At 44.2% G+C, this 107,841-nt stretch overlaps 4 protein-coding genes across 9 annotated transcripts; 2 read left to right on the top strand and 2 right to left on the bottom strand.

Annotated features, from left to right (window-relative positions):
• The first annotated feature begins 878 nt into the window (after positions 1 to 878).
• On the top strand, positions 879 to 10,532 carry cfap36 (cilia and flagella associated protein 36). The gene is made up of 13 exons (XM_056435214.1): positions 879 to 1,002; positions 1,101 to 1,217; positions 1,658 to 1,722; positions 1,839 to 1,940; positions 3,813 to 3,927; positions 4,036 to 4,123; positions 5,842 to 5,991; positions 6,877 to 6,958; positions 7,624 to 7,726; positions 7,990 to 8,138; positions 8,697 to 8,855; positions 9,193 to 9,297; positions 9,483 to 10,532. The coding sequence occupies exons 1-13, from the start codon at positions 978 to 980 to the stop codon at positions 9,564 to 9,566; spliced, it is 1,344 nt and encodes a 447-aa protein (XP_056291189.1). The 5' UTR covers positions 879 to 977; the 3' UTR covers positions 9,567 to 10,532.
• Positions 9,782 to 25,320, bottom strand: LOC130206928 (serine/threonine-protein phosphatase 4 regulatory subunit 3-like). The gene is made up of 16 exons (XM_056435213.1): positions 24,763 to 25,320; positions 24,123 to 24,178; positions 23,591 to 23,689; positions 22,807 to 23,430; positions 22,070 to 22,147; positions 21,446 to 21,562; positions 21,165 to 21,281; positions 20,486 to 20,617; positions 16,296 to 16,398; positions 16,160 to 16,201; positions 15,648 to 15,806; positions 15,221 to 15,451; positions 14,182 to 14,254; positions 13,920 to 14,068; positions 13,690 to 13,829; positions 9,782 to 13,594 (listed from the first exon to the last, which is right to left on the bottom strand). Exons 1-16 carry the CDS (start codon positions 24,902 to 24,904, stop codon positions 13,478 to 13,480), a joined length of 2,379 nt encoding a protein of 792 aa, XP_056291188.1. The 5' UTR covers positions 24,905 to 25,320; the 3' UTR covers positions 9,782 to 13,477.
• A 205-nt stretch (positions 25,321 to 25,525) lies between these two features.
• LOC130206986 (polyribonucleotide nucleotidyltransferase 1, mitochondrial) lies at positions 25,526 to 35,667 on the bottom strand. The gene is made up of 28 exons (XM_056435321.1): positions 35,480 to 35,667; positions 35,145 to 35,205; positions 33,567 to 33,641; positions 33,190 to 33,295; positions 33,033 to 33,082; positions 32,852 to 32,915; positions 32,718 to 32,765; positions 32,459 to 32,572; positions 31,572 to 31,758; positions 31,262 to 31,313; positions 31,059 to 31,116; positions 30,851 to 30,947; positions 30,652 to 30,754; positions 30,438 to 30,508; positions 30,171 to 30,207; positions 29,650 to 29,716; positions 29,465 to 29,554; positions 29,260 to 29,313; positions 28,934 to 29,043; positions 28,729 to 28,800; positions 28,270 to 28,333; positions 28,084 to 28,167; positions 27,752 to 27,835; positions 27,521 to 27,627; positions 27,323 to 27,378; positions 27,093 to 27,171; positions 26,950 to 26,997; positions 25,526 to 26,860 (listed from the first exon to the last, which is right to left on the bottom strand). Exons 1-28 carry the CDS (start codon positions 35,596 to 35,598, stop codon positions 26,705 to 26,707), a joined length of 2,313 nt encoding a protein of 770 aa, XP_056291296.1. The 5' UTR covers positions 35,599 to 35,667; the 3' UTR covers positions 25,526 to 26,704.
• A 7,652-nt stretch (positions 35,668 to 43,319) lies between these two features.
• Positions 43,320 to 106,930, top strand: ccdc88ab (coiled-coil domain containing 88Ab). Of its 6 annotated transcripts, XM_056435344.1 has the most exons (37): positions 43,320 to 43,948; positions 44,055 to 44,155; positions 55,210 to 55,318; positions 69,663 to 69,732; positions 75,734 to 75,792; positions 77,147 to 77,230; positions 77,345 to 77,485; positions 78,186 to 78,358; positions 82,669 to 82,750; positions 83,263 to 83,421; positions 84,500 to 84,646; positions 84,794 to 84,938; positions 85,530 to 85,708; positions 86,522 to 86,659; positions 88,080 to 88,263; positions 88,374 to 88,504; positions 89,064 to 89,357; positions 89,705 to 89,887; positions 90,454 to 90,732; positions 91,002 to 91,126; positions 91,391 to 91,529; positions 92,161 to 92,337; positions 92,454 to 92,615; positions 94,017 to 94,294; positions 94,569 to 94,712; positions 94,902 to 95,088; positions 95,346 to 95,491; positions 95,632 to 95,724; positions 96,178 to 96,380; positions 96,660 to 96,707; positions 98,516 to 98,593; positions 100,065 to 100,301; positions 100,393 to 100,446; positions 101,766 to 101,855; positions 102,331 to 102,605; positions 103,231 to 103,678; positions 105,208 to 106,930. In XM_056435344.1, exons 1-37 carry the CDS (start codon positions 43,886 to 43,888, stop codon positions 105,261 to 105,263), a joined length of 5,661 nt encoding a protein of 1,886 aa, XP_056291319.1. In that variant the 5' UTR covers positions 43,320 to 43,885; the 3' UTR covers positions 105,264 to 106,930. The 6 variants fall into 6 exon arrangements, with proteins under 6 accessions (XP_056291319.1, XP_056291320.1, XP_056291314.1 ...); XM_056435345.1 differs by lacking the exon at positions 96,660 to 96,707 and adding an exon at positions 101,087 to 101,167 and having other exon boundaries at positions 103,231 to 106,930; XM_056435339.1 differs by having other exon boundaries at positions 103,231 to 106,930.
• Positions 106,931 to 107,841: the final 911 nt, after the last annotated feature.

Below are 107,841 nucleotides of genomic sequence, written 5' to 3'. Positions count from 1 at the left end.
CTGTTTGTCAGGCCCGACAGAGCCTCCATGGAGCTTGGTTAAAGTTCATACAGAAACATAATGACCACTAATATTCACAGAGAGCACCACATCGCTGTACGGTTGAAGTAGCACAGCCCTTTTAAATACTTTATTAGGATCAATAATACATGATTCAAACATACAGAGAGGCAACCTTTTACAGCTGAGATGTATTGAACTGTTTGTGTTTTATTCATTTTAGAATAATCTGCATTAATTGGTTAATTGATATGATTATAATTATGATATTATCAGATAAAGAAAACGTAATCCATGAAAAGGTCAAAAACACACCCACAAACAGACACACACTTTTTTGTTTGTGTTTGCTCTATGGATGAGTGGTGGAATGTAAGTATATTTACTTAAGTAATGTACTACATATAGGTTTGAGGTAATGTGGCTACTTAACTTGAGTGTTTTGTTTTAATGTAACTTTATATCTCTACTCCAATACGGTTTAGAGGTAAATATTGTATTTTTTACTCCATTGCAATTATTTAAAAGCTTTAGTTATGTTACAAATGTCATAATTTCATTACACATATGGAGAGTTTATAAAATATGATGCAAAAATGCAACTCTTTTTCATTTGATCTTTTAACAATTGTTGTTGTTTTTTGTGTGTAATTTTGAGGTTTTTAACTATGACAAAAAAGCATTTTTACCATTTTGGCTTCTGACTTAATTTATTTTTACTTTTACAAAACCAATAAATCTGTAATAATCAATAATTGCAGTGCTTAATAATGTGTGCGTAATAAAAACAATGGTCTCGAGCTAGCGCGCGGCATGGGATTGACATAAACGGTTACCTTGACAACCGATTAGGCGTCACCAACCACGGGCTGCAAATTCATGAGTGCGCTCTTTTCTCTCCTCCCGGAGACCGTCCCGTCCCGGTTAGAGAGGAAGTTATCCCACGGGGGACTCGCTCAGAGCGGACAATAAACTAGATGTCTTTGTCCATCAGCTCGGGGGGTAAATATTATTGTCGGTGGTGTCGCCGACCTGACGAACATCGCGGTGCTGCTGCTACTGGAGGTGTCGTTGTTGTTGTTGTTGTTGTTGTGACATAGCAGCAGCCACCATGTCTGAGGACGACAGCGAGTGGGTCGTCGAGAGCATCGTCGGCTACCTGGGGAGCCCCGAGTGGGTCATTCCCGTCACGGACTTCATGGAAAACAAATGCACAGGTAAATAAAATAAAAAAATAGGTTACGTGACGTCACACAGAAGCCGTGTGCAGCCGTCAGCTCCGAGGCTAAGCTAACGCTAACTTGTGACTTGTTTGTAGGCTATGAGGGATATACATATATCGATATATCTACATGTATTTACCGTTTAATAACTGCACTTTAATAAGAGCAGTGTCCCCCACGTGAGACCACAAAGGACGCAGGTAACGCCAGCAAGTCGACAAAGGTAGCGAGGAGGCATAACCCGAGGTAGCTAGCAGCAGGTACTAACCTAAACTACCAACAAGGGTCGTGAGTTTTAACTCATTGTGTGTCATTTAAGCCCCAACAACACACACGGCTAAGTACATAAAGATAGTTTGGAATGCTTCCTATGGGGCACAGTATACATGTTGAATTACTAACACGTATACATGTTATGTTGCTCCTTTTCTTAGTTTTTGATGACGAAGATGAGAACAAGCTGTCCTACACAGAGATCCACCAGCAGTATAAGAAACTGGTGAGGACAGTATTTGGTGCAGATGTGCCAAACTGCCCGATACACGTCGCCTGTCAGTGGTTATATGTCAGTGACTCATCAGGCTGGACTGATGTAAGCTGCTTTGTCTTGTGTAGGCGGAGAACCTGCTGGGGAATTACATGCAGGAGGTAGGCATCGACGAGCAGCAGTTTCTGGAAGCGTGTACCTCTCCGTTTGCCAAGTCCAAAACACTGCAGGTACCTTAAGCTCCCGGCTCACACACCACCGCCAGGTAACCAGGACGCGGGATGGGATTTGCTTACATCACCCCCAGTTATGCTGCTTTGTAGATGGTGCCAAACAGGGCTGGTCTCCTCCTTCAAGGCAGATGTGCAGTTTTCCTGATGACTCAGCAAAATGAGTCTGCAGTCTGTGATTAGAGCTTCGCCCTCTCAATCGATCAGATGACTAATCGGTCCTTTCGGTCATAATCGACTACGATTTCTTTTGTTTTTTTAAATGTTTTTGTCAGACTGCTAGAGGGTGTTACACAGACGCCGTACCTCCGCTATAGCTATATCTGCCACATTGGCAGAGATGTAGATCTGGATTTCATCGCAATCCTCAGCAGACATGTATCTCATTAATTACCACTGAGATAAATAGTTAATATTTGCAAAGCAGGTCAAATTCTCCGAGAGCAAAGATGAACAGTAGCGGATGTTTCAGTGTGCAGTTTTCGTTCTCCTGTTTCAGTGTGCCCATGCAGAGACTTCAAACAGGATCATGCAGTCATACACACAGCAGTAAAAAGGCCTGGTTTTGTGTAGTGTTGCATTTTTCTCGCCCTTTTATATGAGAGATTGCTTGCTAAATTCAGTGAAACACAATTTACCTTTTAATTAATTAAAACATCTTTAAAATAAAGAATAACGTCCGGGTTCAGAATCACTGACTGATGACAATAAGTACCTTTTAATGTATTATTGTTATCCGAGACAGCACCGCAGCATAACCCCGTTACTTTGTGTCGTACACATCAATCAACCCTGGGCTAAATGTGTCAGTCTTAGCTATAAAGTTAAATTTCAACCGTGCTCCCTGTGGCGAGATATTACAATCCTTCACTAATGGAGAAAAGGGTTATCACAAAAACATCATAAAAAGCAATAAACATACTGGTTACGATCAAATATAGGCCTTATCATAAAAGCATAAAAAACATCATAAAAAGCAAAACACATGCACACATTTTATACACACAATCATTGAGGAGGGAGTCACGATTCATGCTCACACATCTGTTTGCTAATAAACCAGTTCTTCAGGCCGTGTTTAAAAGAGTGATATGTTCTAGGCATTCCAGAGGTGTCCTGCTTTTACTGAGAATGCAGACTGGCTAGAGGAACTTTTCCTAAATGGGATGATACAGTCACCTCTCTCAACAGATCTAGTTTGTCTACTACTCTGCATGTGTTGTTTGATAAATTCACCAAGAGGGGGAGGAGCCATGCCATGAAGAACTTTAGAAAAGAAAAAAAAATCGAGAATTTAGTGAGGTCATCCCAGCTCAGGAGACTGTGTTTAGTAAGAATTGCGGAGCGATGAACCGAATGACCCACTTGAACTGAGAACACTGAACCTGGATTAAAGGTTGGTCAGAAAGATTTGCCGAGCATTAGCCTCGATGAGGTGTGTGTGGGGGTGCAGACGTTTGACTGGAGGCTGAATGCTAATGTGAAAAGGAAGGCTTAGGTACCGCTCTGTTTGCAAACATGGCTTCATTTGCGCCGGGACTTGAGTCGACTGGACATCCTGTCCTGATCTACACGAGGCTAACAGAGCAAGAATATCCTGACTATCTCAATCCATACCTACATTGACTGTGACATGTGCTTAGACCTTGGTCAGCGTGGCCAAGTCAATGTAGCTGTGCAAGAAGGTTGGACATGGTTGATACCAAAATCATGTGATATTTGAATAAATGGATTTTTACTTACACATATGATGAAAGGCGTCAAAAAAACCGCGTCGAGTCCATCAGCACTTGCATGTAATGTTCGTCGTTTACTTGGGGGCGCGGTGACTTTTCACGGTCTCACACACGGTTGTGTTTTTTTGTCGTTCAGTCGGTGTTCCAGACGGTCCTGGCGACCGACGACTTCCAGATATTTCACTCCATGATGGTCCAGAAGAACATGGAGCTGCAGTTTCAAGCCCTCAGAGTCATTAAAGAAAGGAACGGTAGGCCAGATTATCACACACACACACACACAAAAACACACAAACACACAAATAAACAGGAAATCACTGCTGATATTGCTGTCAGTGTTGCGCCTGCTCTGTGTGTAGGGGCCCTCCCCGAGTGTCTGACTGATGGTGTGGACGTGATGACAGAGCTGCAGGACCAAGAGATGAAAATCCTGCAGGAAGTTCTCAAGTTAGTCCCCTCTTTCTCTTTCTCCTTCTCTTTCTCTCCACACACACAACGTTGACTGTCTTCCCCTTTGAGACGTTGAAAGGGTTTTCTGAGACATTAAAAGTCTTTGCAGTGGTGTTTTATTGCATGCAGAAAAAAAACCAATAATATCCTGACCTGACAGGTCTTGAATTATTTCCAGCGAAGATAGATACAAAGGTAGAATCAAAGTTCTGATCCCGGAACTTTTGTAGTTGGGATATTATGGGTAGCAATGATAAGTTTGCTCATGTCTTATCCACGTGGGGATTTGTTACTCTCTTAATTCTGACAATAACCAGCCGTGTATCACTGGCATGTTTATGGGAAATGTCGGCCTAGTTTGATCTTTTCAATCCTCACCCTTTTAAGAAGCTCACACGCATAAATTATTGCACCTACAACACGAAAGAGACCATTTTAGTTCAAATGTACGGTTTCAGGCTGAAATATCCTGTAAAACATCAAACGGTTTAGGTCAGGACGTCTGTCTTCATTTAATTGTTTTTCTAATTCTTTAATTCAATCATCATATCATTATCTTTTTCCAAATGGCACTCTTCTGATAGGTCCACATGTTCTCGATGCGTCCGTTGCCCAGGTGTCCAGGTGTCTAGAAGCTCCTGCCCCTGTTCTCTAATGGGACTTTGCTGATGGCAGCCGGGCCAAGTGGAACACCCGGAGTCTGACGGGACCGCGGTTCAGCTCCTTAGAGTCCAGCTGATTTAGAGCGGAGGGATTGACACTAAACCAGCAACTGAGCGAAAGAGTATTTGATCCCCTTTGTCTCACCAGGATACCGTGGCTGCTTAGCCACCTTTGCCAATGCCATACCATTTTGTATTGCTCCTAAACATTCACTGATGGAGTTGGCCAGATACACAACACGGTGTCTGTGAATGCTTTTACACTCCGGTGCTGTAAACTCAACACAGCGATACAGTCGTCTCACATCTGGAGGACTGGGTTGAACTATATTCTGGTTACAGAGTGAGACGGTGACGTCTTTAGTCTTGAATTGACGTTCCAAATGTTCTGTTGTGCTATTAATATCTCAGCCGGTCCTTTTTGGATGCTATGAAATCCTCAAAGGCTCAAAGGTTCATTACATTTTGTTAAACAAACCATTTTAGACAAATTCTGCAATAGTTGGGTAAGTGTGAGCACTTGTGAAAAGACATGAAGCCACCATCATCACTGAGAGTAATCATCATGCTAGTGTCTCTTTTAATATTTAGCATAATCTTTGTTTAATTTTTTTTATCCGTCTCATAAAACACCGAGCTTGCTAATTTAAAAAAAACTTTATACACCATCCTCTTCTTGCTCTTTTACATCTCTCTTTCTCTCTCTTCTCTGCACTCCTACTGGTGGACGCCTTGTGGAAGTCTCTTCTAATTCAAATTAAGTTGTTAAATAAATCAAATTAAAGGATCTGAGCGTGGCGCCCTGGCCATGCCTGGGAGCAAGCGAGAGCATATTGTGGTGATCACGTGACGTTGCGGTCTTATTCTAGCTGCTGGTCCATTTATTCCATCTGCCAAAGGTTAAATGTCCAATAGAACCTGCTTACGCGTAGATTAGCCTCGCTTTTATCACACCTGGGCTGCTAAATATACTCGTAAAAACAGTCCAAGGGTGCTCCTGGATGCCAGTGAGCCCTGCATCAAATGTCATTTTTGTATTCTTATTCTTCTCAGAAAGTCCAAAGAGGAGTACGAGGAGGAGATGTCCAGGAGGCTGCTTTTAGATGAAGAGGTTGGCTCTACTTCCAGCAGCTGCTCTGACAAGCCAATGGCAGAAAGCAGCCGAGCTCAGAACAGAACCAGCATCCCTGCCAAATCAACAAAGCTGGGCAATGGGAGGGCATCAAGACCAGACCAGGGACCTGTACCCCAGTATGAGACAAAAGGAAAATAAACCAGTATGAGACAATGAGAGACAAAAAAACCAAAAAGACCACCGGACCTGTAAAACCAGTAGCATCCACCATGACCCCTAAAAACAAACAGAGTATGATGGGACCTGTAAAACCAGTATGAGACAAATGGGACCTGTAAAACCAGTATGAGACAAATGGGACCTGTAAAACCAGTATGAGACAAATGGGACCTGTAAAACCAGTATGAGACAAATGGGACCTGTAAAACCAGTATGAGACAAATGGGACCTGTAAAATCAGTATGAGACAAATGGGACCAGTGAGACAAAGGACCCAAAACAGTAAAGACAAAGACAGTATGGACCTGTAAAACCAGTATGAGACAAATGGGACCTGTAAAACCAGTATGAGACAAAGGGGACCTGTAAAACCAGTATGAGACAAAGGGGATCTGTAAAACCAGTATGAGACAAATGGGATCTGTAAAACCAGTATGAGACAAAGGGGACCTGTAAAACCAGTATGAGACAAATGGGACCTGTAAAACCAGTATGAGACAAAGGGGATCTGTAAAACCAGTATGAGACAAAGGGGACCTGTAAAACCAGTATGAGACAAATGGGACCTGTAAAACCAGTATGAGACAAATGGGACCTGTAAAACCAGTATGAGACAAAGGGGATCTGTAAAACCAGTATGAGACAAATGGGATCTGTAAAACCAGTATGAGATGAATGGGACCTGTAAAACCAGCAGCCTGATACTACGAATGCTTAATGGTTATCGCCAACGCCCCCCCCCCCCCCCTTAAAACCCGTCCTCGCCCTCTTGTAACGCGACCTCGTCTCCAATGTGCTGCTCAGACCAGAGCTGAGGGGACTGGTGGTCACCTCGCCCCACTGGTGAACGGAAACACGGCCACTGACTGTGATCTGGTCACGGAAAACATTGAAATCGACGACCTCATCGTAAACACGCCCAGCCTGAGGATGCATTGTGTCAGACTGAGATGTATGTGAATTGGGTTTTGTTTTGGTCTGACACCAAAAGGTACTGCATGGTACACAAGTCTTGGCCCGGTGTTTGAAGGTGTCGGTGCATCCTGAGGGCCGGCGGTATCTGGCTAGTTGTGGGTCGTTTCATAGAACACAGCTGTTGTAGTGTTCAGGGTGATATGGGGTTGTAGCAGCATTAGCATAGAGTCGCAATAGTGATGGATGATTACGATGCAGTGTGTGTGTGTGCCGTCCGTCCAACATGTGTTAAAGGGACAGTTCATGCCCAAATAAAGAAATAAAAACATATTCTTTTCCTTTTTACCTGTAGTGCTATTTATCAATCTGGATGGTTTGGAAGAATACAAAATATATATAAAAAAATATATATTTTAAAAAATGGACCTCACTGCATTGAGTATTGAGTCATGCTTTGTGAAGGGACGTTGCTTTGAGCCTCGCAAGGCAAGACATCCAACATGTTTCGACTCATGCCCAAACAATCTAGAATGAATAAACAGCACCACCGATGAGAGGAGAAATGCATGTTTTAGATTTTGGGGTGAACTCTCCTCCCGTTGATGCGCGTGGGTCCCCTCCTCCAGGTCAACAGCACACCCACCACAAAGGAAGAGGCCAAGACGGACGCCCCGGGAGGAGATAAGAAGAGTGCAGCTAAGCGCAGCTCCACGTCTAAACCCACAGCAGGTACTTCATCAGGCATCTCGAGAAAGGCCTGAAGAGATGCAGATCAGAGTCGTCCAAACAAATGTATTCATAGATTCACTCTGTTAAACTGTAACTGCATAAGCCTCATGCTAATGTGGTCGAACTCATATTATTTTAGAGTTTTGTTTTTTACACACAACCGACCTCTGTGTGTGTGTGTGTCGGTGTGTCTGTGTCTGTATCTGTGTGTGTGTCTGTTCATCTGTGTGTCTGTGTATCTGTGTGTGTGTGTGCGTGTGCAGCTAGTGGCAGTAATGATGTGGAGTCCAGAGTCCTCCCAGCACTGAGAGCTCCGGTGAGGTCCGGTGAGCCGCCCGCGGGCCTCGGTCCTGCAGCCGAGGCGTGTCTGGAGGAGGCGCACAGGGAGGCGGGCTTCTCCAAGCCATACACTGTGAGTCCTTCTCCTCCCGCTCATTCAGCACAGCTGCGTGAAATTGTTGTTTCTGGCCGAACACTCGGACATCAGATCCCCTCTTAGTAGCTTTTAATCTGGAGAATACCAGAATCTGGGAGTGTTAACAGCTGACCTCAGTTCAGAGCATCGCCAACATATCCAGGACAACTCTGAGCTTCCTGAAAACCCGATGTTACGGGGCACTAGAATGATTTATAACTTTGATAAACATACGCGTTTGTTTATTTTTTGCTCATTAATGTCCCAAGATCCAAAATTCTATTCAATTAATTTTATATAGCCCAATATCACAAATTACAAATTTGCCTCAGAGGGCTTTACAGTCTGTACACATACGACATCCCTGACCTTTGACCTTTCACATCGGATCAGGAAAAAACCTTCAGGAGAGCAACAGAGGAAGATCCCTCTCCAGGATGGACGGAATAATAGATGTCATGTGACCAGAAGGAATCATTACAGAGTTACAACACGATCACAACACACAATTGACACAGGGTATGAATAGTTGCCCCCCCCCCCCCCCCCCTCCAGGAGTTAACGGCGTCTCAGCAGGAGCAGCTCCAGCAGAGGGCGGCGTATCTGTGTCAACAGCGGGACAAGCTGCACGCGCTGAAAAAGGAGCAGCAGAAAACCAGGCGGGCGGCCACACCGGAGGAGACCCCCATCACCACCCCCACCCCCACCGTCCCGGTGAGTGCGGCCCCTCCCCGTATCTCCCTGCGAGGGGGGATCGCACAGGATGGCCGATGGTGTTCGATGTAATGAACTATTGGTTTCCTCGCATCGGCCTGTGAGAGGTCGTCGCGGGGCTTTATAATCTACACTTCATCTTGATTACATACTTTTCATTTTGCTCACCTTTTGTTTTTTTATTACATCTTTTTCTATTTCACCTGATTTTCTTTAACCCACATTTTTTCCTCCCTGCTTGTTTTTCTTTTCTTTTCCTTTTGAATCACCCCGTCGACTCATTTTTCTGCCGGTTGCTCGCCCGTCATTTCCTTTCTGCCCCGATCTGGCCGGTCAGCAGGCAGCGGGGCAGTCCCAGAGGAACGGGGCCTGTACCCTTCCTCCTCTTCCTCCTGCCCCTCTTCCTCCAGCACAACTCTCTGCTCACTCCTCCAAACAGAAGGTGATGCAAGAGAACAGAAAAGTTCTTTGTGTTCCTTTGCACAAAGTGAAGGGAATGAGGTCTCTTTTACATTGTGGACTTTATAATTGAAAAGTAGCATTTTAATTCATCTTTAGATCGATAAAGCTTTCATAAACAACACTGACGACACACGTCGGTGGTGATTATGTTGTTTCTTCTTGCAGGAGATATCCGCCGAGGAGAGGAAGAAGCTACAGAAGAGAAAACATCTGGCGGACAAGCTGAAAGAGGAAGTGATAAAGAAATAAGTGCAATATTCCAAATGAGATCCCGTCTGTTTGCTCCGGTAATCACACACGTTCTTCCTTCACGCCGCTGCCTCCTCCTTCAGAGAAGATAAGTTCACTTATCACAAACACGAAGAGATCGCCCTTCTTTATAGAAGTTCTCTTCGTCGCCGTCTACGCGGGAAGGAGGTACATCCGCTTGTATGTTTGGTGTCTCTCCACTCATAGGAGCGCACACACACACACACACACACACTGACCGGTCCCACCGACCGGTCAGACAACATGCTGCCAGTGTTACTCGAGTTGAGTGGAGAACCCAGACGGCTTTGATTCTACATCACGTGTGACAACGTGTGTCCACGGCGCTCCTGATTGGCCACTTTAATGTCATTTAGTCTGTGTCCGAATTCTAAATGCAAAGTGTCTGGACTGTAGTGGCCTCGAAAGCCCCCCCCCCCCCTCCTCACGCTGAAATGGAAACTGTATTTGCTGCATGTACACGACTAAAAATATTTAACAATGCAGCGCTTCACTATCGACAGTATTGGTTATTCTGCAACACTGATCCGGTGGTGATCAGTAACCGTGACTCATGACTCATCGTTGTGCTCGCCAGTCGACTCGCGACTGAAGGAGTGATTTTGCATGTTTTATCTGTATAAAACCGCCACAAAAGAAAAGTCCTGAACGTATCCGTGAGTGACGACGGTGACGTTAGCGAGGTGATGACGCCGTCGCGGCTCGCCCTCGCCGAGGAGCAGAGGAAGTCGAGAGGAACGCTCGTTGCCAGAGGCAACGCGTGTGTGTCGCTTCCTACGAGGAATGCAGTATTTCATAAACGCTGTTGAATAAATCACATTTTATAGAAACAAGCTCGACCCCAGACTGTGTGTATAAGCCTCTATGCATACAGCCGTCTTTTGGTACCAATTTTTTATTGCTTATTAAAATATTAAACCTGACAATAGTACAGCTTTCAACATCCGGCAATTGTTATTTGTATTTATTTATTTCGTGTTGAAGGTGTTAAAGTGGGCCTAATGGACCCAGATCAGCAACAGGTGCCCAGCCGAAGCGCTGGATGAAAACCTCTGGAAAGGCCGAAGAGAGATCCCCTCTCCTCGTGTACGCGTGTGTGTTTGCATTAGTCATTGTCTCTCCATGAGGCCTAGTTCCAATTAGTACACACGACTGAAACATGAACTCACTTCACTTTCCAAGTGTAGAATGAAGGCTGAACCCTCAACCTGCTGATTTAAAGTGCTGTTTAGGGTTAAGACGGATTCATCCTCGTGAATATACAATCAGTGGCTCCTCTCACGCGGCAGTGAGGATGAGAGCTCTCCTCTCGTCGGCTCAGTCTCCTCATGGACCAAAGAAGTTCTCCGAAGATGTTATTTGCTCATTTTCGCTAGCTTGTTGATGTTTTAGGTCAAGTATCACGTGACCGAGACGAACGTCTCGACATGACACTTTTAAAATAAATGACCGGATATAGACGGACGTATTAGTTCATTTTTCAGAATGTAACATTTAAGACCTTGACTCAATCAAATATGTTTTTGATTCGTGCTGATGGAGCCTTGGTGTTCCGCACGAGGGATCCAGTACCACATGTTCTCAAACAATTCTCCTCAGGACAGAAGACTTTAAACTTTTACTGGTACAAAAACATTGCTGTCAATCCCTTACTGTAAAACGTGTACAAATTGTATTCCACATCTAAAAAAAAAATCAAGTCTGGGGAGTTTAGATACAATACCTGGAATCAAAAGGAATAATTAAAAAACAATAAAAATATTTTTTAGCGAAAAGTGCCCAATCAGCAAATTATTAAAACAAAGCCAGATTTACAAGTTCAATGTCAGGGTCACATTTAATTTCAAAACTTATCAAATAAATTCATACAAATGTTAAGAATGGATAGTGGTAGTAAATGCACTTGGTACAAATTCATCAAGGGTGTGGGGGGGGGGGGGCAGTCAAATTGTTGGTGTTGTCGCTAACAGACCGGGGGGGGAAGACAATTCGCTGCTCATGTACGGCTGAACTCCTGAAAAGCACATTATTGGCAATTATATTTTTACACTGGTGCTGCTAGCCTGCTGCGCACGACTCGGACGTTGGAGATGGACGTCCGTGTGATTTGGCATCTCCAGCCCATTTGGACTCCCTCCGCTGCCTCTGTCTGCTCGTGGTGCGATCAGGAGAGAAGCTGCACGACGACAAACGACCCGTCTCCTGCGACCTCGTAACGCCCGCGACATCAGAAATGGTCCACTTACAGTTCCTCATCAACTCTGGGGGTTAAATCATCTCGTCAGAACTCATACGCAGCTCATCCAACCATAGAATACAAACTAAACTTTAGAAAAAGAAAAGGGGGGAAAAAAGGCGTTCCTTCAAATTGTTTTGGATTGTAGTTTTTATGTCACGGGCCAAAAAACAGCTGCTGTGTAACATTGTGGCCCCTAGAACTGGGATGCAGGCCCCTGGCCCCTCGTGTTCCACCAGCCTTACAGCCGCTAGTTTCTGACGCAGAGAACTCTGAACCTGAGATCCGTCCGAGGATGCCAAGTCTTTAAACAAGTGTGTGTACTAAACCTACTCTAAGCACACCAACAGCTCAGGTTTGTCACAGTTCAACAAAAAAAAAAATGTGCGCATCATAACGAGGCCACTAAATTCTTAAATCCACTAAAATACAAAACTCGACATCCTCAAAAATGTGGGCTGCAAAAAAATAAAAATCTTTTTTTAAAAAGGACTTTACTGCAGTTTTAATACGTTATTTTTAAAACCAGCATTTGCAACATCTCTGCATTTTACATTGAATCAAATGAACTGACGGGTGAACAGAGACCCCCACCGTGTGCAACAACAACAAACACACAGGCAGGTAGGCGTCTCCCCCCCATTGAAAATCAGAGCAAGGAAAATGATTAAAAAGAAGAAAAAAACATATGTACAGTACTTTTGAACAAAGTCATGAAATACAGGATTTCTGGCATACGCAGTCCTGTGTGTGTGTGTGCCTTGGCCATATTGACGCCATGGCTAGTGTAGGTTTGAGTCCTGCTCCTCTGGATCTGAGCCTCATAACTGCTGAGTTTAGTCATCCTGGTACACGTGTGACCTCCCTCAACTCTGAACATTTCGTTTCTTCCATGTTGCCTCGATCCCTCTCTCCCCGACAAAGGAGAACCGCTCCGTCGGCAGGGCGGCACACACGGCGTCAGCCAGTCAAGCTTCCTATAACTACGACGGCTCGTCCCGCTCGCCTGACTGGCCTGCCCGACAGTTCGTCCGCCGGCTGGTTGTGTTCTGGCTTCCCCCGTCTCTGGAACTCGTGGGTTTGGGATTCGAGGAGGATGGAAGGGCGAGTTCAAATGAGGGTTTTCCTGTGGGGGACCGCAGCTTCCTTGCTACTGTTGCTATAGCAACAGAGCAGAGTGGGGAACCGCCTTGGCAACGCTACGTCCGCCGAAGCCTCTCTGGTCGGTACGTAGGATGGTGGATGAGGAGGAGAAAAGTTGTTGAGGAGGAGGTCAGAACTGGGAGAGCAGGAGAGTTATGAAAGAGAGGAAGGGGGGGGGGGTTTGCAACGAGTCAATGAGTTTCCACTCAGGGGGATGAAAGGGGATTTTGGGATCTTCTAGAGGAGGCTGTTATTTAAAAAAAGAGGTAAAATCAACAGGCTGAAGGAACAGACTGATTTGTCTTTGCCAACAGAGACGCTCTCCATCTCCTTCCACGGAGGGAGCGAGAGCAGCCGAGATCAGGGGAGGTGGGAGCTCGTCGTTGCCCGTCTCCTCAGTGAGACCGACATGTGGCGCAGGCAGGCCAAGGACCAATGAGACGACCAGAGGAGGGAGGATGGGAGGGACTCAAGTGTCCGTCCACTACGACCAAACAGAGGACAATTAGCCTTACGAGCTCAGGCGGGGCCGCTTCCTTGGAGACTGTTCTTCCTCCTCCTCCTCCTCCTCCTCTTCTTCCTCTTCATCCTCATCGTCAGGGTAGTCCACCAATCCAACCATAGCAGTCTAGGTGAAGCATGAAGGGTGAGAAAAAAAAGCAGTGACAAAAGTGCCCACATGGGAAGCAAAAGCAAGTCCTTCTGGCCGACTGCTGATGTTACCTTCACTACCGGTGTGGCGGGAAGAGCCACCGTTTTGACGGAGGAGGTGGAGCTGTTGTTTGGAGTGAGGGCTGGCGAGGCGGGTGGGATGACAGCAGCTTTCCCATTATTGTTGGCACCATTCGCTCCGTTGGCCGCTCCTGCAGGAACACGGATTGTAAACGTCAAACCCGGAGGCGTTGCAGCCGGGGAGGGAAACCCGGCCCTGCAGCGAGGCCAGAGCGGCGTACCTTTTTTGGCTTCTATGTATTTGCCGTAGCTGTCAGAGAAGTCGTCCTCCATTCGGCTCTTCTCCACGGCCTCTCCATCGTCTTCGTCGTCGTCATCGTTGAACCACAACTCCTCATCCTCGTCCAACGATCGTGCGTCTCTGCGATATCTACAAGGGGGGGGGAAATTTGACGTAATGAGGTTCAGTCGTGTACAGAGCGCAGTGATCGACATGTTATTGCTTCATCGGGGAAGCCATGCACGTCCCATCGGGCTTCTGACCTGTTGAGTCTTTGACTCTGCCGGTCTTTCTCCTGCTCGTACCGGCCCTTCAGGCCCTTGAAGGTCTGGACCCCTGATAATAAACAATCATCCCTGTTCATGACCTTTGACCTTTGACCCGATCGATCCCAAAATCTAATCAACTGGTCCCCGGATAATAAACCATCCCACCAAATTTCATGCGATTCGGTTCAATACTTGTTTTTGCGCGAATTTTGACCTGTTCACCTGACCCGACCTGATCGAGATCGAATCTAAAATGGTCATCAACTGGGATAATAAACAACCACCATCCACCATTTCATGCGATTCGGTTCATTTTGAGTTTTGCGAATAACACGCATACAAATAAATAAATAAATAGCGAATGGCGATCAAAACCTAACCATTTTTTTTTCAATGCGGCGGAAGTAAAAACGGTAGAGCTATCGGCGCATATTATATATCACAAGAGGCATTGAATTATGAACATGTTAACATTAGTTTGCATGCCATTTGATAAAATTGACTGGCTATGGTAAAAGAAGATTTTTGACCTTTTCATGACCTTGACCTTGACCCATAACCTTTCCATTTTTCAATGCTTAAGGTAAAGGCACGGCACAGCGTAGAGATATACTTCATAATATCACAAGATTGGCAATGATGAATGATGCATGGCAGGTTATTAGTTATGCCAATGAAAAAAAAACTGCTATGGTAAAAAGAAGATTTTGACCTTTTCATGACCTTGACCTTTGACCCGATCGATCCCAAAATCTAATCAACTGGTCCCCAGATAATAAACAATCATCCCACCATATTTCATGCGATTCGGTTCAATACTTTTTAAGTTCTGCGAAAGATTTTGACCTGTTCATGACCTTTGACCTTGACCTTTGATCCGATCGATCCCAAAATCTAATCAACTGGTCCCCAGATAATAAACAATCATCCCACCAAATTTCATGCGATTCGGTTCAATACTTTTTGAGTTTTGCGAATAACACGCATACAAATAAATAAATAAATAAATAAATAAATACACGGCGATCAAAACATAACCTTCCGGCATTTTCAATGCGAAGGTAAAAAGGTGCACTTGCTGTGCGGCTACACACCACTTTGATGAACTCAAAGAGCTCAATGATGGCCGAGTTGAGGAGGTTGTATCGGGTGCCGTTGTCCAGCAGGACATTAATGACGGGCTCAAACAGGTTCCCTTTGATGATGTAGCGGTTGTAGTACTCATCCTTCAGGCCGATGATCCTGCGCATGAAACGCAGGGCACCTTGGAGAGAAACAGACAGCAGAGTACAAATGAAGCCGTTTGCTTTTGTACGAATGTTTAGAGCAGACCCACAGCTCAGATACGGCCGACCCATGGCCGGACACTTGGGGAGGGTTCATTCAGAAAGTAGGACAACTGGCAGAACTTCTAGAGGACAGGAAGAGCAGCAGAAGGGTGTGTGTGTGTGTGAGCTTACAAAGAGCGAGGAAGGTGTGTTTGGAGTTCATGAGCACCAGCACTCTCCGGAGCAGGTCTTTGTTCATGATGTAGGTCTTGATGTGGTAGGTGTGGTGCTCCACACAGAAGGTCAGGAGCTCCAGGATTAGGGCCAGCAGCTGAGCTGTCTGGAAGTTGTCTACACAAAATGTAAAAAACAAAAAGAGGAAAATGAGCAACGCAACATTGCCACACTTCACATTACGCTGTAGATCTTTAGTCGTGAAAATGTTTTGCGTCGTTGCATTTAAAGCGATTGTGCAATCCTGCAACATATTGCAATTATAGTGTGACGTACAAACTTTTAATCCGCGTTTCATCACTGAAGTCATGATGAAGAGGGACATGGCAATTTATTTGATCATTTTCTTGTGGGTGAGACTAAAACACAATTCATATGTAATGTTACTATAACTCTGCTCCCAGAAAAAAAAGTCACTGTTTTTGACCGTTGGGGAGTTCATGGCTGATGTTGAGTTACGCAACACTCACCTGGACAGACGGGGTTGATCTTAGTTGATCCCTCCTGCAGATCTGAAATGCCATGACATAAAAAAATCAGTCAAATGATCCGTTTCTTACAGCCTCAAACACTCCACTTTATGCGAGGTCTCCGTCCCCAGCTCACCTTTTGAGTTTTTCTCGTGTGCCGTGTTGGCCAGCAGAGGAGCGGTGAGGACATGCATGCAGTACTTGTAGAAGAAACTCAGAAATTCTGTCTTCTCAGTTTTCTGCGAGGAGACATAAGATCGATAAGAGCAGTTGGCCTTTTTATGTTGGACAAGTAAGTAAGTAAGTAATTTATCTTCCATAAGTAAATACATAACTTGTACATACTGGCAGACATTAACAGAAAAAAATGTACAAATGGAGGACCGTCCAAAGACCGAGGTCTGTAGGCTCCTCTGAGATGAGGAGTTGGACGGCCCCTCCCCTAACCCTTTAGCCCCCCCCCCCCCTCCCAACTACTACAGGCACACAGACAGTACACACACATATGGATGAAAACATAAAATGTCGTACAAGCAACAGTCATAGTAAAAATATTAATAAAAGACAAATGTGAACTACTGATAACTTAGAAAAAATAAATAAAAATAATATCACGAACATCAAATTATGTATATACATTTTATTTTAAATATTTTCCCTCTATTGTACTGTGCCGCCAGGCTGTATATCAATATTAAAAACTTTCAAAAAGAAGTGAGATGGCGTTTAAGGCGAGAACCAAATGCCTTGGTGGTGGATGCCGATTTGACCTCGTCCGGAATTTGTCTCCAGAGCTTTGGACCTCGACAGATGAAGCTTTTAAATACAATGTCGACTGTATGTTTATTTATATGTATGCAGGGCTCCAGACTGCGACCAAATGGTCGCATTTTGCGCCTAAAATTAGACAGTGCTTGTAAATTTTTCATCAACTCGCGCATGCGCGACCAGTAAATTAGCAGATTTCTTTTTTTTGTTCTTAAATATTTTTGTTGCTTACAAACTTGTTCTACACTTCAGCCCACTATAGTTAGCGATAATGCCTGAATGACTGGTTTGCTAACCGACATTAACTCCAGAAGAAGAAGAAAGGAGACGAAAACCGAAGCAGAAGGCTGGCCTGTGTGTGAGAGCCCCTATAGACTGATGCTCACGGTAAACACATTGGATCGGGAGCGCGCGAGGATTTTGATAAAGTTAGCGGAAGGATTTAAGTGACAACATCCGGTTTTGCAAAGTTAGCGGAAAGAACCACGTGAAACAACATCCGTTTATCAAAATAAGATGTCGACAAATCATACACGAACATATAAAAGTAAACAATGAACTGATGTATCTTTATAGATCATTTCTGAGATTTAGCTTAAATTATGCTAACATTAAAACATTTTTACTGGACCAAGGAAGAGTTTATAAAAATTAGTCCGTCTTTTGTATGTTAAGAAAAATCCTGTAAATAGATTTCCCAAGAGTTCCAGGAAATGAATAATGCAGATGTGTTCCATACATATCTGAAATCCCCTACAATAGCAATAAAACAATTTTAATGTATCAATTAGGACATTTTTCAAAGAAAAAGTCCTAAATGTTTAAAGAAATTGGTAATTTCTTTAATGTTTGAGTTGCTTTATATTTGTATTTCCTCAGTCCTAGGCAATAATGCTACACAATAAATAGAATGCTTCAATCGACTCGGTGATCGGTATTATCGGTGATCGGCAGATACTGATTTCAGTGATCGTGATCGCACCAAAACCTGATCGGTGCATCTCTAATCATAACATCATCAAACCCTAGATGGTATTGAAAAGAGAACGTGCTGCATAGTAATATTTATTTTTGATTCCGTTTCCTAAAAGAAACTGCTTTCTATGAATGCATTCAATCAATGGGTGGGGGGGGGGGGGGTGAGAGTGTGCTCACCCGTGTGCGTGCATCACGGCAGAACTTCGATGTCAGCTGCTGATCACTCACTCAATAGCTCGACCTGCACGAACAGACGGTGCACGCGCAGCGCGCCAACATTTTTTTTGGGGAGCACCGAAGACCCATTTTGACCCAGGAAAAACCCTGTGTGTGCCCCTAAATTTTCTGCTTGCGCCCCTAAAATTTTAAGTTAGGGGCCACTGTGCTCCTAGTAAAAAAAGTTAGTCTGGAGCCCTGGTATGCCACCACGCAGTCGCGTGTTGTGGTCGTAGACATTTGTGTTCCTTGTGAACATACGTAACAGATTATGTGGCAGATTATTATTCATAAATCTGAACATAAAAATTCCTGTTTGACAAAAATGTAGATCTGTAAATCTCAGAATGCCCAATCTCTTAAAAAGCAGCTCAGTGTGTTCGTTATTCTTCACGTTGCAGATGATCCGCACAGCCCTTTTTTGTAAAATCTCGAGACATTTGACCTGAGTTTTAGCTGCGGATCCCCAGAGCATATTGCAATACAAGAGGTGCGGATGGACAAGGCTGTGGTACAACAAACGCAGATTTTCTGTTGAGAGTATATTTTTTGCGGAGCGCAGGGCAAATGTGCCGTCAGATACGCTTCCGACAGCTGTCAATATGTTGATGCCAGCGCAGATTGTCGTCAATATAGACACCAAGGAACTTGGTGCACTGGACTTTTGAGACATTTGTCCCGTCAATCTCAAGCCTAAAATCTTGATCTGGGGGATTATTTGATTTATTTCTAAGCATATAATTAATTTTCTGTGCATTTAGAGATAACTTGTTCGCTTTGAACCAATCCGATACAATTTTTAGCTCTTCATTTGCAGTTTGATATAAGTTATGGTGGTCCTTCGATGAAATATAGATAGTTGTGTCGTCAGCAAAGAGGATGCTTTTAACACGTTTTAAGACTTTTGGAAGGTCATTTATGTACAATATAAATAGCAGGGGTCCCAATACAGAACCCTGTGGTACTCCACAAGTTATATCATATGATTTTGATTTGAACCCCTTGTATTTCACATATTGTTTTCGACCACGAAGATAACTTTTAAACCACTCGAGTGCCGTACCTCTAACACCATAATGGCTCAGTTTTTTTTAAAGTATTGAGTAATCGATCGTGTCAAAAGCTTTAGAAAGGTCTAGGAATAATGCCAGAGTGTTCTCTCCATGTTCAAGTGCAGTGTAGGTGTCAAACAGAAACTCAGTGACTGCGTTCTCAGTCGAGTGCTTTGGTCGAAAGCCGTATTGGCTTCCGTATAACAAGTTATGCTTTGCAACAAAGCTGTACAGTCGTTTATGAACGACCTTTTCCAAAATTTTGGAAAAGCTTGGCAACAGAGATATTGGACAATAGTTAGTAAAGTAAAGCTTTTCTTTGGCTTTGTAAATGGGGATCACTTCAGCGATCTTCATATCATCAGGAAAAACTCCCTCCGATAATGATTTGTTTACAAGATGTGATAATGGAGTGGCCAACGATTGACCAAGTTGTTTGACTAGATTCATGCTGATACCGTCGTGACCGGCGCTTTTCTTTGGATTAAAGCTGTTTATTATTTTAGAAATTTCATCCGGGTCGACAGGATTAAGAAACATCGATTGAATTGTGGATGATTGACCAAGATACTCAACAAACGAGTGATCAGAGCATCCAATTTGGTCTGCATATTTCACACCTATGGTAGCGAAATATTGACAGAACCCATCTGCAATCTTTTTAGGGTCAACTTCCTTTTTGCCATTGACATCAAATACATCCGAGATACGAGACTTGTCGTTGGATTTGTTAATTAAATATACACTGATTGAGTTAATCACTCGCCAAGTCTTCCTTGAGTCGTACTTATATTCATTGAGGAGGTTAGAGTAGTACAATTGTTTTGCGTCTCGTTTGGCTTTGTTTAATATATTTCTGTAGGTGAGAAATTTTGCCCGCGCAGGATGACTGTCTGGTTTCCCCAGCTGGAGTTTGAACAGACGATAACGCCTGCGTATCGAGTTCATCAGACCCACCGTCATCCAGGGTTCTCTCATAACATGCTTGCGAGAAATACGAACAGTTCTCGTAGGGGCGTGATGATCCAGTATGCTTATAAATGACCGAGTGACTGCGTTACTTGCTTTGTCTACGGTCATGTTGTGTAGGTCAGACCAGTCAACATTGGACAGAGAATGATTAATATCTTGCAGCGTCTGATCATTGACAGATCGCGATGTGATAACGAGAGGCTGCTTTTTTTCATTAACCTTATTTCGTTCAAAACAAACATCGCCAGGAATGTACCAGCTGGCCTCAGCGAGCGGCCGTCAAAACTTGGTTTAATTGCCGGTCACCATTAACATTCTTGTGTGCGTTAGTTCTGCTTACATTGGTGGACGCCAACATGTTCTCAGGGTCGATAAGCGTCCTGAGCAGACCCATCAGCTGGACGGCCCCTCCTAACTCTGGGTCAGAGTCACAAATCATCTGCTTGATGACAACATTTATCAGGAGAACATCCTGTAAACAAAAGAAACCAGGAGAAAATAGTTAAAACGATGCGTATTCGGTCTGACGGCGCATTACGACTAAAAGAGAAATCAAACAAGGATTTTGCTCAACACATTATGCAACACTACCGGGAGATCATTTATTTAAAATAAGAGCAAAGATTTCCTGAACTATACAGACTCCACATTTATGTAAAGAAGTAGAAGAAAAACAAAAGAGGGCTTTATTGAACTAGTCGATAGTAAATGGACCGGTACTCGTCAAGCGACCACTCAAAGCACTTTCACACTCATCATTCAGTCGTACACCGATGCCCATCAGGACAAACTAACATTCAAACACTGTAGTCACAGATGCGGGAGTTAAGGGTCTTTCCCAAGGACACATCGACGTGGGCAGCGGAACAGGGGATCGAACCGCTCATCTGATTGAAGGACGACCACTGAGACGGTCGTCCACAAAGCAGTACATCATTTAAATATGTTCAACTATTCCACTTCTCGCATCAGAGCTGCGCTGCATGAAACCGTCGTCGGTGACGTTGTGTGATGCTTACGTCATCCGTCTGCTGTGGTTCCTGCATGACAAACTCCCTGACCATGGAGGGGCTGAATTCCACCAGGTAAGAGAAGATGTCTGTCGCTGCTGCCCTCACCTGCAGGTCATCCATTCCCTGAACAAGAGCACAATAGGAGTTGAAGAGCGGAACAAAGCGAGTTCGACAGAATAAAATGGTTCCCCAGTTTGATCGTTCATGGGCAGAAAACAAATATGGCGTGTGATGAACCAAAGGAACTGGATTATTAACAACAAACTCATGCAACGGCCAGAACATACCATGACTATTTCAAGAGCGGGTAAAATGCCTAGATTTGCCAGGGTTTTGAAGAAAGCGTCCCTGTTTTGTGGCTGCAACGTTTGTGAAAAAGCACAGAATTCCTTGACAAAGTTCACCTGAAATTCAAAAAGAGAGAAAAAAAAATGGAACGGTTGATCTGACAGCTGGAAGCAAACCGTTAAAAGTCATTGAAAAAAAACACTACTCCCGAGCATCGTTTCATTTGTAATATTGGAGAGCAGAGAGATCATTTATTTTTACGTCTCAAATACAGGAATCGTCTCTGTTCCAGGATACAAAGCTTTGCATGGGACAACAGTTCCATTTTACTCTCGGCACAGTTGAATGAATAATGTTGCCAAAGCTGTCCAATAGACAAAAGAGGTAATTGACATCAAATCTATTATGGAAAACCGTGCAGTGAATATTTAACCCGTGCCAAAGTAGTAGCATTGCAGACAACATAGTGAATTAGAATGAACAAGAGCAGGAATACTGAGCACATTCCCACAACACTGAATGTCAATATTACAATAATACCAGCCAACCTTTAGGTTTCCACATTTAAAACACTCAAAAATAGTATCACATCTGGCTGGGAGAATTAATTCTGTTTGACTTACGAGCTCTCTCCTTTTACCGTCTTCTGTGGCTTCATCTGTGAGCTGTGCGAAGACCTCCGTTAGGAACTTCTCGTCCTCCTTTCGCACACAAAAAAAAGAAAAAGGGTTAAGAAATCAAGATACTGACGAAATAAAAAGCTTGACATCCAAATCCAAACAGAAGGACAATAGAAAACTTATCGTCGACAGTTTTTATTTCTAATTTAGCATCAACTAGAATAAAACAAGGAATTAAGAAAAAAAGTGAGCCGTTCCAAAAACAGAGGGACGATGATTCTTAAATCCACTTCACCCCTCAATAGCCTTAAACCACAATAATAGGATGCAGAAAAGGTGAATATGAAATGGATGCTCTGTACGGTACTGCTCATCATAAATATTTTTGTATGGTCAAAATTATTTTCAATTAACATCCGACTTATATAGAAATCCACGTAAAAAGCAATACAATAGATCTAACACCATTCAGAGACATATTATAATTTATAGTTCACAACGCAAAACTAAATACACAGACACATCTTTCACTTGTGGAAACATCATGAATGTATAAGACTCCTGAGTATATGCATTAAGGATTAATGAACTAAATATGGATTTGGGAAAATAATGCAGAAGCAGAAATGTTCACCAGTAACCTGTTCAACTGCTAATTAAATATAGCACAGAAGAGGGAATGGCTTGTCGATGAATGTGCTTTAAATGAATAACACAAGTTAGCTAGTTTGGATTCTTACCTGCAGCATACTGACAATCTCCACCTTGTTGAAGAAGATGAACGAGGTGAGCGTGGACAGGAAGTTCTCCTCAAAAACAGATGGCGTGGGCAGGATGATGTCCTGGATGTACTGCACCCGGTAGGTTTGGTGGATCTTTTGTCGCAGCTCAGAGTCCGTGATAGGGATCACCTCCTTAAACTTAGCAGTCTTGGTCAAGAATTCCCGGTGCCGTTTAGGCTGAACCAGCGCTGGGTCATACTCGAGGCAGCCCACCACATCCATGATACAGTCATCAGAGAACATCAGCTCAAAGAGGGCCGCTTTATTGAGGAACAAGACACCACGGATAATCTCATAGAGGTGGTGTAGACCTTCCCTGTTGTCCAGGTCCTCGCATACTCTAAAGAGACCCAGGAGTTTCTTGATGTAGCCCTCACTCATCAGGGCCAGGGCCAGTTTTTCCCTCCGGATGGGCGAAGACAGGACAGAGGTAACCAGGTCAGCGATCTCCTCCAGTCGGCTGAGCTCACAAGGAGGGAGCTCCACCAGGTGGCTCGTTTCTGGAATCTCCTCGAAGTGCTCCTCTTCAGACTCATCAATAGGGTCCTGGGTGATGTCCAGGGCAGGGTCTTTGCCTTGAACCTGGGAAATACATAGTTGGTAGATTTTAATGCACTGGCTTTTGTGCCAGCGTCAATAGAACTCGGCAAACCAGCACCATTGTGGTTTGTTTACCCCCCCCAGTAAACACACATTTTAAAAGAAGAATGTTCAAAACTTGGTCAAATTGGATTTCATTTACCTGGCAAATCTTCTCCCATATCTCATCGCAGCCCGCCTTTTCCTGGAAACTTAGGGCAAGGTCATAATTATCTGCTTCCGACCAGACAATCAGTGTGTCCTGGTAGGAGGAAAAAGAAACATCAAACTGTATACAAAAAAATGCTCATCATATTTACAGGACAGTCAAACAGTTGCATTGACTCACACATTATCAAAACGTGCATAAAAATAAAAAAGAGTAGGCCATCATGTATTACCAACACACATACAAGCTCTTTCTAGTCTTTGATGTCCAGATTTATTATCTCAAACCATGCGGCAGGTATACAAATGTATCCCATTGTACGGACTGTTAAAAAACAAGTTAACTGGTATTGTGACCAGATACTTAATTACCATCGTCTGCACTGTATCTTTGTGGCAGTACGTGTGAAGCAACAGGCCTCAATGTTGAAATGATTACATTCTCACACTGTAAATTAGGAATAACAGAGGTATGCTTGGGCATGCCTTTTTTGTAGCTGATCCAGGCTCAGATCATCTATTCTTACCTGTTGTTTCTGATATGCAGTATTCGGGCTTATCTTCGACTCCAATAGCAGAGATCCTAAAAACACAAAGACGTGGGTAACTTTTCATCTCCAAGCTAGTGCCAACGTTCACAGCAACGAGAACCAGACGCTAACGTCACCCATTGATTGACGGTTACGGTCAATTAACCTGTCTGGCAGTCGTAGAGCATGAAACGCGAAGAAGACAATGTGAATAAAACAATGTTGCATACAAAATATACGTTCAAACCAACAGCAGCATGACTATTATCGCTAAAATAAAATTGTGCTCGTGTTATTCTTTGTTTTGGATGATATGTGCGTGGACCTACATACGTCTACCAACTTGTGATAATAAGTTTGTACATTTAAGCAACACTTTGAAGGCCCCCCATGCTACAGAGAGCCCGTCGCCTGCTAAACTAGGCTAGCTAGCACCAGCTACTCAATAAAAAAGTCCCTTTTATAGAGTCTCAACAGTAAAGAAACACTCGTTTAAAAAAAATTGAAGCTGCTAATTCAAAGAAGAAACCATTAATACAAAACCCAAGAACACACAGAAGAGAGCGTTCTGTTCCGAAGCACCAGAAGTTCGCGTGCTAACGCACAGCCAACGCGGCTACGCTAGCCGGGAACTCACCGTCCGATTCGGCCCGAACCAACAACGAGATCCCTTTCAGACGCTCAACAAACGTGGACGAGACGTGTCCTGTGCCCCGATCGTCCCACTGCCGGTCTTCGTTCAGCGTGTACACCTTCACCCGCCGCCGAGTGTCCGACATGGTCAACAGAGTCGGCGATAACAAGCTATCGCCTCACCCCGTCTGGTGGTTTCCGAGCCTCGACCTGTTAACTTTGTTTCCACCCGCATGTTATAAAACATGCGCGTGCGAGTGAAGGTTCACCGTAGCGGCGAAGCGTACCGGAAGCTGCTTTCATAAACACATCACGTTCACGACGTGAAACGACTCGACGGGGAGGCCTATTGTCAAACTGGAGATTTCACAGAGAACACAACAACTCTTCACGGGCCTTTCTTGCTAACGTCCACAAGCCGCCATCTTGTAATCCGATCTTGTGTTCTTTTTCTTCTTCGACGTCAATAAAGCGCTCACCGCCGCGGGGCTCCTCCCCCTCCGAGCGCATCGTCCAATGGCGAAGCCGGCAGCGCCAGAAGGTTAACACGCCCCCTACCGGCTCCTCGCGGCAGCGACAACCTGCAAGACGACTTTATGTAGACACGTGCCAGAAATTGGTTTTATGAATGTGTGTGGGTATAATGCTGCATACGTGTAAAATTATACTTTCAGATTATTTGTGAATTGATTTATGAATAAATTAATTTCCAAACATCTTGGACCAGAGCTTAACATTTTTTTCTTCCAGTAAGAAAAACACACTAATGATTTCAATACAACCTCAGTTTATTAGAACAGCTATTGAGCAATCACACTGATGTCTATATAGAAGAGAAAAAAAACTCCATGCTGCAGTAAGTACTATACTCCTGACACAATGTCTGATATTTCTTAACCAACTGATAGTGACGGTTTTGTGAAATATTCAGAAAACTGCTTTTGGTTCACAACATATGCTAAAGTATAGACCGTATGCATTAACGGAGCTTAAGTAATTGCATTAAAATAGTCACCCCATAGTGAGACCATTCTAATTTGGTGCATATTTCTACCACAAATCCAGGGTTGCGATTTTTTCTTTAAATTACTACACATTCTGCCGGGGGCCAAATAATTAGTAAAAAAGTAAAAAAATGTTTGGGGGGGGGGGCGGGACCATATCCTGATACAGCAGCTCCCGATGTGGCCTAATTAATCAGGGTTGCACATCTGGTTGGTGGGTGAAACTCTTAAAACATTAGATTAATTTTGAATGCGAGTAAAATTTGTGGCACTTAAGTGTATTTGTGTTGGCATCTGCATATTGGGCTAAAAATGGTTCTGAATTTGAAAACTACAGAGAAACTATTAAGTCTTTTATTTGCAGACAACTTGCATGTACTTTAAATTCGGCCCTTTAGTAAAAGGGAATACGTGTTGTAAAAACTGTACACCGTGGTCTCCCACTTTGCTTCCTTTGTCCATGTCTTGATCCTATCCGCTTAGAGAACACACCGCCAGTGGACACCAAATATAGAAATCGAATCCCACAAGAGCAGTATTATTAACCACGTGAATAAGGAAACCATTAATACATTGCACGGTGAAAGCAGTTCGATGGCATTGGAGGAACTGCTGAAAGAAAACCTTTCACTGCTTGATGTGCTCAATGATAAATGGATGAAAACAAGACACTGTAAAACAGGTGGACTTCAAAATAAAACCTGCTCAGTGTTCTTTTCAGTCGGTGCATATCCTCTGATGACAGCAGGGCGCTGTATTTGATGCGCGGCGGTTCATTCCAGTGAAGTTTGAAGCCTTCCACACCCACGACCTCCTTAAATGCGTCAATGTTGCTCTCGGTTCGATTTCTCAACAGAAACGCTTCGTTGCAAAAATCTACTCTGTTTAAAATCCGCTTGGTTGGCTCAGCCAGAAGTTATTAGCCTGTGGTGTTTTCGCGTGTCACACGTCGGTGCCGGTGGAGGAGCCGTCGCTTGGACCCATGGAGATGCTCTGTTTCTCACTGAGAGTCCTGACAACGGTTGCAGCAGGAGACTGGAGCACCTTCCGGGAAAGCCTCATTCTGCCGTCTGTTGGGTCCCGTCCAAAGTACTTGACCTGTGAGCACAAGTCCAGAGAAAATGAGCCCAGAATGTAAACACAGGAGGCTGCTGTTGACAACACGGCCGGTGGTTGGCGACACGTACCTGTATCTGCTGGCCCACCTCTAAACCCAAAGCACTTGGATGTTTGATCTACAACAGGGGAAATACAAAGAAATTAAGTATTGATTTCATTCTCACACACTTACAGAACCATGGGACACGCAGGCAAACGGCTCCACACTGACCCGTTTGTGGTCCAGTTGCGAGTTGTGCAGCAGGACGGCGCTCATGTTGGGATAAAGTTTCACCATCACCCCGATGTCCCTGAAGCAGAGCAGGACGAGGCGTCAGATGATAAAGGTTTGATTTACGCATCGATAAGGAATACATTGCTCCGATACAACATGTTCAAACTGTGTGCTGATAACTGGCATCAAATACTTTGTACAGTACACATCTCAATTTATTGCGTCACCTTATCTCAATAATGGTGGCCGTGTAGATCGCACCAAAATCCAGCTGCTGCTCTTGCTGAAACAGGAAAACAAATGAACATGGATGACTATGCACATGAATTTACAGACACACGTACAGCCTCATGTGGCTTCAACTTTTTCTACAAAAGTTGAAGCGTAAAAAAAAAAAAAGTCCCCTAGAAGTGTTGGAGACTCACGTCATCTTTGCAGACTTCACCGATGAAGACCTGGGCTTCGTTCATGGCTCCGGGAGTTGGAGCGAACACGGAGAAAGTCTCCTCGTCCACCTGACTTATCGTCACGCCTCAAGAAGAAAAAAAAAAACCTGAATCACAGTTTCGACATTCTGTATCGTCTGTACGATTCACAAAAAAACCCGTCATGATCCGGGTTTGTTTACGGATTCATTTTTTAAAAGGACTTATTACCCGTTTGCGCTTGTAACCGGCGAAGGTTGTAGCCGCCCGGGCCGACGAAGCGTGCTCGTCTGGACACGGGCACCCGCACATTTTCTGAAGGCAGAATAAAACTCGCACACATCAGTTTCCTGTACACAGTAAAATGAGCCAAACGTTGGGCTGAGCCTTCCTGTGGAAGCCCAGTACTCATGTCAAGTTGTGTTCTCTCACCCGAGCAGCTTGTTTTAGCTTCGGTCTAAATTTCATCTAATATTCAGCTGTCATTCCCATTTATCTCACCCTTACACATGGAGACTCATCCAAATGCAAACACTAAATATATGTTCAAACACAAAGCTTACCAATAACAGGTCCATTCTCTTTTTTCGTCTCCCTGGGTTTTGCTATACATTTGTTCATGATGCCCAGGATCTCCCGCTTCGCCACTGGAACATAATAATATTGAATTAAAAAAGTCCCATCAAGCCACCAAAAAAAATATGTTCACACGTATTTCTTGTTGTTAAACGTTCAGTGTCACTGCTCACCTGTGCCCTGTTGGATAGCCTCCATGACCACCTTCAGCGGCAGGCCTGGGATCTTCACGTCAACCTGGAGGTTCAATAAATTAGTGTAAAATATTATCCAAAAAGGACAAAAGTTAAAGTAGCATGAAGACCTCAACAAGTGCATTTTAATTATACAACCCAATATCACAGAATTTGCCTCTATGGGCTTTACAGTCTGTACAGCATCTGTCCTCAGACCCACATCTGGATAAGTACGTTATAATAAACATCATGTAATTAAGACATGCTAATCTTAAATTAAAGCTCTAAATTGTCATTAGTCTCTTATGTTTGTTTCTAATGTTTCATACAGCACCAACATGTATTTACACGGCACTAAAGATGAAAAAACAAAATCTATTCAGGTCATTTTATTGCATTAGCTGAGCCAAGAAGTTGGTTTTAAAGACACTTGTAATGAGTTATTAGATAGAATACCTGTAAAGCAGTGATGCCTTTGTTTGTTCCTGCCAGTTTGAAGTCCATGTCTCCAAGGTAATCTTCTATTCCCTGGTTAGGAAACAATGATTAGTTCATATTCACCATCTCCGATATCATTTAGCGGGGATATAAGTTAGAATTTTTAAATGTTATATATCCTGCTAAACTAAACTATTTCTTCCTCTTATAAATGGCTGCTCACCAGAATATCAGTGAGTAATCTGTAGTCTTGGATCTCAGTAGGTTTCTCTGGGTTGGCCTTGGAAATGAGGCCAACTGCTACACCCGCCACAGCAGAAGAGATGGGAACACCTGGGACACGCACACCCAGATGTGTTAGCGACACATTATCTCAAAATAACACTTTAATCTGCCTGGAGGAGCACGATAAGAATCTGTGTATTCTAAAACAAATATAATTGTGTTTTATTGAGTTGTTAGCTGGAGCATTAAAGTTCAAGAAGTTAAAGTTCATTAAAGTTCAAGAAGTACCACTATTACTGTAAACACGTTTTTTTCCTGCAGTACCTGCATCCATGAGAGCGAGGCTGCCACCACATGCGGAAGCCATTGAGGAGGATCCTGAGAGACGATAAAGAGGTGGAAAAAAGGAGAGAAGAAAAAAAGTCTCAAACATTGTAACCCCCGTGATCAAGAGGGAGACGTCCTGCCAGACAATAAACACATTTCCTGCGGCGTTTTTACTCTTCAGAGACTGTGTCACCACACTCACCGTTTGACTCAAGCACCTCGGCGGTGACCCGGATAGTGAAGGGGTAGTCTTTAGGAATGACTGGTCTCAGCGCTTTCTCAGCCAGGGCCCCTGAACATGAATAAATACATAGACATACATGAAGAACTACGTCTCTGACCAGGCGGCAGACTCTGAATGTGAGCAGAAGAAACTTTAATTCAAACCATGTCCAAGCGCTCTGCGGTTGATGCCTCCAATCTTTCCAATCTCATTGGTCGCATATGGAGGGAACTGAAATTTTAAAAAAATGCAATGAAACCTAAGTTAGAGGGTCTTAGGCGCCTGTATTTCTACTTATTCCCCAGTGGCGCAGAATATATAACCGGCGCAGTTACGAGAGATCTAAATGATATCCTTTGCATTTGATTGGTCCGCTCTAAAATGGTGCCGGCTTAGAATGTAGCGCTTAAAGTTGGAGACTGATAGATGTCCCGATGTTATAAGTTTAAATTGGGCGGCGCAGGCTCAAATATGCACACTTCATATTATTATTTTTTTACGGGAAGAAAATTATTGAATTTTGATATTAAAATAGTTTAATTTGCATATAAATGGGTGCACAAAGCATTAAACGGGCTTTGTTTTCCTTCATTGCACCTGTACTTTAAAGTTCACTAAAAATATATATAATCACACATCAAATAAATCTTAGTGACTTTAAAAATGAAAACAGGATTCGACTCACCTCATAATGAAGCATGAAATTTTTGGATTTGATGCCACTGCAGAAAGAAAATAAAAGGAAGACACAGGTTGAATAGTCTTTTATAGACTTTATACACGTAATGGTGTATTTTAGTCTCTGTGGGTGATTTAGTCTGTCACATCGGACGAAGCCCTGCGTGCAATAATGTTCAGAGAAAGCCAGATAATCAGAGGAGTGAGGGCCAACAGTGTCTGAGCTCTCCTGATGAGGTCAACAGTGTGTGCTTTACATGAGGGATGACTTTACCTCAAAGCTGTGGTGATAATATCTGCTTTGATACTGGATTCCAGTGAATCAAATGTGACACTGGCCAGCACCTATAAAGAAAAAGAAGAGGACTGAGCTTTCTTTGTTAAAACATTGGAGCAGCTTTTCCACAGTAAAATTGTAATTTCTGAACCTCACTGGTCACCTCCCCCTCCTGCATACATTATCAACATGCATGTGGCTCTGTAGCTACCTGTGTTTGTCCCCTCTGGAAGAGAGCGGAGCCATGCAGCGGTTTGAAGAGGTCCACGCTACAGGAAATGTTCCTTAAAGCGGTCAGCTCCCTCCCATCACATCTACGACAAAGTAAAAACAAATCATTAAATCCAGTTACAAAAGACGCATCATGCGTCGTGGAAATATACATCAATGTTGCCGTGGGCGGGGTTTACCTCTTGTACTCGTTAAGCACTAAATTGCGGAAGACCTCTTTGCTCACGGTGTTGAAGGATTCAATGATTTCAAAGTTGTCAGCTTGAGGGAATCTTTCTACACGAGGAGGACATTAATTGACATTTTTCAGCTTGCAGATAAGAGTTGTATGAAGGCGGTTTCAACAAGGCTTGAAATTCTTTCCCTGCAACACAAACGCTGATCTACCTTTTAGGTCCTCTTCTGTTTCCAGTCGGACTTTGTTGATTGCGTCATCTCTTGAAATCTACAAGATTAGGACGATATCATTACTGAAACTAAACAAGCGATAAGGTAAGTAGACATTATCATACCACAGAGGAGAGAACCATCAGTGATTCTAGCTGCTTTAAATCAATTAAAGAAACAGAACCGAGTAACACAGACTTCACCTTATCGTGAGTGTAATCAGTGAAAACGGCGTAGATCATCTTGGAAGCCAACCTGCGAGGAAGAAAAGGAAAAATAAGTCATTACCAACGTGTAAAACCTTACAAGTCCCATTTCTGTAGCTCTCTTGTGAAAGATAACGCTCATGTGCTTCATCAAGGTCAGCAGCGGGACTATGAGTGCACACATTGTTGCATAATGTCTAACTTTTTCATATAAAGACAATTTAATTTAGAAAAAAAAAAAGTATAAATCATTAATTGAATTTAGTTGCAATTTGGAAATGGTTTTGAGTTTCATCACTGGTCTTACTGCCGAGCAAATTCCACCATGTCAGTCGGGGCGGAGAAGATCTTGACCGGGGTGCGCTTGATGATCTTCTGTTCCCTCGCCAGCTGCTGGAGGGCCAGGATGATCTGCTGGGCGTGTTTAACGCCCAACTTCACCGCGTGGCAAAAGTCCTGCTGCAGCACGTTCTCAGCCGACGCCTCAATCATCACTGGTAGTCGTGAAAAACAAGAGTATGAGCATCAGATAGACAGAAGAAGGGATGTTTAAGAACCGGGGGAGACAGAGCTGCATATTTCTTGTGATGACATCGACGCCTCAGTAAACAGATATATATAGTGCTCTCTGCTACCTTGCTGAACATGAAGTGAAGTAACCAACGTAAAGACTTTAAATGTTTCTTTCAAAATTGGGAGAAAATGGAATAAAACTTCAAATGTTATGGTGTAAAAATAAGCACTAACTTTGTTACTGCATTCTTCAGTGGGAGAGTGACAAATAAACAAAAATACTTGGCAGCGATTATCTTAGATTAGAAACTATTCATACCAGCAATGATGTGCATTTGTGACAGTTTCAACGCTTGATCAATAAATCGTCAACTACCGGGAACCTATTGACCCAGGGCAGTAAATAAAGAGGTATATTGTTGTAAAGCCTAAGGTACGATATATTATTGAGTTTCCTTTGAGCAAAACGCCCAGAGTGAATTTAAATCCTCTCTCCTAAAACAGTTACATAGTGTGTATATGTCCATGGGCTTTTATTGTGAAGGGATTTATCAGCAGCTGATAGTTAAAATCATTATGACATGTTCAATCAAACATACAAATACCAAACGACCATCTGTGTTAGGGTTTGTAAAGTGTTTTCAGTAACATCAGAGTGGATTAAAGTGTCGTCCAACTGACCCACTTGACTGCCGGGGCCTGCGGCCACGATGAGGTTCAGGCTGCTGGACGTCATCTCCATCCTGGTGGGGTTGATCAGCATCTCCCCATCGACCATGCCCATGCGCACGGCACCTGAACAAACACAATAGATGTTAATAATGGACGACAACGTGCCAGGACCTGAAGGCAAAGAGACGAGTGAAAACCAGAATAAAAAAAATTTAAAAAACTAAATCTAAATGTGCAAAAAGGCATAAATCTGTTGCGTGTTCCTCACCTATGGGTCCATGCCAGGGGATGTCAGACAGGGTCAGAGCAGCAGAAGCTTTAACAAAAGAAAATATTGTTTAAGCTGAGGATCTAAAACCCTATCGCTCTGTGGAAAACACGGACGGCTGCTATTTAATTCACCTGCATTAATAGCCAGCACGTCTGGATCATTGACACCGTCAACTGCCAGCAGGTTACAAATTACCTTCAGGAGACATGACCGTACACACAGATACATAAGGTCAGATACACGTCAATATCACCTAATGTTCCAAAAACAAGTGCGAAACTATAACCACATAAGGAACACTTGAAAACTGACCTGAGTGTCGTAAAAGTAGCCGTGAGGGAACAGCGGTCTGATCGACCTGTCTGAGCAACAGAAGAACGAGGTGTAACTTTGGCTTCAGTCACAGCGCCAACAGCAACACGTCAACACACAGAGCTGCAGGCGTATCAAAAGACACACTCAAACTCACCTATGAGTCTGCTGGTGAGGATTTCGTTGTCAGTGGTGCCCAACTCTCGCCTCAAATGGTTGGTGGGGATTCGACCTGCAGCCGCTGCTTTCTGCCTGTAGTCCACCTGTCAATCAGAGGGGACATTCATTCAGAGATAGAGGTATGTTTGCCCTCCTGCAGCTCTCAGCCCTGGCACACGATGTCCCGGGCAACTGATGGAGGCAGGCTGGAGAACGCTTTCCAACTGCTTCATGATTCTTCCACCGAAGCCATTTAGATTACTTACAGATGTAACAAGACTTCACTGAAAGAGCACTCGAAAAAAACTCAACATAATCAGTGTAGAAAGACAGACGTGACGGGCGTTTGTTTCCCTGTCACGTTAGAGAACTTACCACAAGAGGCATGAACTGAGACGGAGACGGTTTGGTTTTGCTCACAGCCGTCACCATCACGGACGTATCGCCCAGCTTCAAAAAGAGAAAGAGGTTATCAAACATTCCTTAGTTTTAAAGAAATCACACAGAAAGCATCAAACATCTGGAACCGGACAGTTTAGCCCGGCAACACACTGAGGTCTTACATGTGTTTCAGTGGGGGACATGTAGCGTAGGATTCCTTTAACCTATTATTTTTGTTTAGCTACTTTAGCTTATAAGGGGGTTTGTCTGGCTAACTAGCTCCTCCAGTACTAATGGTATGCATCACACAAAACCAAACAAAAAACACAACCCGGAATACAGTTTCATTCAGTTTTATGGTTCAAAATGCACCAGGACCAGTCAACACAAGCACTTGAATTTACTCCATACACTGTCCTTTAACCAAATGCAGGACTCAAATAGAGTCTGGAGAAAAATGTCTCTGCACACGTTGATTCAATAAAATCTTCAAAAAATAATGACATAAGTGTGTGGGGGGGCAGGGGGGTTGTGTGCAAGGGCAGGAGAACTTTTCATTTACACAAGATGCTGATTGACCATCATCTACCTGCATGCATGTCTTTTGTTGAGCTGTGTCTGACTGATTTATACATTTCACACTCTGTATGCTTTTATGTTCTGTGCCTCGGACAAAGATGCTTTTTTTGTGTGACCAACAATGCAGCATAATCTTCTTTTTTAAGCCTATTCCATTTTAACATAGTTCTCCCTCATTTTATTTTGCTTTGTATGTGTTGAATGTGAGCCTCTGTGTCACATGTCTTTATAGTACTTGACAATGTTTAAGAGTCCTGAATGATGATACAACATATATTAATATTCTCACTCTATTCATTGTTTGTGCACCTATTGCATATTATCTGTTTTTAGGTTTGGTTTGTGATACCTGCCTCCTGGCTAACTCTGGCGCATTTACAGAAATGTTTGTATTAATGGACACTGTCCAAAAAAGATCTGTAACACTAGGGTTCAATATTGACTATCCTGATATGTGTTCGCTGGTTTGTGTTCATTAGTTTGACCTTATATACCACTAAAGCACAGTCCCAACTGACTTGAGAACAGCCTGGGTGTGGGTTCTGTGTTACCAACGGTCTCCTCCACCTGTTTTTATCGGTGTATATTCCTAAATGTGTCTGTGTTTAACTAAACTATCATTAACAAAGGGTGAGTCGTAGATTTTTTTCTCACAGCTCCCTATTGGTTTAATCTGAGCCTTTTTCACATTGTTTGTATGAATGTATCAAACATATCACCATCACAAAAAAAGAAACCTCTGAAAACTGGGTAAAGATACATCAGATGTGAATAAAACATGTTTTAATTTGGAAGACATCCTATCAACTGGTCATGTTTTTGCACTGGTTCAATATTTGAGAGTCAGACCAAGTCAGGAGGAGGTGATGGTGTAAATATAAATGACAAGGCAGTAGACGAAATGTTATGAAGAATATGGATTAGAAAGGATGTCCAGCAGGTTCCAGGTGCTTCCAATCAATACACCTGTTTGACTGTTGATTTGTTCTGTACCTGTACTACAGCAGATCCATCAGCAAATCTAGCAAACGTCCCTGAAGAGATCTCAAGTTTCCTACAAACCAAAACACAAGAGCACAACGCGTGAAAATGTCGTACAAACTAAAAAACATATTTGCATGCAATCAAGTGGCATCGTGTGACCCTGTGTTCTGGTTCCCAGTACATCCCAGCAGTCTCTTCTAGGTCTGGTTAAGAGCGAAATTAGGATCATAAAGCAACTAATACACTTTGACAGGACCAAATAGCAAATATCAAAATGCAAACACGGCATGTGTGTTCACGGTTACTGGAAGAGAAAAGAAAAGAAGCCGGGAAAGTCAACTTACTTCTCCCCAAGGTCCACGACCAGCCTTCGTGGATTTGTATGGTTGCTGTAAACACTCTGGTGAGCTAAACGGACGTGACGGAGGGCGAACGAGTGCCCCAGACGGAGTAAATACCTCATACCTACAGAAACAAGAGCACAAAACTAAGAAAAGCAACGAGGTAACAGTCTGTGCTTTTACGGCTCAGATGTGCGCATGGGGGCTTCCATGTCAGTTAAGTCACGTGAACGGAAGTACGTTATTGAGACGCGTCTCCTGATTGGAACGACCACGGTGCGTGGGTCACGTCAAGTGCAGAACCGTCAAAAGAGAAAGTCGCGTCGACGGAAGTAAAAAAATACGCGGATCGCACGTTATTCGCTTACACTTCCGGTGGTTCCTGGAAGTAGTTCGCTTGGCGGGACATTTTGAATGCTTAATGTTCTAAATTATGATTATTAACAATGAAGAACACAGACAGTAGGATAGTATCAGTCATTTATCCTGTCCTCTGTCCTCCTGGCTCCTAAAATAAACAGACTAGTGACAGGCACTTTTAGTTTTAGCCTGTTTGTAAACAAAAATAACTTTGTTATGTATGTAAACATAGAACCAGTGGATGAGAAACTGCTGACACAGCCGAATGAAATATGTTTCGCTTGTGTTTACATGTTCATGCTGGTTGAACAGATATATTGATTAAGTAGTGGCTGTTTTATTGTGAAGCGAAGTTGTCATGAATCATGTAACAATCAAAGCATTTTGAACTTCGGTGGATGCAACTCTCTCTTGTATGGCTCTGGTACAGACTCAATACTGGGCGCCATGACATTTTGTAAAGACAGAAATCTGAATATGTTTTCCTCTAGCGCCATCATCAGGTCAACATTAAAGTGTGGCCAATTCTTTGGTGTATGACCAAATACCCAGGCAGCGACCTACAGCTCTGAAAAGTTGAGACAAAAAAGTGGAAAGCCTTAAACATGCATTTCAACTGTCTATCCAATTGTCATATTCACACTTTATTTCTCAAATGTAAAAAGAAAAAAATGGCACTTCTAATATGAGATAATGTAGACATCTCTAGAAGTAGACTGGTGCAAGAGAAAAGGCAGCAGCCGCTTGTGAGCCTCTAATAGGCCTATATTGTTTGCAATCCCTACCGCTAGGTGTCAGTATTGCCTCATAAAGACCAGCTTTCAGCTTTCAAGAAGATTTAGAAACACTCTGATCAACCATGATGACGATTAATAATATATACATAATTGTATAATACAATGTAGGTATATAGAAGGTAATTGCTCAATAATTTGTGCCTCTATTTTTATTAATTTGAATGACCGCTGCCCACTTGTATCCATATTTTATTCACATTGTCTAAAAGCTCCTCCAACTGTCAAATTGATGTGCTTCAGCGAGTTTGTCAGACGGCGTACATCAGTGACCTTGCTTCTTGTCCAGAAGTTACAGCTCACAGCCCGACAGCCCTCCAGCCGGTCACTGAGCCAACTCACTAACAGTGGGGATGCTGCAGTTGTTATGGCAACAGTTGAGTGTTAACAGCATCTCTGGATTACTTTCTCACATGCACAAAGACACGCACACTCTCCAGTTAATTGCAGGATTTCACACAAGCTCACACCTACTGAGAAACACAAGCAGACCCCATTATCCCATAATTACCAAGGGCTCGACTCGTACTTTCTTGTTTCCATGGCTCCGGGACACATTGAAATCTCATCATTATCAAGCAGAGCCATGGACTATAAATACGTAATGGACCAGTCTGCTCTGTGGCAGACTACAGGGCTCATATACAGCTTAGTGGAGGATTCTGTGGTTGCTCTGTCAGAAGCTTTTTCTTTCCAGAGAAGCTCCTCATGTAAATGTCAATCGACCAACATCAATCTGTGGGCTGTCTGGATATCAATTCAACATTAAACCCTCATTATCTCACTCTGACCTTAGAAATTGGTCTTCGAGGTGATGGACCATGTATGAAATGAGTAGAAATCAAGATAGCTTTATGTAGTTCCTTGTTGTTGTCTTCTTTGCCCAGGTTCAGAAATAGTGTAAAAGAGAAAATCAGATGTGTGTGTTTGTGTGTGTGTGTGTGTGCGTATGTCCGTGTGTTATCTCGGTCGCTTAAGGACTCAAGGGGTTAATGCTGTGGTGTGTCAGGAGATGATAACAGAACTGATCTCTGGTACGCTCAGGTACACTCTCACAAACTCACACACGCACCACTTGGTAATTTTAACAGGGGTGGGATCCGAGGTTTTTCTGGGTCCATGGCAACCAGACATGGCTGCGTCTTTGAAGACAGACTATAATATATCATCATAATCATCACGTGACACATGTTTTTGATTTTCAATTTTTCTCACAGAATTGCGTTTGTTTCCAAATGTTCCTTTAACAGTGATGTGGGAAATGGCCTCATGCATTTAGTCTTCCCTGTCGTGGAAAGACTTATTTCTACTGATCCTGTGCACCACTGCAAAGACAGTAATGGGATCCACTCACATGGACATGCATGAGCTTGAGGGAGTCATCGTTAGGACAGCTAGCGACTTGAATTGGCAACGCAGGGTTTCCTTTGTCACCAGCGTGGTAATTGCATTTTGCACATGCAAAGGTTCCACGTCATATAAGGTTTTACTCCCTCATAAGAACAGAACGTTACTATCATAAACTACTTTCTCTGATGGATGATGGATTTTACCCAGGGGCCTGTTACGGTACATCAGGTAGTATGTCACCACTAATCCTCCATCTAAAGAAAATCTTCTCCCCATATAGTACATACAGGCAGGTTGTAAAGCTCCCATAATAAATGAACCTCACGGGAACGGTCTAATGATTGGTTGTAGAGGAGAAAAACGTCCATTGAGTGTGTGTGTGGACACAGTGTCTGTCTGGATAATGATGATTCATAGATGAGTGGACATATGTCTAAGAATGTATGATACATGCACAAGAAACAGCAAGCTGCAGCAAGAGTCAACAATTCCTAAATAACATGAAATATATACTAGACATTAAGACTATACTGGGTCTTGTTTGATGGCATGCAGTACAACCGTTGTACAAAACTAATTCAGTGGTTTTAAACAGTCAAAAAGTGCAATGAGCAGATTTAATTATATTTCAGTAAACATTTTCTTGAAACATATATATAAAAGCCTCTCAGGCCAGCTGGTGATTCAAAGCCCTGGGGCTTCCACTGCAAACAGCTGATTACTCGAATCCAGAGCCATTAAGGCTCATCTCGAGAACCTTCTCACTCTGCTCAGGACGGGTTGAACAAATCTAGATAAAGCCCAGCTTTGGGTTTGAGTCGGGAGAAAAGAGGATTACATTGCTATCGTGGCAATATGTGTATCTCTATGTCTTTATGAAAGAACATACTTACTTATTTCCTCTGAGTTAAAGGATGCATCCTAATTTACAGGATGCAGGAGGTTGGGACAGAAACACACATCATTTATTGCCTTTTAATGAAATAGACTGTGATGCTGCCACAGGGGGTCTTAATCATTTGAAAGTAAGACATTGATCTGTGAACGCAGCGCGACAGGATGGAGGCAACAGAACCAGAGAGGGCGGTCAGAGTGACCTCTGCTGCAACGTTGGAGGTCAGACCTTTAGATTATTTAGTCATTATTAAGGCAGGGTTAATGTGTGATTGTCTACGTAAAAGTTGTGGGGTTTTTGTGCTGCTGTTATTTTTGCCATATTTCTGATGATGCATTTTGATGTGTGAGCTCAACATAATCCCCCCCAAAAAATCCACTGGACCGCGTGATTATCTTTTTACAAGTGGCTTGAGTCAGTTTATGATAAGATAAGATATTTCTTTTTTAGTCCCACAGTGGGGAAATTGCAGGATCACAGCAGTAATACAAATACAAATCAAATACTATAACAATATTAAATATACAGAGGAATACAATATATATATATATATATATATATATACAAGGTAGTGATTAAGTGTATGTTGGCCTGTTTGTTCAACACTGGTCCAAAGATATCTCCACAATTACTCACCAGATAACCGTTCAATTTATTTCATGATGATACAGAAGGGCGTGACCATGATGTTGTGTCAAACTCGGTCTTTGGTTCAGCATGACAAGAGGACTCATTAAATACTGGCCTGATTGCCATGGGATATGGTATATACTCATACTCAAACCCACAGGATAGACCCACAAATTTATAATGTAATAGTTCTAATATGGTCAACAGAAATCCATCACATGTGCAGTTCAACTCAGAATATGCTGTTTGGATTTGACTCATCAACTTAACTTGAACTGTTAGTATTCATATTATGAGGGGAAGTCAAAAACCAGTGATATGTTACTCAAAGAAAGATTAAATGCTCACAGCTCAAACATTTCTCTCAGCCCACCCTGCACTCAAGGCCACATGAGATCAGCACAGCTCCAAATCAAAATGCTTGTGGTCGCTCGTAAATTCCAGTGAAATAACTAACAGGAAACTCTGACGCAGTCTCGTAAGAAAGATAATTTGATCAAAAGAGAGTAGCGGCGAGGGGATTTGGTTGTTCAGAGAGAGAATGTTTTCAGTTTTTTGTAAAGCATTTCAGAGCAGCTCTGTGGGCTTCATATTCCTCGGCCGAAGAGGAAATATAGCATGTCCACGTGTTTCCATGCGCATGCTGGTTCTGTAGATATTGAGCCAAAAGAGGCGGTTTTGAGTGAGAGGAATGCTGCGGTGGGTCTTTATTAGGTGGACGTGGATGGGCGCTTTGTGAAAAAAGTAAATAATAGATTTTAATTCAACGGGCCGGAGCGGCACCCTGTTCACTCCAAGGTTAATGAATCCCAACACACAATGAACACACAGGGCTGTACAACATGTCACTGTGCTCGGGCTGCTGTGAGCATCGGGCACACGAGCCATGAAAGGCTCTCCTCATCTACGTCAGTGTGTATTCGTGTGCTGGGGTGACAGGGTTATAGAGATGTGAGTGGGAAAACACAGAAAAGGGCTGTATTTGATTTGAAACAATTTAATTGGAGTAGACCCCCGAAGCAAATTACTCATTTTATTTTTCACATCAGTAGGATTAGATCAAGTTGATTGATTTTTAAGGAAATTGGATCATTGACAGACAATTTACTCTACACACACACACACACACACACACACTCCTTTTCTTCCCCGACCTGTCATTAACCCCCCAGCTGCAGATCTTCCTATTCAGACTATTGCAACATATTTGCTCCCCCTTGGCAACATCACATGCCACCAATGACTCCATTTCCACTGCCAAGCCAACGACACACACCTCTATATCTCCACCAAATCCACCAAACCCACTACTCCACTTTCACCAACTGCCTCACATATATAAAGACCTGGATGCAAGCCAACTTCCTCAAACTCAACAGCTACAAATCTGAAATCCTCATCATCGGCTCCAAATCACTCAACAAATCCGAGCACAACTTCTCCCTCTCCATCGATGGCACCCCCTTGTTTCTGCTTCCACACACATCTGTAACCTCGGTGACATCTTCGATCCAACCCTCTCCTTTAAATGCCACATCAAGCACATCACACACATTTAAACCAGTTTGGGTTATTTGGGGTATTTTCTGTTTTCTTCCAGGTTAACCGCTCTCCCTTCTTCTCACTGGGCTACAAGTGAAGTCACATTAATGCATCTCTCCACCAGTCTAGATTTTGCCACATTTGAATTAAAATATTAAGACAGAAGCGGGACTGCTTGTTGACAAAATGACACTCGGACACTTCTGATAAAGCAGAATTTAATTAAATAAATAGCGTAAATAGTTAAAGGTTAAAAAGCTTTAACAATTTAACTAAGCTTCAACCGTTTACTTTGTGTGTTGCACATTTAGAAATGAATATTTCATGTTACAGAGTAATATGAGTGTAAGTTGAATTCATAAGCAATAGAACACACTCTTGCTTGATTCAATACACTCAGAGGTTTTAGCTTTACACCCTCAATTGGTTTGGTATGCCCAGTATAGTGTATGATGGCTAATGTAATGTAAAAGCTGTATAAAGCAGCATTTTGCAGAGTTGTGTGCTTCGACACTGCGCGTAAGCTCCATTATCCTGTGGTTACCACTTGTGCAAAAGTTAGATATATTTGAAACTATACATTTTCAAAAGATTTCAAGTAAATTAGTTACAATATTTTAAAAAAAAATGAACGCATCAGTGCTGGTAGATTAGATTAGATTATATATTCCTTTATTAGTTCCACAGTGGGGAAATTTCAGAATCACAGCAGCGGGTGCACATTAGAGCATTAATACAAATAAAACACAATAACAATACGAAATAATAATAATAATAGTATTACTAAAATACAAAATATACAGAGGAAATATATACACAAGGCAGTATTCAGTATGCAAGTGAGTTCTACAAAAACGGGTATCTTGGTAGACCCATCACACATTTGGACTGAGGAAAGTTATTCTTATCTCAAACAAGTTCACTTAAAGGGGGCCGAAGATACAATCGGACCAAAATAATAACAACCCCTATCTTGATAGATTTTGAGAGGCTTTTTATGGCCTATATGGATTTTCAAGAAGCGACTCTTCATGCTGTAACTCCACGAGCTTACAACCACCCAGTCGAACCCGTTATACAGAAACCAAGAGACAACAGGTCTAGTCAGGAGCTCATGTACTGTGTATGGCCTCAAGCTGAGTTACCAACCAAAATGACCGTTACTCTAAATGCAAATGAGAGCCTCTGCTTATCTAAGAGAGCTGCTGCTGGAATGTGCTTATTATAACCTTTTTGGGAACATACAATAATCTATATTTTTCCTGAGTGGTGTCCCAGGTCCACAGCTCCCTAATCAGTGATTGTGTTTTTTTGTATTGGCTATCTGGTCACAGAGCCACTGCTCCCTCTTCACACCGACTGAGCCATTCATCAACTGTTGATTAAGTGTATCCTGTATAGAGGACGACTGTGGGTCTATGATTCAGTCACTACCTTGTGCCTTATGCAGCTAAAACAAATACTGTGTGTTTAAAACAGCTGGTTTGCTGCAGGAGCACAACGCCCCATTCTGCAAGAGCGTTGATACGATCATCATATTTTTAAATTTACAATAATATATAACATCTACACATTTGAAACTGGAAATAAGTTGTGTTTGGCTTTTTATTTAGGGAATTATCAAATTGGGCAATTGTCAAAATAGTTGAAACTAGATTTTCTGTTGGCTAATCGTTACACTATGTGTCCCAAATTACTTTATTTCCCACGAAGGGGAAGTGCATCACGTCAGATATTTATTTGACTGCACAGTGCACACTGATTTGAAGACACAGCTCGGGGCATACTTACTGTACATTTACAGTCGTCTATTTGTACATTACCCACTAGGTGTCAGTAACCTGCTTGCTTGCTGCTTTAATGGAGCCTCATGCATGCTGTGAATGCAGACAAAAGGTTATTTTGCACAGGAATAAAACAAGAAGAAAATATTTTGCAAGCCATTGCATATACATTAAAGCACTATAGAGCTGCCTGCACACACAACCTATACGCCTGGTCCATTTAGTGTCTGCATTATTCATTTAAAATACATTTTCGTCTTTTCAACAAATCTTTCAAATAATGAACAAATTCTCTCAGAACACACACTCTTTTTATTTTAATGGAAATATATACTTTCATCGATGCCCTATTTTTTATTTTTTTATTTTTTACATTCTCGAGCCGAAGGGGCGGGGTGAGATGCGGAGGAGAGCGGGGCGGTGCTACGTGTCCTCCAGTCATCCTCTCACCTCCCTCCCTTCATTCGTATGCGGCGTTTGAACGGAGTCCGACGGGGAGGACCGACGAGCCACCAGGGCACAAATGACTTCACACTTCATTAGAAAGGAGTAAACAGAAGGATTTTGAGAGAAAAAACAGGACCTTTGAACAACTGGACTTTTTCTTCTTTTTCTTCTTCTCCTCTGCACGCGCTGGATATTTTCATTTAGTTAATCATGTCGGAGGAATATTTAGCTTCGCCTGTGTGAGACCTTCTTCCTCTTCCAGAGCAAAAAGCCCTACCTGGCTCAGGTCTCATGGAGACTGTCTGGAGATAGCTCGCGTTCACAAAAACATGTAATTACGTTTCCTCTAGGGAGCCAAGCCCCGCCGTTGGCATCTGAAACAGCTGTGTCGTGTCAAGAAGATTGTGGATTAACGTTTTTTTTTTTTCCTTCTCTTTTCCCCCCCTCCCTCCCCGAGTAAAACCACAGACCCCGTTATTTATTTTTTTCCAAATGAGCGTCGACTTAATTGAATCCGCTACATGAGCGGAGGCAACACAAACGCCTATTTCTCCCGGGGAGTGCACATTTTTTTAAATCTGCCCCAGTTTGCCCCTGGAAAAAAAATATGGAAAGCGAGGTTTTCACCCCTCTGCTGGAGCAGTTTATGCTCACGCCGCTGGTCTGCTGGGTAAGAGCCCCGATGAAGCATCGGGATGTGTATCGAAGCTAATTACCCATATTCCTTTGAAGTGCTTATTGATGAGCCGACACCTCTGTGCATTGTCCCGTTTCAGGTGAAGACGGTCGGCCATGCGACGTTGACCGAAGGCACCGCGTTATCGGAATATATCGAACTCGTGGATGGGATTTACCTGAACGAGATCATGCTCGAGATGTAAGTGATTTGAAATATGATTGGTCGTATGACAACATGTGTAGAGACACTTGGGACCCCAAACGCATCACGATAATAGATGTATACACTGTGTGTATGAGAGACTGTGTGTGTGTGTGTGTGTGTGTGTGTGTGTGTGTGTATGGCTCAATGACTGGTCTGTGGGCGGGGATGGGAGACAATAAATGATCCCCTGGGGCTTGTAGTGGTCATCCCCACATGACCAAATGAAGCATTTCTTTTAAAGAACTCCGGCCTCTGTCCAGTACTTGAAATTGTCTGCTGAAGTGAATGTAGGCTACACACAAAGGGACCTTGTATTTGTGGGTCACACACACACACACACACACACACTCACACTAACACACACACTTTCATGCAAAAAATCCTTGCAGACAGTTGTTGTCGGGATCTCTTGCAGCTGCAGTTGGTTTCCTTGCGAGCATCTCCGAGGATGCGAGGAGGCAGCATGGCTGTCATCCGCAGCTGACTGGGAGAACGCATTACTCCTGGAGGCTGCAGAGCTTCCTGCCGGGCGGCAGATTACAACTAGAAACGGTAGTCGTGAGCGGACAAACACGGGAAGGGGTGCAGAATCTGGATGCAGCAGATTACACAAGATCCTTCATCAATGTAGCAGGCCAGCACAGTATGTTTGTTTTCACTTAAGTAGATGGGAAGTAGATGCTTTGGCAGATCTCTTCATAGGGAGGGAAGGTTCTGGAGAAGATGATGATGCATTGGATTTGTCTGAATCTGCCTGTCTTTCCAGCCCCCTCCTGTCATCTAGCACGGCAGCAGACAGCTTTCCATTCCTTTGTCTGGTTTAGGGCTGCTACTTCCCGCTTGCATTGCAATTTCAAAAAAAATGTTTCCGCTAATGCCACTCTCCACACCGTCAGCATCCCCCCCCCCTCCCCTGCTTCCCAGTGGAATTGATTTCCCCCCTCAGTAGAGATTACGCTGTGTTGCAGGTGTCACTCGTATTCCACGGCGTGAGGACGCTCGTCTTCTGCACTCGTGCATCTCTGTGTTTCTACGTGAGCGGAGCAAACCTCGCTATATTCAGAGTGGAGAGTGTTTAGAAGAGTTGAGCTGCATGATTAGCTCTGACTGGTCTTTTCCTGTCTCTGGTTGGTGTCCTCGACCTCCAGCTGCTCGGCTGCACCACTCCACGAACCCGCCTACCTTCAGGTTTCAACTTCCTCTTCCACCTCTGTCCTGTACCTCCTCCTCCTCCTCCTCCTCCTCCAGGCTGTCTTTATAATCTCAAAGAAATCCTTCAAAGCAGAAAGGTGTTTAAGGAGGCTATTGCAGGTTCTGTTGGACAAGGGCATCTTCACACGCATGCACACACACACACACACAGACACAGACACACACACACACACACACACACACACACACACACACCTCCTTAAAACGATTAACAAGTCGTGAGTATTTCAAGAGCTTTTCCCCAATGGGAAATTGTATAGCGGAAAGCAACCGGAAGGATACGCGGGGGAAGGGCGGGAAGTGTGAGTGAGATGGAAAACGGTTTGCCAACATGGTTGAAAACCTTAAACATGGCACAGAAGATACGCAAAAGAAAAAACAAAGAGGGCGAAAATGCAAAAATAAACCTATATTCTCTAGCGGCGGTTTGCCGAGCCACACGGAAACTCCTCAGATCCCCATATCAAAGCCGAGCTCTTTGGCAATGGGCTCTCGGTAGGATTTCTGTCTGCAGATAAGTGGAGTAGGCTGGACGGGGCCGTTCCGGTGTGTGTGTGTGTGTGTGTGTGTGTGTGTGTGTGCTCCTGGACAGAGCAGCCAGCGTCGAGCTGAATTGAACTGTGACTTTGTGATCGCCTGACAGGATGTCGGGGATTGGCGGTCACAGCCCGCTCTGTTTATATTTGTGTGTGTGCTTTTCTGTAGGGCTTCTGTGTCTGCGTGGGAGTGTGTGTGTGTGTGTGTGTGTATCTGGCTGTTTTTTTCCTTTCTTTTCTGCTGTGCTTTTTCTTTTGGACTGAGGCAGCTGTCGGTAGTCGTCTTGTACGGCCACCCTCCCACACAAAAGGCCTACAGTACTGGTCAGACGCTATGTCGGTGAGACTGCTTTCTGTCTGCCTCTCCCACTTCACCAGCACCGCGTGGTCTCCTCCAGTAAGCTGTGCTAACTGAAATATACTATATAATAAGCTCATTTCCATCCCTCGAAACCACAGCTTTAGGGAGTTTTAGATGATGGCATTCCTCAAAGACAGTGACACACGCCCTTGTTCTATTTTTTTTAGAAACGTAATATTAGGGATACAAAATCTGACTTTTTCTGTCCCCATAAAGATACCTGGGCTCTGGGTAGTCGATACCGAGTACTGATCCCATACCAGGACTGCATTAATATCCTGTAGGTATTCCTCACTGCGTGGAAGTGATTGGGATCTTTCTTCTTTTATACGCAAGGCAACATCAGTCTTAAACATGGCTCTCCTAACTTTTGATAAGGATTAAAGTTTTAAGTGTTTTAATGCATCAACCAGCCCGGTATCAGTGCATGATTTTTAATTCAGTATTAAAAGACATACATGTGTTTTTGAAACTGGCCTCAAGTGTGTTCACATTTGTTGCCGTGTGTTGACTGGAACAATTAGAAATGCCTCCCTTCCCTCAACATCTCTCTCTTCCACTCATTAAAAAGTAGCTAAACCACAGGAACGTTCTCCAGCTTCTTTTTGAGGGACTGTAGGCGATGATTAACGGGGATTGTATTCATTGCAGGCTCCTACGAACGCACTCTCACTTACTCATGCTGTTCTTCTTTTTTTCTCTCTCTCTCCCTCTGTTCTGGCAGCTTAAGATATTTTGTCGTGCGTGCCGGTTGGCATCGCCCCGCTAGCGAGTGATCAGTTCCCGCTCAAAAAGCTCCGCTGTTGTTACCGCCAGTCAGCCGTGTTTACACTGGAAAATAACAAACTGGAGTTGAGCATTGAATGAAATGCCCTGTGCTAAGTCTTCCAGAGTGGAGGATACAACTCCAAATACGTAAAGACGGTAGTATATGAAAGTCGGCGTACACAAAAACATTGTTAAGCAGGGTTCCTAAAAATATTTCTCCCCCCCCTTTATTTCCCTCACACCAACAGTCCTCTGGCCGGAGAAACTTGAGCGTTTCACGTCTCTCCCCGGTGATGTCAGCTGCTGCAGAATGAGCTTGAGTGTCGCCGTGTGGCGGTCTCTGCGCGGCCTCAGTGCCGACGCGGCAGACAGGCTGGCAGCAGTTGTCATCGGAACAGCACGGGACAGCGTAGAGGTAGAGGGAGAGAGGAGAGGGAGAGGGAGAGGGAGAGAGAGAGAGAGAGACTAACGGTTTGCTGACACCCAGATGGCACCACGTCACCCCCCCACCCCCCACCTGCCCTCTTGCAACTGACATTGCCGAGCCAATTAGATCGCCTCCTCCGTGCCGTCAAACCAATTAGTTTTCCCGCTCGGCAAGAGGGGCTCTAATTTGAGTTTTGTCAGAGTGACAAGCGTCCAGTTGAGTTCTGTTTTCCTGCCAGTCCCGTAGGCCCGGGCTGGCTCGTTGGCCTGTGAACCAGTCGGTCTGCCCTCCACGGGCCAGTGGGACAGAGTAATGCAGTAGTGAGATGGAGACTTCTCAGTATTAAAAAAAGGAGATCTGATTTCAATTGAAACTTATATGTAAAGCCCAATATCGCAAATTTGCCACAGACGGCTTTACAATCTGGACGTGTGACCCCGGCATCGGAAAAAGGACCCATTTGATGTGTGACCAAGGAAATCAGTCGAGAGTACTGACTGACTGTTTGTGGGATTGAGTGCAAGTATATAGAGGGAAAGATGGTGGATTATAAAAAGAATGCCGTCCCGCATGTTGCACAGGCTGATTTCTGTTGACTTGAGCATTCGCACAGATCCGTGCACGTCTGTGAATCCGTCTGAAAGGCTGCACACCTGGGAGTGAGTGTAAAAACACAAATGAAGGCGACGTTCCCCTTCCACCTGCATACTTCTGTTCTGCTTACGAGAGTGCTTTCGAGTTGCTGTCGGCCTTAAAGAAGTGAACCCACGAGTCAGTCGATTTTAGATTATTATTATCTTTTTTAGACGCTCGTATACACAGGATGTCCTCAGTACGCCTGTCATCACTTCCTTTCATGACAGAATTGGCTTTTCGACACGTCATGCAAACACGAAGCCCTCGACCAATGAGCTCGGGGGAAGAGTCTTGCTGTGGAAGGACGCCACTGAATGACGAGTGTTGGTTTAAACCCTGAACCCCGTTGCTCTTTTGTTGCAGGCTCTGATGCATCATTTGATTCTCTGGTTATTGTTGTACTAACATGTGGAGGCAACATTATTATGCTTCTGCTCTGCTTATGGCTTTGTTTCTCTCCGTCAATATTCTGAGGGTACCAGCCATCTGGCAACAAATCTAAAAACGGCCTCTTTTTTCTTCTTTCTGTCTTTCATTCATCTTTGAGTGAAAACCTTTTGTGCATAAAGTATCCTACCTTGAACACACTCCTGTTTATGTTGCTAAGACATAATGGATCTTAATGAATGGAATTCATAAGGGATCTTTAGTAATTTTAATAAAATGGTGAGAACAAATAAGAACTTTCCCCCACTTCCTTGGCGTTCTCCCTGGTTACATCTTGATCCATCGACATACATTAGCGTTGCAGCAATCAATTGATCAAAATAAAATGAATCTGCAGCTGTACAAAAATACCAGAAATTAGCTGGTTCCGGTTTCTAATTCTTTTTGCCGTGCAATCGAGACACCTTTTGGTGTTGGACTGAAGGATGATGGAGAACATTTCCATGACACTCATCTTGTTTGTCTCCCTTCCCTCTGCCATCTAGTTCCTTTCCCTCTCTCTGCATCATGTCTCAACCCCTACTGCTACTGTACCCTTTGCCCCACCCTGCAGTCATTTCCTTCATCTCGGTCTGCTTGTCAGTCCATGTCTCTCCTTCTCTCCCTCTCTCCCCCTCGTCCTCCTCTGTTTTCTTTGAGCAGCACTCTGAAGCCTTTGTTGTCGTTCTCTTCGGGGCGAGCCCCAGCGGACCGAGCAGAGAGGCTCTCCGAGCTGCCGCTGGGCCGTCGGCCCGTTCGATTCCTCCACCGCTGCTTCCTGGACCGCGGGGTCTGCCGCCCTCCTCGTCAAAGTGTAGAATCGCACATTAATCCGTCGTCCCTCGTACAATCGTGCCCGCGTCCTGCCGTCTTCGCTGCGTCTGTCGAGCAGGGGGATGTATATCAAGTCGGACAGGAAACGGCAGCTGTGACCTTGAGAGGACAGACCTTTTAACAAGGCTGTGTTAATGCGAGGCCCTTTTTCTAAATCCCATAATGGACCATTTTAGGGTTCTTTTTTTAACACATGTTACTCAGCCCTAGCAATTCATTTTTTTTGACCGGGGTTGATATTTAATGCAATGCATTTTCGGGATTAATTGGGGTTTCTGGGCTGCACCATGTTCAGCATCCGTCAGGCAATGTCACACATTTAACCTGACATCTTCAGAATTTTATATATTTAATCATAACTTGTCCAAATTAGGTATTTTTGCCGCTGCTGCGGTTTCCTGTTAATGCAAACTCAACACTTCCTCCATCTGCTTCATGTTACAAGCCCCTCAGTGGCTCAGGGGGCATAATCCCTCCTGTTCCTTGGAAGACCTTTTTGCTGTGAAGTGTTGAGTTGTTCATTAACAGCAGCTTAACTTTGAGAATTAGCAACACAGTAGAATTAATCGGTGACCAAGCACACCACTTCTGTTAAATAAGAGGAACTCAGTGCAGCAGAGAAGTGAGTGTGGCACTACAGGAATGCGCTTATTATTCGAGGCCCTTTTTGTCTGTGCATTTCAATGTTTTATGGTCTATGTGCTTGTAGTCCAGCACATGGCAAAGTATCCAATTGCATCCAGTTTGTCACCAACGCGTTTATCTGGAGTCCCTATGGAATGGGAAGAGGCCCTGTGGAAACAGAAAGACAAAGACAAGGAGAGAAACGACCCCATGAGAAGCCAAGACGAGGAAGTCGGCTGCGAGCCACATACCGATGGTCAGACCCTCACTGGGCTTGTTGTACACACTACGTCTCTCGTGGGAAACAAAAAGGGGAAGCAGCCCCCTCGAGCAGTAGGGCTGACTCGTAGCAAAAGACATCATATCGGCCACTACACTCAAAAAAACGATTCAAGCCCTTCTTAGAGGTGACACATTTAAATATTGTTTGATACATTTAAATAAATCAATTACAAAACGAAGATATTTATATTGAATGGGTGTAACACAAAATGTATGAATACTTTCATTTATTAGATTTATTTAGGTTACTCACAAAAACGATTCAAGCCCTTCTTAGAGGTGACACATTTAAATATTGTTTGATACATTTAAATAAATCAATTACAAAACGAAGATATTTATATTGAATGGGTGTAACACAAAATGTATGAATACTTTCATTTATTAGATTTATTTAGGTTACACTCACAAAAACGATTCAAGCCCTTCTTCGAGGTGACACATTTAAATATTGTTTGATACATTTAAATAAATCAATTACAAAAATAGATATTTATATTGAATGGGTGTAACACAAAATGTATGAATACTTTAATTTATTAGATTTATTTAGGTTAGATGGTGTGCATATCAACTCAAAATAAATGTGTTTCATTGGGGACTACCCTTTGCGCATGCGCCTTCTGAAAATCAGTTGTTTACATGAGGTGAACACACTTTCAGGGCTGTACGGTGGTGTAGTGGCTAGCACTGTCGCCTCAAAGCCAGAGGGCCGTGGGTTCAATTCCCAGTCCGGGCGTTCCTTCTGTGTGGAGTTTGCATATTTTGTGAGTTAGTTAGTTAATATTTTTAGTTGGACAAACACAAATTTATTTAATTTAATGAATATCGTGATTATATTTTAGATGTATCTGATACAAATGAGTTGGACTAACTTAATTACATTTTATTGCACTGATGTGCTAAATTTGAGTTGGAGTTGCATATAATTATTGGATGGAAAACCTGCCAAAAATGTAATTGAGTTCATCCAATGAGTCATTTCTTTGAGTGTAGGTGATATGTTTTGTAATATATACCCATCGCAAAGTGAACAAAGTATTCTTTATTTGGTACGCAAATTATTATTATTAATAAGCATGGTGCCAACGATGTTACAAAGTCATTGCTTCATTCTTCACTGGTTCTGCGTGTTGCCTCTGTGTGTTTACTGTGCTCTCAAGCTTCCATTGGGAGAGAGGCGGTCGGTGTGTTAACGTGCACTCAGGTGTTGCAAGATTTGATTTGAACAAGATTCAGGCTGAACTTCAATTGTTGCAAACGGCGTGTAAATATTTAAACGGAGTATTTACAATTTGATTTGCGGAGCTTTATCGTTCATTACGCTCTTGATTTTGCCAACTCCTGTCCTGTGCATGTCACAGAGGGACGTGTATGAGCAATGGCATTGTCATACTATTAAAGGTATCCTTTAAAATTCAACTCATAATCCTAAAAACTCATACACTATTGTAATTATTGTTCCCAGAGTTGCATCATATGGCCTGTCCGCTACGAGCAAACTTCACATTGATTGTTGGCTTCGTCGTGTTTCTACAAGGCATGTCAGCTTAATTTAAGAAGTAAGACTTCGATCTGGCTAATTGAGTTAAGTGTGAGTCCTGAGGGGTATTAGTGTTGATTTTAGATTTCATGTTCTAGTTTGTTGTGAGAGGATGACTTCTCATCTTCGTCTCAGACAGGTTTTACACTTTTAATCGGGGATGTGACAGAAGCAGAGCCACAGAATTACCCTGAACTGAACTGCCAACATTAGCGTGGCTGCTAATAACAGCCCCCCCCCCCCCCCCCGATTCCTCTTTCTCTGTGTGTGTGTGTGCGTTTGCTTGTGTGTGTGTGTGTCTCTCTCTTTCTCACACGTACACACACGGTCACAAACACACACTCCCCTGCTGTGTTTGGACAGTACAGCTCTATCCCCAACACGTGGCCAAATGAAGTCTGCATTCTTGTCTTTGTATGTGTGCATTTAGCCTACTTTGTGTGTGTGTGTGTGTGCCTGGCTGCTCATGCTGAGTGTAATGCAGCCTGTCATATGTGGGTTAACACTACTCTCTAACCTACCCAGCCAATCAAAGCCAGGAGATGAGAGGAGAAAGCCCAGTGGCCCTGGGCCCTACAGAAGGCTGCGGTGCCCATCGACAGCACCGACGGCCCGGCTTATTGACCGGCCGTCTGGCTGACTGGCCCACTAGTTGTCTGCCTTGCTGGCTGTTTCGTCTATTCAAAGCCTTGGGTTTACTGCATCAGCGGGAACAGGGCGAGAGGCCTCCATTACCGGAGTAAGTCCCTGTGTTTAATCGGCCGCCGATCCACAGGGGGCGTCGGCCTGTCGCGTGCTAGCACGCGTGGCTTCGGAGCCCCAAAAATGAGCGATGTAGTGTCGTCACGGTTATATTGTTGTGGCCGCCATGTTCTTGCCTGACTCTGATGGTGAAGGAATGTATGACTGGGCGACCCTTTCTTTGCTGTTTTTCTCTCTTTCAATCTCTGACACACACACACACACACACACTCGCACCTCATTCCCCACATCGCCCTCCTCGCCCTGACAGGATTACTGCCTCCTGTGCTTTTTAATGAATGGGTTAAATAGACCCCCTACTATGGACCTCCAAAGGGGCTGAGCGTGTGTGTGGAGGGGGGTGGGGATGAGGTCACATGACTGCTCATTTATACCGGTATTAAATAGAACCCTGTGTCCCTCTGATTAGCATGATTGTGTGGGGGTGTGTATATCAGGGCGGAGGCTGATCAAAGACAAATGAACACATCCACACTGCAGCCGGTTGATTCAGGAGAAAGGCATTCTGCCCCTTTCTCTTGGTGGAAACGAAACGCGTATCATTATATATTAGAATGTTATTTAAGAGTTAAGGCTACTGAAGCATTAAATGCATATTATAATGAGCACATTGAGTCTTTTACTCTACATTAGAATTTTATGAAAATGATTGCTGGGAACTTGGAATATTTATATTCCTGGGTATGAGAGTTTTTTTATGAAATCCCTCTACGTGTAATCAGTCTTGGTAGAAGCGGAGCAGCAGCAGCAGCATGCTAAAGTCATTAGGAAGCCACAAGTCCCCCGAGACTGCAACACCACCGAGCTGAATGTCCTGGAGGAAGATGAAGAATCCTTCACCTTTGACATCTTCACAAGAGGGACGCTGAAAACAAAAATCTTGATTGATACCGTCTTAATGTTTATTCAGGATGAAGCTTCATGCACTCATACAGACACGCTATTCTGGAGCACAGATGCAGACATGCGCACACGCTTGCATGACTACACATGTGCCACACACTGCATGCACGCACGCATACATTCACAAGCAGCCAGGACTCTCCTCCCCCCGACTCGGAGCATGTTGACCCTATTCTATAGGTCATGGGATCTATGCTCTGAAGTGCATTTCATGAAAAAGAGAGAGCTGCTCTTTAGTACTGCTGGTGTGATGTAATACATGTATTATTAATTATATACAGGGCTATTTTATTTTTTTAGTAGGGGAGTGGGTGAGATTTTCCTACTTTTCCCTCGTGGGCTTGGTGCAGACGAAGGATGCTTTTGACGTCTTGAGGAGTTTGAGCATTTATTCAACGACCAAAACACACACACACACACACACACACACACACTGTTCTGCTGCGTTCACAGCTGTAACGTAACTGCTAACGTCATCACACCCATCGGCGCGCGCTCTTGATCTCGCGGCCAGACGCTCGCTAACGTTTCGCCTGCCTTGCGATGGAAACCCTGACGGAGAACGCGGGGCAGGCACACAGCTGACAACCTTGCAGCTAAAGAAGTTGATTATATGGAGACTTACTGGGACAGGGGTTCAATGTATCCACGACGATGCACGCAACGTTGGTGCATCGGTTATCGGTTACTGGATAGATTGAGTGAAACAAATCCAGGAGTCATTTTTGTTTTGTTCAAATGGATATACATGTGATGTTTTTCTTTATATTTCATTGTTTAATCATTCAAATATTGGTTGCATTGGATTCCATTTAGCCTGCAGAGTAGGACGGCGCGTGTCTTTCAAAGTGTCTCTCGGTGAAACCGTATCTGCTCTTGGGTCACCGCCTCTGCTCTCGGAAGTGGGAGTCTATGGAATATGACTTTCCCTCAGGGGATCAGTAGTTATCACATTAAGGCCACATGTCTTGCATAGTATTAGTCCGTTTTACTTTTAACTTGCACTCAATGCAAAAGCTGCCATTTCAAGAACCTTTTTAATTAATACTATTCGTGGTGTCAAACGTAGCGGTTGAAAAGCTCATTTTAAAGTCGAGACGTGGGAAGGTAATTGATAAATGCATGGGTTGCTAATTAGTACTGACCATGTGCCTGGCAGATGGCTTGTTGAGCATCCAGACGGACAGACGGACAGACGCTCAAATTGCCAGGAAACTCGCCTCTCTGCACCAATTAGTTTCACCAATTAGCATGCCAACAACGGTGATTTAACTAGGTTTGAGATTACATGAGGTTTGGTATTTTAAAGGTAATTTGCATAGATATGCAAGCGGTGGTGTGGATTGTTGGATAACAGCAACTGGGGGGGGAGTTTGTGGAATGTCTCTGAGGCTCAATAAAACATGTTGGCACCCGTGGTAACGTCAGTCGTCGTGCACGCTCCTTTTTTTTACCGTCCCAGAATTAGATTTGAAGGCTGAAAACCGTCTAAACAATCGGAGCCTCCAGATTTTAAGGGGTGGCCGACTGTCTTTGATGGCACTCGACCTCCTGAGACCAGGGTCCATTGTCACTGTGCTGCGAATGATTTTAGCCAAACACACATCATAGAAAACCAACCCAGTGACACATGCTCAGAAACATTCATTTAAAAATGTTTCCGTACATCTTTAACTGACATTAATCTACAAACGGAGATTAAATGACTGAATGCAATTTTTTATTTCTCCACAGAAATCCGAAGGCCACGGTGCAGAGGACCAACAAGAAGGTGAACAATGACCCCACACTGCGCATCCAGAACCTCTCTATTCTCATCAGGCAGATTAAAGCCTACTATCAGGTGAGATGTCTCTCCGTTGAACAAGCCGCAAGGTCGGATCGCACCTGTTCCTCTTTATTCTAAGAGATTCTTTAACAGTGTTCACGTTCCAATGAAGTGTGCAAGCTGTTTCTGTGTGTGTTTAGCTTCAGACTCATGATGAATAACTTATATAAATGCGTCAATGTGTTTTGCTTTGTCTGAAACTCACCTCCTAAGTAAAGCTATACACTTGGTTTCCATGTTCACTTCATGCCTGAGCCCGAGGGATTCAAACAGTAAAAACACACACACACACACACACACACACACACACACACACACACACACACACACATGACTGAATGTGTCCACGCACATGCCACATTTCACTTGGCAGTACAAACGGAGATGTATTTGCACATGTGTATCCGCGTATGATGCGGTATTGGGACCCTCTCATCCAGATGCCAGAGAGGGCCCAAAATAGGCAGAGATATCAGGAATGTGAAGCGCATTAAGCCACTGATCTGCCTCTCCGCATTGTGATTTATCTGGTTTTTTGATTAAAAAATGATCTTGTGCAGAAAATACCCTCTCGGATGATGACCTGATAGATCCACTTCCGTTAGTCTAAGAGAGTAAACTGGAAAAGGCAGCTCGCAGCATTACGATGATGCCGACACGGCAGACGTAGAAGCTGAATTCAGGAATATGCGAGGGTGATGGAAGCCCACCGAGTCCCATGTAGGGAAGTCTCATCTCACGTGCGGTCTGTGTTTACTGCTTTGCACAGCTGGTTAACCCCCGTCCCCGACCGTTTATCTCCACATTTACCGAAAGGAAAAGATTGAGGCTTCAAAGAGAAAGTGGAGGAGGATGTGAGGGGGGGTTAAAGATGGAGGAAAGATCAGCTCTGATAACAACGTGTCTGAGTGGTATGGCCACATGTGGAAGTCTGTAAATGCAGGAGGGAGCAATGCATTGAAATATATAGTCTGGGAAATGTCTGTAGACGCAAACCCTGGGCCATCGCTTAATCACATAGTCGGTTTGGGTTGTTGGAGTACGCACATGCTGCACGCTAAGCGGTCGATATGCCTGTCAAACCACTTCATGTTTATGTTATCTGGGTTAAATGGAGAGCTAAACTGAAGCCTGGCCGGGCTTTGGAGCACTCGATCTTAGTTTTCTCTGCATTGTGCAAATTAATGTTGACACAAATCAGAACAAACATGTGACACAACCAAATGTCAAGTTACAGTTGTTCAGGTTTTTCTACCGTAAATGTTTTGTTTCTTTTTCTTAATGCTGTGTCTGAACTGTTTGTGATAAGCAGGAATTATACGTGGCTCAGCATGCTGTTGCGACAGTGCCTTACATTTAGGGATGTTGATTGTCCAAGCAGTCACACTGACGGAGACACAGATTTCACACACTTCCGACTCAGGACTCTGACCCATATCCTCTGGGGCTGTGGCTGTGAAGAGGGGACGTACTTATCACGCAACTTAGTATTATTCAGTATGAAATGGAGAAAGTGTGTATTTTAAGGCCTACTTTTGGCTGAATGTAATTAGATTTTCCTTTGTTAATTGATAGTACTTAGATTTAGATAGACTGACTAGTTCCTGTTGCTGTTTTGACTGTTTTTAAAACTGATATTTCTGTGTCTACAATTCCATCTTTAGCCCCAGAAGGTCAAGTGAATCGTGTCACCGGTTGGCTAACTGCTTTGCTGGGTCTAGTTTTCCTTGGTCCTACACATCCTGTTAATCACTCACCATCTTATTTAAACAGGCGGCCTATTGTGTAGACTTTGGCGTTATAAGTCTTCAAAAGCCCCCACTAGGACAGCAGTATTATTATGGCTCTCGGTGTCAGTGGCTGCTGGGGTTAAGTAGCGATCAGCAGTCGGTGGCTGATGAGATGATGGGAAGGGTTAAAGACTTGAACCGGGAGCATCTCGTCTCGGTTAGCGACTGGACGTACTCGCCTCTTTTCATCCTGAAGTCAGCATTTTACAACAATACAACCCACTTTTTCTGTCAAATGAAACCATTACTGAAAATATTGAAATAAATTTAACTTTTGAAAGAATGCATATATCTTTGGAAAAATCTATTTCCTTTTTGAGTTACATTTTTTAATTTTCAAATTTTTTTTTAACTTAGATTTCAGATTATTGAAACTGTACTTTATCTAAAAGTCGAGTCAGCGTCTGTCTATTTGGCCAAATTGTTCAACTCAAAGGGAGTTTTCCCATCTCTTTAAAAAAAATGGATTATTGAGGCAGTCTCGACAGATACTGATATCTGGACTTTTGGTAACCGTTGATATCGACTACCGATCCGATTATAAAAAAAGAATGACCCGTCACTTCCACCAAGTGAAGCATACCGCCTCTTCATTTATGTGTAAGGCAACATCAGGCGTGACGAAACATGCCTTTTTCCTAACTTTGTAAAGCAAAATGTAACAAACAAACGCATGAATATAAATGTGTGTAATTGTTATTTATTAATGATGGTATCCAACACCAGATCACCCATTGTCAATGATATCCGGGTGCTGTTTCGGAGCTCTAAATGCAGAGCGAGAAGGCCAGTGTGTCTATGTGTTTTCAGGCCATGTAACCCATTCTATTCCACGTTGTTTTAGCTTTGGAGGACATTGTCGGGCCAACAAGGAAACACTTGTTCGTCCACTGTGTTTCGTTAATCTTCCCTGTTGGCCGCTGCATCGCTCTGTTGACCTCCTGGTCCCAACTATTGTTCAGCCATGACTTGTGTCTGCAGGCTCTGCCTCTATAGACCACCTACGGGCTGAATATTCCCCATGCAGATGCCTCCTGCCCTCCCTGCTCACTGTCTGGCTGCCCCCTTTATGGCCTTAAAGGGCCTTAACAACCCACAGAATTGATATGTACACCAAAGCCAGACAGTATCAAAATATGGTCCTTAGAGAAAGACTTGGCTTGTTTACATGGGCATATCAGTATTTCATGCCAAGGAGTTTGAGGTTGGATGGCTTAAGAAGCCATAAGACCCTCTTGATTGTTTGCTCTTTGAATTTTCTCAGCTCTTTTATGCAGTTCCCTTTTTATCTCCCGCGCTCTTTGATTTACAAGTCGTCGACCGTCGGTTTACGAGAGTTGAAGTGTTTCTTATTTTTACTGCTGAAATCATTGCAGCTGCTTATCAACTAAATGTGTCAAGAGGGTGGATAGTGTGTATTTAATCACAGTGAAGAGACTCACTCGGATTAGTAATGCTCACAAGGTAGGCGTGGAAATGCAAGAGCACAAGGGAAGAGAGCAAGTGTGAGAGACGAGGACGGACGGCCCTTCATCTAATCATTGGGAGTAGTTTCTAGCAGACTTGCACTTGTTTGTGTGGGGACATTTAAAGGTTCCATAAAATGGAAATACTTGAGTAAAGTACCTCAAATTGCACTTAAATACACTAAAGTAATGTACGTGTACAATAGTAAAGGCTTCTTTATAGAATATTAACCTTGAGAATGCCCTTGGACCCCCCCTACAGGATCTGAGGCCCACCAACCACAGGCTCTCACAATCTTGTGGGAAACACTGAACCCACTCACACTGTTGCTGGTCTAGAATCAAAAGGAGCCACTTCTTCTTGTGGAAATGAGGAGGGAAATCGTCTTTGATATATGGTTCATGGTCTCCTTTTTTCCTCTGGTGGTTTTATCGGTTCCTGGTTACAGATTTCCAGAGCCATATGGACGAAGACGGAACCATTCAGGTACTCGGTTAATGGACCTAGCAGGTTCTTACATTTTTTTTTTTTATCCAAAGCGACTTACAATAAGTGCATTTCAACCTAGAGTACAAACTAAGAACAACAAGAATACAGGAAGTAACATTTCCTCAACATAGTCGAACTACAAAATTTATCGTACGACTCGGCACTTTGAAAAGAGGACATGGAGTGAGTGGAAGTCTTGTATGGTTGGTTGCTTCCTGTGATTCAATAAATTGATCTCACTTGAGACCCTTTTTAATTAGATTCCCCCCAATCGGTTCAAAACCACTCTCGGTAAACATCACTGAACCTGAACAAACCTAAAAGTAATGCATCAACAGAGGCTGAATTCACTCTCATAAAGTCGATGTCTCCCGTGGATTGGTGTCCATAGATATGTTGCCTCTTTCATGAAAAGCTCTATATTTCATTTGAAGTGTCTGGCAGGTCAGCAAATGCTCCAATTCCATAAAGTCTTCCTCTGTTCCTTCCCTCCCTGAGGCTCTTCTGGTGACTTATTCATTAACCTTCTCGAGCCATCGGCGGTAGACGATATATCGGGGAGGTTTTTCTGGGACTTCCCTTTGTCCCTTTCCCCCCGAACTTTACCGTCACCACTTTTCCACTCCTCCTCTCTGCGCCCTGATTTCCGTACGAGATGTAATCCCACGGAGATCGACTTCGCGCAGAGGTTGTGAAATGTGAATTGACGCAAGACAATAATTTCAAAGATAATGGTTTTCATTTCGCGGCTCTCTCGGGCTGAGCTGGAGTGTGTGTCTGTGTGTGTGTGTGTGTCTGCGATCGAAGTGTCTGTTACGGTTCTGGTACAGTAGATTGTGGAGGAGGTAAATGTCTAGACAGGCTTCAGATTTCAGATTCTGGTGAACAGATTAAGGCCGAACAGCTGCACACATGTGTGTGTGTGTGTGTGTGTGTGTGTGTGCTTGTCCCAATGAAGGCACCGTGCTTTTTTTTCATGTTGCATATTAGCAGCCGTGACTAGGAACATATTTCCTGACTAAGTGAGGTTGAACATGCATGCTAGCAATTACCGCATTTGTGTTTCCTGAGTGGGATATGAACCTCTCCGGATACTTGGTCATTTCCGTACAGCAGAGTTAACCGAAGGTTACATTTTTCTGGTGGTCAGTCCAAATATGTATACTGGGCCTCCTTCTTAATTTGTGTGGCCTTGGGGTTGTCATTCTTAAGCGGGGTGTCATATCCTTTACGCTTCAACTAAAACCCTCGTGCTTTTACTAGCGTCTCTCAAAGCTTGCTGAGTGAATCCCTTCATCCCGGTCGAAGAGAACCAGGCTCGGAGAGCATCTGGTGCCATTCAATGTCAAAACTACTCCTTCAATTTGATGGGTTGGCGAAACCTTTTTCCAGTGACAAAAATGTGGGTAATTTATACTTTAGTTTAATAATGAATAGTCATGCTCCTGTAGCTGTTTTTTAAATCTTGTCTATTGAGCACTGTTGTACAGTTGAAACCACAACTTGCTCTGCTCCCAGCCTCAGAAAAGCTCCAGAATGGAAATGAGAGCAGTTCTGTCCTCTGTATGCCACTGCTTTGGTTTGGGGTGTGGCGTAAGCTCCAGGCTCTGGTTTGACTGTTTTTAAAGGGTGACAGAGGGCACCATTCATGCTCGAGCCAGCCTGGCCCCAAAGCTCTGCTAGGTTCTTTGGGAAGGCTCTCCAAATAGGTATTTAAGGATCGGTTATCTGGCCCTCTCAAAGGTTTTTATTAGTTATCATTTGTAGGCCAAGCTGCAACCAGCCTGAGAACATATTTAGTCAGTTTAGCATTCAGCGACCTCGACTGTTGCCTGGTTTGGTTGTTTTACTTCTAGCCTAAAGCCTCACAAAGATGCCCTGTTGCTGGGCCGGAGTCAAGTTGACACCGCCCCCCCACACACACACACACAAATCTGCTGCAACATTCTGTATGGTTGTGGTTTTTGACTTCATCTAAAAAGGAGAACATGTTTATTTCATCCTTGTTATTACAGCTTTTGCCCTAAGGCCAGCAGTTATGTGTATTGCCTTCAACTCTAGAACAACAAACAAATATGCAAGTATTCTTTAATATAGGTTTGTTTTGTTCGTCTGGAATTTTCCATTGAGGTCTTGTCTTGCTGCTCCTTCCAGCTTCAGTCAAGGGCCAACAAGTTAATTAGGGCATATGCTTGTATAGCTGCAGGCTCGGTGCATGCTAGCTAGTCTGAATATCCTGTTGATGATGGTGGAGCAGCGACTTAACTCGTTAGGTTTTTTAACAATCACATATATATATATATATATATGTGTATATATACATATATATATATATATATATGTATATATATATATATGTGTGTGTGTGTGTACAGGATAAAAAGAAATAAGCACTTCTTTAGAACAAAGAGTCAAATCTCAAAACTAGAAATAAAAACATATATATGGGGTGGATTGTGGGTCAAAAACAGCTAGTCCATCATCTCCCTTTCAGAGATGACCTCTAATCTGTTTTGAGAGAATTTGGTGGTGTGGTTGCGACTGATGGCAACCGAAGCCCAAATATTTGTTGCCAATGTCTCAACGATTGCCAATGGTAACCTGGCAACGCATACTGTCGACCGCCGCAAACTTTACTTTTTCTGATTTTTTTTAAACAAGGGAAGTATTCTTGTGATCAAATGTCATTTATTGCCGCCGGCGGTCTTGTTCGCCCCTTACTGTCGACAAGCACTCACTTATTCTGAGACGTATTTGTCCACAGACTTCCACACTGTTTCTTAGCTTTCAAGGCCTTGAACGTCGAGTGGCGTTCCCGTTTACACCGAGAACCACTCGACAGTGCACCGTATAATCACAGCCTCGGGGGGAACGGAGTATTGGCATACCAAAATAACACGGTGTGCATACATTTCTGCAAGCACCAACTCAGTCTGTCCATGTGAGTGGGAGTGCATGTAAAGGGTAATTTGCAGCAGTTATAATGTCGAGTAGGTTCACATCTGCTGAAAGTGGGTCATTTTCAGGCTCTAGCAGAGTTGCTGTATTAAGGGGAAGCTGGAAGCTGGGTTCTTCTTTTCCATCTCTGAACGAGAGCGTGTCCAAAAAACTCAATTTAATCCAGCCCTAAAATTTCAAACACTTGTTTAGTAGTTTAAAGGTTTTTAAACAGTTTCGTTCAGTCGTCTAAACATGTGGACAAAGGGCAGCTCATTATACATTTACTATCTTTTCTAGGTTGAAGCAAGTATACGCATTGCTTTGAACCATCTCTTAAAAAACAATTATCAATGCCGCTCTGCAAGAGTCCAAGTGTATTAAACTTGATTGAAAACGGTAGATCAGTTGATGAAACAATGAGACTTCATCTAAATGGCTCCTCATAGAGAGCAATAATTGCATGGACCTAAATTGAATAGAATGATCTGTGTGTGTGTGTGTGTGTGTGTGTGTGTGGACTTTTCCAGTGTGAAGCAGAGCCCTGGGGTGACGGGGTGGGGGTGGTGGGGTGCGGCTTCTCCAACCCACCTGCCTCCACCTTTTTGAGGCGAGCAGCAGGACCAACCCGTCCACTCGTTCAGGCCTCAGGGGTCTGCTGTAAAAAGCACTCTAGCTGATAGATAACGGCGGAGAACAAAAGAAACGGGAAACTAATGGCTCGTTCCTTCCTCCTCCTCACGAGATGATCGCTCCATCTGGCCCACGGTGGACTGCTGTCCTTTTTCAGTGGACTGGACTGTTGAGCAGAGCAACTGTTGTCAGGTCCCATCTGATTCATGAGTATTAGCTTTATTTCACTTCTTTATTTAACACATTTGCACATAACTAGGAACTATGTGATGAATAGAATAACTTCCACAGGGTCATGATTAATTCTCTATTAGTCATTATTTTATAAGTTGGAAGAGCTTTTTTATCTTTCTGCTGGGCATCATAGACGATACATTTTTTAATTATCATCAAAGTAAAAAAAAATAATGTTTATATTTGTATGCGTTTAGTGTTCCAGCAGATAATTAAACAATATCTTCTTTCCCACTTGAGGATATTTGACTTTGAGGTTCCTCTTTTTAATTGTAGTTTTCCTCACTAGTCCTGTAGTCATCTCTCCGATAGGAGGGGTATTGAACCGCAGTGCGCAAATCCCCCTTTGTGTTCTTACGGGTCTGTTATTATAGTGCTGAACAGCACGGCACGCTTTCCTTGCACTCATTCAGTTCATGGGGCCGTACAGTGATATCATGTGTTTCGTGGTGTGTGTGTGTGTGTGTGTGTGTGTGTGTGCGTGTGTCAGATGTGAGTGAAAGGGGAAGAACACTCCTTCCTCTTCTTGGTGGTAATAACCTTTTCAAAATCATAATCTCTGCAGTTGTTCTGCAGGAGAGAAGTCCGCAGTGCCTCACCCAAGGGGGTGTGGGTGGAGGGGATGTGTGTGTGTGTGTACATACATGTGTGTCAGACTCTCTAGCATGGGGGAAATAAACCCATCTCCTCGTTTCTATGGTAACCCTCCATGTCTGCAGAATGGGTGGGATTCAGGCTTCCAGGGTTGACATTTGTACACACACACACACACACACACACACAGGCAGTACAATTAGTCCCCTGTTAAATCTGTGTCTGCAGCGGAACTTGTGCTTGGGTGGATAGATGGGAAGGAGTATTAGGGAGGTTTGTGTGTGTGTGTGTGTGTGTGTGTGTTGGGGATGGCTTGTTTAACAGACAGGGGTCCTGTGACAGACACACAGTAGCCTCTTAACCTTTCCACTGACACCACATACACACCTTCCTACTGTAAGAGCACATGTACCCCATGCCATGTATTGCATTTGCAGGTGTGTGTGTGTGTGTGTGTTTCTGTCTGTTGTCTACCAAACTGGTGGATCAGCAGAATATTATCTCAATTGCCAGCAGACCTCCATTCAGCCCACATCTAGTTTAAGACAATAGAGCAGAATGCAGACCTCCAAATGTTGCAGCAACGGCCTTTTTAAAGAACATTCTTCAGTATATAGTATTTTGAATTCAGGATGTCGGGGAATTCCTTTCCAGAGGAGATGTTGGAGCTTCCCCGAGAGGATGAGGCTGATCAATATGTTTTGCTGTAACAGACCTGCAGAGCTAATTTGAAGCTGCTCACATTAACATAAAGGCACGTGCCCAATACCACATCTCTTTGCACAAAATCTATCGAATGAGTAAATCCCAACGTGTTCGACAAGCTCTCCCTCAACCAGCGCCTCCATTCTATCCGCCTGTCTGAATGTCTCCGTGGGATGGAGAGGAGCTGTGAATCCTGCTGGAATCAATAATACAGCAATATAGTGTCGGGGTGGGGGGGAAGGGAGGAAGGGGGGAGATGGTGAGGAGAGGAGGCAGCTCAGCCTTGCGTGCCTGGAGTGAGAAGTGTTGGAATCAAAGCTGCAGCGCTCTCTCTTTCTTCCAGTCCTCCCTTTTCCCCTCTGTTTCTCTTTTATTCTCCATCATGACTCACCACTATGTAAATAATCTCTCTTTTTTAATATATACATATATATATATATACAGGACTGTCTCAGAAAATTAGAATATTGTGATAAAGTTCTTTATTTTAAAGTAAAACAAAAAAAAAAAAAAATCTTCATGATCATTCAATAACAATCAATCAAAATAAATATTGCTTTTATTTTTTTTTTTGATGATTGCATTTTAAACACAGCTTAAAAAAAAATATATCCTATCTCTAAATATTAGAATATCAAAAAAAAGTATACTAGTAGGGTATTAAAAAAAAATCACTATGATAATAATTAACTCGAAACACTGGAAACATATTTTCAAATGTTTGATTTTGTTTTGCTGTTATAAATCTTTTTTTCTACTTGGTCTGAGGAAATATATTTTTTTTATGAGATAGATTTTAGAGTTTTCTGTTAGCCATAAATCAGCAATATTAAAAGAATAAAAGGTTTGCAATATTTCAGTTTTTGTGTAATGAATCCAGAATGCATGACATTTTTGTTTTTTTAATTGCATTACAGAAAATAAAGAACTTTATCACAATATTCTAATTTTCTGAGACAGTCCTGTATATATAAATGAGCGACTCTTCCCCATGTGTGACTTGGATATGGATAGAGTGACATATGACTGAGCCAAGGACGTGTGCGTGTGTGTTTGTGTGTGTGTGCATGGATGCGCTCACTTGCATGCCTGTCGCAGTATTTCAGCGCATCACCATGACATGACCAGCGTGGTGGCTGGTCTCCCTCCTGCCGTGTCCATCATGTTTTATGTATGAGCGCTAAGCCTTCGCCAGCCAATCCACGAGGCATATTTAGTCTACTGTAGTTTAGCTTTATTAGCCGGCAGCTCATCCTCAAAGCTCGTTATAACCCACATCTTTCCTAAATCTAGCACTATATGACATGTTGAATGAGTCGTCCATCCATCCATTTCATCAATACGATTCAAATAACGTTGGCTGGACACGCACGCCTTCTGTTAGCCGAAACAAAGGTTACCATTCAAACCAATCCAAAGCAAGAGCAATTTACTTATATTTATATGTTGTCATGCAGTCAAAGCATTATAGTATTTACTTATATTTATATGTTGTTCATCAGTTAAAGCATTATAGTATTAATAATGGACATTGTGCTGCACAATGCACTAAAGCAGTGACGCTGCCTTCCTCTGTGGGAGAGACCCGGTGGTCTTTACACTCTGAACATCGATAAAGAGTCTGCATTAATCCTGCAGTGCTAAAGGCTGACACCCGGGCACACCAGAGGAGGTTCAATGGGGGGAAAGGCAGGGAAAGGCATCGTGTTGCATCACGACTCTGCACGGATCAGTTCAACTCTCATACCCCCACTGAAGCCCTTAATGTAGTTTTGCCTTTAGTGTTCAGTAAAAGATGCATGCTTTAGATCTTTGCAGCTTGAATATTTTGGTGGTATGAGAAGAGAAAAACAACGACAGGGGGGATAACTAAGGGCCTGCCATGTTGTGCTCGCACAGCAAACACACGCTGCCACTGAAGGGGGGCAGGTGTGAGCATGTGTTGATGGAAGGCAGTGGTCTGTAGTGGGACAGGGGGTTGTGAAGAAGCAAGAGTGTGTGTGTGTGTGTGTGTTGTTACCTTAAAGATCCAGTTGAGGTTTTCTCCTCTGTGGTGACTCATCATTTTCTACAATGCAATCTCTGGAATAGATTTTTTTCAAACACCAACTCGGGAGATGTTCACAGACTTTAGATATGAGGGTGACGCCAGCCTCCATCGTTTCCTCTGATTCATGCAGATTTAGGTTTTTATAGTCTTTGCTAATTCTGCCCAAAGCGGCTGTCATGAGACTCGCATGCCGGGTTGGCGGTCAGGCACGCGCCAAATGCCTTTCTGTGAGACACCAGCTGATTACCCCGTCTGACGCTGGTTGAGTCAATCTGTCTCAGTCGTCAGACAAAAAGACAGTTTGGTCACTTCTGACGGGAACAGCCTGACACAGTATTATTTACTCATCATGAGTTAGGGCCGCCATATCATGTCAGAACTGATGAATTACGATCTGTGTTGTTTTTGGCATCACCCTGTTTGTCGACGTCGAAAGGTTTTGAGTCTCTTTACAAGACCGACATCCCGATAATTCACTCTAGAACAGGGCTATTCAACTTCAGTAGCAAGTGGGCCGAATAAGAAAATCACGGGGGGTGTGAGGGCCGCACAGAATATTGATAAAATAATGGCTAAAAATGAAAAACAGTAATGTATATTTCCACAGGTAAACAGTCACACACGAAAATGCGTCGGTATTGTGTGGCAAAAGTGTTGCGAACAAGCATCACTATAAACATGTTTCAAAGTGTAAATATCCGCTCAAGGTAACCAGTTGTTTCAGATCCCTTCAACCAAACTGTTCCCATGAAAACATAAGAAATGTGACTTAATGCATCAATATATAAATTACTTGAGTTGAAACTAATATCTGGTGGCGCAGCGCACAGACTGCATGTCTTTGAGTGCAGACTCCTTTTGCGTGAAAGGGATCGAAACCAGGTCGGGCGATCTTTTTATTTTTATTTTTTCGAAAATGTATTTCTTCATCCGTGGCTGTGATGCGCTGCTCACTTATACAATCGTAATCGCCGAAATGGATATGAACGGTGGCTTGAAGATCTCCAGCAATATGTTTGTGAATGTGTGACGAATCTGGTGAGCGACAGAGCCCAGCTGCAGATGTGAAGAGAACACAACGCACGCGCAGGGAAACCAGTAGGTTTGAAAACCAGTAGGGGTGTAACACCGGCAACCAACACGGTGCGTAACATAAAGATGTAACCATACAGGTTTGGTTGAGGCAACAGTGAAACTCAATGGCTCTGGGTTAGATGTCTCAATGTATAAAAGAGGCGTGTCCGTCAGTTTTATTTTTTCTTACCAAGCTATACTGATTTGCAGGCAGTCTTGCGGGCCGTAGTTAAACTCAAACGGGCCGTATCCGGCCCGCGGGCCGCTAGTTGAATAAGCCTGATCTAGAAGATCTTCATCTCACATCTGAAAAGGGAACGGGCTCATGTATGGTCTGTTGGTTTGTAAATGGCAGACCTTTTTCTGTTTGTCCATGACCCCACATGACCCTGTACAGCAGTGTAAACAGAGAGGGACAGACGGGGCCAATGGGGTCAGCGCTGATATCACCATGACGGAGGAAACGTGGTGCTAATTTAATAACTGTGACTGACGATCAGTGCAGCCCCAACTTTGATCTTCACCTCCGTTCATAGAAGCTTCTTCTGAATACATTTGGTGGCCGTGCACCAAACTGTAGATGATGAGTTTTTTTCATTCATTCACCCGTTTGCTCAAATGAAAGTGTGGTGGCGACGGAGGTTTTTACCACACACATTGCACGGATCCCATTAACACAGGGGGTGGGCCAGAAAACACACAAATACCACGTACACGATGCAGTATGATGCTCGACATCTTGTAGCACTTCCCTTTTTTATTTGTCACTCTGTGCTACTATCTGCTTGAAACCAGATGCGAGTGATGTGCTGGAAATCCCCCCCCCCCCCACACACACACACACCATTCTTCACAGCTTCCTCTGTTAACCGCTGGTTTTCCGTCTGAGTCGAATCAAACCGCCAACAAAGAGCTCGACCCCCGGTGTCTGTCGCTTCTGCTGCGAGGCCCGATAAGGAGGATGAATCTGAAGTTGTGTATTGAAGACGTTCACCTTGACATGGGCAACCGATGACGCAACCAGGTTCTTCGAACAACGAGCACAATGTGTAAAAAACATATTTTCATAAAGGAGAGAAGAGGAACTGAAACACGGTGTTGAAGAAAAACTTTGAGGGAAGAATGCAAATGTAATATTTAATTAAATCCACCGCCAAGGAGTTAGTGAATTGATTCTGCTTGTACATGTCTTAATTGACTGTACAGTCCACGCATGAATATGGTAATATTGGTATTAATGATCATGTTTGGGTCTCGTTAACCAATCTTTTTATTTTAAGGTGAGGTGCTAAATCTCAGCCAAGAACAGCGCTGCCTCTTTCTCCACATTAGGAAAATATATATATTTGTAGATGAATTTGTGACTGTAAAATAATATAAACTTAACTTTAAGCTTAAAAAATTAAAATATTTAAATTTTTTTTTAATTTTTAATTAATTTGTCTTTCAATTTTTAAAAATTTCCAAAATTCCAGTTATTTTTCTATTTTTAAGCAATCAATGATGTCAGATGATTGTCAGATTCCCTGCCCTCCTCACGAGGTGAGGTAATAATATAGGGCAGCTGGTTATATATATATATACACCCTTACTTATATAAGCCTCTTTGTCAAGGCTTCAGCAGTAACCTGCGGAGCGTAGGCGACCCGTCGGGTCTAATGAGTTCTGTCCACCGGAGGGCAGAGAGCAGACATGAAATATTAAAATTGGGTGACCTTCATGTTCTTAAAGAAACCGTCCTTTCTTTTCAGCACCACGGTGATGTTAAATTATTTGTACTGCTCTAAAGGTCAGGACCCCAACTGTGTTTTTCCAGGCCGCTGATGAGTGATGGCCTCCATCGAAGATTTTATAATGGAGCAACGTGACTCCCGGTATTTGTTATTGTTGCACTTTGAATCAATATAATTATGTAAAGACATGAATGTACATTACCTGTAGAGGCTAGTGAAGGCATTTATATGTTGTCACTTAAAACCGTACACCAACATTAAGTGCCCCACCCTCACACACTGTGTGCGTCTCTCTGTGTGCGGTGTACACTTTGATGCACGAGTGCTGTAATCTGCAGCTCAAAGTTTAATTTTGGTTTAAGTGATTGACACGTGAACGGTGGGGGCCCTGCGGCGAAACCCGCACCAGCAATTTAAACCACATAAATACCACTGTCACTTGCATCAAGACACACACATACACACACATACACACACACAGGCACCATCAGGAGATTGATACTGTTAATTTTGCAAGTCGACGCCTTGCCACCTGACACAATTGGCATTTTTGTGAGAAATTTCACTCAAATACTCCATTTTCATATCTGTAATTCTTCTAAAATGCTACGTAGTGATCTCTCTTCTTGACTTTTCCTCTCTTTGTGTAACAGGAGACCCTCCAGCAGCTGGTGATGATGCCGTTACCAAACGTGCTGGTACTGGGCCGCAACCCTCTGTCTGGTAAGTGTCAGTGTGCTCAACAATACAACCACCATATTAACCTGACTAATACCTTGACCAATGCTGCTGTTTTAAAAAAAATGCTCTTGGCCTCTAAACATAAGCAAAACCAAACTATATTTTCATATCTGCTTCAAGACGTTTCTCTTCGTTGAATTACTTGCGCAGCGAGCGTCTGCACAGTTCACAAGGAGGACACATTCTAATAAGACAGCAGCTACCTTGCAACAATAGACTTCCTTTGAGTCATCTATTGCTTTCATGAGTCATGTGACTTTTTTCCTCTGGATGTAGAGTTAATTTTCCAGCCACTTCCTTTCTTTGTTTCTCTATTAACTCGATAATGACTCATTCATAACCCTCGCTATTGAAACGTATGATGGGGAGCGTGAGCAGCGCTGGTCGTATTGTTGAGGTGATGGGAAGTGGACAGATTAACGAGCTGGTTTCAAGGACACGGTAACGCTCGTCTTAAAAAAAAAAAAAAGGCAAATGAAAGTCTCTTTTCTTTGGGACCCACCTTCAAATCCAAAAGGACTTTTATGTGGTAACTCCAACATTAGTATTATGACATATTGTTTCTAAAAAGGCACATTTAGAGCGATGGAGTTGACTCTTGACTTCATGTGTTTCTCTGAGACATTGTGTGTTTTTAATGTTTTTTTATGATCGTGTGTTTTTACCTCTGTTGACTCGGAGAGCCCTGCACAATAATTCCAATGTGTCCGGACTGTTGCTCTATGCACAAACGGCAAATAAAAACCTTGAATCTTGAGACTTGGTTGAAGGAGTCATTTCCGTCTGTGACCTTTTATACATCCCATCCACTAAAGAGTGATGATAAGAAGGGGCTCATTCTCCTGGATGTCTCTTAGATAAATTGGGGAAAAGGAAAACGCATTAAAAGTCAACTTCGCCCCGGTTTAATGAAGATCTAAGAACACGGACACAAGAAGGAAGGCTAACTTCTATCGAGCGTTTAAATTAATTCAACCATTTTGCCGCAACGGCTTGGACCTCCTGAACGCAGACATCCGATACGTCCGAGCAGCCTCGACGCAACAGTAGTGGAGTGTCCGGTGTTTGCATTTCGTGAAAACATGTTTGAGCAGCTTGACCTCTGCAGCCCCAAATGCTACTTGATATCCCAATGTGACCCCGATGAGGCTAGAGATGAGATGAGATGACGAGCAGCAGGCCATCTTGTTTTCCATCATGGAGTGCTGGCTGTGGAAATAAAAGTGTGTATAAAAGGAGAACTATGTGATGGAAAAAAGGCTCCCAGCCCGATTTAGATCATTTACAGGAACAATGGATCGCATTGGAAAACTTTAGCTCTTCATTGGATTTGTTGGTCATTTGTTTCTTTTTACTTTTTTGGCAAAGTGTGTCCACACACAGCTTCATAGCCTTTGTGTGCATCCCTACAAAGAGAGTGGATTGTTTCCAGGCTCATCTGGCAACGCTTGTTGAAGGATATTCGTACCTTCTTTAAGCCGAGGGAATGGCTTTCTAAATCCCCGTCCTCCCTCAGCTGCCTTTGTCACACTTTCACCACATCCATTGCTCTTATGTTGGGCTCTCCAATGGTCACAGTTGCCTCTTTAATTTCCGTACTCCCCCCACAGGCATGATGGGTAAATGAACAAACGATAATGGAGGACTTGGTTGTTAATTCCCCTGTGAGGTAAAACATCTACCAACGCTCTGCAAAAGAAACACACTTTCACAAGTAGTTTTAAAAAGTATGTTTGTGTGATTAGAACATATTACATGTGAACATGTGTGATAAGAACATCATAATCGTGATGCTAAAGCACGATTCCCAAAATAATGTCAACAGCAGCACATTTCTGAAGATCTGATGCAGGGCGCCTTGAAAGACCCCATCTGCAGCCGTACAGATGACTGACGTGAATACTGAAGTTGACTTCACTTGGATGAGAGTGCAGTGCAGCGCTGAGCAAGTGGACCAGAGCAGACGGAAGGCAGTAGACGGCATTCCTCAGGGTTCCTTTTGCCCGTTACCCTCTGGCTGGTCAGACAATCAGTCAGGCAGGCCAGCGGTGGCTGTGGAGTCTGACTCTGGCTCAGCGTCTGCCAGCTGAAAGTCATTGGACATGTGGCTTTTATTATGCGCTCATTAGGTGTGTGTGTGTGTGTGTGTGACTAGTGGGAATGCACTGTCGGCTCTGCTTTACCTTGGTCTGCCTTGTGTATACATGCACAGAGAGATGCACGGACACACACTCCCTTGTGCATGCAAGTTGTGTTTAGTGAGCGTGCACACACACACGCAAACAGTACCTCCCTTGTTTAGTCTCAAAGCTTGTGAATTTCCAGCAGTGATCTGGTCTTCTGAAAACTTCTTTCCCCTCAAAATATGTCACCCCCAAAATGCTGATCGGTTCATTCAAGTCACTTGCAGTCATTTATGTCATCTATTACTTCATAGATTCAGTCTGCAACAGTGATTAACTCCTAAAAAACATCACATCCTCTCTCTCCACGCTGCATGATGATGGATCAAACCATTGTTTTCACTGAACGCTCCTCCCAAAGAGTACAACCCTTTTTTGTTTTAACAGTAGCGACAACAGAGATAACTGTTGGCAGCTGACAGAGAGCATTAACCGAGAGGCTTGACTGTTATGTGTGTGTGTGTGTGTGTGTGTGTGTGTGTATAAAGAAACGCGGGCCAGTCTTTTTCTTTCTGGACCAAACAGTGTGCCATGTGTGTAGGCGGATGTGTTTACGCAGTCTGTTTTCTCAGCGTGGTGGAGCCGCCTCGTGTCTCCATAGGAAAGAATAGGTTAGACTGAATTGTTTGTCTGTGTGTGTGTGTGTGTGTGACTGGGAAGATGCAAGTGCTGGGTTGGCTTTGAAAGTTATGAGAAATGGGACAGCGAAGATAAACAGAGGAAAATGCCAATTTGAACAATACGCATTTTAGTATTTCATCCCTTGCGTCCTCGTGATCAGCCGGCTCTGTGCGTCTCGTGTGAAAGCAGACTGGCTGGTTCAGACGTGGCCGCTCGCGGCTCCTGACATCTTCTAAAACACACGTGCCCCTGAAATAATAATCTGAGCATAAGGATCAGCCAGCTCCGTCCTCTGCCCCAGTGAGATGGGCTGAATAGACTCCGGCAGGCCGTCAAAGCGATATCAGATTGCTTGCACCATTCTCACCCCTGACATGCGAGTCATCGGGTCCTGAATGCCTCTATTCATCATGGCACGAGAGAGCGCTGTAGCAATTGCTTGCACATGTGGGCAGCCCCATTTTTCTTCCCCTTATTCGCTGACATCCTCACACACACACAGAGATGAACAATGGCGTTGCAGGAAGAAGGGTCAGTCACTGTCCATCTCCTGCTCGGAGGATAACACAGGGAGGAAGTGACAAAGGAAGCCTCGATGAGTAAATGCAAACAAACGGGAGGCGCATATGATTTGTAACAATGTTGAAGGAAGGAAGGATGGATGGATGGATGGATGGATGCAGAGAACACATGGATGGATGAAGCCTGTGCGTGTGTGTGTGTGTGTGAAGGGAGGAAGAGACAGGGAGAAAAGAGGAGGCTATAGCCGAGAGATGGGACCGCCTCCTTGCCGCGAGGGAGATTTCTCTTTTCTATTTTGAACCTTGCCTCTTTGCCCTCCCTCCTGCTCTCTTTCCTTCTCTTGGTTTCTCTCTTCCTCCGTCCCTCCCAAGTGTTTCTGGTGCTCTGGTTCTTTCCCTCTTTTGTCTCCTTTCATCTCTCCCTCTTGCCATGTCTCCCTCTCGTCCCCCTCTCTGGCTGTATACATTATTCATCCTACGAGGGTCCTTATCTCTCCCATGTTGCTTCAGTAGACTTGCTGAGCTAAATCCATCCCCCGACCCAGGATGGGTTCTTATAGCTCTGATAGTGCACCGTTAAGCCCTGCGGCTTTGAGAATTATATTTTTTCTAGCCCAATTTTGCTCTTATTCTCTTCATATGCTGACTATTTCTTCCCGTATCCTGAATGCAGGTGCCGATTACGGGTTTTGTAGTGCTGACTCAGCATAAAACGGTGACATCCTCTTGACTGATAGCCCACCACCATATTGGCAGGAATTGAAATGAGGCGTTTCCAATGTAGATGAGGAAACTCGAGTCTTCATTTGAGCTTTTCCATCACTGCCCCAGTCAACACCCATAAAGCCGTGTCATTTATGTCTGGGTGCTACTTGGTACAATCAGTCCTCTGCTGTTGGAGTTATTTAATCAAGTTAGTTATGGCTGCAGTGGGAGTGGGCATCATTAAGAGACAGCTATGCCTGAAGATAACTACAAAAATAACACCTTTTCCTCGTCGGGCATTAAAGGTAGTTTTAAAAACCTGTCATGGAGAAAAATGAAAGATAATAATCTTTTTGAAATGTGGATAATAGTTTTAGATTCAGCCGTTCATAGTGTCGCTCCAGGTTGTACACAAAAGCAAATGACAGAGGTCGTTGTGTCGAGAATGCCTGATTGTCGGTTTAAGAAAGTTTCTGAAATGGCCAGACAGAAGCTCTACACTGGGAGTAGATGACGCCATTACCTGTACAGACTAGTACCTGTTGTCTTTGAAAAGTGTTTAGCTGTAATGTCCTACCTGGAGTTGGAAAGTTCCCTTTTGACATAGAGAAAACAAAGTCACCTTTTTTTCTTGGTGGCAGTACAGAAAAAATGTAATAATAGCTACATTTCCATGTCACGATGGACACGTCCACACATCCAGTCTTGAGGGGGAAGTCAACAGTGAAATCACATTCAAAGAAAACATGCAGGTTTAGTTTTCCACCAGCTGTAATGCAAAATAACCTGCTGTGACATCACTGACTGGGCCCAAAATACAAAGTTTATGTCTAGAGAGCAGATTCTTTTCTCCCATTCGTGTTTTTGCCCTTTTAAATTGCTGACCAAGGATTATTTGTCACATTGGTCTTGCATTTAAGAGGGCGATTCATTACATCTGCCACATCATGGCCACAGCGAGGTCTCGATTGCGCAAGAACACATTGCCTTGTGTGTTTCTATTGCTTCAAGAAGAATGAAAGGGAGGGAGATTTACGTGGTAGTCAAGCGGATTCTGTCAAATGGAAGGATGGGTTCTCCGTTTTGGCCGACAGAGCGTTCCCAAAGGAACTGCTCGCTCGTCCGTTTGCCGCTTTTTAAATTGGTGCTTTACACAGACAACCCGACTCCTTTCTCCAGCCTTTTCCATAATGTTGACAAGTAGCTCAATTAATCCGATATTGATTTTCCTTTTTTAAATCATTTGTAAAGTCGGAGATCTAAATTGTCTTCCTGTACGGCTGCCGTTGAGCTGCCGATTGGCCCGTTAAACGGAGCGGCGGACAGACCACCCTTCACGAAAACACAACTAGTCGGTGTAACACACACAGGCACCACCTGGTTGACTGCTCTCCAGGAGCAGATCCCTCCGATGAGCTCGGGCCTGTCGAGCAGCTGTTTGTGGGTTTCAGCCGTTCCCGACAACGTCCCGACACGTGGAAGAGTTTGAAGTTAAATCTGTCAGCGATCTGCACTGTGGAAAACATTGTGGTACTGTTACTAGAGAAGGTTTTGTATTTTTTTTATTGGGAGGGAATTGAAACAAACTAAGAATTATCTTGATTTGTTTTTATTACTATAGGAAAATATATTTGAACATGTGCCAGAGTGGGCCGATGAGTAAGACCACATCTGTGGAGGAAACACCTGCTTTAACCTCGATAATGTTATAGCCATAATTGAAAACAGGGACCGTGTGTTATTACGAAGCCCTTTGTAGAGCCTAAAGAAAGGCAAATATGCTGACCCCCTCCATCAATCACCAGATCTCTAATTTCACCAGTTTCCGACCGCAACCGATAGATTTATTCACTTGCTGTTGTGTGTTGTTAGCCTGTTCCTTATTAAACCACATAAGCTGAAATGTGACCGATGTAATGGTGTGTTGTCTTTTGTGTTTATTTCCTTTTTTAGAGCAAGGTCTGGAGGAGGTGAAAAAACTGTTGCTGCTAGTCCTCGGCTGCGCTGTCCAGGTAAGAGCACGCTGGAATCCACGTAACCACTTAAGGGCTCTTTCTAAAGCCAGCATTTAGTCCGTTTTCATTAAACTCCGGTGCGGTTCAACCCCTGGTTCGGTTCCTTGAAGGAGATACGAGGGCAGTAATCACACTTTGGTATGAACCAAAGCAACCGGTCCGAAACAACCTCCGAGGGGTGGTCTCAGACCGTTTCCAAGGGAACAGATTTGCTGTTGGATTGCAGTAAGAACCGACGCCACTGCAGGAAGTCAACCAAAATACCGTCTGATTATTATTTATTCGTCCAGTGTGAAACCGAACCACTAAATAGAAGTATCAATATCACTCAGATTTAAACTAGTCATTCAAACTACAGCTTGCAAAAGTGCCCTTACACGCGTCATATATTTCTAAGTTATTTAGGTTTTAAAAGGGCACACACCAAGACAGCAAGACGGAGCACGTCGGTCGGAACAATAAAGTTCTTCTATTTCACGAGTTCAAACTTTAAGCAAAGTTTTGTGCTCGTGTCTCATGATTCAGCAATACTGTGAATGGTCTTACGTATGATGGGAGGGTCTTCAACTGAGCCGGTTGCATAATTGTTCACTACTTTTATTGGTCATCTTGGAGCCATTAAACTCGAAAAGCCAGTCTCCATTTGATCCACCCTCCCTCAAATTACATTACTATACATTACATTAGATGTCATCTAGCAGACACTTTTATCCAAAGCGACATACAATAAGTGCATTCAACCAAGAGTACCAATCTAAACAACCAGAACGTAATTTTTTTTCAAGAAAGTCAAACTACAAAAGTACCATAAGTAAGAGCCATTTAAGTTCCACTGAAGTGCAAATCTGTTTTTTAATCCAGATATAGTCGGAAGAGATGAGTTTTTAGTTTTCGGCGGAAGATGTAGAGACTTTCTGCTGTCCTGATGTCAGTGGGGAGCTCATTCCTGAGGAGCCAGGACAGCAAACAACCCTCTGCTGCCTTTTCATGACAAGAATTAGTCAGAAATGGCTTTCTTGTCTCGCGACAAAGCCCAATCAGAGCATAGACCTTTTACCAGCTCTATTTTGTTTAGCGAAGAGACACTAGAGTTGCATTCATGCGTCTAATTCTCACTTAATAACCTTTAGTTTGCCACCGTGGTGCTGAGTTTTGTTCTCATCTCACATTCTGCCAACGAGAGGAACGTTGTCTTTGTCTAATCTAGAAGATAAAGTCACGTTTGAAGACTAGACCTCTTTCCTCAATACAACTTCCTGTAAACATGTATATCAGATCAGTGTCCGTCCCGTATCTGCAATGTCGCTCTCCTGACCTCCAGTTGACCCCCAACCCACCTCTCTGTTTACAGTGCGAGAAGAAGGAAGAACACATTGAGCGTATCCAGACTCTGGACTTTGACACCAAAGCTGCCATAGCATCCCACATCCAAGAGGTATTGATCCTCCAATCGGAGACGATTACTATATCTCACCTCCTCGACCGTTGTTACCACTCATCTAATGGACATTTTGCTCAGGGTGTGATGATGTGTGGTTTGTGCTTTTAGGTGACTCATGATCAGGAGAACGTAGTGGACCTGCAGTGGTTGGAAAGTGGGGAAATGCCTCCTGAGGACCTGGACAACCTCTCCAGAAACCTGGCTTTCCACCTCAAACGCCTGGTGGATGACAGGGACACACAGCTGGAGGTAATGACATGCTTACAGATATGCATGTGTTTCTATATATACTTGTAAACTGTGGGTTTGTGGGTTTTTCTATTATTTACAACTTCACTGATGAAAATGATGGGCTATTTCTAGTCTGGGTTGTGTGGAAACATTTCCCTGCTGCCACAAAAGAGCGGCCTCAGGAAGGAAGGGTTGAAACTTTAACAGTCTCATGGATGGTGCGTGTGTGTGTGGGTGGGTGGGTGTGTGTGTGCGTGTGCTTTTTACTGAGAGTATATGCATCATTTCGTGAGTTTCCAACCCATAGGGTGCAGATGATAGCCAATCTTTGTGTGTGTGTGTGTGTGTGTCAGGGTCTGTAATAGCCTCCAGATTACCACTGTGTAGTCCAGCTGCTCTCCATTAAAATCCCATTTCCTTTCTGGGGCAAGAGATCAAAATCGTCTGTGTGTGACCTGAGGTGTACTTTTTGCCCTCATGCCTATGTTCTAGTTTTAAGTCGTGGGGGTGCTTTCGGTGAATCCGTGCACCGACTCTCCTCTTTGCATGTCGTCGATGCCGGGCTGACAACCTTTCTGTTGTAACACTACTTGGAGTATTTTCTCTTATTGAGTTTGGTTTTTAGGAGTCAACAACTGTTCTATTCATGGGCTTTTGTACACATCTACACAGCTAGATATCTCGCTGCCTGTCCATTCTTTTTTTCTCCCCCATGCAGACTATAGTGGAGTTAACCCAGGAGAGAGACTGTGTGCAGCTGTCTCCTCTGGCTCCCTATCCGATCCAGTCTCCCGGTGACTCTCCCAGTATGAGGAGGACCGAAAGCCGGCAGCACCTCTCTGTGGAGTTGGCTGATGCCAAAGCCAAGATCAGACGCCTTCGGCAGGAACTGTGAGTGCCACGGCTTTATCAGCTGGAAGAAAACCAATACTGAAGTTGGGCAGAAGGGATCAAATGCAGAAAAACGGGCGATATACCGTCTTAGTTCACCAGAGACGACCTTAAGACCGAGTGCTGGAATTGGACCAGAACTATTTACCCAATGTTGTTTTCCACCGTAGTTTCCATTTTCCTTCTTTTATGACTGGTTTACATCCTCTAATCAAACAATATTGACTAATCAGAAAGATCTAAAAGTTTTTAGGTCAAGGAAAGGCCGTAATTTAAGCAGACTGGAATTCGTCGTCACGTTTCTCACGGGAACGCACTATGAGTGTATTCTCCTCGTTGTTGTTTGGGGTTTTAAATCTCTTCATCCGATCATTAAACATGAGGCTTCAAGACGATGACGATGCAGAGAGGAAGAGTCGTGGAGGCCAACAGTCCATTTCCTCCCTCCATCTCCATTACTCGCATAAGACCAGGCTGTTATTATGTCACACTGCACCACACGTGCATAAGCCTAGTTGAGGCCTTTTAAATTCTGCCTATGAATAATAGAGCTTCCTTTTTAAAGTGCTGTAGTCCCTCGCCAGACAAAGTCTTAATGGTCAATACAGACCAGTTGGAAGAAAGGAAGCACTTTCTGACCAGGAGGGAGTATTTAATCCAACTCATCAGACTTGCTGGCCTCGGGTCCATTTCGTTACTGATTGTGTTGATAGAACCGGAGGTCTTGTGTACTCCAGTCTACCCTTCTTTGTTTTCTAGATTAAAATCCCAGCTGAAACTAATCGTGGGTTAGATATGACTGTCTTCTCAGATAACGCGTCATTCCTACTTCAAGGGAATCCTTTGCATGCTTGAGTATATCTGACTTCTAGTGTAGAAGAATGTTCATCACCGTAGGATGCTGGAAATGTATTTAAAGGAGTTATCATGCTAATGTTTATCTCCGAGTGCTCCCAATGATTTGGAAAGGGCCTTTGATCATATTTGAATGCTGTGTCACTCTGCCACAGTATTTTGCAGGACATCTCTTGAAGGATGTCTCATTTGCATTCCCCCACACACATGCCATTGTCTGTTTGACACACTTTAAGGCTCTTTAACAATTGGTTGTAACTCAGACAGGAGTGCAGGTCAACCTCTGCTTGGTCACATGATCACCGGAACTCATCTTTCCTTGAGCTCGTTCTTTGTGCTGAAAAGGTCTGACACTCATGGCTGTAAACATCTCCCTTTTACATCCTTGACCTACATTAGGATTTCTTCAGTAGCGCTAACTAGGGCTATAGAACATCACCTGACACGCAAATGAGTTACGTTGTTTGTTTGTATCCATGGTATTGTTTATTTGTTGGTGTGATGGGCCAGAATGTAGTCTGCTCACATGATGCAGTTTCCTCTCTCGGGCAGAGAACCAGTGTGTTTATTGTGTCTCGGTGTGTGCACATGCACACATATTGCCTCTCTGCATACAAATTGAGGTGTGTGTGTGTGTGTGTTTGTGCGTGCACTTGTGTTTGTGTGTGAAAAGGAGACCAGGCTAGAGCCAGGGGGCTGTACGGTTCAGTGGTCCCACAGTGGTCTGTTTGTTAATATGTCGAATAGAGCGACTGCTTTTCCCTCCTCCTGTTCACGCTCAGACGCACCACGTTTATTCCTACAGTATGAAACGGAGTGAGGCTCATATTTACAGACGCTATTCCCAGGATGAAAATGTATTTCGTACAGCTTCTATTCACCTCTCTGAGTCCTGTGGTAGCTTTAAATATAAATGTATTGGACTTGTTTTTCTTTCTCAGCCCAGTCGGGAATATTTCAAACAGTTTGTCAGGTTCACCGAGCTAAAAGTAACGCAGTGTAATTCATCAGTCCTGCAGTATATCCTATTTTCATGAAGGTTATAACGTTCAGTCTCATTTCCTAAATGACAGTAGGGCCTCTCTGTACGATGTAACAACAGAAACTGTACTATGACCTCATGGTTGTAGCATTCATTGCACGATGGTTGTATTGGACAGCATTAGCTTGAGCTCGGTCCACTTAATAAATAATGTGTTCATAACGAGTACATTAATAATAACGGGACTAAATTGAGAATTGATTAACTGAATTGTAGCCTGTGTGTTAAACTATTAACCATTTACTGAAGTTACTGAGTCACCCTGACTTTGGGGTCAACCAGCCAACACAACTTGAATGCCAGTAGATCATTCACCACTACACATCATGACTAGCTCAGTGAGGTGAAAGGCAGGGATGTCTCGTTAGGCTGGAATTGGGTATATCCAAATTAACCATGTTCCTGCAGGAATAATCCATTGACTACGTCATTGTTTTAGTGTATAATTGAATACTGGTTGATCAGGGAAGTGCAGTGGTACATCCCACTGTTCCTTGGCATGCTATTATAGTGTTTATTATAGAAACAACTCAATAATATTGTTGCGAAAATGTTTGGTAATATTTATTACAAAAGTTGTTTTCATATATATATATATATAATGTATATATAATATATATATATATATAGAATATTAATATATATATATATATATAAAAAAAAGACAATATGTTATTTCAATAGAGCCAATATGTGGGGTTATGGATATATTAAGATTATAATGAGATGTACCAGTTAGACATTGAGTAGCATGGAGAAGGTTGCCTTTGTGTCTTGGCTTTTCAAACCCAGCAGTGCATACAGGTGTTTGTGTTTGTCTGCGTGTGCAGATGCAGCGCTTGTTAACTCATTTACATACGCAGCAGAGCCAGCTGCATCCATAATAAGAGCCCACAGCTCATCTGCCATTCTAAAGTTGACAGGTGTTTGTGATCTGGGGGGTAGGGTGGGGGTTAACTGATGAAACAGAAATGGGTAAAGGAAACTTCTGCCTGCATGTCGACTCCTACTTTCAAAGCAACTGTGGAAGGAAGGAGAGACATGAAAGAAAATAGGAAAGAAAAGATGCTTATTGAGATGCAACCTGAGTCTCCAGAGAGCTGTAATCAAATAGGCCAGCAGAGGTTCAGTTTTGCAGTTGCATGCACAGACAGACAGACAGACAGACACACACAAACACACACACACACACAGATGGAAAAGAATCTCAGGAATGCCGTCGTTTTCCTTCAAAGCGTTGACACATTCTCCCTCGACGGTTGGAAAGAGCCGGAAGAATTCACAATCACACACACACACACACAGAGAGAGAGAGACAGCAAATATCCCTCTGCCCTATTCGCTGTCACTTAAACAAATGGATACAGGCGTGTGAGATAGCAGAAAGACCCTACTACTAATAAGCGTGAAAGAGTGTCGCATGTAATTCCATGTTTTGCAACACGTCACAATCGGATGTCAAACTTTCTCCTCTCCTGCTCTGATCTTATTTCTCCAGAATAAAGGGATATGAGGGGGCTGAGCCTCAGGAGCAGATTTGCATATGTTTAGCCCTGAAGTAGTCACAGGACTCTGACTTTTCTACCCTTATTTGTATTTCTGTCTTTTCCCTCCTCAAGGCAGGACACAGGAAAAACATTGTTTCACAGCTAAAACTCACAGGACACAACGGGCTATTTCTACAGGAGAGAATGGACTATTGGGTTTATTGATTTCTTGAAATCAACACGTGAATGGCATATTTTCATCTTTCAACAGAGGCTTATTTATTTTGCCCAACAGGATGTTGCGTATGCCTTGTTTTATTGCAAAGACTAGTTTTTCATTTAAGAAGTCTGAATACTTAATCTTATAACATTTCAAATGAAAAAATTGTACCTGAAACTGATCTCATCTCATGAAATATACAAACTCAATGACCTCTACTTGGTACAGTAAGATTATTTTAAGATATTAGTTTCTTCAGTTCACTTTGCAGTCTGACAATGATACTCGGTTGAAAATGAAGCTTAAATTCTTTATTCCTTAATAATAATAATATAAATTATTTACGGAAACAAACCAATTTATTGTCAAAATGCCTACCAACTGAAACTAAAATGGAGCTTCTCTGGCAGGTTATGTCAATTGTATTTGTTTCCCCATGTAACTATGTCAATAGGCTGGTTCTTATTAAATGATTAAGCTGCAAGCTGTAGGATGGAAACATCCCTAAATGAAGGTCCTTGTTCATACTCTTTTCAATTACTACACATGCTCACACAAAGACACACTTGGCCCCTGACTCTCAGTGCATGGTTTAATCTCCTGCAGAGAAATTGGTGTTTTTCTCTTTTGAGGTTACTTCCTGCGCCCCTCCCTCCCCCCATGTTCTCCTTGTTTAACTCCTCTCCCTCCCCGGTCTCTTTTCCAGAGAGGAGAAGAGTGAGCAGCTCTTGGACACCAGGCAGGAGCTTGAGATCATGGAAGTGGAGCTCAAGAGACATCAGCAAGAGGTAACAACTCCATCCCACTTGTCCTCGCACACTAAAGTTCATATGACTTCACCCCCCCACCCCTTCACCTGCTGCACCCTCCGCTTTCTTAGTACTTCATGTCTGCCAGGCTTTTAATCAGCGAGCTATAACCGTACAGCTCATTACAGGCTATTAGAGCTATCTTTAGCCCGGCAGCAGCCTCACACGGCTTTTGATTTGGAAGTGGGCAGCAGGCTGACAAACTAGATACCGTAAACCAGGTGGATGGGTTCAGGGCACGGAGGGACGTGTATGCGTGCTTGTGGTAATTGATAGTGTGTCGAGTTTGTCCTGTTTTTTACCTGTTTATGCACGACTTTTGGTTGTTTATCTGTGATTTTAAATAACAGTCTGACATACCAGATTACTTGTAAAAACAAGTGTAGCTTTTGATTAACGGTTGTATATCTGTTCACAACTTTGGTTCACGGGACTCCTCATTCAGAGCCTCTTCACATATTTTAATGCTCCACATTTTTGTCTCCTCGAAGAGCTACCAGTTGATGTCGGACGCTCGGTCGGCGCGGGCCTACCGCGACGAGCTGGACGCGCTCCGGGAGAAGGCGATCCGTGTCGACAAACTAGAGAGCGAGCTGTGCCGATACAAGGAGAGACTTCACGACATCGAGTTCTACAAGGCCAGAGTGGAGGTACACGCCTGCACCCGGCGGAACGTCTGTGAGCCGCGATGGCGGCGTCTGTTAAAGGACAGCGCGTGGGTGATGCAGCATTGGGCTGCTGACATTAATGCAACTCGGTGTTCCTTGAGACATAAACATGCCTTCACTGTTTCTAAACTAGCCAGATAATAAAGGCCCCAACGACTGTCCATGCAGCATATTGACATTTTTCACTGTAAATTCATGCATTGGATTACAGGGAAATTTATTTGCAACTAATAATAATGATGCATTTGATTTGTAAAGCACTTGTCATTCAAAAGGAATCTCATGCTACAGAGCGAGTAAGAAGTTAAAAACAAAATTGTTACGATCTCAGACACTTAGGAGGACCCACCCAATTGCACGGGAGGGAGAGACAGAGAAGTATTGTGTCGTTTATTTTTTTATTTTCTGCCGTGAAAAAAAAAAAAGCGCTCGCGAGTGAGGATCAAAAAATTTTTCAAGAGCACAACCTGATCATGGCAAACAGGGGAGACCACGAACTGGACAAGGAACACTGGGAGACAGGGGAATTTAAGCACATGGTAACAAGACACAGGTGGGACCAATCAGGGGCGGGGCTGACACTGATGAGCATAGGAGACAGGTGTGATGACAGGTGAACACAATCAGGAAGCCTGGAATGAGAGAAAGCGAACATAAATGTCATGAACCTCTCTAGCATATCTGTCGGTGCACAACAAAAATATAGTAGAAAAGAAAATAGCTGGCATTTATTTAACACAAAGTCAAAAACACCTTCCTGAATAAAAATGTTTTCAGGCCGGTCTTAAAAGAGTCCCGTGTCAGTTTGCTCACCATGCATAATTAGTATTTACACCATTTTAATATCAACTGAATATTTGTGTATCTAACAATATATGTGATTTTATAACTTTTTGTATTTGGTGATTTTAATTTCTGCTCATACTGTTACTATTAATACTGTAACTTCTGATTCTTATCATAGTACTGATAGTATAAGTAATATATATAAATATTTCCTTGCACTGGCGGCCGTGTTTATGTTTAGTTGTTTCTCTCTGTTGTCGCGGTGCTTCTGTAGGAGTTGAAGGAGGACAACCAGGTCCTGCTGGAGACCAAGAGCATGTTGGAGGAGCAGCTGGACGCGACCCGGACCCGCTCCGACAAACTGCACCTCCTGGAGAAGGAGGGTCTGCAGCTTAAATCCAAGATCCACGACATGGAGATGGTGAGATGATTTATACATCGGTGCTATGACTCTCGGAGCCGAACGAGCTGGGGTTCCCATCGGATCAAAAGGCCCATGGACCTTTCAGCTGTCAAGGGGTTCAGTGTTTGTTTATCGCAGCACACTTTCCACCTCTCTTATCTCCAGGAGAGGGACATGGACCGTAAACGTATGGAGGAGCTGATGGAGGAGAACCTTGTGCTGGAGATGGCCCAGAAACAGAGCATGGACGAGTCCCTGCATCTGGGCTGGGAGCTGGAGCAGCTGTCCAAGACACCAGAACTGACTGAAGGTGAGAAGAAGATGGAGTCAAGGACTCTTTTTTTCCCCCTTTAAAAAAAAAAACCCCCAGAGAACACGGTTGTTTATGCTGACTGAAAGATAAACAAAGAGGAGTGTGGAGGAAAGCAAAGCATGTGATGTTGAGATAAAGTGTCATGCAGCTGACAGTCACCTGATTGGACCAGCTTGAAGGCTTCAGCAGGCCAACAGACCAGGCTTTGCTCATTGGCTCTTGGCCCTGGCTTCATCCCCCGTGGCCCCTTCTGAACTTGCCAGCCTCGGCCGTTTCTTTTTCTTTCCACAGAATTAGGACCTGTAATTAATATTCAGTGGCTCACGGAGGATAATTTGTGTGTTTGGATTATGAAAGCTGTTAAGAGGTTTAACTGGCCAGGGATCTGGATAAAGACTGTGTGTTGTGTGTTTGTTGAAATAGCACTTTAAAAGCTTAAAGACCTCTAAAAAGTTAGTCCCAAAGGTTTTGTATTTATTTATTTGTGGTGTTGACTTCAACAGCAAAAGTCTAAACTGAACATTTATCAAATTGTTTTGCATTTGTTTAATGGTTGACGGATATATTTTCTTGCTGTCCTTGACTCAGCCCCTCAGAAGTCTCTGGGTGAGGAGGTGAATGAGCTGACCTCCAGCCGCCTGTTGAAGCTGGAGAAAGACAACCAGGCCCTGCTGAAGACCATGGAGGAGCTGAGAGGAGCCGCCAGTCAGGACACTGTGACCAAGCTGGTCAAAGTCAACCAGGAGAACCAGAGACTGAACCACAAAGTAAGCTGGACTGTGTCTCTAAGTGTTGTTTCTCCTTTTCTGAGGTTTAAGGTTCAAAAGAGTTTCCTGTTTATAAAAAAAGAAAAAGTATGACATCATTGACATACTAATATGATATCTGATACTGTGAGTCCAAAATGATTATTTTTACACTTTTCTTTTTGTGGGGTAGCCCAGTGCTTTCACTTTATGGCATTGGCTGTAATTGCAGTTTAATTTTAACCACCAACATTAGCATGTTGGACCAGCACCCGTCTATAATATATCACCCCGACACTTGGCTTTCGGCCTTTTCGCCGACAAATAGAAAGAGCAAGAAGGAGAGAGTAGAGAGAGGTTGAGTATAGAGAGGGGTGCATAGGAGGATGAAAGCAAAGCTGTAAATCCCGACAGCCCTGCATTGCCTTTTCTTTCCAGTCTTTGACACCCAAACGCCCCTCGCTAAGAGAAGGATCTCCGCTAGTTTCAGAAACATAAGTCTCTCTCTCGCTCTGTGCCCTCTGAATAAAAAGCATGAAATTGTGTTTCTCTCTCACAAAGGGGAAAATCCAGTGTCAGGGACAATATATTTCCAAGTGACTTGAGGTTTGGAGCCAAAACGCATTAAAATGTGAACGCAGCTCCCGAGAATCGGTCTCATTTAATGGATATCGGTCCGAGAGTGTCCATACATTAACTTCTGCAGAGCTGTTACAGATGCATGATATATTTGTAACATAGACTCATAATCGTGTTTGATTAGTTAATTAGGAAGATTAAAACCCAATAGAGAGAGTGCGTCTTCTTAAAGTGTCCCTTGGACATGGTTCACAGTTGGAGCAGTTGGGCAGTGAACTGACGGCAGACAGAGAGTCGCTCTGCAGCGCCGAGTCGCTGAGCACCGACCTGATGAAGGAGAAGGCTTTACTGGAGAAGACTCTGGAAACACTCAGAGAGAACTCTGAGAGACAGGTACGCACACACACACACACACACACACACACACACACACACACACACACAGATTTAGTTTTTTGGGGGATGGGGATAACATCTTCTACAATTCTGAATCTATTCACAACTTTTTTTTAAAGATTTCATTTTTTTCTCTCTTTCTACAAAATAAATTAGATATTGCTTTGAATATGAACATTGAGATTCGATTTGTAAAGGGGGGAAAAAGCCGTTTGCCTCGTCGCGCTCAGTAAACCCAGCACGTTACCGGATTCGCACAACATCACACTCATTAAGTGAAAATGAAATGTTAGGTCTAACTCAGGGGTGCTCACACTTTTTCAGCATGCGAGCTACTTATTATGTGACCAAGTCAAGGCGATCGACTGACGGGGTGCTAGTGAGTCGCGAGCCGAGAAGGATTGTTGACGGGGGGTGCTAGTGACTTTTTTTTTGCTCCGTCCCAATGTGCGCAAACCGGTGTCGGAGCTCTGCAGCGCACGAGACGGCGGGCAGAGGACTGTTAACGCGACACGTAGAGACAGAAATGACATGCTGCTGCTGTAATGTGGCGCTATAGAGAAAGTGACAGGGGGGCGGGCCAAATTTATTTTATGTCATGCGATCTACCATAGCGCCCGCGATCGACTGGCAGGTCGCTGGTCTAACTGAATGAGGAATAACTCAGACCCCCATATAGGGTAGAGTCATAATTACTGCAATGGCATTTTTCCTGAATGTCACATTTTTGCACTCGCGTGCTTTGGAGTAATGTTAACGTTGCAGAAGCTTTTGGGTCGGATGCATCATCACATTCAGACAAACGGAGCTCTGAGTCATAGATGCCGCTCACTCGACAAAACCACCATTGATTCTCGTTCCAGGAAGCTGCGAGAATAATTTATACAATATGACTATGCTATGTAATTTAAGCTCTTTTGACAGAAATCTTTGTGCATTTGATTTGCATTCTGCTTAAATAACGATGAAATGGAACCACCACTATGTTTTATTGACTCCACATATTCCTGGTGCTCTGTGGGCCGCTCACTGTCTGCTGGGACTCTGTAGCTTTTGGACCCAAATCTGACACATTTTAATTAGTCTGATTTGTAAAATCCGTCTCTGATAATGCAGAGAAAACACGGCAGGCGGCACTCACAGATTACCGTAGTGCTGTTCCCAAACACAACATCATTTGTAGAACACTTATAATCTGGTTTGTTTCCATATTTCAATTCTTCTCCTTGATATTATTTTAGTTTATTATTTCATCTAATTGAACTAAAGGAACATCTGAAGCGTAAACTTCTCAAATCGCTCGCACAACCGGTCGCACGACAGCAAGCTGAAGCCACCGAACACGTCCTGAAACACGTGAGCCGGAAGTCTTTTGACTTTGAACGTGACCATTGAAGCTCTGACCTCCGACTTCCAGATGTTGGGTCTGGAGCAGGAGAACAAGCACATGAGCCAGACGGTGTCGTCTCTGCGCCAGCGCTGCCAGGTCGGCGCTGAGGCCCGGGTCAAGGACGTGGAGAAGGAGAACCGCATCCTCCACGAGTCCATCTGCGAGACCACCGCCAAACTCAATAAGATCGAGTTTGAGAGGAAGCAGCTTCGTAAGTGACGCGCTTCTTAAACCGTCAGTATTGTTTTCTATGCATCCAGCTGCTTGTGTTATTATCCATTTTTAATTTCTTCTTCTTCTTCTTTTTCTGATTCTGTGCAGGTAAGGAGTTGGAGGTGGTGAAGGAGAAGGGCGAGCGAGCTGAAGAGTTAGAGCTTCTGTTGCAGAAGCTGGAGAAAAACAACGAGAGCCTTCAGAAGAAAGTAGTCAGTCTGGGCATCACCTGTGAAAAGGTCCGCTGCATTCAGCTCTCTACTGGTTTGAGATGACCGTGTGCCACATGAGTCGGTCCATGCCGGTTCCATACCCTCTGTTCCATGTCATCACATGAGTTCATGCAGCTGTGACATGATACATGAATGTTTGTATTTGGCTCTGGTGCATCTCACACATTGGCACAGAGAAAGATATTATCTATCCACACTTAAGGACCTTATGCATTCAAGTTTTATTTATATATGATAGGTTATGATCTCCTCTAGATCAATCATCAGAGATATAAATCTCTTAGTAATTGGATTCTCATTTCTGTTGTCTCTCGGTCTCCTTCTCTAAATGTGTTATTCTTATACTGCTTAAAATGTGGTATTGGATATTACTGATATTACTGCAGATTATAATGCCTTTAAATGAAACATTAAAGCATTATGTTGGAATACATTTTGAAGCTGTGTCAATAAAGTAAACATAATTTAAAGTAGAGAGCTTTTTACCGACAGTACGCAACACTGTCAGGGTTCACTTGGTTACTTGGTTACTCCTCGTCTTTAATCGTCACCTCTGTATGTGTAGGTGTCTTCTTTGGAGAAGGAGAACATGGACCTGGAGGCAGAGGGCCGTCGTCTGAAGAAGAAGCTGGACACCTTGAAGAACATGGCCTTCCAGATGGAGGCTCTGGAAAAGGAGAACGTCCAGCTGGAGGATGAGAACCTGGAGCTCCGGCGCTCGGCCGAAACCCTCCGATCCGCGGGCGCCAAGGCCGCCCAGCTGGAGGCCGAGAACAGGGAGCTGGAGAGCGAGCGGAGCCATTTGAAGCGCAGCCTGGAGCTGCTCAAAGCCTCGTCCAAAAAGACGGAGCGATTAGAGGTAAATACTACAGCGAGTCCCTTCTGGGAATGGAGAAAAGAAGTAGGACGCAGCTGGAATGCAACCACGTACGGCAAGAAGCTTTCTTTGAAATATAAAAAGCTGACTACCGCGAGTTACAGTGTTTAATCAGCACCGGGGTGCTTGTACTGGTAATAGTCTCTTAACAGAGACAACTTGTGTAACACAAGGTCGTAAAGGAACAGCTGCAGATGTAATGACACCGTTATCCTCTTTTTTATGATTTTTTTTTTACAGGTGAGTTGCAGGGGATCTGCCTTCAGGGAGCAGAGCAACTAGTTCACGGATGCTTTAAATATCCTAATCTGTCTTTTTTCTTCTCCCAGATGAGTTACCAGGGCCTAGATACAGAGAACCAGCGTCTGCAGAAAGCTTTGGAGAACAGCAGCAAAAAGATCCAACAGTTGGAGGAAGAGCTGCAGGAGGTGGAGATGGAGAATCAAACCCTCCAACGCAACCTGGAGGAGCTCAAGATCTCCAGTAAACGCCTGGAGCAGCTGGAGCAGGAGGTGGGGAAAAAAACTATAAAAAAGATTTTCACTTGCATTCATAAGGTCACAATTAATGCTGAACTGTGGGAAATGGTAGCCTGGAAACACGAACAGAAAACATCAATTTGAATAGCTGTACGTGAAACCGCATCGGTGAGTTTTTATGAGATAGCCTCATTCTGATTGTCACAATGAGGCTATTCGATTGACCCAAAATTATAGTTAAGGTCGCTGGAAAGGTGTCTATGTGATGCAGCAGTCTAAAGAATATCTATGTTAAAATATATTATATGGGAAAAAGTCTTATTTGGCACTCATTTAGTTCCTTCTGATGAAACTACAGCGCATTACTCAACCGAGTTGGATTATCCCAGATTATTTGCCAAATCAGATTTTTGGCCCTTTAAAAAAAAAGAAAAGTAATCTTCGTCCATTTTTTCGCCAAACATGCATTTACAAGGTATTTAGACGATGGGTAAAGTCCATCAAATGACGCGTTATCCTTCTGCTCGGCATTAATACATTTCCCCCTGGGGATAAATGAAGTAAAATCTAATCTAATGGCGTCCGGTTTCCCCCCACAGAACAAGACTCTGGAGCAGGAAAGCTCCCTGCTGGAGAAGGACAAGAAGCTCCTGGAGAAGGAGAACAAGCGGCTGAGGCAGCAGGCCGAGATCCGAGACTCCAAGCTGGATGACGACAACCAGCGGATCTCCTCATTGGAGAAGGAGAATCGCACCATGGGCAAGGAGATGATCTTCTTCAGGGACTCCTGCACGAGAGTCAAAGACCTGGAGCGCGAGAACAGGGAACTGGTCAAACTGGGCACCATTGATAAGAAGACCCTCAACACACTGCGAGAGGTGAGAAGTCTGCGAATAGGAGTTCTTCCAACACGTCTTGAGACTTCGCTTCACATGCTTCCAGATTTGTGTCATAATACTTGGTTGGTGCAGCACTATATTTATTTTAAAGCTGTTTTTTATATTACTCTATGACGGAGAACACTTGAAAAACACACAACATGGATGATTATTGATGGGAATGGGTTGTCATTTAATCAACCCTAGATACTGAAGACTCTTCCATTCAAATTATCATTTGTATAATTAATTATGTGTGTGTGTGTTAGGATCTTGTGAGTGAGAAGCTGCGGACTCAGCAGATGAATAATGACCTGGACAAACTGACCCATGAGTTGGAGAAGATTGGGCTGAACAAAGAGAGGCTGCTGCACGACGAGAGCTCCGACGACAGGTAATACACACAAGCCCACTGTTCTGAGCTGGCTCTTAAAACGCACAACTAAAGAGGGACTTAGTTGATCCTCAAGGCATCAGAATGATGAAAGGGCATCAGTACAGTACAAAAAAGTCATTAATGTGGTAAATCGGGTGTTCAATTTAAAATGATTATCTCCCACACCGTTGGCCTTGCCTGATGCATTATCTGTGTTTAGGATTACAAATGTGTGAAGACTCAAAAACACGCACAGAGCTAACTTGAGTATTTTACTTCCAGGTTTAGGCTCCTGGAAACCAGACTGGAGTCGACTCTGAAATCGTCCTTGGAGTTTAAGGAGGAGAAGATCGCCGCCCTGGAGGCCAGACTGCAGGAGTCGTCCAACCTCAACCAGCAGCTACGCCAGGAGCTCAAGACGGTCAGTAACACGCACACAGATCCAGACTTTTTAAACGTAGAAATTAATGCACAAGCATACATCATGTTGGATGTGTTTCCTGCAGATGCTTAGCTCCACCACAAAACAGAGGACCCGGTGTAAAATCACATTCCCCCCACGAAGCCAAAATGCCTAAATCTTTCCGCTGCAGTCCAAAACACTGAAAACTCTGAGGGCTCCTCAAGATCGATGCATCATTTATTCATCCACTGCTATCGCCAGTTTATCTATTCATGAGGAGGCAGGAGTCTGGGAAAGGGATGGAGTGTAGTGGAGGACGTCTGCTTTCCTTTAGGGTGAAGCGTGTGTGTTTTGAACTTGCTGACGAATCAAATCCAAAGCTAAAGGTCTGAGTGGAAGATGACCTCTATAGATGACCTCCAATGGCATCCGACCTCCAGCTGTGAAACTATAATGGATATTTACTGCTGCTGTACTTCACCATTACTCTCAGGCCATGCTCTACTAATGTCTTCTTTTCTCATTTAGTATTTTTACTGTCAAGCCCGGAGCAGTATGTCATTTATGTTAGAAATTAGTTTTATTGTACCGAAAGGATCACCAATTACCACTTCAAGTTGTGGGTTGACTTGCGTGTGTCTCTCTCCAGGTGAAGAAAAACTACGAGGCACTGCGTCAAAGGGAGGAGGAGGAGAGGATGGTGCTGAGCTCGCCCCCTAGAGGAGGAGAGGACCCTCAGCCTGTCAGTAAATGGGAGAAAGAGAGTCATGAGGCCACCAGAGAGTTGCTGAAAGTCAAAGACCGACTCATTGAGGTGGAGCGCAACGTAAGTTAGCGCCGTATCAGGATGGTTCGTGGGACATTTTTACGCTCGTTTGGATTGTGCATTGTGTCCCGTTACTCCAATACCTTTTGTATATTATGCGTACCCTTTTTCCCCAGAATGCCACGCTGCAGGCTGAGAAGACAGCCCTGAGGAGCCAGCTCAAACAACTGGAAACTCAAAGCGCCAACCTGCAGGCTCAGATCGTGGCGGTGCAGAGACAGACCGCTTCTCTCCAGGAGAACAACACGACGCTGCAGACGCAGAACGCCAAGCTGCAGGTGGTTACAGAGGATTAGACTACACATACAGAAAGCACATCATTAATATAGACTGGTATATAAATAAAATGCACAAACGTGAGCAAACTGCAGCAAGTTGGCAGTATTGTTCAAATAATCTGCCTCACAAGACACTACATCGGATAACGGCGTGAATTATTTCACTACAGAGGATAACCGTTTCAGAGTGCATGTAATATGAAAGGATGGCGCCTCGAGGTCTCTTCAGTATTTGTATTGAGCGTGTTGACATTTATTTTTTCTCTGATCACTTTGGGAGGTTATTGTCTGCGTTGCCGGCAAAGTTGAGGGAAAAAGTTAATAACTCAAGTTTGTGACCTTTAGAAGAAAAAAAACAGCTTTTAACATTTACAGCATACAACACATGATTCTGATGAGGAAGAGCATCCCTAAATATATATACCCCTTAAGGTAACAAGATACATGCCCTATAGACTCATATGGGTGCACATGATTTGTTTTTCTTTCGGCTGCTCCCATGACACCGGATCATCTGTTTCTGTCGCGGGCGTATAGAAATCTGATGTTATGATTTGGCATAGTTTCTACGCTGGTTGCCCTTCCTGACTCAACTCCGTTCAAATTCAATATTATTGTGACAAATCAGATGCGAGTCATATGTGATATATTTATTATTATTTTGCAATGTTTTTGAATTATGTATTTCATACAAAAAGACAGACCAGCTGTTCAGCCATCTTTCATCATTGCTCTGTTTGCGCAGTTGCCTCGCAGGCTGCTGGGCTCCCTGGTGTGGATTTAGACTTGTTTAACCCCGCTGATGGGCCACAGGATTTACACTACAGTAGCGTCTAGCTGTCTCTGGGTGTGGGTTGTGTGTGTGTGTGAGAGAGAGAGCAGGTGTGTGTGTGACGATGAAAAGCTGTTACTGTTAAAAGGTACAGAAAGTGTGTCAGCACCTGGAATATGTGTGTGTGTGTGTGTGACATGAAAAGAAACTGTTTTCCTGCTGATGATTTGTATAGATGGAGTTTTTACAAAGGGGGAGAATAACTGAACAGAGGCACAGTGCCCCCTGTGGACAAACACAGCAACAACCTCGACTTGCATCACATGTGTGTCCTCTGATGTTTGATTTGAAGAGCCCCAGTACTCATCACAGATCACAATAAAAAACTCTCTGCCGAGTATAGACAGATGGAAATATATTGATGATAATCTGTATATTAAACTCATATTTCTCCAATACTCCCATTGGCCTATTTGTGATGTATTTCAACCACACATATCATTCGTGTCCTCTTTTCTTCTGTTTTCACATTCATCCCTGTCTTCTTTTCCTCCCTTTCCACAGCCCCCCCCCCTCTTTGCACATCCTCATCATAATCTAATATCTCTGTCGTTGCCCCGTCCTTCTAGGTGGAGAACTCCACCCTGAGCTCGAAGAGCGCAGCCCTCATGGCCCAGAATGCCCAGCTGCAGAGCCAGCAGAGCAGCGTGGAGGGCGAGCGCGAGGGCGCGCTGAAGGAGAAAGAGGAGCTGAGGTCCACCTACGAGCTGCTCCTCCGCGATCACGAGAGGCTGGCGGCGCTCCACGAGAGACAGGCGGGCGAGTTTGAAGCCCTGATCGGGAAGCACGGGGGTCTGAAGAGCTCCCGCAAGAGCCTGGAGCAGCAGCACCGGGACCTGGAGGACAAGTGAGGCTGGGTTTAGGAGCAGGGGATGGGCACTAGCTCGGCTCTAATTACAGATCAAGGCTCACTCATAACTTCTGACACCACTTTGACCTTTTTTTGAACATACTCTTAATGTTAAAAATCACAAAAGCTACCATGCTGAGAGGAGAAACTGTAGATCCCCTTTGGGATAATAACAATACATGTGCTTTGTATTCCTTCCTGTCTTTTGAAAAATATTATTCTTTGTGTAACTGATTTAAGCATTTATGTGTGTGTGAATGTATTCTTGCAGGTACAAGCAGCTTCTGCAGAGGAAGGGAGACCTGGAGGAGCTGGAGAAGAATCTGAAGGAGCAGCGGGACAAAATGGCGCTCGAGAATCAAACGCACCAATCCACAGCTGACAAGTACAGACTGCTCAAAGAAGAAAATGATAGGTCAGATCAACTTGGAATTTTTGATTTTGTACCTTAACACCATTCACAAATATAACAACATTCTAGTGACTCATATTTTTAAACTCTGTATGTACCTTTTATATTACACCATATGCTTCTGTTAAATTAGAAAAGCCCCTTTTACATGCATGTCTACATATTTAAAAAGTCCTTCCGCTCTCTCCTCAGGCTTAATAATAACCATCGTCAACTGATGAAGGACAACGAGAATCTCCAGCTGGACCACAAGACCGTGAAGAGCCAGCTGAACAGCGCCAAGCTGGACCAGACCAAGCTGGAGGCTGAATTCTCTAAGCTGAAGGAGCAGTACCAGCAGCTGGACATCACCTCCACCAAGCTCACCAATCAGTGTGAGGTGAGGAGATGCACTTTGATCTTCTCATCGCTGTAATTTCCCACGATGTGTTTGTGTCCTACTTTGATAGCCAGCTGTCTTTTGGTGGGTTTATTGTTTTTTTACTCTATCATATTTGTACAGTCGACTTCTTAAACCAGCTGTCGTGGATGGTTTACCCCCTTTTGATGAATCGCATGTGTTGTTAAGCCGGGTGTCTTAGCAACCCTTTAATGTGTGTGCGTGTGTGTGTGTGCGTGTGCGTGTGTGTGTATTAGTTGTTAAGCCAGCTGAAAGGAAACCTGGAGGAGGAGAATCGCCACCTGTTAGACCAGATCCAGACTCTGATGCTCCAGAATCGCACTCTGTTGGAGCAGACGATGGAGAGCAAGGACATGTACCACGTAGAGCAAAGACAATACATGTAAACCCCCTGTTGAGTTACCTACAATCATGTCCTCGGACGAAATTAGTTATGCTTGATTATGGGATATTGAAAAGAAATTATATTTTTATTGCATGCATTTTTCTTGGTGGATCATTTCTCAATTCTCCACCAATCAGAGACAAGCTGAATGAACTGAGGAGACAGAAAGAGAAGCTGGAGGAGAAGATCATGGACCAGTACAAGTTCTACGACCCCTCCCCTCCACGCAGGTAAAAACATTAATAAAACTGCTTTATTTAGTACAACATATTCCACAAAAACAACGGCGATTGTTAAGTTATTTAGAGTCAATGACCTGATCATCACTGGTGTAACAGCTCAATGTAAAAATGGCTCACGCCTGAATTTGAGGGACTGAAGCAAGTCGTGTATCATAGCGGACTCTGATCTGGTAAATTGTGTTTTTGCTTGTGGACTCTTCTCTCTGAGGCGGGTGAGCGGCAGAAAACAATCGCACTGCAGCCTCGGGCATCAAATATTTATGCTCTGCAGAGCTTTTAATGGCTGCAGACTGCAAACATTTCTGTGAAGACTTGGAGGCCGACATACACACATGCAACACATATAAAACCCGTCCTTCATCTTCTTTTCACGTACATTCACTGAATATTCCAGTTTCTCTCCTCCTCTCGCTCACTGCCTCGGCTCTCCAATTGTTGTAGGCGTGGCAACTGGATCACTTTGAAGATGAGGAAGCTGATCAAGCCGAAGAGCCGCGAGAGAATGCGCTCTCTCACGCTGACCCCCTCTCGCTCGGAGTCTGGCGACGGCTTCCTGATGTTTCCCCAGGACAGCCAGGACAGCTCGTCCATCGGCTCGGGCTCCAACTCGCTGGACGACCCACTGACGCAAAAGAGGAGCAGCAGTGAGTACAAAGAAACACACATCTATATATATAGACACACAGATGTGGGTCACAATATTTCATACAAAAATGCACATGCTAAAAAAAGCTGTGAGCAAAATAGTTGCCACCTCGTTTGATATATGGACTGCCACAGACACGTAATACGTCACAAAACACACAAACAAAAGGCTACTTGGTGTGTGTGTGTGTGTGTTTGTCTGTACGGTTGTGTACTGGTTGAGTGGGTCTTTCCTCCCCTAACTGCTCCTTTGCTTCTTTATCTCTCTCTCTGCAAAGGGAGGAGAGGGCAGCAGCCCCCTGCCCAGGTGCAGGGTTCCACCAATGGTATGGTGCGGATGGGAAGGGTGGGCGGGGTTTGTGACCCGGCGGCTGCGTCTCTCGGGGCATGTTTTCGTGAGTCCATTGTCTGTCACTCGGCTGTCCTCGAGGTTACGGTTGAGCTGCGCAGCGCCACAAGGTTGACTCTCGACCTCTGAGCCGGTTCGGGAAGTGGATGCATTTCCTGTGTTTGAACAGTGGGCGCGCTTGATTTCCTTCGACCTTGTGTGATTATGTAACACGACCGTTAAACACTTTAGTCCTTTAGAATAGTGTTTCTTGTTTCGTGACGGTGCTTTTTCAAAGAGAACTCCACCAATTCAACGCCATCAAGGGCTGTTTACAAGTCTTGCAGTCATCTGCGTCAGATGACTCGGGTTTGAAAATGAAAGAAGATGTGGTGGTGTGGAGTTAGAAAGAAGTGATCTTCCTGACCTCTTTAGCCAGCTCCTCACATGTGCTTGAAGCGCGCACCTCGAGGTGTCATTATCGTCTGCAGTTGATTTGCATTCTGGGTAATGTAGGGGCCAGGTCTGAAATGGAAGTAGAACGTGTGGAGTAGCCTTTCAACGGTGTTTAGACGTCACGAATCAAGCGCATCCAATGTGGTTCAAATAGTGGGGAAGACTTGTTTCCCCTATTTACTTCTCAAGAGCAGTTACAGAATGTCAACCTGCTGATTTGTGCAGTTCACCTGTAAATAACCAAGAATCGCCCTCTAGCGTAGCATCCGGGCTCTTAAAAGGTGCAACGCATTGTGGCTGACTGTCAGTCGATTGGTTGTCTAGTTTTGGTAGAAGGTATGCAATAAAGAAGACCGGTTGTTCATCTGCAAATATTGAAATAGGTCACTTTGCTACAAGATTATCCTTAAGAGCCGTGTCAACGGAAAATATGTGTTGGGTCAAATCAAAAAGCTGGAGCCAGTGTTGAATAAAAAGCTAGTATAATAAGTGAGTCACACACACAGTGCAGTAAACCTAAATAACAAGACATGTGCCAACGACATTACACAGTTAAATATGGAATGATAATAAATAATGTTGATGGAAACCCGGCAGTCCTCCCTCATGCTGCCCTCTGACCTCTTCATTCTCCTGATTGCACCATTTAATATGCTTCATCCTGTGTTTGGTGTAGGTGGTAATGTGTTGTTGTGTACAGTATGTAATGCAGAATACCACCCTCATGACCATTGACATGAGAGAGTGCTTGTGTTTGTGTGTGTGTGTGTTGTCGTGTGCAGATACAATGTTTGTGTTTGTTTGCATAATGTGTCTTTGTACAGAAGTCTGCCCTTAAAAGTAATATTCCGTATTTAAAGAAGTTTGTGGGAGGCATCCAAAAGGGTCTTGAACAGGCCAATAAATGGAGAATAAATTAAAAGTAAATTCATAATGGCAGTAAAAAAAAAGGTGCTTTTTTTCCATTAAATCTAGCATTGCTGATATATTATACAAACAGTATGTCTATGAAATACTAAGAAGGAAGTGTATTTGTATGGATTAATTACAAATCAAATATGCTTTTTAACATTATAATAGATTGTTATATATTGTAGTGGGCGTGTCTATTGCGTTGTTTGTCTATTGTCCAGTGGAGTGTCCAGGGGCTCGACTCTCTTCGCACGTCTCCCCTGGCTCTCTTTGTGAAAACATTAACCACATCCCTCTGTTCTGCCCTCCTTTTCTCTCTCTTTTGCTCTTTTGTTTTCTTTCCTCCACCTCACCCGGGCTCGTTCTATCGCTCTTTCTCTCCCCCCCCCCCCCCCCCCCGGCTGTCTGTCTGTCCGTCTGTGGCTGCGCTCCTGACAGCTTTAAAAAGGTTGCCTTTCATGAGGAACAGATCCAAGGACAAAGACAAGGCCAAGGCCATCTACCGGCGCTCCATGTGTAAGACCTCCCCGAAGCCCTCCTCCGCCTGCTCCCCCCCCCCCCCCCCAGAGACAAAGAAGGAACGGTCACTGATTTCATGGCGGCTGCAGTGTGACGGGGCGAGACGCCGACCGTATGGCCGCCTCGGGTTTCCGCGGCGGCTCGTCAAGCTGCTCGGGCCTGCAGTCGTTAACATTCCTCTTAATGCTTCAGACGGAGTTCTGGGACTCCACGGTGGTTATCCGATATCTTTTAGAGACGTCTGCACACAAGTTCTTAAAGATTGGGAAGTTTTAAAATGCGATACGCCCTCGTGCTGCTGCATCTGTTGACCTCAGTGACTTGTCCTTCTTATTGTCGTGTAGTAACACCCACCCCTCCGTCACGCCCTCCGCCCTGCGTCTGCCACCTCCACTCCCTCCTGGGGAGCATCTGCTTCCACCAGTGTCGTGTCACTTTGTTCTATTAGCAGACGAGTGAATGACACAAACTGCACTTACTTTGTATTCAAGCAAAGGTGCACAAGAGAAATCGAAAGTCTTGAGAGGGAAACAAAGAAATGGAGAGCGCAAAACTGATGTCATCTTTCTGTCGATGTGTCTCTTGTTTGAGGCAGTTTCATCTCTCTTGGTCCTGAGTGTCGTCGACTCGCCTTATCTTTCAGTTCCGTCACTTGTGGAATCATTACGCAACAGGCAACCAATCGGGCAGCTTTGTCATGTGCTCTGTGGTTTCATTTTGATTCTGATACCGTATGAACAGCTGTGTGTGTGTGTGTGTGTGTGTGTGTGTGTGTTTGTTTTGTGTACGAGAGTGTGTGTGTGTCGTCTGGTGAGAGAGACTTTCATGCGCCTGTGGTGTGTTTGCCGTCATCTTTGATTACAGCATGACAGCAACCGCCTGATCGCCTCAACTCACACTCACCATGGAGGACTTGAAATGGAGCCTCTATGTCTCTCTCTCTCTCTCTCTCTCTCTCTCCGTCTGCCGCATTTCAGATCTTATTCTGCTGACATGGCTTGTTCTGACTGCGGCCCGGAGCAGCTTTGCACGCTTCACGCTTCTCTCCCGTCTCATGCGTAGACAAAGTGCATAAAGACAGTGGCCTCCTAAGATGATGTATCACCTTTTCAAAAAAAAAAAGTATCTCCGGGATGATTATGCAGCTGCCATCTTTATGCACTTTGTGTGATAAATGTGAGGAAAAAATGGTCTGCATATGCCTTGATTTCCCAAAATGCTGAATGTGATTGTATTTTACAAAATAGACTTTTCACTGAATATTAAATAGACCTGATAAAAATGGATGATTCAAAGACAAAAAACTTTTCGATGGTAATCTACTTATTCTCGTCGCCTGTATGAGGATACCTTTAATCCAGATCATGTCAGATGGCTCCAGTTAAACAGACGCACATGTGTCTCTGATCACATTCAGTTATTTTGAAACACAAATGTTCCTGTCATGACGTAATCTCCAACCCTCCAGCCATGAACGACCTGCTGCAGACCATGGCGGTGGCGGGCGGTCCCGGGGACCAGTGGGCGAGCAGCATCGATAACCTCGACGGCGCCGAGGCCGGAGACGCCGGCATGACCGTGGGCAGCAGGCGCGGCGGGCAGCGCATGAAGGAGCTCGCCTTTTCCACCAACGCCATCGACTGCGCCGCCCTCACCCTGCCCACGGCCGGCCGCAGCAGGGCCAAGCTACGGCTTCAGGTCAAAGGTCAGGATGCTGGTTTGATTTGTTTTCATTGGTGCGAGTTCCATCAAAGTGGAAGAACAGCAGCTGCAGCGCCTCTCTTTTGCCTCAACAGATAACGCCTCCTGTGAAGATGTTGCCGGCTCCTTAGACGACCCCAAGAGTCGCGGTAAGACGTGACGTTAGTCCGGAAAAAGGACGGCTAGATGCAGCCACTTGGCACCAGCCGGCCTTTCCAATAAGGAACGAGTAAAGACCGAAGAGCCCCCCCAAAAAAAAGCAGGTCATGTCATCATCGGTTCCACCGCTACCCTTTAACCTTTTGGGCTGCATCCTGAACCTCGATGAAGCTTTGACTTACAGTTGGAAAAGCAGTTTTAGTGGAGAGCAGGAGGAGGGAGAGAGAGATCAGCCTCCATTGAAAGTAGGAATGACTCTAATTCAGGCTTTAGGATGTTCTCCAGGGCAGTTAATCTGCGGCCAAGCAACTCTTCATCAGTTCTGTGCCGCTCTGATAAAAATCACCTAGTTCCTAAACAGCCACCAAACTACCTCCACGCAGCCCGATAGCACTTGAGCTAAGTCTACAGGACTTCCCCTGCTCCTGTGTGGTGTTATTAAGGATGCCCTCAGCTTTAGTGCCCAAACTGGACTCTACTTAGCTGATGAATTCCCAGAATGCACTCATAAAAATCCATATTATTCATGAGACTGCTTGATATGTAAGATTGTACATGTATGTCTCTTATGGCTAGAGGAAAGTCCGTCACACACACCGGACATTGCTGTGTGTGTGTGTGTGTTATCAGGCCTGCAGGTGTACAGCAGGGCTCTGTGTCCTTCTCCTGTTGAGCTGAGCGTTATGTGCAGAGTACCCTGTGGCATCTGTTGCAAGTGACCACTACTCGGCACTGGACCCCACTTTGGGCCACAACGGGCTGGTTTCCTTGACACGCTCAGAACCTGGACAACGATCTGTATCGTGATGGTTCATTTTGAATGCTAATCTGGTGTCGCGCCGTGTCCCGAAAACCAGTTTGAAACGATTTCACGGTGCTTGGTTTTCCAGCTGAAACTGTCCCCACAAACACCGCCAAGAGCAAGGTCACAAGGTCACCGCTTCGTTTTCGTTCCTTTCTTCCTTCCTTCTCGATTCCTCCTCCCTGGGTTTCACATAAAGCCACCCATTTATTCTTTTTTCACCACCAATCTTCCACCCGCTGTTCTTCAGTCTTGTCCCACTAAGGTGGGGTCGGTGCGTGGCGCCGGCCCCTCCGTCAGCGGGGTCTTTGTTTACCGACTGGACATGTTGGTGCTGCCGCCTGGCACCGAGCCACCCTTCCTCTGCCCGGCATGTGTGCCATCTGCTGCCCCAGCAGGAGACGCTCTGCCACACCTCCGTGTTAGTGCATGTCTTTGTGGGTTCATGTAAGTGTATATATTCTAACTGTGTGTGTGTGTGTGTGTTCCCTCTTGTCCCTTACCCAGCCTGCAGACCCACCAGTCTCCATAGCAACAGGACCATCAGTAGTAATAGTAACAATAATTCCCACCTCACTTCTCCTCTGGAGGGCAAAGGTATGCTCCTCCTTCCCTCAACTCCTCCCCCTTTTCTCCACTCAACTCACCGTTCTCTCCCTCCTCCTTTGCTCCCTTCATCTTTGTCTTTCATGCCTTTAATCAAACCTACTTCAATGTGTCCTCCCGTGAAGTCGGTCGATGGCAACTGTAAAAGGTTTTAATGTTCTTTCATCTGACAGCTCATTGACAATTCAACACACGCCTCAAATCTTCCTCTTTTCTCTCCTGTTCAACTCGTCAGTGACGTTATAGAAAGAGCAATATCGGAAAGCGAAAAAGGAATTCAGAAGGTTTAATAAGAGACTCACACGGCAAAAGCAAATGACAAAGCAGTATTCTAGTGTTTACGCTGGTGAATGACGGTGTAGGAGAAGAGTGATACTCATGCAGTGCCTAGTGGTGAATGGAAAAGGTCACTAAAGGTCGTCGATGACTTTCCCCGCGTTCTAACCACCGGCTGCCCCGCCCACAGGCGCGCTGAACGGCAGCCTCAGCCGGCCTCACAGTGAGAGCAGCGGGGAGTTCAGCCTGAGTCTGGACCAGGAGGTGTGGTCCAGCAGCGGCAGCAGCCCCGTCCAGCAGCCCTCCTCCTCCTCGCGCTCCTCCCACCAGAGCCCCATGCTGCTGCGCAGGTCGGTGGACCCGTCCACGGTGGCGGCAGGCGGCGCCGGCGCCGGCCTCGCCCACGGCACCAAGGAGGTGCTGTCCCTGCAGCAGTTCCTGGATGAGGGCATTGACCCTGCAGAGGTGAGGCCTGTGCAGCGTCGCGGTTATGTTTAAAAAGCAAATATTGTCCTAGTTATGACCACGCTGGATTCAGCCAATCATAAGAGGGATCAGTTTAGAGCTGCAACTTTAGGTTATTTTTTTATTAACAATTAATCTGCCGAGTATCTTGAACAGAAATAGTCTTATCGGTAAAACCTGAAAGAAATATTCATAACAAATGCCCATCTTCAGTTTTTTTGTTTTGTCAACAGTCTAAAACCCCAAAATATTGGTTTTAGTACCTCATTTGAAAGAAAGTGCAGCAAATAAAAAAGTTGCACAGTTGCAAAAAAAAATGTTTTGCAATTGTAATCAAAAAAGAAATAACAGTTAATCCTTTAAAAAGACTGCTGACGAATCATAAAAAAGAATACAGAAAGGGATTGCATGGTATTTTACTGGCACTAGGGCGACATGTTATTGCACTGGTCCGGTCCACGTTGAGAGCAAAATATAATGTTTTGCTCTTGTATACAATTAAAAATGCTAAAAATGACTGGTTGTATAGATCTGATTAGTGATGACAAGGCACAAATCGCAAGGCTGATGCTCATCCGGGGGCTGAACTTGATTCTATTAACTTTTGTAATTTGGTCTCCTGCAGTCCGGCAGTCAGGAGAACCTCACCGTCGACTCTCCTCGCCTCCCCACCGCTTCTGAGCACGTGCAGAAGGAAGGCGCGTTGCCGAAGAGCCGAGGCATCTTGCGCTCATCCAGCGGGAAAGCGGCGCCGGGCGGCTCCGACCGCCCGCCGAGAGCCGGCGGACAGCCGGGCCGCCCGACCCTGCGCAAGGCGGAGAGCACCCGCGTGAGAGGCTCCGCCCCGCTCCGCTCCAGCCTATCGTCGCAGAGCAAAGCCACGTCGGTGTCGGGGCGCCTGGACCTGGCGTCCTCCACGCTGCCGCGCGCCAGCAGCGTCATCTCCACCGCCGAGGGCGCCGCGCGCCGCACCAGCATCCACGACCTGCTCCGAAAGGACGGCCGGCAGCCGGCGTCCGTCGACACCGCCGCTCCCTCCGCCAGGGCCGGGGTCCGGTCCCCGCCGACACCCAGTGAGTACCACCCCGGCAGCACCAGCCTAAAGGGACCCCTTACCGCCGCCGCCCCCCTGCCCAAGTCCCTCAGCTTGCCCTGCCACAGCTCGGAGGAACCCGACCTCTCCACCCTCCAGTCGTTCCTCGGCCCGTCCTTCACGGTGGAGTCTGTGTTCATGGACTCCATCTTCAGTGAGTCGCTGGGCAAAACCCCCCCCTTCCTGTCTCTGAACCCCACCCTAGTCAGCAACATCAGCGGGCCTCCTGTTCCAAATAAAACGCTCCCTCCTCCTGCCCCCAGCCGTAGTACCACCCCCAACCAGGATCCTCACAGCCAATCAAATGGCCAGGTGCGATCCAGCCCAGCCAGTCTGAAAGGGTCCAGCGAGGGCGTTGACCCGGGGGGGGTGAATAGTTCTGACCCGTCCCTGAGCCCGGAGGACAAACAGTCGTTGTGGTACGAGTACGGGTGTGTGTGAGCTCTGGCTGAAGCCTCTGCATGTCTCTCGCTGCGCTGTTTGTTTTGCTGTTTTGAGTTTGCCTCGGGGCCGATCGGTGAATCGAGTTTTATTTGTTTGATTTTTTTTCTCGTTCTTTTCTCTGAGGTGGGACTGTTCTTTCCATCCGACAGCCGTCTCATTGTTTCCTCGTCCGATCTGTTTCCCTGGCTCGCACCAGGCCATTCTCTGCATCGTAGGGGTTGTTGTTCTGAGTGTTTGTGTTTATGCAGCGTTACAGCGAGTAGGAATACTGGAGCGTGTCACCAGGATGCATTCAAACATATTCCTACAGATCTTAAAGGCAGAAATAAGATGGAAAGCAAAGCATTGTGGGACGTATCTCGTCGCCGCAAATCCAAAGTGAGATTTTTCCATACGTCGGATAATAGATTCACTTTTCACTTCCTGTTCATCTTGGTGGTTTATGGCTGATTGTGTTTTTCCCTGCTTTGTGTTTGTTCTGGTCATCGTCCTCTAGACTGCATGGCTGGTCAACCTGAAACACATTTTGATGGCTGTGGTCCAAACGGTTGTCGTGTTTATCTTTTTGTTTGTTTTTGCCGTGCTGTTTGCTTTTGTTTCTGTACATTTGACACCTGTTCTGTATTTAGTTTTTATGTCGAACGGACAAAATGATGACGCTTCATTCCTAAAATAATCCGAAGGAAGCGAGAGTCGGTTGACAGTGACGGTAAAAGAGGTATGAGGGGGATTTATCATATTTTAAATTTTGTTGTCAGCCCTGGATTGAGTTCTTAAAACAGGAAGTCCATTTCAGGTTGTTTTGTGAATCAAGCGAACATCATTACTTTTGGTAAAAGACGCACCACAAAGTGAGACCGGAGAATATTTGACGATGTATTTTTTCCGATGTATTTAACCTTTAAGTTATAATCCGAGACGAGCGCCGCTCGCTCCGCCTGCCTCTCGACCCGTATTTATTTCTGCTGTTGTGGATTTGAATTTGCTTGAATGTGTTTATCTGTATGCAGGTGGTAAGCTCAACGTCTCCAGATGTAACACACACACATTGCCTTTGTCCTACAGATGTGGAGGGCACAAAGTCTAAAAGCAGGAGCGGGGCGCCGCCCCAAAGCTGCTAAACCCCGCCCCCCCCCTCCCCCACACACACCCGCTGCTACCATGCTGCGAGCGCGTGGTGAGTGAGTGCTGCTCGGGCGGGAGGAATCGGGTTGGGGGGGGGGGGGGTATGGTCTTGTCTCCATGGGAACCTAAAACATGATGCAACAGATGTCGTCCATCCTGCCATGCACTTGCTTCCCCTGGTCCTGTAAAGTCCCCCCCCCCCCCCCGAGTTCTGTGAGCTGCAGCACCTCCCTCCTCCTCCTCCTCCTCCATGACGCTCCTCGTCTCCTGCTGGCAGAACACAAGTCGGCCCTTTGCTGCTGCACGGCTTCTGTGTAACACTGAAATCCGCCCCCCCTTCCTGTTCCCCCCCCTTCCTGTTCCCCCTTGACGAGGCATGTGGATCCAGGCCGGTTGCTTCCCCTCCGTCTCCTCTGGTCATGTCTGCTGATCCAACTCCTGACTTTAAATCTCTCCCTTTTCTCTCTTTCCTTCTGTTTTTCTCAGTTCTTTGTTTCAACGTTTCCTCTTTTACTTTCTAATCTGTCCATTGTTCTCTTCTCCTTCTCCTTCTTCTCCTCCGTCCACTCCTCTTTGCCCAGTTAATCTGCGGAGAGACCGTCTGCAGTGAGAACAGATTGTATATCCCAGTTTCCCTTTTTCTTCTTCTTTTGTTTGAACGCCCCAGGACGCTTCAGTAGAGAAACGCTCCACGCTCCCTTTCTTTAGTTTTTTCTTCCTTGAATCAAGGAAACTGAAAAGAAATACGAGAACATGTCGCTGTGACAGTTTGAGCTCTCGATAAGGACTAAAGCGTGACGGCCGCTCGGTGTGCGCCCGTCTCTCGGGTCGAGTGCCAACGTTCACACGTCGGCCAAAAGGGCTTCGAACCAGACCGACGACGACGACGACAACGACTCCATTTGTGGATCTTCTGTGCAACTTTAAACTCCGGACCTTCTTCTGCCCGACGCCATGATCACAAAAGTCTTCTTGTGGATGGGCAGCGTGTACGAGCGGAGAGCGGCGCCGCCGCCGGGCTCGCACTAAATGTTTTCAGAGCACGTCGGCGCCAAAACTTTTCCCACTCGACCGGCTGAAAAATCACAATCTGCACGGAGCGATCAACCGGCCGGTCGACCCCACTTCCTCTTCATCCAATCGGAGAGGAGCGCCGCCGCCGCTCGGCGGGGGTTTGCCAAATGGACTCGGACGTGAAGCCGTGACAGCCGTGTGGTCGCCGCCTGTTGCCTAGCAACCACGAGTGAAGGCGTGTGATCTGAGAGAGACACGAATCATGGGAGTGTTCCAGGTCACCTAATGCCGACGCACACACACACACACACACACACACACACACACACACACACACACACTGTTCCTCTTAGCTTACATCCTATATCTCTGAGACCTCACATCTCATTTGTCGCTTCCCATCCTGCTCTGAAAAGGAAATGAACAGTGAAAGCAGCGAGCGGTTGGCGTCGTGCTTTCGTAGCATCGCGTCTCGACTTCCCTGAGAAGACCCTCGGTGTCAGTGACCTTTGACCTACCCAGTACATGCAGATGTATGTTGCTGTGTTGAACATGATGATGATGATGGTGATGATGAAACCCGGTGTTTTCCTCCTTTTCCACTTTTTACATAAATCCATTTGATGTCATTAAAATGCATCAAGACTTCCCCGTTGGCTCCGGTGTTTTCTTTGCTGAGGGCCTCGTGTTCTCACGCTGCTGAAGAGTGACACTATTTTCTTTAGTTTTTCAATGTTGCACTAAAAAGAGACGTCTCTTTTTTTTTTGGAGGAGAGCTCGTAGAAATTTAATGTAGACCGTCTCCTCCAAAGTTGTTTTAAGTCTTATACGTTTTAGCTCGGAGGCAAAATAAATGTAGTAAAATGTTGTGGTGCACTGTGAACTGTTGGTCCTGTCCAGGTGTTCCTGATGAGAGAACATCATTTGAACAGCCTTCACATAAATCATTCAACACTCGCGCCTCTTTAGATCAGAAGATACCCAGTTTGTTGTGTTGTCTAACTTGTAAATGCATTTTTAGCAGAAACGTGACTATTTATATCTCATAACTAACATTGTTAGTGCATTACAAAAGGATCTTTTTATGAAGAGGATCGTTGACAGCGAGACGGAACGGTTCCAAAGCGTCATCGGGCTCCTGGGGATTTGAGGACGGACTGAAACGTGAAGCTCTTCCTCCTCGAGGGAACGTTCTCGCTGCAGCGTGAAGAGATGCTGCTGGCCGCGTGACGTCCAGGTTGACTCGTTTGGTCTTTGGCGCCTCCTAGAGGGCACTGTGAGTACTGCAGGTCGAACTGATGACGTCGTATAGCGCGAGTAAATATTAGTCTGTGTGGATGGGAAATCCTCAGTGTAAGAGGGACACACTTTAAAATATATATTTAAAGATCTCCCTCAATAAGTAACCAGAACAATATTCCAGTCAACAGTTTCACTACATTTAAAGGAAACTTTAATGTGCTCGATTTATAATAATAATATAAGTATATTGTCTTTGTGCTCCCTTTTAAAACAAATGATACTTTAATAACCAGCACACAAGGCCATTTTTAAGCTTCA

This window comes from Pseudoliparis swirei, chromosome 17 (genome assembly GCF_029220125.1).
Source record: "Pseudoliparis swirei isolate HS2019 ecotype Mariana Trench chromosome 17, NWPU_hadal_v1, whole genome shotgun sequence".
Lineage (NCBI taxonomy): Eukaryota > Metazoa > Chordata > Actinopteri > Perciformes > Liparidae > Pseudoliparis > Pseudoliparis swirei.
The sequence above is the reverse complement of the archived record's forward strand: the minus strand, read 5'-3'. Positions and strand labels throughout refer to the sequence as shown.

What these genes read in the sequence shown, in the direction of transcription:
- cfap36 (XM_056435214.1), top strand. Translation starts at nt 978, where the DNA reads ATGTCTTTGTCCATCAGCTCGGGGG. An exon ending in ATCCTGCAGGAAGTTCTCAA is followed by an intron (nt 4,124 to 5,841) that starts GTTAGTCCCCTC and finishes TATTCTTCTCAG; the next exon opens with AAAGTCCAAAGAGGAGTACG. An exon ending in CCCCCACCCCCACCGTCCCG is followed by an intron (nt 8,856 to 9,192) that starts GTGAGTGCGGCC and finishes CTGGCCGGTCAG; the next exon opens with CAGGCAGCGGGGCAGTCCCA.
- ccdc88ab (XM_056435345.1), top strand. Translation starts at nt 43,886, where the DNA reads ATGGAAAGCGAGGTTTTCACCCCTCTGCTGGAGCAGTTTATGCTCACG. An exon ending in AGACGCCTTCGGCAGGAACT is followed by an intron (nt 78,359 to 82,668) that starts GTGAGTGCCACG and finishes TCTCTTTTCCAG; the next exon opens with AGAGGAGAAGAGTGAGCAGC. An exon ending in AGTACCCTGTGGCATCTGTT is followed by an intron (nt 101,168 to 101,765) that starts GCAAGTGACCAC and finishes TCCCTTACCCAG; the next exon opens with CCTGCAGACCCACCAGTCTC.
- LOC130206986 (XM_056435321.1), bottom strand. Translation starts at nt 35,598, where the DNA reads ATGAGGTATTTACTCCGTCTGGGGCACTCGTTCGCCCTCCGTCACGTC. An exon ending in AGGCCCCGGCAGTCAAGTGG is followed by an intron (nt 31,759 to 32,458) that starts GTCAGTTGGACG and finishes CACGACTACCAG; the next exon opens with TGATGATTGAGGCGTCGGCT. An exon ending in AACAGAAGAGGACCTAAAAG is followed by an intron (nt 30,948 to 31,058) that starts GTAGATCAGCGT and finishes CTCCTCGTGTAG; the next exon opens with AAAGATTCCCTCAAGCTGAC.
- LOC130206928 (XM_056435213.1), bottom strand. Translation starts at nt 24,904, where the DNA reads ATGTCGGACACTCGGCGGCGGGTGAAGGTGTACACGCTGAACGAAGAC. An exon ending in AACCACAGCAGACGGATGAC is followed by an intron (nt 20,618 to 21,164) that starts GTAAGCATCACA and finishes TTTTGTTTACAG; the next exon opens with GATGTTCTCCTGATAAATGT. An exon ending in ACACACCTTCCTCGCTCTTT is followed by an intron (nt 15,452 to 15,647) that starts GTAAGCTCACAC and finishes TTTCTCTCCAAG; the next exon opens with GTGCCCTGCGTTTCATGCGC.